Source organism: Myotis myotis, unplaced genomic scaffold (genome assembly GCF_014108235.1).
Source record: "Myotis myotis isolate mMyoMyo1 unplaced genomic scaffold, mMyoMyo1.p scaffold_m19_p_7, whole genome shotgun sequence".
NCBI classification, from domain to species: Eukaryota; Metazoa; Chordata; class Mammalia; order Chiroptera; family Vespertilionidae; genus Myotis; species Myotis myotis.
In genome coordinates, this window is record NW_023416379.1 from 38,849,605 (window position 1) to 38,988,944 (window position 139,340).

General features: G+C 47.1%; 1 protein-coding gene across 2 annotated transcripts; it reads left to right on the forward strand.

Annotated features, from left to right (window-relative positions):
• Positions 1-20,367: 20,367 nt before the first annotated feature.
• SCML4 (Scm polycomb group protein like 4) lies at positions 20,368-109,224 on the forward strand. Of its 2 annotated transcripts, XM_036317277.1 has the most exons (8): positions 20,368-20,603; positions 57,768-57,981; positions 67,738-67,867; positions 71,582-71,782; positions 75,950-76,144; positions 91,809-92,096; positions 100,110-100,255; positions 102,993-109,224. In XM_036317277.1, the coding sequence occupies exons 2-8, from the start codon at positions 57,826-57,828 to the stop codon at positions 103,116-103,118; spliced, it is 1,242 nt and encodes a 413-aa protein (XP_036173170.1). In that variant the 5' UTR covers positions 20,368-20,603; positions 57,768-57,825; the 3' UTR covers positions 103,119-109,224. The 2 variants fall into 2 exon arrangements, with proteins under 2 accessions (XP_036173170.1, XP_036173169.1); XM_036317276.1 differs by lacking the exons at positions 20,368-20,603; positions 57,768-57,981; positions 67,738-67,867; positions 71,582-71,782; positions 75,950-76,144 and adding an exon at positions 86,442-87,136.
• The last annotated feature ends 30,116 nt before the right edge of the window (positions 109,225-139,340 follow it).

The window sequence follows — 139,340 nt, forward strand, 5'->3', positions numbered from 1 at the left end:
TGGTTCTCTGGCCGACCCTAAAGGAGCTGCTGCCTAAGGCTCTCTGCTGACCACCTCCCTGAAGGAGGGTCTGACTGCTGTGTGTCCAGGTCTACTACTTCACAAAATATACCTTAAGGGCCGAAAAAATATATGAAAAGCTGTTCAAGCTCTTTATTCATCAGGGACGTGCCATTTAAAATCACAATGAGTTATCACTCCATGCTCACCAGAATGGCAGAAGTTGAAAAGATGGACTATACCAACTGGTATTGAGGATACATACCAACTGGATATTTCATCTACTCCAGGGAGGACTATAAATTTGTAATATCAACTTGTTACACAGTTTGCCATTAGTTACTGAAGTTGACATTATGCATAGTCAGTGATCTAGCAATGACATGTCTAGGTATTTATCCAACAGAAATGTATGCACTGTGAACAAATAGACACGTACAAGACCATTCACAGATGTTGTTCATAACAGCTCCAAACTAGAAGCAACCTAAATGTGAACTGAAAATGGATAAATACATTTTTCTGTGTTTATACAAAGGTGGTTGGCAGCCTCCAAGATGGTCTCCAATGAACGCTTTCTCCTGGTGCTCACATCCTTGGATGGTCCCCTTATACGCTGGACCAGGAAGGTCCGTGTGATCAATCGCATATAGCCAGTGATGACATGTCGCTTCTAAGACTAAGTGACAATGTAAAATGCAAAAGACATTGCAGCTTCCATCTGGGAAGCTTTCTCACAAGAGAGAGAGCTCTCTTTTTTCTCTTGGGCTATTGGCTCTGGGGAATCTATGACATGAGCAGCCCTATGGAGTGGCCCATGTGGTGAGGAACTAGTTTCTTGTTAACAGCCGTGTGAGTGAATTTGGAATTAGATCCTACAGCTCTAGTTATGTCTTCAGAGATGACAACCTCAGGCAACAGCTGGACTGCAACTACAATGAGAGATCCCAAGCCAGAACACCCAGCTAAGCCACAGATGATTCCTGACTCTCAGAGTATAGGTGTGGAGTGGCTCAGTGGCTGAGTGAACCAGGTTGAGTGGACCTATGAATCAGGAGGTCAGAAGTTTGATCCCTGGTCAGGGCACATGCCCAGGTTGTGGGCTTGATCCCCAGTGTGGAGTGTGCAGGAGGCAGCCAATCAATGATTCTCTCTCGTCATTGATGTTTCTATCTCTCCCTCTCCCTTCCTTTTTGAAATCAATAAAAATATATATTAAATAAATAAATAAATGTAATTTTTAAGTTGCTAACTTTTTGGTAAGTTGTTACTCAGCAATAGAGAACTAGTGCTGGGATGCGATTCTATAAAGTAATGAAAATAGATGAAATGCAGTTACATATGTCAACATGGGTGAATTTTACCAACACAACATTGAGTGAAATAAACCAACCACAGAAGATGTTTTTTTTATTATTCCAGTAAAGGTAAAAAAAACACAAAAACCCCCACCACAGGTTAAACTAAAGTACAGGGGTTTTTTTTGTTTGTTTTTAGAAATGCATGCCTAAATGGTAAAACAATAAAGTCAGGGAGTGATTTTTGTAAAAGGATGGTGGTTACCTTTGGAGCAGACAGGGGTGCGCAGTGGGAGGGGCATGGAGAAGGCTTCTGTGCTCTTGCTAACCTGCTGGTTCTTGACCTACGTGGTTGTAGCAAGGTTATCTTTGAGATAAATCATTAAGCTGCCTGCTTCTCTTTTTACGTGCCCCCTCCCCTATTTTTTTGTATATGTGTTACATTTCACAATAAAAAGGAAAACAAAGAATGGGAGGAAAGAACGTTGGGGACAGACCGCATGGATAGCTCTTTAGAGGAATGTTGTGAAGAGGACCCAAAACCCCAGCAGTAGCTGGATGAGCATTGAAATCAAGATTATTTATTTATTTATTTATTTAATTTTTTTAAAAAAATATATTTTATTGATTTTTTACAGAGAGGAAGGGAGAGAGATAGAGAGTTAGAAACGTCGATGAGAGAGAAACATCGATCAGCTGCCTCCTGCACATCTCCTACTGGGGATGTGCCCGCAACCCAGGTACATGCCCTTGACCGGAATCGAACCTGGGACCCTTCAGTCCGCAAGCCGACGCTCTATCCACTGAGCCAAACCGGTTTTGGCAGATTATTTATTTTTTAAGATAAGAGGAAACAACAATGTTTTATGTGGAAGGAAATCATCAATTGGATAAGAAAGACTGACAAGACAAGAGGTTGTATTAATGGAGCCAGGTTCTGGAGTAAGTGAGAAGGGTGGGTCTTGGCTGAGCTGGGCACCAGGCCCCAGGGTTACTGAATTACTCAGGGTTCTGCAGAGAAACAGAACCAGTGGGCTGTATTATAGTTATGCAACCGATTATTAAGCCTATATCTGTCTATCTATTTACATCTATCATCTACCTATATCTACCTATCATCTATATCTATCTATCTACCTATCTATCTATCTATCTATCTATCTATCATTATCTATCTATCTATCTATCTATCTATCTATCTATCATTATCTATCTATCTATTATCTGTCTATCATCTATCTATCTATCTATCTATCTATCTATCTATCTATCTATTATCTATCTATCTATCTATCTATCTATCTATTATCTACCTATTATCTATCTATCATCCATCTATCTATCTATCTATCTATCTATCTATCTATCTATCTATCTATCTATTATCTACCTATTATCTATCTATCATCCATCTATCTATCTATCTATCTATCTATCTATCTATCTATCTATCTATCTATCTATCTATCTATCTATCATCTATCCCTGTGATTCCCTTGTCCGTGAAGATAGTGAATGAGGTGTCTTAGGTGAAAACACTCTCTTCTCAGCTTCAGGAAGTACTAGCTCCCCCAGGACCCCACTCCCGCTTCCCCGTTCCCCCCTCCAAGTCCTGGCCCTCAGGCCCAGTGCCTGGATTGTTACCGGGAATGATGAGTGAGTGGCGTCTCCAGTTGTGGCCACCAGGGGGCGGGAGGTGGCCTGGACCAGGCGGGCGGGGAACAAGGACAGCCCGCTGCCTGCGCGGGTGTGGCTGGGCGCCTTTGCCATCCCCCATCTCCGCCGGCGACCTCACCGCCACTCGCCGGGCCCCGGACGCTCCAAAGTCAGGGCGGCCCGGGCACCCGCTTTTCACCGACCCCGAGTCCTGACCAGGTCCCCTGCGCCCACACCCAGGACCAGCGACGTGTTCCTGGCCCCTAGGGGGGCATTGCCATTCCAGTGTTTGGTTTCTCCGTCCGAGGGATCCAGCTGGCGCCCTGCCTCCTAAGAGCCCCTCCCCCGCCACTGTGCCAGGCACTAGCTTCTTCACCCCCACCCTGGGGCAGGGGTGCGGGGGGAGAAAATACAGCCGCCTAGTCCAGTTGCCTCAGAGGGGTTCCTGAGTGAACTTCCAGGGTCTCTCCCAGCAGGGGGAGCTCAGCTACCCCCACAATTAGTGCCATCCTCATTAGGACGCGCCGCCCCCACACAGTCCATCTGAGCTGGCTTTGGGGAACGGGGCTCCGGATTTAGCACACACAAAAGGATGGCAGGGAAATGTGAATTTCAGATAGACAGCACGTTATATTTTAGTGTATAAGTGTGCCCCATGCAATATTTATATTAAGTATAAATATGGAAATATATTTGGAAAATCAAAATATTCCTTATTTACCTGAATTTCAAATTGGACTTGAGTGTCCTGTATTTTTTTCTGGCAACTCTAGCCAGGAATGAATATACTATATGCAGGAAGGAGGAGGAAGCTCTCGTTATAAGAGAGTCATTTCTGTTTGGCCTTTTGAATGGCTTCCTATCTACATATTTTAAATTCCATTTATAAATATCCAGCTAGTTAACAAAAAAATCCAACGTTTCTCTGTTTTGTTTCAGTTAAACTCATGTACAACCAAGCCATCAGTTTTCTTTTTTTTAAAAAAAATATTTTTTTTATTGATTTTTAGAGAAGGGAGAGGGAGAGATAGAAACATCAATGATGAGAGAGAATCACTGATTGTCTGCCTCCTGCACATCCCTTACTGGGGATCGAGCCTGCACCCCAGGCATGTGCCCTTGACTGGAATCGAACCTGGGACCCTTCAGTCCGCAAGCCGATGCTCTCTCCCCTGAGCCAAGCCGGCTAGGGCCCATCAGTTTTCTTAATAGAGTTTAAAAGAAGCAATGGATCATGTCAATCATGGCAGTCGGCTAAAGCTGCTGCCCTTTGCATCTGGGGAGCCTTTCCTTTCGTGGAGCTTAGTATATATATTTTGAATTTTTATGAGTTTATTTGAGCTAAACTGATGACATGTGTCAGGGAGCAAGATCTTAAATGCTCTCGAGAATAACAGTTTTTCGACTTCTTTTATCCATTTGAAGTAAAGGAGGGGAATCTCTTTATATTGGTTTATTTTTATGGGCAAATATGGACTTTGACTTTTTGGCAGGGAGATTTACTTTCCGACGGGAGTCCAAGCTAAATGGGAACTGTTCTGTGGGGCAGAAACACGGCAATGTGTTGTCTCACAGTCCTGGAGGCTGGATGTCCAAGACCAAAGTGTCAGCAGGGCTGGCTCCCTTTCAGGGCTGTGAGGGAGGACCTGTCCCAGGTCCTTGGTTTGTGTCTTTACATCGTCTGTACACCTATACACCTCCCTGAACGAGGCCACGGCCACCTCCTGGGGATCTCACTTCTGGGTAACCATTTCACACACACACACACACACGCACACACGCACACGCACGCACACGCACGCACACGCACGCACACACGCACACACACACATAGGCTATGTGTCCATCCCATTATTCCATTTAGTTTTGGGGTCAAGGACTCAACCCCCGATAAGGGAACAAATCTTTTACGATCCTGAGAACACTGGGTGGCCCTTGTTGAGCCCATTTCCCTCACTCTGCTGTGGAATCCCATCCAGAAGCGGACGGGCTCAGACGTAGACCGGCTCCCCCTGGCCCTGACCTGCTTGGTCTTGGGGGAGAGAAAGCCGAGTATATGGGTTTCCTAGGGCTGCCGTAACCACGCGCCACCGGCTGGGTGGCCTACACGACGGAAATGTGTTGTCTCACAGTCCTGGAGGCTGGATGTCTAAGACCAAAGTGTCAGCAGGGCTGGCTCCCTTTCAGGGCTGTGAGGGAGGACCTGTCCCAGGTCCTTGGTTTGTGTCTTTACATCGTCTTCCCTCTATGCACGTCTGTCTCTGTCTAAATTTCTCCATTTTGTAAGGACACCAGTCATGTTGTCATAGAGCCCACCCTAATGACCTCACCTTACTCTGATGACCTTTGTGTCGAGCAAGGGCATGTTCTGAGGTCCTGGGGGCAAGGAGTTCAACGTGTCTTTCGTGGGGAGGTAACGCATGACACCAAGGAAACCTGGTGCGTGAAGGTGCAATTCATCGGTGCCTGGAAGATGACTCTCTCAGGGCGCCCAGCAGCACCCCGATGCAGGGCCTTGGCTAGGAGGCCTGAGCTTCAGTCAGGAAGCTCCTGGAACCCAGGCGGTGCTGGCTTCATGGGAGAACTTGCTTTCCTGTTGGACACCTAAGCTTGGTCTGAGAGGCACTTTGCTTCCCATGGGGAGCCTTTCCTGGCCCCTAGGGAGGGTCCCCTCTCTCCCAGGCAGGGCTCCCGGGTCTTCTCTCACCACAGGCGGGACCAGGACTGTGAGCAGAGCATCCCCTACAGGTTTGTCTAACAATGTGGGAGGAGGTCCAGGAGAGAAAAACAAGGGCAGGCATTGGGGGGATTTGAGGAAAAGATTGAAGAACTTCTGTAGTAAACGTTCATAGTAATTTGGGTCTCGTAAAGCCCCACCGCCACAGGGGCGATAGAGGGGGGGGGTCCTCCCCTGACTCCGGCGATAGAACTCTAATGCCGCTCCGTGTTCTGTCACACACAGCCGAAATCTGAGGAGTCAAAATAGTACCTTGCCTACTTACTTCTAAGGGAGCTTAGTCACTTCTGCGTTTCAAACTCTGACTTTGGTCACCTTATCCTCACAAGATTTGAATATTCTAATTAGTAACAGGAAGCCATGCAAGCAAGTGAGACAATCCCAGTTCCTCCTTTGGTTCTCGGAGAAAAAGAATCCAGTCAATCATCCTGTAATTTCCACAGAACCATCACCTTTCCAGGAGCTGCCAAGGCCAGTGTGAAAACAAGCTAATAGCACATGTGCTCTCCCACCATTGTCGGTCCCGCTGGGAGCTTCCCCAGGCTCCGGCAATGCTAACTTGGTAGTCAGGGCCATCGTGTCCTGCTGCGGTAGGGCAGACTTTGTTGACCCCCAAGCCTAATTTCAGATGGTTCTTTTTGCCAAAGTAAGATCCCTGTGTCACTATGTTGGGGATATGAATTTTTTTGTCTCTCTAAAATAGATAGTGTGCAAAACTGGCAAGTGAACAAATGGGCTGGGGAATTGGCTGCAGGGAGGGAGTCCCCCTGCTGTACCTTGGGGCTTCCAAGGTAGTTGTTTGGAGAATGAATTGGTTTCGTCCTTAAAAAGGAAGTTGTTTGGTAAAGTGAGGAAGCCTTGATCCAGCTGAGCCACCGGAACAGCTGGGGCACAATCCCTTCTGCACACGCGCGAGGACGTGTGAAGCTGTGGCCGCTAACCAGCACCTGCAAGTCATTCTCCCCAGCAGCTTCTCACTGCACTGGAGCACACTCATAACGTTCTCTCAGTATGTTTCAGGTAAGACGAGATTGTGGAGAAGACTCTTCGCTCACTGTGCCTCCCTCCTTGGTGACCTCCTTCTGGACATACAGCTCCAGCTTTTGTGTGTCAGCCCTGCCCCAGGAGACACCCACCCTCTCAACACGTGCGTTCTGTCTGTCAGTCTCTTCATTTTCTTCCTCCTCCCTCAGCAGAAACATTCATGTTTCCCATTATTTAATTGCTCTGTGTTCTGGTTTACAGTTTATTCTTTAATTTTCCTCTATCTACCTTGTTACACACACTCATTTCATTCTGATACTGGGTCCTTAACGGTTTCCCTTACTTGGTTTCCCCTCCCTCCCCCACCCCCACCCCCCGGCCCCCTGATGCTTTGGTTTCCTCCCTCTTTCTCGGGGGTAGGGAAACCAGGGTGCAGGGGTCAAAGTTGTCAGTCCTGGTGCCACTCTGCCAATCTCTTCAATACTGGTCTCTCTCACTCTTGTGAGAGCAGGGTGTGGGCAAGTCCCCTTCCATTCCTACAACCTGTTTGAGGAAGTTTGGGTGGGCAACACATGTAGTCTCCTTCTTCCCCAAAGTTGAATGTGCCTTCGAGTCTACTGCTCCTCCGCAACCCCTCTGTAAGGCCTGTGGCGATAACAGTGCAGAAGGCACCAGCAGGTCTTTGAGCAGAGCAGGCAGGCTGAGAGGAAGTTGGTGAGTAACAGGAGGACACCGGTGTGCGGGGCATTGTCTCCCTGGGTTACTGTGAATAAGGCACTTCTCTGTGCTCTGGCATATCTGGCGGTCATAGGGCGTGTTATTCAGTTTTAGGATTTCTGCAAAAAGAAGTTGCTATAAGTTTGATGAAATCAATTGTATGTTTTTAAAAAAATTTGGATTGATGACCTTCTCATAGGGCACTAAAGGTTCCTGACTACTCTTTGCGAATCTCCTGCCTTCCAGGGAATGTAAGAGGCCTTTTCCTCCTCTGGTTGTCTTCAGTATTTCCTGTTCATCTTTTATTTTCACCAGTTTGAAAATGGTATACCTAGCTGTGATGTTTTGTTTGGTTTCAGCTTGATGTTTCTAAGCTTCTTGGATTTGTGGTTTGGTGCCTATCATGAATTTTGGGATATTCTCAGCCATAGTTAATCCAAGAAAAATTTTTTTCCCCCCATTCTCTCACTTTTCTCCTTCTGGTATTCCAATTGCATATGTATTAGACCATTTGATATTGTCTCACTTTTAATATAAAAACATAGATACATTATGAGTAAAAGTATATAAATAAATACCATGCAAAAACTAAAGAAAGCTGAGGTAGCTATATTACATTAATATCCGAAAAAGTACACTTCAGAAAGGAATATTTTCAGGGATACATGGTGTGCTACATAATGATAAAGGGATGAATCATCCAAGAAGACACAACAATCCTAAATATCTATATACCTAACAAAGCAAAAATGGCTAGAAGTAAAAGATGAAAGAAACAAATCCACAATTATAGATGGAGACTTCAATGATTGCTAGAAAAAGTAGAATATCATTAGATGTAGAAGATCTGGACAACATAATTAACCTACTTGACCTAATTGGTACTTATAAAATACTCTATTCAGCAACAGCAGATACACATTATTTTCAATTGCACACAGAATAATCACCAAGATAAACCATATAATGTCCACACAGAAAATCTCAACACGCTTTTTGAAATGGAAATCTCTTTTTTTAAAAATATATTTTATTGATTTTTCACAGAGAGGAAAGAAGAGGGACAGAGAGTCAGAAACATCGATGAGAGAGAAACATCGATCAGCTGCCTCCTGCACACTCCCCACTGGGGACGTGCCCGCAACCAAGGTACATGCCTTTGACCGGAATTGAACCTGGGACTCTTGAGTCCGCAGGCCGATGCTCTATCCACTGAGCCAAACCGGCCAGGGCGAAATGGAAATCTTTTATTGACTTTCAGAGCTGTAGCCCATGGACAAGTGTGGTGATGTTACCTTGAGAGCATTAAGGGAATTCCTGCTAGGCTAGGGGTGGAGGGCAGGCCAAAATATTAAAAAGAGAGAATATGTCACACACTAAGTCTTTGGAGCATAATGACATTACACTAGAAATCAATGGCAAAATATCTGGAAAATCCCCCAATACTTAGAAATTAAACAAACTACTTCTATATAATCCATGGGATAAAAATGAAGCCTCAAGGCAAATTTAAAACTACTTTGGGAAAAATAAACAAACATGAAAATACGTTATATGTAATTGGTGGGTTGCAGCTAAAGCAGTGCGTAGAGGAAAATTTATAGCATTAAAATCTTACATTAGAAAAGAAACAATGTCGCCAATGAATAATTTAAGCTTCTATCCTAAGAAACTAGAAAAAAAATCAGTTGAAACCAAAGAAAGCAGAAGGAAGGAAATAATAGTCTAAAGCAATTACATTGAAAAAAATAAACTTCCTACCCACTCCTCACCCCCAGAAGAGTCCCAAGTCCTTATGTACATCAGTGGATACAAGTAGAAATGTATGGAGGAGGAGGAATTCATCAATGACACAGGCCAAACTTGTGTTACCTCTCTCCCACCCAGGACCTCGGAGAACACTTGATATTATAAATGCTTTAAATAAAAGATTATAAGCTATTTATGTTATTTTTAAAGCTAACATATGTTGAGAGCTTATGACAGTAGGTATTGTTGTAAGCATTTTAAATATATTCATCCAATCCTTACTAGTAACCTATATATCTACCCCCATTTTAGAGATGTAATAACTGAATTGCATAGAAATTTAGTCATGTGCCAAAAGTTACTCACCTAAAAAGTGACAAAGTCAAGATCTGAATGCAAGCAGTTTGGCCTCAGAGCTCAGATATAAAGGAGTGTGTGTTGGTATCTGTGACTGTATTTGTGTCCTCTGTGCTTAGCACAGTGTCTGGCATACAGTAACTCTGGATGAGTGTTAATTAGGTGATTTACAACTTGAGGCCACTTTGGAATAAAAATGGAAAGAATCTTGGCCTATTAGAAAGGTGACTTCAAAGTTGCTAAGAGACTAGATCTTAAATGTTTTCACCACACATGTGCATACACACACAAAGGAAATGATAATTATGTGATGTGACAGAGGTGTTAGCTAAATCTACAGTGGTAATCATTTTGCAATACATAAATGGATCAAAGCAACATGCTGTATACCTTAAATTTATACAATGTTATAAATCACAAAAAAGGAGGATGATGATGACTCTACATTTTAAACTATTTATAATTTTCTGATGTTGGACAATATAGAGGACCCTTCCCTTTATATTGTATGATGTGATATAATGAGTGACAGGAGAAAGATGATGTGTTTGGGGATTGAGCTGAGAAGATGGGGAGGGAGGTTTCTCTGATAATATCACAAAAGTCACAGAAGAGAGCCGACTCATTCTCTAGAATCTTCATACCCATTCTGCGTGTTAACTGTCATTACTTTCACTCTGAGGAGTCCCGACAGAGGTTAGGTAACTTGTCCAAGGCTGCTCTGCCAACATGCAGTGGGTAAGGGGCCACCAGAGCAGACTGATCGCACCTCCTACCTCCCCACTCCCCACCCCTTTATCTACTGGATTCCAGTGGAGGAGCTGAGGCTCAGATGGCTCCCCACTCAATACCTTCATGTTAAAAAAAAAAACCCCACATTTTTATTGATTTCAGAGAGGAAGGGAGAGGGCGAGAGAGATAGAAACATCAATGATGAGAGAGAATCATTGATAGGCTGCCTCCTGCACACCCCCCACTGGGGATTAAGCCTGCAGCTCAGGCAAGTGCCCTGATCTGGAATCGAACCCAGGACTCTTCAGTCTACAGGCCGACACTCTATCCACTGAGTCACACTGGGTAGTCTGCCTTCAGGTTTTACACACCTTTCTGCCCGGGAGACTTTCCTCGCTTCTCCAGGACTTCATGGATAATGATGTATGTGGTCCCAGAGACAGTGGGAGTGCCCTGGAGTTGGTAAGCCCTGTGTTGGAAAGTCCCTCGGCCTTGCGATGTGGTTGGAGGTTCCGTATCTGGAAATGAGAATTAAAGTGGTGCCTGAAGTGTAGTTTTATCAGTTATGATGTTGATGAGGTGGCCTCTGGGCTGGTGAGAGATGAAGCTCTGAGAATAAGGAGACGGTGCCCTCTGACCTGTGGGCCTCATCCCCGTGTCAGCTCCAATCCCATGTGTGTGTCTTTAGAGTGCTTCCCCTGCTAAAGGTTTCCTAAACGAGAGAGCAACAGTATTCCAATTAGCAAACTTTCCCCAAGCAGCAGGGTTTCTTAGCAGGATGTGTAAATTAGCTTTAAGAAATTTATTCTATGCTTCTAATACACATATTACAGCACAGGAACAAAAACTGCTGCAATCAAAATTTACTTAAGATTATTCACATCCGCAAAATGGACTAGGAAGCTCCAAAACCCTTGTTTCACCAAGACATCTAAATACAACCCAAACCTGGCCGAGATAAACGTGTAGGGGTGGGGCCAGCAGGGTCCTGTGTCTCACCTCTGTGAACCCTTAAAGGGGCCCTGGCCGTCCATGCATCTTCTACATCCTCTATGATTCTCTAATTTCTTCTATTTTCCTGCTTTTAGCTTTTTTCTCTATTATTTTGGGAGTTTCCTTGACAATATTCTTTGATATTACTATTAAAACTTCCATTTCTACTCCCATATTTTTAATTCCAAGAACACTCTTTTGTCCTTTTAATGTCTTGTTTTAAAAAGTAGCAGTCCATTCTCATATTATTGATGTGCTATATTTTAGTATGTCTTCCAGGATATTAATCACAATTTTTAAAAAATCCTCACCTTAAGATTATGCTTTTTATTGATTTTAGAGAGAGAGGGAGGGAGAGGGAGAAACATTGATGTGAGAGAGAAATATCGATCAGTTGCCTCCTGTATTCACCCAACCATGGATCAAATCCGCAACCCAGGTATGTGCCTCAATTGGGAATTGAACCCACAACCTTTTTGGTGTGTGGGACGATGCTCTAACCAATTGAGCCACCTGACCAGGACTTCATTATAATTTTTTTAATTTACTTTTTCTCCTTGAGGCTTGCCTGTTTTCACCAGATCCTTTTCTTCCTCTTGGTTGGCTTTGGTCTCTGTCCTTTATGTCAAAGGCTCAAGTTAGTGAAGCCCTTATGGTGTGAGTGTGTGGGGGCAGGCGCGTCCCTGCTGAGCTCCACTGAACAGGGCTTTGCTGGGCCGACCCATGTGAACCCCATGTCAGGTGTGTAGATCTTTTCTCCAGGGCCCGTCAGTTTCCCCAGAGGAATCCGCCCGTGCTGCCTGGGGGTGTCAGCCTTGCTGCAGACAATGTGGGTGGTGCTGTGGGTCTCATCGTCAAGGATGAGCATGTTCTCTGAGTGCTGCTCTCTGTTCAGCACCTCTGCCCTCAGCGGTGCCTGTGTCCCTGAGAACAGAGTAAGCTTCGTCGGGCCAGGTTGAGGGGCCAGTGCCCACAGCACAGGCGGGAGGGTCCGGTCTTCTTGTTCTTAGTTCCCCTCACTTCGACTTTTGGAGGTTCCAGAAGCCTCCAGTTTCAGTGTCCTTTATGGTGTGAACCATGTGCTTCTTGGGACCCCCCACTTCAGATGAAAGGGTCAGATTTCTTGGGTCCACCAGGTCAGCTTCCTCTTGTGTCCATCTGCTTTGCAGCTTTTACAATTTTGTTGCTTTATCGACCCTTTTCCTTTTGTTTCTCATAGTGTACAGGGTAGGGCAAAAGTAGGTTTACAGTTGTGAGTACGTGAAACAGAGTTTATTTTTGTATTATTTATTAATTATTGCATTATTTTCCATATGAACAACTGTAAACCTACTTTTGCCCAACCCTATATTTATGTTTAGATTCCCTGTTCTTTATTATAGCACTACTAGAGGCCCAGTGCGTGAATTTGTGCACGGGTGGCATCCAGCTGCCTGCCCCGAAGGAGGCCGATTGGGGCTGGGCTGGCGGGGGGAGGGGACCTGGGAGGTTGGCTGGCTGGACTCACCCACGATGGGGGGGGGGGGGGGTGATTGGGGCTGGGCTGGCCAGGGGGGAGGGGCCGCAGGAGTTTCGGGGAGCCAATCAGGGCCCCGATCTGGCTAGTTGGCTGCTGCAGTGCACGTCATAGTGACAGGTCATTCCGGTTGGTTGGCTTTTTATATATATAGATATATATATACCAGGTACTATTTTAACAGCTTAACATCTACCTAGTATAACTCATGTACTTAGCCCAAAGTGGTCATTCATGGTTGAGGTCACTGGAAGGTCAGTCAAGGGCCCATTCCCAGAGGGCGCTGCCATGTGGCTGCTGAGAATGGGCAGTCCCTGAGTCCCCATGGTGTCCCCTTGGCCCCAAACCCACTCCTTCAGTTCTCACCTGGCCATTTTCCAAGGCCTGCCTCCAGCCCGCATGTGATTCAAGAGAACAGAACTGACCCTTCCTGCAGGGCCTGGTTATAACCGCCCCCTGCCCCCCCCACTTCTACACACACACACACACACACACACACACACACACACACACACACAGCACAGACAGATTAAGGTAATCCCAGGCCTCCACACACTTCTCTCCATGTATAAACTATTTCATTTTAACCAGCCTTTTTGCCTTTTTGGAGGGTACCAGTTCCAGCCTCTTCCTCTCCAGAGTCCCCTGCCTCTATGAAAGGATGCCACGCAGCCAGGGAAGTCCTGCACAGCTGCCTCCTTCCCCAGGCTTAGCAGTTTCTGAATCCCTCTGGTCTTGGCCCCTGACTTCTTCTTCGCTATCTTGGTTTCACTTGCAGCGACCCAGGAAGCAAAACTCCGTCTCTTCACCAGTTTCTACAAGAAATTCAACCACATCAAGCACTGAGCACTTTCTGTGGTCTTTCCTGGAGATCAGTGTGGGAGAGGCTGCGTGGGTTGAGGGTCACGGGCAGCGCACAGCATCCTCCCAGCTCCCCGCCCCCGCGATCTTCTCTTCTCCCAGAATTCCCCCCCCCCCCTCCTCCTTTAGCATTCACTCCTCTTCCTTTTTACTGAGAGCACTGACCTGATTCAGGTGTCCATCCCTCCTCTCCTGGGCCAGGGAGAAAGCAAAGCTGCTCCGCCCTCCAGCCCTTCAAGGGAGGACGCGAGGATGGGCGTGGCCTAATTTGGCCAATGAGATGAGAGAGAGGGTGGGGGGCGGCTCCAGGAAAGACTTGCTTAGCTCCCGAGTGTAAGGTACCTGGAGAGGCTCTCCCTGCGGTGGATGTGATGGCCGAGCACGCGGCCTGGAAGCTGCTGGCATAGCTCTAATGTGACCCCGAGGGAAGCCAGGCGCAGGATGACGCAGATGGGGTCTTTGGTGACATCACCGAGTTGTTGGGTCATGCCCACGTCAAGCTCCGGGTACACAGGTCAACGCTCAACCACTGGGCAATGCTCTTTCTTTTTAGCGTAGTTACTTGCAACCTTAATTCCCTCATCCTTCCTGTTGGCCACAGACCCAGTTTTCTGGGTTCAGTTTCTACCCCAAGTGGGCTTCGCAAAGACATGGTCCGCGGTGAAGCTGGTTATCCTTAAGGGAAATGCATCAACCAGTTCTTGTTCACCAACCAGCAGCCTTTTTATTTTATTTTTTTAAAGAGAGTGAAAATTTTCAGACTGCATCATTTGCATTCAGATGCAAGTTTTGTTTCAAGGACACGGCGATATTCTTGCCTTTTGGTAACTAAGGGAGCCCATGTTGGAGATCTTCCCTCAAATAGAGGGAGATGGAGCCCCAGGTGATCAATGACTTTATTCTAGAAACCGAAACTGCAGGCAAACTCCAAAGGGCTATTTTCTAAATGAAATTTTTAAAAAGGTAGAATTTCTCTTAGCTGGCCTCCTGTTAGGTCGCTGTATTCCTCCCCTTCCTCCCCTCCTCCTCCTCCTCCTCCTCCTCCTCCTCCTCCTCCTCCTCCTCCTCCTCCTCCTCTTCCTCCTCCTCCTCCTCCTCCTCCTCCTCCTCCTCCTCCTCCTCCTCCTCCTCCTCCTCCTCCTCCTCCTCCTCCTCTTCCTCCTCCTCCTCCTCCTCCTCCTCCTCCTCCTCCTCCTCCTCCTCCTCCTCCTCCTCCACAAGGCGCACACACACACCTAGAAAAACTGGGCCCAGAAGCAGTGACTGTTGTCAGCTGAAACTGAATGTACTCCTTACTTACTCTGAGTCGCCTTTCCTGCCTCTTTGGAGTGCTCATACCAGTTTGGCTGAGGTTCTCTTCTCTAATTCCAAGAGTTCCTCGGCACTCAAAGATTGATCTCTTATATTTAACTTGGGGAAAATATTTTAGGAGGAAAAGAGAAACATAGCAAATAACCCAAAGTGCTTGGCGATCACCGGTATAAATGCTGTATACGAGTTTATTAGTTTCACACAGTTTCACATGGCTCAAGCAGAAACGATCCTAAGGAGTTGACATTTTAAGAACATAACAGAGGAGAGAGATAGGAAATAGAAAACATCTTTTCAATTTTTACAAATTAAGAATTTTTTTTCTGATGACAAACACATAAAGTCAATCACTTTTTTGGGAGGAGGGAAGGAATCAAGTCTAAAAATCAATACTAATATTTATTGGTCACCTTCTTTAACCCCTAGTTTCTTCCATTCATTCATTAATAATTATTTGTTGATTTCCTATCACAGAGCAGACGCTGAGCTGCATGCTGGGAATACAGTGGGGAGCACCCAGCCATCTTGGAGTTTACACCTGAGTGACCAAAGAAAACGTCCCTCCTGTTGTCCCCTTCAGCTGTCCTGGCTGTCAGCACATGCCCTGACCCTTTCAACCCTGTTACCAGACACTGCCCTGGGCTGAGGGTCGCTGGGCTTGCTACCACTACAACTGCCAGACCTTGACACAAATATTTCCACTAAGCCAACCCCTGAATCTCAGCCAGGGCCACAGGCCCAGAATCACAAAGAGGAGGCCCCATCTGAGAGGAGCCATGGTTTAGGCCAGTGATGGCGAACCTATGACACACGTGTCAGAGGTGACACGCAAACTCATTTTTTTTGGGTTGATTTTTCCTTGTTAAATGGCATTTAAATATATAAAATAAATATCAAAAATATAAGTCTTTGTTTTACTATGGTTGCAAATATCAAAAAATTTCTATATGTGACACGGCACCAGAGTTGAGTTAGGGTTTTACAAAATGCTGACACACTGAGCTCAAAAGGTTCGCCATCACTGGTTTAGGCCCACGAGAGCTTGAATGAGTCATCCTTTCCTTGGATGGGAGTGATTTTCACTTCATTTGATCACTCTCCCCTCCCCCAATAACCTATGTCTTAAAACAAGACTGTTATCAGCTCTGAGAGGACCCCACAGACTGCGGGAGCCCTGCGGTGGGGAAGGACCGGGAGTCTGCCTTGATTTTGCATGGGCTCCGCTGAGCACCCTGCGTGGGCTGGAAGGTACTAAATGATTGGGGAAGCCCAGCATGGAGGGCAGCAGGGTGACTTGAGTGAGTAGGGGACAGCCTTCTCTCTTGAAGCATTGGCTAAGGCTGTGGCTGAAGGTAGCCTACAACCACTGGACAAAGGTTTTATTTTTACTTCATTGATGACAAATAAATTTAAGACTTAAGATTTATGAGAATTATAAGCAAATGTGTTTGCAGATGTTAAAAGGAAAAATTCTGTTACTAATCAATCATTTAATTCATGTGACTTTGTATTATCTATCATAAAAAGTAGGTCCTCCTTTGTAGGAAATATAAAAAAGAAAGATTAAGAAGATAAAAATTATTCATAGTCCTATTACCAAGGGGTCATATTTTACAAATCATTATATTTTTTCAAAATAAGATTTCTAACCTGCAATTTTTTAAGCAAGTATATATCGAGAACATTCCCCCCCTAGTTTCATAGTTTTCTATGACTTCCTCTTTGGTAGTTCCATTGTATATTCTTTTTAAATTTTTATTGATTAAGGTATTACATATGTGTCCTTATCCCCCCATTGCTACCCCCCTCCCCCTGCTCATGTATATTCTTTTATATTTTTATTGGAAGTTGAAAGGTTGTTCCTGTTTATTTTCACTACAAAGAACAGTCTTGGTTTTAATTTAGAAAGACCCCTGGTTGCATAAACTGAGCTCTGGCCCCATGGAAGTTAGGGCTTTGAGCTGAGGAAGTGGCAGGTAGGGGAAGCCCAGTGGTCTGCCATTCATCACTCCGTTCTGCCCTCTAGTCTGACTAATGAGGTTCCCCTTTGGCAAAATGGTGACCCTAAGCCTCAGACCTTCCATAACCACGAAACTTCTCAAACTTCCAGGAACACTTGAGGAAAAGTTAGTGTTGACTGATGTGGAAGCAAAGTCTGGGGCCGCATGCGTGTGGGGGAGTGGTCTCCTTTGCTGCTTCAGGAATGGAATCCTGGCCTTTAAAACTTCCCTGTTCTTTCTCCATGCTCTCTCCCCTGAATCTCCATCACAACCTGACCGTCCAAAGCACTTGTTTGCCAGGCCTTAGTCTATTGGCAGAGAGGTGCTGTTTGCCTGTTAGTAGTCATGGCCATAGCCAGAACCACAGCTGGGTTCTCCTCCAAGGCAAGCATTGCTTTGTTCCAGCTGCAGGTAAAGCAATTCATCAAACTCTAGAATGTCAGAGCCATAAGGGACCACAAAAGTGATCTAGTCCCCCACCCCACCCCCTCCTGTTATAGAAGAATGGTGATTTGACCAATGTTATTGGGTTAACGGCAGAGCTGGAACCAGGGGCAGTGCCAGGGAGCACGTAGCCATAGGATTCATTACTGTGCCTTGGGGAATGGACTGCCTGGGTCAATCCTGTACCCAATACTTCTGCGCTGTGTGACCTTGGGCAACTTATTTAATATCTCTGAGTCTCAGTTTCTTTATCTGTAAAATGGAGATGGTGCTACAATACTGACATCATAGGGTGGCTGGAAATGAGACAACATGAATAGGATGTATATATAGTAGCTCCCCAGGAAATGTTAGCTAGGGTTATGACAACAGGGGCTGTTTTTGCAGTAGCACTGACTCCCCTGTCCAGGACACAGCCCTCTCCACCCGATGCTTGGGTTGCAACCATAACCATTACCATCAGCTGACAGAACTTACTATTCTTCCAGTGGAGGCTCCTCTAAGTAAGGTTGTGTTTGGGATGCCCTCAAATTAACCTGCTTGCTCCCACTGCACCTTTTGCTAGCAACCAACCCAGTGGCATTCGTGTGGAAAGAGTAGAGCCTGTCTGAGACAGAGATGAAACCACAGGGCACAAAAAGATTAACAATGTGGCACAACCAAAGCATCCTGATCAGAGCCCAGGGATGTACAAGACTCAGAGATAGACACATTAGCTCAGAAGGGCCCCTTTTCTTCTTAACAGACCCCTTAGTGCAGCGGCTCTCAACCTGTGGGTCACGACCCCTTTGGGGGTCGAACGACCCTTTCACAGGGGTCACCTAAGACCAGCGGAAAACACATATATAATTACATATTGTTTTTGTGATTAATCACTATGCTTTAATTATGTTCAATTTGTAACAATGAAAATACATCCTGCCTATCAGATATTTACATTACGATTCATAACAGTAGCAAAATTACAGTTATGAAGTAGCAACGAAAATAATTTTATGGTTGGGGGTCACCACAACATGAGGAACTGTATTAAAGGGTCGCGGCATTAGGAAGATTGAGAACCACTGCCTTAGTGTGTATACAGCCATTCCACCGAATTTCTTTTCCCTTACATGTTTAACTTAAAATTTTTCTTGGAATTAAAAACATTTAGGATTTTTAAAAACATGGATTTAATATCTTAAGGCATATCTATCCATTTGGCATCTATCAATTGATATCAATTTACCTATCATCTATTTTTTAAGCAAACCAGCTTTGGTTAATTTCTGTTTTCAGGCCCATTTTGTGGTTCACTTGTGATGCCAGTGCCTGCATCCCAGCCACACCCACTTAAGGACAACCACAACAATAAAAACCTGGGAGGAGGCGAGGATGTTCAGACACTGAGAATCAGAATCACAAATTCTCGAAATGGGGGCAGGGGGGAAACCAAAAACTCCTTTCTTTCAGACAGATTCTGTCAAGTCTTCTTCTTCTTTTATAGGATTTGGGAAATATTTTTGATTATCTGAGGAAGATTTATTATTTTTTTATCTGAAGAAGCCTTTAAAAGTGTAGACTGGCTTAGCATCTCAGACCCCTCCAGGAGCTGTGTGGAGCGGAGTGTGGGTTGTGTTCGAGGCCCCTGCATGCACACAGCCACTGTGGCTGAGAGAGATGTTGGCCAAACTGAAATCACCCACTGGGTCCTGTTTCCTTTCCTTCTCCTCATTCTCTCCCTCCTCTCTCTCCTCCTGCTTTAATGAAATCAACTTATATTCAATGACCAAAATGAAAAACGACCAAACTTGCCTTTTCCCACACAAAACAAAACAATAAAATTAGATAATTAAATGAACTAAATAGTGAATTTACTTCTTGCTCAATAAATACAATGCTTTGACTTCAAAAAAATTTAATTTTTTTTCCTATGGTCATCATTTGTGGAGAGAGATTTCTTATTCTTTCTCATGCGACGCTGCCTATAGATTCAGAAAAGCCTCATGTTGTGATTTTATTTTTTTTCACTCTCAGTACCTGCCCAAGTTGTGGCCTAAGCCTCAATTAGCCCCATGTGGTGTTCACTCCTGGCTAACTTTGCTTGTCGCTCACCCCCAGGAGGAAACCTCCGCGTGGCCACATGTTTGTTGGATGAATGTTTCTTCTTGTAGGAAATGCCTGGGAACAATAGTCCAGAATGGTTATTGAATGAAATGGGCAATGCTCCACTTTATTATAAAAAAAAAAAGGCGAAAAAGTCACTTTTCCAGGATAAGTTGGTTTGCTACAAGCAATACCATAGAGCGGGGGGACACATAGCAGCCCTTTTCCTATGTCAGGACTGTTCCAGCCCAGGCTGGCCCCGACCCTGCTCATGGTATGGAAACACTTCCGCTCTTACACACACACACCTGGAACCCAGGTCCAGGCGCTGTTTCAATGAGGTGACAAAGGTGTTGTATGCGGCTGTAGAGTTACTACGTCTGACTACAGGGTGTTACCTGTGTGTGCACACTCCTCTGCACGCACACATTCTCTCCCGAACAATGATGACATGAGAATATTTCCTTTTGTTTTATTTGTCTAGAGTCAAATATTTACTCCTCCCGCTCACCAGTATCTCGTAAGCCCGGCGCTAGCCCACACTGCTGCAGGGCTGGGACAAAGAGATGATGTTACAGTCTGGTTTCTATGGCAACAGAGGAGGGGTAATGAAAATCGAAATGTTGGAAACACCCCTTCTGACAATTGTGACATAATTCAGTTTATTACAAGGACGTAACTACCAGAGAAGCAGAAGTGTCATTACCTTGCAGCTCATGTCGGCAAAAAGCTACACTGCACATTTCTCTTAGTTGGGCTGCTGAGAGGAAGGAAACATGAAACACACACACACACACACACACACACACACACACACGCACGCATGCCTCGCGTTCTCTGCATGTAAAATGTGTGTGTTCTTTAAAAGCCAGCGGTTGGCTGGTTTTCCGGACATGATGTGGTTGAAGCTGTCATCGTAATGGAAATTCATTGCTGTAGCTATGGTAAATCGAGTTTCTGCCTGTGCTGAATGCATTAGTCTAATGAGATGTGTGCAGCCGGAGAGCAGGGCTGCTGGAGACTAACTGTGAGCTTCTAACACCCGGGTGGACGCTTAGCTTTTGCAGTACCCGGTTTGCATGTTCCGAAAGTCTTCTGCCTTCTGAGTCAACCTCCCCGGCCTGGTAAAGAACCTGACCAGGGCTCTGGTGAACCCGCTGTAGGTAAGGGAGACACACAGTCGGAGGGTGTGCCGTGGACACGGGGTTCTGCTCTTTCCGCCGTCAGCACGACGGGTTACCTGGCTCAGCTGGGCTGGGTGGCGTGCTCCCCCTCGGGCACCGCGTGAATGTTCTGCACTGAAACCACGGAGGGCAGCAGGTAACTTTAGTGCCTTCTCCTCAAAATACAGTGTTTGATTTCTCAATCCGATCTCGGGGGGAAGACGGAGCATAGAACCATACAGTTGATAAATTTAGGGTATATACATGTTCACTACTCTTTAACTCTGCATCTAAATATGTAGAAAGTTGTTTCCCCCCGAAATGTGAACTCAAATAAATGCTTAGCTATTTTTGAAATGATGACTTTTGCTTTGTTTTTGAATAAAAACATTTTCAGTTTGTCTTGGGATAAAAATATTTGCCTAATATTTAATGTTTAAAATCAGTGTGTTGTGAAGAGGCGAGAGTGGTGTTTTAAATTGAGTTTTATTTTTGTATACCAGATGGGATGTTTTACGGGTTTTGTGCTGGCGTTTCCTAATTTCCCAGGATAGAGGAGAATACTATTTGTTGCTAGTTGCTGGTGCTGGTTAGTTTTTTTGGGAAAAAGAAAACACGGGTGGCTATGGCTTGTCAGGAGCAGTTTTCCCAAATTCAAATACACAGAGTCACCTCTTTCCCAGGTGGGGACGCTGTGTGACTTGAACCCGATCCCACGTGTCCCTCCTGCTGGCACGAGTCTCCCTCCCAGGTTCCGGGCTGAGCAGGAGGGGACCGGGAGGAGGGCGAGGTGCCGGCTTCGTGGAAGTCACCGGACCGATATTTGAGGGACTGGTCAGAGCTCTCTCCGCTCCCTGTAACAGTCACCGAGGGGCGGCTCCTGGCTGGCTGTGTTCTGTGTTCAAGACCGTCAGTCGCGTTCTGAGAAGGTGGCTTGTTGGCTGGGCTCAGCCCCTGTGGCTTGGGAAAGGAATCCAGGTGCTTCCGAATGGAGATGTTGGTTGTCTACTCTATTTTCCTTCCTTTGCAAGCAGAGGGAGCATTTTTAAAGGGAGACATAGTTCTTTTCTTCCCCAAGACTCTTTCCTTTGTAAATAAAACAATATTTGGAGTGGAAGCATGAACAATAACTGTCAGGGAATCCACAGCGCGGTCAAGCGGAGCCCTGTGGTGGGTGTTGCGAGGAGAACCAGCCTAAGAAAATAAGGCGGGTGTTTGAGGAAGAGCTGGACGGAGATGACCTAGGAAAGCAGGAGTGGTCCCACAAACGCAAGTAAAAGGTTAGCATAGAACCGTCAGGGAAGCGTTCAGGTTGTTTCAAAATCGAGACTTTTTAAACATACTTGTGGCATCGTTTAAAAAACTGGAATGTGTTTTCTTTAGCTCTTTAGACTGTGTCTGTGGAGGGGCTCCGATATTTTGGCGAATTTACCCATCTGCTTGATTTGTGGAATTAGAAGAAAATGGCATATCCCACAAAAACGCCGTTCTTTGATGTTTAGCATGTTGACATTTCTTCCCTGCGCCACCAGAATGACTTTCCTTTTGCCGTCAAAAGTGAAAATCAATCAATAAATAAAAATGGGTGTGTGGTAAGGGGAAGGAAAACAACGAGAAAAACAGAGGAGCTTGCTTTCTGCCCCTTCGTGCCTTGTCTGCTTCTGGTGTGTTTCCAGGCGGCGAGCAGCAGGTGCAGTTTCACTTTCTGGTTCCTGGCGCCCGGGGCCCCCTCCAGCAGCAGGTCAGACCCGCAGACCCGCAGACCCGCAGACCCGCAGGCCCGCTGTGGCCAACGAGAAATGGCGACTTTTAAACATGTGAAACAGCACGTTCACTATAAAAATGAAGCGATGCCTCAAAGCGCGAGGGTAGGAAATGTTTAAACTTTTAAGTGATGTGAACATCAGACTGCATCTGCGCTCGCACAGAGTGGTGGCTTTTATTTGGTTAGTCTCCGTTTTGGATCTCAAATTCTTCAACACATTCAGGAACTACACGACTAAAGTTCCCTTAAATCCAAATGAGGGGTGCTCGGAGAGAAGCGACCTGTCCGGACATTCGGGGGGTTAGACGTTAGAGTGTTTTGCAAGTCCTTTTACAGTTTGCGTGCCGGTGGACACATCATACCTCTATATTCTTGCCTCTTAAGACCTGGGAGAGCCAGCACTGGGTGCGGGCAGAGGTGGGGCCGCAGCTGGGAAGTCGCTCCCTGGGGCCCTGGCAGAGCTCTGCGGGAGGAGCTCACCCCAGTCTGCACCCCTGGGAGCCTCAGCATCACACTGGCACCCAGGTGCACTCAGCGCAATCCACGCGTCCTGAGGAGAGCAGGAGGTGACACCGGCCCCGTGGGGCTGCCCCCAGTTCTGTCCCGTGCTGCTCCTCTTTCCCCTGCCTTCTGCTTTTGTTCAGGGATGCCGTGGGAAAGAAGGAGAAAAGACGAGGACAGACTCTCCCCATCTATTTATCAAAGAGCATAAAATTCAGCCCGGCATTTTGAAGAAGAGGTTTCTGAAAGCCGGGCCATTTGCCGTGAGCACACATTTCTTTATTTGCGGGGGCAAATTTGACTTGTCGAGGAATGAGTTTTGATTGAGTGCCTCCTTGGACATCTTCTTAATTCCGTGATTTCCCAAAAGGCTAGTGTGAGCTTTACCTGTTTTTATGATTTCTGTTGCCTTCAAGGGCAGACAGGTGAGGAGAAACCAGGGGATTAAAAACAGCCCCTGGGAGAAAACACAAATGGTACGGTGCATAAATAATGTAACAGAAGCCACTACTGTGTCTAGTAAATTACTCTAAATTTTAATTAATAAGTCACAAAACCCACACCATGAGCTTTAAAAATTACCCCTTTATCAATAAGGTGATAATGAACTTGCTCTGGAATTAGCCGTTCTCTCAGCCCCGGGCAGTGTGCAGCCTCGGAAGTTGTCTGGAAGGCTGCCAATTTTAAACAATCGGTCTTCGGGCAAACTTACTGGATTTTAATTCAAACATCTATTGTGACATTTTCCGACAAGGTTCAAAGACCATTGGGATCACCAGAGTCACGGTAGAATTTCCGAGATGTTAGGATTGCGTTTAAATCTGCTGCTTTCTCTTTCTTTATTTTCCTTTTCTACCCCTGCCCCCCCCCCCCAAACAAAACAAAACAACAAAACAAAACACAGCAACAACAAAGCTTTGCATTTGCAACAGCGCCTCGCTCTAGTCTGGGCTATAAATTTCTGCTAGGATCACTGCTGTGTCGCTGTGGTGAGTCCTGCGTTTTTTGATACACGTATACCAAGTTCCAGGGCTTTGGCTGCAAGCCCAGGAGGTCCTACGTGGTTTTTTTATTTTTATTTTTATTTTTTTTATTGTTGTTGCATTTGACTCAATTTTAGTTCTGGTCAAGGTTCATTCCGTAGCATTTCTGCAAACTCCCACCGCAGTTTGTCCGATGCCAAGATTGAGATGGAGACTTGAAGCAGAGGAGCTGCAGGGCAGAGGGGCCATATCAGACGCACTCAGGACTGTTTGAAATTCGGCTTGTTCTGACTCCACACCCTAATGTCCAGAGGGGTACAGGAGGATTGGGCACTTCGGAGCAGTCTGCTCTACAATGATCTCTCTCTCTCTCTCTCTCTTTCTCTCTCTCTCTCTCTCGCTCTCTCTGCCTGTCACTGGTGGGTGGCATTCAGGGGCAGCCTGATGAGGGGCACTGCTATTTGGCCACAGTGTGCCATGTCTGGAAGGCGAGTGGTGATGAGGTGCAGTCAATCTTCAGAAGTCAGAGCTCTCTCCCCTCCCTCTGGGTTTTCAGAGGGAGGGTAGGTTAGCCTTGGTGGCTCTTGCTTCTCTCAGCCAAGAGACCTGGCCAGGCTGGGGTGCTGGTGACAAGGCTGTGCTGGGTTAGCTGGCAGGTCTGACAGTCAAGAACATCCCTGCCTCAGGAGGGTGGGATGGAGAGGAGCAGCAAGCAGAACTTGCGTGTTCTGGAATCAATGAAAATGTGTCCATCAGGAGAGGCACTCTGCCACCATTGAAGAGATAAAGCACCTCCTGCTTCTCACAACTGTTACTCCGTGGACTACTGTTTTAGGACAGAAAGGAATTTATTCCCCTGTGACTGTTCTCGGTTGTACTAAGATGAGAAGTCGTTCCACGGAGCCTGTGGGACACCCTGGAGTCACAGGGATATACTCTGAGACCCACACTGTGAGCGTCCCCGGGGTTGCCACTGTCACTGTTGGACCAGTTGTGTTTTAGAGAATCTGGTGGCACAAAACCATTTAAACTCCTCACTCAAACTTCCACCAACGCAGACACGTTCTACCGACAGTTTTGTTTGTGGGGAGGCAGATGCGCATTTCTTTTTCGGCAGCTGCATTTATTGGTCAGATGGATGGAACTTAGTCCCGGAGTTGCTGTTCTTCAAAAGCGAAGGCCCTCTCCTGCAGCCAGCCGTGCCCTTCGAGGAAGGCGCCGGGCTGACCAGGAGTGGCCCTGCCTTCTTCGTAAGGATTATGACCCAGAAGCACAGGAGCGGCATTAGCCAATAGGAGGAAATGAACGGGCCAGGGAAACACAGTGTCAACGCTGTGCTTTGAAAGGTGGTGATGTCTGGTTAGCCCCATGATGTGACTCGGCTCTTGGGAGCTAAATATTTGTTAACAAAAGCCTTTGCCCTCTTTTTCTTTCTGTGCTGGTCATGACAGAGCAAAAGCCCCCATTCTTTCAAGACAAAACGTATGACTCCAAAGTAATCCTAAAGAAACATGCAGCCCTCGGTGAAGATGGGCACCAGACCTGGAACAAAAGCTGAGCTGGGCAGAGCAAAGAACTACCCTGGTTGGGTCCCAGTCCAACCTGTGAGAAGTGGCACTGAAAAAAGAGGTGTTGGGTTAAAGCTCAGAGGAGAGAGAGTGTGTTCCATCCCCCTTCCACAAGGGGACCTGGCCGTGGCCCCTTCCTATACCCTCTGCAGTCACAAAGGATTCAGTGAGAGCCAACTGTAGCCTGCGGCTGTCACCTTTTAGCTCTTATGGGTCTTTTTCTCTTGGATTGAAGGAAAGGTTTTCAGCTTCTCCTTTCACATTTGTCCACAAGTCATCCTGGGGCATCACTGATGAGAAAATCGGGTCGAACACCCAGCGGTGTGTTTTTCTCTGGTGTTCAGTGCCAGGCCCACCCATCAGGCCGGTGGTAGCGCCCAGCAGTGTGTTATGGAGTAAATGGATGCAGCCTTTGAGGCTCTCTGGGGCTGGCCTCAGGATTTTAATCCTGTTCTGACAGGCAACTGTGGCCTTGGTGAATGAGGAGAGGAAGAACTGAAAAGAGAAACACAGATGAAAGCCAATTCCAGGGCATTAGGGCTTTCTGTTTGGGGAGACAAAATTTGGAGGTCATGTAACTTAAACAATTTCTTTGGGCCTAACCATTTCTATCCGATCACAAGCTCATTCTTTATGGCTTTCCAAAAAAGAGGCTGACCATCTCCTTCACAGCCCTTTAGGATTTAGTACCCTCACTACTGGGAAATGATGGCGGTATCAAGGCATAACCAAATAATTAGCCATTAAGATATGCTGTTTATCTTAAAGAGTGTAACTCAAGAACGTCATTGAGTTTATTGATCAGCACAAAACTCCACTGTGGGAATATATTTCTGTCATTATTCAGCCTTCAGGATCCTGGGGTCATAGGTTCATGCTGTTGCCTTTGTTGCCTGTACTGGGGAGTTTGCCATGAGATTTGGGGTTCAATCCAATCATCTGTGTATTTCCCCTTATATGGGGAACTCTCCCTTTCAGATGCTAGAAGATGCTCAAGCATATTTGATTATGTCACGTTAACAGCTCATTTGCAAAAACGCTTCAAGTGGAAAGCTGTAGATAGCTTTAGATTTTGGTGCACAAATGACGAACAAAGCATGGGAATGGTGAAAGAAAACACACCCAACTTGTTCTAATGTCTGAAATCACCACCCACAATGTGATAATATGGCTCTTATTTTGGGTGTTGGTAACATAATTAAGTACTTAACATCAATAATGAGGGCAAACTGTATGGTGGGGTTATTTTGGTGCCCATGTGGAAATGGTTAATTGGTCCCACAGTGAGAAGCTGTACAATGTGTGTTGCCTTAATGAGACCAGGTGAGTATAAACTCTTTCCAGGGAATTGAGTTAGAAACTCAAGTTGGTGTGTGATATATGTGGCAATGTGTGGGGGCCAATGCTGTGTGGTGGCATAGAGGAGTGGCCATTTCTCCCTGTTGCCCTCCCTTTTAGTTAGAAGTTGTTTAGCAAGAACCAAGTAAAGAAGAACACAGCAGAGTTAGGAAAAGGGGCATTCAGAAAAGTTTGTCTTGTACTTCTTTCCTTGGAATCAGCCCAAATTTCTGCAAAGGTCAAGTGCTAAGAAATTGGGTTCTTATTAGTTGGCCTGAGACCAGAGTAATGTGGACTAAATTAGAAGTATAATCATTTAAAATATATATATATATTTCTGGGCACAAGATAAGTTTTTATGACTCCATTTGACATTTTCATGCCAGAAGAAAAAAAAGAAATTCTATGCGGCCAGAGACCTAGCTGGTCCTTGTAGATTTCAAACAGTGGACAAGTGTGGGTCTCATGACTTCTGGACAAAGTTAAGGAAACACTTTTGCCAAGATTTTTCTGTATTCTGCTTGTGTACTTAGTAGATTGGTCAGTTTCCAGGGGTTTTCTCTCTCATTCCTGAGAATACAGATTTAGGGCAGGTTGGGAGAATTTACACTGGGACTATGGAGCCACTGACGTCCCAGACCATTTCCCAGCTGCTTACCCCTTTGCGAAAGCTGGAAGGTGAAAATACTAGCCAAAGGAATGAGCTTGAAGCAAAAATGCGTGTCATTTGACAGGAAGAGTAAAAAGCAAAAGCCTCTACTCTGAGAAATGGTCTCTAAGTGAGTCCTAGATTCCTAGATTGAATGGGTCTTGAAGGCTCTCTGGGACGTGAAGGCTCTCTCCCAGGGCAAGCCTCCAGCGCTTCTTCAAAGGATGAGGACAGCACAGCCTCCCTCCTCAGGAGGCGGCCCCTTTCATTGTTGGAAGCTCCAGCAGTTAGCAAGGCCACCTTTCCCTGCAGAACTTTCCCCAGCTTCCTCCTCCAGTAACTTCCTCCTCTGAGGGTGTCCTTTTGTCCTTGGAGCTACACAGAATAAACATAGATGGAGCAGCATGGATTTCAAGTGGCAAAAGCCAGTTCCAAGGCTACCAGTGTGACCCAGGACAAGCATGGTGGCCACCCTGGGCCTCCCTCCCCTCCTCTCCTCCATGGGATGGTATTCCTGTCAGTCCCCACCGCTGAGGCCCAGTGCCTTGAATGCAGCAAGTACCTAATAAATGTTTGTTGAATGAACGAATGAATGAATGAATGGTTAAAGGAGAGGGATCATGTCAGCATGGTGGAGGCAGCACAGTGTTGTGGGAAGAGCTGCACACTCTTTGCGTTACCCCCACTTTATTAGATCATAGGGTTAACATTTCAGAAGTTGTTGAGAAGTCACTTCGGGTAACGTATGTAAAGTCCAAAGGAAATAGTCTATGGAAAAGGGCTTTGCAAACTGTAAAGTGCTGTACAATGACCATAAATAACATTCTCCCATTTATTGAGCATCCTAGGCTCAGGGTTGTGAGGGAAGCACTAGACAGGCTGTATCTCATTTATCTGATTTCATCCATACAGGAAGTCAAGATGGGAGGGGCTAGTTTTCCTCCATTGTACAGTTAGGGAAACTGAGGCTAAGTTACACAGCGTGTCAAGGGTCACATGGCCGCGTGAAGTTTGCCGAGTCTTTCCTTTGGTTTTAAAGCACCGATGGGGCTTCCGTGTCTTTCACCTGCGAGGCCTGCGGAGAAAGGGCTCTTTCATGCCCGCGAGCAGAGCCAGCTGCTCCCGCCGGCCTCGCGGGGCTGTTCCCAGGCCCAGCCGGTTCCAGAAAGGAAATGATTCCCTGGTGTTTCCACTTGGAAAGACATTTTTGATCCACAGCAGACTTCTTTTAAAGCGGTAGGCCTCGGTCCTGCCAGACTCCACCCTCATTTTTATTACAAATGTTGTTTAACTCCCTGTTTCCAATCCTGAAGTGAAGTTCCCAGATAACATAACCCACTCACACCCGTAATGCAAGAGAAATCAGTGTCATGTCATAACTGGACTATAAAGATTACCCAAGGCCCACCCACACTGGGGGAGGTGACACTGCTTCACTCAGTCTACCGATCCAAAGGTGGGTCTCAGGAGCACCCCCCAGACACACTCAGAACCACGGCCCAGGCGAGTGGACACATAAAATTAACCATCAGAGGTGATGTCCGGACAAATGCTGCACAGGTTGTATGTAAGGGTCTGCAATTTGGTAAACACTCCTTTGAGCCCTAAGCTGTCCCTGTCTCTGGCCTGATGATCTGGAGCTGAAATCTGGGTGGTATTGTTCCGTTCATCAGGATTGTGATCCTCTGAGTCCTTCCCATAATTTCTCCTGAGAAAATTATCCTTCAGCTTTCAGAGCAGCTTTTTAGAGCAGGTCCCTGTGTGACTCTAATTCTGGGGAAGGTTAAGCCACCTTTCAGATTTCCAGCCGCCCGCTCTGGAGTGGCCGTTCCCCAGCCTCCCTCAGCTGGCCGCTGGTTCCTGCCAGTGCCCTGGGCTGCCCACAGGTCTGCAGCTGCAGTTCAGGGCCCCTGCTGGCTCCCACACAGCATCACACGTCACAGCAAGCTTGGTCCTCTAGTGAGAAAACGTCTGCCCTGGAAGTCAGGGTCCTTCGACACCCTGTCTCACTGACGTTAAGTCTGGCTCAATGGTGACAAGGAGCTCAGCTGTGATGTATACGCTATGACATCATCGGAGCTATGATAGCCCGTGTCTCATAGCCGTGAAGGCAGCTGGACGTTTCCATGTCCCCGCTGGGGCCCTGCTTGTCTGGATGATGCTGTGTGCCACCATCGATTTCACGGACCCACCTTCTGCCCTCTGAATTTGTGTCCAGACTGCCCCTGAAGTAGGATAAAAATCTTTAGAACAACAGTTTTAACTGTTTGGCCTCTTTGACCTGAAGTGTTACTGCAGAACAGAAAGTCAGCGATGGGTGCCTTAGGGGGATTGAAGGAGATAATACGAGTCACAAAAAGAAGCACAAAATGGTTTTCTCTGCAGCAGAGAAAACCACATTCACAAAACAAGTTGTGTTTATTTTGATCACATACTTATAGGAACAAAACAGCAGTGATCTGTTTCCTGCACTAGAGGAGAAAATGTGTTCTTAGTGCCTGCATTCGTGTGCTAGGGGCGCCATAATAAAACACCAGAGGCTGGGTGGCTTAAAAAACAAAAATTTATTTTCTAACAGTTCTGGAGGCGAGCGGTCCAAGCTATTTGGTTTTTCCTGAGGCCTCTCTCCTGAGCTTGTAAATGGTTCCTTGCTGTGTCCTCACACGACCTTTCCTCTGCGTGTTTGCACCCTGGTCTCTCCCTCTTCCTCTTATACCTATTGGATCAGGGCCCTACCCTGTGACCTCATTTAACCTTGATTGCCTCTATAAAGGCCCTGTCTTCAAGTACAGTCACATTGCTCGTTAAGCCTTCAACATGTGAGTCTTGGGGGTACACAATTTATTGCATAACGGTGCTTATCTTCAGATTTGATCTAACAGCGTTCATGTACTTCCCTGTAAACTGTCAGTGGTGAATGTGTCTCATCATGGTCTCCTATGACTTAGCAAACACCGACATTCCCTTCCATGTTAGGTCAGTCACATTTCTGCTGGATGCGCTCCAGATGGCCAAGGCATGTTCTCCATAAAGGTTCCAGCTCTCCCCCTGGGGCAGAGGAGGTGATCGGATGTCTCCAAATCCCTTTTAAATGGCAACCGAAATCTCCCCTTCTCTCCTCCCCCGCAGCAGTGCAAGTTCACAAAGTCCATACAATGATGAAACTCAACAAGGAGGGTTGTACTGGTAGAGTTAGTCTCCACCCCGAGCTTATGCTGCTGACAGAGCTTCACCTGTGCCTTCTCTGCACCTACCCCTCCAGTGACCCCCGTGCACCCCCACCCCCCACCCCCGTGGTCAGGGACATCCCAAAATGCTTTGTGCAGCAGTTGGCAGAGGGAGTCTTGAGGATACAGATTCTGAGTGAAACATATTAATCTTTTTTTTTTTTTTTAAATATATTTTATTGATTTTTTACAGAGAGGAAGGGAGAGGGATAGAAAGTCAGAAACATCGATGAGAGAGACACATCGACCAGCTGCCTCCTGCACACCCCACACTGGGGATATGCCTGCAACCAAGGTACATGCCCTTGACCGGAATCGAACCTGGGACCTTTCAGTCCACAGGCCGACGCTCTATCCACTGAGCCAAACCGGTTACGGCCGTATTAATCTTATTATCATACTTTAACTAGATTTTCTTGAACTTGTCAATTTTGAATTTTTCTCTAAGTCCTGAGAGATCCACCTGCTGAAAATGAATAACAGTTATTGTGGCCTGAGTTTTAAAACTGATGCTCAGATGCACCTTTTCCATGATGTGGTTAACAAACTTCATTGCAAGGAAACGGAGGTACCATAAGTTAAATATCTTGCTTCAGGATCAGGTTAGCATAAAAACCTTGCATTCTTGACTCATTGGCCAAAGCCGCTGTCTACTGACCTGTAACCTGTCCCTAGAACCCCCGTTTGAGGACAGGCAGTATGCGGTGCTTGAGCATGGAGAAGGTTGAACAAACATTGCTTTTAACATAGAACTCACTCTCCTTACTCATACTTGATGGTTGAATTGACTTTGACTTTGGCCTGTCACAGTTTTGGCTGACACCACAGGCACTGAGAGAAAGCACCAGGAGGGTCACCGTGGCTCTCCAGAGGTTGTCTTGGGGCCTTCGTTGGTGGCTTTCTTTACCCACACCCCACCCAATGCCCCCGACTGAAGATTTCCAGAGGATTCTGGGTCCCGAGTGGCAGGCAGTATAGGGAAGGCCCCAGTGAGAGGTTGTGAGGGCGAGTGCCCTTGGCTTTGGGTTCCTCCCCTGATGGCATTAAGATTGTTGTGCAAGCCTCCAGGGCAGGGGCCCATGCCCCAGGTGGCTAGCACCAGGGCTCAGACTTAGCCAGGAATGGCCTCTGCTTGTTAACTGCCCCTCCCCGCAAGCAGGTGAGCGTGGGGCCTGGCATAGCAAGGAGCTCTCCAGGTTTTCTGGATGGATTAGCGATATATGGACAGGAGCAGGTGATTATGTGAAGGGGTTATGTACCCAAAGGCTTGCTTGGCTAGCTGCCCGAGTTCCAGGTTGAAATTTCAACTTGGACATCTCCATCTACATGTTTCATAGGCACCCTAAACTCATTTTCAAAATCAGACCCATCATTTGCACGCTTCCCCACATCTTCTTGTTCTCCTTTATTCTGTTTTCATGCAAACTGTGTTCTCAGCTATCCAAAATAACAGTTTCAGAATCCCCAACTCTCCTCATGCCATGCCTTTAACTTGAAAACCAAGTCCTAATAGAGCAGTGGTTCTCACCTTCTGGCCCTTTAAATACAGTTCCGCATGTTGTGACCCAACCATAAAATTTTTTCCGTTGCTACTTCATAACTGTAATGTTGCTACTGTTATGAATCGTAATGTAAATATCTGATATGCAGGATGGTCTTAGGCGACTCCTGTGAAAGGGTCGTTCGACTGCCAAAGGGGTTGCGACCCACAGGTTGAGAACTGCTGTCATAGAGGCTACTTCCAAGAGTTTCCTGCACGTCAATTCTTTCTCCCTCCACCCCCTGCTGCCCTTGTTCCAGCCTTTCTCAGCCCCTTCACTGGATCATAGCCATGGCCTTCAGCCCTGCTTCTCTGCCTGCAGTCCCCCCTCCATGCACCCACCTCATGCACCGCGCCAAGGTCATCTCTGTAAGACACAGATCCCTCTAGTCCAGTGATGGCGAACCTATGACACGCGTGTCAGAGGTGACACGCAAACTCATTTTTTGGTTGATTTTTCTTTGTTAAATGGCATTTAAATACATAAAAAATATCAAAAATATAAATATTTGTTTTACTATGGTTGCAAATATCAAAAAATTTCTATATGTGACACGGCACCAGCGTTAAGTTATGGTTTTTCAAAATGCTGACACGCCGAGCTCAAAAGGTTCGCCATCACTGCTCTAGTCATTCAACTGCTTAAATCTCAGAGAGATTGCATTTCTTACATCAACAGTTGCCAAATGTTTGGACAGTGTTCTTCATTATAAGCAACGCCTTCAGGGCACATCTCCAATACATGTATATTCATAATTACATACATACAACTATATTAATGCATCCTATATATTATAAACATATGGAAAAGCAGAAATAAGAAAAGGCCACAGGAGGTTTTTGCCTTTCCCATACATTCACACAGCTTCTGCATTTTTTCACTTTCGATCTCTGTGCCCTGGAATTATCTTCCCTCAGTTCTCCAGGTGATAAGATTCTGTGTGCTTTTCAAGACATCGCTTACACATGACTCCCCTGACCCCGATTCACACAGACGTCCTCTATGGCCCCTCTTTATAGGGCATTTAGATCCTTAACCTTCTCTTGCTGAGTTACTTGAGGAAGGTATCAGTGTGTGTCCATGTAGTTGCCAAGAACAAAATTTTAACACTAATATATCTTTCCTTCCCAGTCAAACATTCCAAAGAGGTGGGGTTTTTTGTTTTGTTCTGTTTTTGTCTTCATTCAAACTTCTATTACTCTAAGTAAAATATGTCTCCTGCAATGAGTGTGGAAGCAGGCAGCCAGACAGACACAAAGTGGGGAGGGCATAATTGAGGGAGACGGCAAAAGGAAACTTAATTCTGACACCGAGCAATTAGGCTAATGTGACTTACAACATCACTCCAGGTGAAGTTTGTGTTTGTTTCCCCTCAGACTGGATTTAATTTATGGAAATGCTGTAGCTTAACTTTTTTTTTTCTTTAGTAAACTAAGATAATGGAACTGTTCTTTGAAACAAACAACCTAGTCATTTTATGGTAGCATAAATGGAAGATAATTACAGTTTGAGAGAGTGTCTCCATCCAGGGCCAGACCCCGATGGCTTATCTTGGGGGTGGGGAGGAATTGCTGTGAGCACAAACTGCAAAGTTTATGGGTGCCACGTGGGGAGATGGCAAGCATAGCTGAGGAGAGAGCTTAACTCACTTGTTAGATTTTCCAACCAGTGTCCTACAGGGAACTGTGCAAATAAACATGACAATAACATCGTAATGGGTTAAGAAAGGCTGACACAGCGTTTTATTAATTTGCGTTCAGCATTAGCAGGGAGCCTTGCAACCCTGGGCAATGGGACGGGAGCGTATTGGTTGGACTACAGGCGTTTTAATTACAGGTCCTGGGAATATCTCTGTGTCAAGGCAGCTGAGTGAGACCTGGCCCCCCAACATTTACCCAAGGCATGCTTTCCTCCTTGCCCTCGGCAGCCATTAAAAGGTCTTACTGGAGGCAGGGGGTTGGGAGAAGGGAGGAAATGTTTCTTAGAAGAGCAGGGCCCCTGGTAGGCTGGCGTCCAATACCAATTAGCTCCTCGGCTGTCAGCACCAGGGGCCTTGTTTTACAAAGTGGTGGCAAAGCTTGACAGAAAGGGCTTAACCCCATGATGGATCTCCAAGCATTTTTTAAAAGGCTCTTTTTACTCTTGTTACCTTTTCATAATTTGGCTTAAATACAATGCAAAAATAAAGACATCATAAATCAAAAGCTGTTAGCACACACGGCCCCCGAAATTTATGGGTATTAAGCAGAAAATGCTTAGAAACATTTCACCACATAATTTTCCAGTCCCCTAAGACTCATTTAAATTTCCTCCCCTCCCTCCTGATTGCTAATGAAGATCACTGGCTGCCAGCTATGCATGCCTAGGAGCACCTGGGCCCCAGGGTGCAGGGACAACTCTTTACCAGGAACAAGCTGGTTGATGGCTATGGGGTGGAGAGGAAAGCTCTGCCCGCCTACCAACACCACTGGACAAAGAGCCAAAGAGAAAGACATGGCAACTGCCCACAGGCCAGGGTTGTGGCCTTGGACATGACAGAGTCCATCAGCAGTGAGCTTCCTCCCCATTTCTTTCACCTTTCGCCTGGGCTGGGAGGGTGGGCGTCCGTGGGAGATGGTGGGAGTAATTGGAGGTGAGGGACCCCCTGCCAGGCCAGGGTGGGGAGTTCATAGTCAGAGCCGGCCATCCCTGTGACGCTTCAGGAAAGCGAGAGCTGGCGTTGGAGGCCTGTGCTACGTCCTGGAGGACAATGCGCAGAAGGGTGGGCCTCCAGGTGGTCGGCATCAAGGAGCGGAACCTCCCAGGTCAGGCCCTGGATGGCGGTCATCGGGCTTACTATGCCAGTGAGGTAGAAACCAACTGGTGGTGTTACTTACATTTGTTCGTGAACTTGACGAGTAATTATTGAGCGCCTCTAGTGGGCGAGGCACATGGAATGACTTTCCTGGCCCTGCAGTTAGACAGAGTCAGGGGAGAGTGTCCACACGGGCCAGGGCTGGACTCCTGCCCTTCAAGGCTCACCTTAGGGGAGCCTCTGCCCTTCTCCCGCCTATGTGCTTCCTCTCAGAGGGCCACTCAGGTCTGTACCTCCAACCTCTGCTCCCTTAGGCTGGGGTTTAACTATCTTCTCTCTCTCTCTCTCTCTCTCTCTCTCTCTCTCTCTCTCTCTCTCTCCCTCCCTCCCTCCCTCCCTCTCTTCTCCTCACTTAGGGCAAACTCTGTTGGTGTCCAGGCAGCCCAGGGTTTGAATTCCAGCCCCGCCACTGCCTAGGTGGCAAAATCACCTCTTTTCATCTCTCTGAGCCTCAGCTTTCCCACTTAAAATGCAGACAACACTTATATGACAGGTTGCTACGAGGAGCAAATGAGCTAAATGTGTCCAGCGCTTTGTCTATTGCCTGGCCCCCAGGGAGAACGCCATAAACGGAAGCTATTCGGTGATATCCCTCAGCACATGGGTTGTCAGCTGAGCCCCTGCACATTGTCAGGGACAGAATCCCTTTTGGACCATCTGTGCTTCCTGAGTTGAGATGGGGCCCTCTTATGTTGAAAGCTGCTTTGGGAAAAGTCGAGAAGGCAGTAGGCACAGGACTCTCTGTGATGTCACCTGGCCATGGGATAAATCTTTTTTTATTTTTTTTAATTTTTGTTTAAAGTATTACATGAGTCTCCCTCCCCCGCCCCCCCCCATTGACCTCTCCTCCACCACCCTCACCCCAAGCCCAAGCCCTCCCCCCGCCCCTTATGGGATAAATCCTGTTTCATTCAACAAGGAAAGCAAAGCAAAGCAGGGGCATCTCTTTAGTTTCTTCTGAGGCTGATGGGAATATAGAGACCCAGACTCCTGACGGTGGCCTCCTCCGTGTGAATCCGGGGCTGTCCTGCTCTGGCCCCCACTGCTCCTGGTTCTGCCAGGAGATAATGTCTGTCACTTTCCATTCCCTTGTCCTTAGTATACAGTGGGGCCTTGACTTACGAGTTTAATTCATTCCGTGACGGAGCTCGTAACTCAAATTACTCGTATGTCAAATCAACAGTGAACGAGTGAGACACGTGATGTTGGGCTGATGTTGTGGCGTTCACTGTGACGTTCGCTGCGCCAACTAGCGGTGGGGTATCTGCTGGCTCGTAACCCGAATTTTAGCTCGAAACTCAAAGCAAAAAAATCGGCTGAGAGACGGCTCGTATCTCGAAAAACTCGTTAGTTGGGACATTCGTAAGTCAAGGCCCCACTGTAATTGGGAGTATTATATTGCAGGCTGACTTCTCCTCAGGTCTCACTGCCAGTATTACAGCTGCCATGTGCTCGTAGGTCCAAGGGCCCATGAACTAACTCACCACAGATGTGAGACTTTGCGTCACTCTTCACTAAGCTGGGAAATTTATAGCTTAGAAGAACATAGTCAAGTTGAAAATGTGACATTGGCTGGGTCTGGGCATAACGGGTCTTCAGGTCGGGTCTGGCAGCTTTCATCTCACAGAAACATCGGGGCCTATAAAATCAGTCCAGGGTCCCAGCTGTAAGGTGTTGTATTAAACATTCCTGCTGTGGCCACCATCCCTTGCCCTTTTAAAAGTGATTGTCATGTGGGATTCTAGTGATGTAAAAATGGACAGGGGCCCAGTTGATCCCATCAACAATTAATTAATTAATTAATCCACTCGACATATGCTTGCTCAGTATCAGCTGTATGCTCATCCCTGTGAAAGGGCTGGGGGATAGCAAGGTAGTTCCTGCCTATGGGAAGCTTTCCATCTGGTCGGGCGTGTGGCGACAGGAGCCAGGCGAGTCCCACCAAGTCCCTGTTCCCTGAGAGGGAGCGGCAGGGAGTGCCCACCAAGTGCCCACGATGTAGGTGGGGAGCGGCCCTCTGCTGGACAAGGTGGGGAGGGTCTCTTGTCAAGGAAATGCCCTAAGCCACCTGGAGGGATGGCTGGAGTGTGCCAGGGCCAGAGGGAGGTGGGAAGGGAACCTGTGCAGGACAGCGCTGTCTGCGGACCAGTGGGAGCTGCCTGGGTCAGACTGCAGAGAGGTAGGGGAGAAAGGTAGGCCAAAGTGAGTCTCACCTAATCCTCCTCTAGAAACATTAAGGTGTATTTTTCCACGTGCAGGGCACAGCGGATGGCCCCAGGTCAATCCGGAGGACAGAGGTAAGGCCAGGGGAGAGATGTTTCTGGGAGGCAGAGCTCAGCTCAAGATTAGGAAGAAGTCACGCCCAGTCATGTCCAGCACTGCACCTGCTTCTACTCCCAGTGTGCAAGCAGGAGCCAGGGCCTGTGGGGGTAGTGAGCGTGGGTCTGTGCCTCCTCTGCAAATATAGAGAGAATTCACAAATGGGCTGAGGAGGCGATGAACTTGATTCCCAGCCCACCCCACCCCAGGTCACCTCATCCTGCTCAATTGGCCTGTGCTGGCTCTCACACAGGGAGAGAGCAGGGCTTACACCCAGACATGGGCTGGTGTCCAGCTCAGCTCTGGGCTGCCTCGAGAACCCCAATTTTGCTACACTTTTCTCTTTCGAGGCATAGAAAAAATAGGACAACTGGCTGATATTCCCTGCTAGCAGGAGTTTGGAGAGCTAGCTAATTTTAAAAAGTGAATGGATGTGGGTACACATATCCATAGGTATGAAATAAAGTGTTGTGTTCTAATCCCAGCTGTGAGGTCTACTTAGAATGCTCAAGCAACATACTGCGATTGGGATTTGGCTCACGTTCTCCTCTGTCCCCTCTGGACTCCCCTTTGGACATCTTGCATCTGAAAGGCTGAAGAGCAAAGCCCTGGGCCACCTTGGCTTCCCATGGGGCCTGGCCTCAGACAAGGTGGGCATTCTGCCATGACTTAATTTTGCAGCAAGCTGTTGAGGGTTATTTATTTATTTTTAAATTATTTTGAGTTATACAAGTTGTACATACACATATGCATGTTTAAAATGAAAATTAGCAAATTAGTACAGAACCCACGTAGCTGTGCTCTCAACACGGCAACCAGAGCGAGCCTTTTCCATGTGAGCCACGTCACTTCTCTGCTCAGCTCAGATATGGGCGGTGGCCCCGCACCTCACTCAGGGGGAGAACCAGTGCTCCTAAGTGCCTATAGGGCACTAAGAGCCCCCCTTCTCTCTCTCACCTCATCTCCCTCCCCTAGCCCAGTCTCCTGGCCTCCCCTATGCCCAGTCTCCTGGCCTCCCTTAGCCCAGTACCCTGGCCTCCCCTGTGCCCAGTCCCTCGCCTCCCCTAGCCTCCGTACTGCCTGGAACACACCAAATGCACACCCACAGCAGGGCTCGCCCTTGCCCCTTCCTATGCCTGTCACTCACGCAGCCCTGTGTCTCACTCTCGAATTTCCTTCAGGCCTCTGCTTAAGTATCCTTTGCAGGGACGGGGAACCTTTTTCTGGGCCATTTGGATATTTATAACATCATTCGCTTAATAGAATTCACTTCATATAAATTGATGTCACTATGAAAAAAGCTCCTAGATCTATTGAATTTCGAGTCCTGCCTGCGGTTGTCTTGGCAGGGCCAGACCACTGGCTTTCATGTGCGGCCTGCAGGCTGGACGTCCCCCAGCCCTGCCTCAGAGCGAGGCCTTCCCACCATCAGTATACAAGAGCACCCCCGCTGTCCTCAGTAATCGCCCTCAGACTAATCTACCTTATAGCATGTGTCACCCCTGGCTAGTTACGCAGTATTTGCTTATTGCCTGTCTCTCCCCCTGGAACCTGAGTGCCATGAGAGCAGTGACCTTCTGTTATTGTTGATACTATAGTCTTAGTGTCCGGAACACTGGCCCATAGTAGCACTGAGCACTTAATATTTGTTGAATAAATGAATGGATCATTGAAGATTATAATAAAAAGAACTTCTCTCTCCACCCTGTACTGTGCTCTCTCACCCCCATTCCACATTTCTCAGTTCTTAGCTCTGGAACAGCGTATCCCTCTGAAATGTTTCTTTGCATCTGCCAGAATACCTAGAGGCTTCTGCGTCCAGGTAGGACATAGAAGGATGCGAAAGGCTTTTGGTCCTGGGAAGCAATAAGAATAAGCTGGAAAAATAAACAGTTCTTTTCCACGGCACTGGCGAAAACTGATGGATACAAACAAACCTTGATGAACTATGTATGTTCCTGAGAGAACTGGAGCTCCCACACCTGGGGAATGGGCAGGCAGAGGTAGATGAGGAGTGGGGGTCTCCCCAAGGGTGTGCTCCGTGAGCCGTCTGGAAGGCTGACTTGGAGTGCACCAGACCCGAGAGGGAGGCGGGGCAGGGATTGCAGGAGTGGGGAACACTGCGAGCTGCTGGGGCCCAGTGGCAGTGGGACCCGGGTCTGGGATGGAGGAGTGGGCCTGCATGTGACGGTGGGTGCAGCTAGGGAGGGACTGGAGTCTGGACCACCCTTGGGTTCGGTCAGAAGATGTAAACACACACCGGGAATTGGAATAGGGCAGGTTTAATATACAGAATTGCTAACTGCAAAAGGCGGACGGCTGCCGACGGTGGTAGCGGAGAGCTCCAATGTGGTGACTACAGAGAACGGCAACCCTCCCTGAAGCTGAAGGAAAAGGAAGCAGTGAGGAGACTGAGTCAGACCTCTGCGGGGACAGCGTGGACACACGTCGGAGAGTCTGCTGCGCGACCAGAGAACCGCCCGCCTCTCCCGGCAACGTTGCCAGGACCCCTGCAGCCAGAGCCACTTGCCACCAACTAGGAACACTAAATAGGAGAAGAGGGAAAAGTCCCTTCTTATTTGCAGTGTCTCCAAGGCTCTCTGTTGATGGCCCTGACGTCCCGCCCCTGGCAGAGACACGTGTAGTTTGTAGGATCCAGTACCACAGAGGAGGGCAAAGAAAGGTGGGTTTGTTGCTGACAAGCAATACTTTAATAAAGTGGCACAAAAACACATACATAAAAAAACCCCAGTACATTCATCTTCCCCTTTCTGAATCCTGCTGAGACAGCATCAGTGGGGGGTGGCTGTTAGGCAGAGAAAAATTGTGAGGTATCAAACGTTCTCCCGGCTTTTGGATTCTGGGGCCCTGAAAGAGTTGAAGTCAAAGGTAAACAAGAAAATAGAGGAAACTGGTTGGGAGCTGGGCAAATCGCAGGCAAACTCAACGTGAATGAAGCTGCAGCTCAGTTCATCCTTGGTGAACGGAATAACTACAGAAGAAAGGGCTTGTAACTTTGGAGCATGAACAAGACTAAGGAAAAGATGATGCTCCATTCTCCACTGTTCTTCTACACACAGTTCCTGGAGTACAATTTTAAAAGTACACGTGCAAAGAAGCAAGAAAATGTTACTCATGATTAAGAAAAAAACATAGACAACAGGAACATATCTACAGATGGCCTGCCTAGCTATTGGAATGATCAGATAAATATTTTAAAATAACGATTATGAATATGTTAGTAATATAAAAAATTGATATTTTAGGAGAGAAATGGAAACTAAAAATAAATAAAAACCAGTAGAAACTGAAAACCTAGAACTAAAAAAGAAAATATAAGACAAAACACTTCTGAGAAAAACTAAAGAAGTCATAAATAAAAGGAGAAATATACAATGTGTATGGATTATAAGACTCAATATTGGCCAAATTTCAATTCTCCCCAAGTTAATTTATAGGTTCAATGCATTCTCAATCAAAAATGTCAGCAGGTTTACGACACTTAGATAAAAATTTACATGTAAATTATGAAATAAATGTGAAAAAGGAAAATAAAGTTGGAGGACTCACACTACCTGATTTTAAGACTTATTATAAAGTAAATGAGAGTTTGGTATTGGCATAAGTATAGACAAATATTTCAATGAAATAAAATAAATGGTCCAGAAATAGACTCAAATTCATATGATTAATTGATTTTGACAGAGGTGCCAAAGCATTTCAATGGGAAAAAAAGTATTTTCGACAAGTTGTGTTGGAATGACTGGATGTCTGTATGTGGGAAGAATGAATCTTGAACCTTTTCTCATACCACACACAATAATTAATTTGAGATGAATCATACACCTTAAACAATAATCGGTAAAACCACAAAGCTTTTTAAATTAAAAGAAAACAGAAGAATATCTTCATGACCGTGGGATGGGAAAAAATTCTAGGAGAGGGCACACAAACTACTAATCATCAAACAACAGGTTGCTATTTTTGACTTCATAACAAGTTTTTTAAAATCTGCTTATTATCAATGATTTGCTCTCATCATTGATGTTTCTATCTCTCTACCCCTTCCTCTCTGAAAGCAACCACAACATATTTTTAAAAAAGAACAAAAGTATATATAAAAATCTGCTTATTAAGAGACACTATTTGAAGAGCGAACAGGCAAGCCACAGACTGGGACAGAAGTTTTGCAGTTACTGTATAGAAGACGAAGGACTTGTATCCAAAATATGTAATGAACTTCTATAGCCCAATAATAAAAAAGGCAATAAATATTTGGGCAAAAACTTTAAACAGAAGATACACAAATGACCAATATACACACAAAAAGGTGCCCATCACTTTGTCTGCTCATCTAGGCAACACAAACCAAGTTCCACCCCCTAGACTGACAACCAATATTGGTGAGGACATGGAGCAACTGGCTGGTGGAGTGAAGACGGTGCAACCACTGGAATACTGTTTGGCAATTCCTTATAAAGTTAAACACAACCCCATGACCCAACAACTCTAATAGGCTCTAATGTCTTTACTAAATTGGGCTGCTGAGAATTTGGGGTTTCCCCAGATAGAAGGATGCAACTCACCCTGTAAAGAAATGACAAAAGAGATGAAAGCAGAAAGAATGGGATCCCATCTGGTTGGTTCACAGTGAGAAAGACACCCTCCTCGAAGCAGGGAGGAGGAACCCAAATGGCCTATTCTGCAATTGTTTGGCTTGTGTTAAGTATTTGCTTTTTCATGGGTTTCCCAATTATTATTATTATTATTATTATTATTATTATTATTATTATTATTATCTTTTGTTAATCCTCCCCCAAGGATATTTTTCCATTGATTTTTAGAGAGAGTGGAAGGGAGGGGGTGAGACAGAGAGAGGCAACCATCAATTGGTTGCTTCCTGCAGGCACCCCGACTGGGGCTAGGGATTGAGCCTGCAACCCAGGTATGTGCCCTTGACAGGAATTGAACTTGGAACCTTTCAGTCCACGGGCAATGCTCTATCCTCTGAGCCAAACCAGCCAGGGTGGTTTCCCAATTATTGGGGCTGTGTTTCAAGTGCACACAGGGCTACCTGTCCTGTAGAATAATAGCCCCTTGCTGTAGTATGTGGTATGCCATTCAGCTGGACTCGCTGCTGACGTAAGGAAGCCCTTGAACTATTGCTTTCCTCCTTTGGGTTAGATGGATCTTAGATAATGAGACTTCTGAGGGATCCTTCTTTTAACTGAATTTAAATTCTTGACGCAATGTGAGAGTGGACCCCACAGGAGCTGGGTTGTTGGGGACCATCATGGAAGCTGCCTGTATCTCCTGGCTCTGCCTGTGGTGCCATAGGAAAGGTCTGTCGCTTCTGCAGGATAAACCCTCAGTTATTTCAACTGTCCCATGAAGGAAAGTTCCCATGTGCCTTCTCCCCTCCTTTTGAACCCAATATTTACTTTAATTCTTGCCTCCGAAAACAAGCGTAAAACTTCAGATGTTCTGAGAACCAAGGGGTGATTGTTTCCCTTGATCTGGACACTATACAATCTATATTCCCATGAGCCTTCTGATAACATGGCCCACACCATAGTCTAAAGAAGACTTGTCATTAACTAAAAGTCCTAGATCTTTTCCACCTAGGAAACCTTTCCTGTACTGCCAGGAGCCGGTCCATGCTTGCTGTTTCAAGGGACCTGGCATATATGGCATACTGTTCTTAATATGTTTGCTCACCTTCTTGGCACTATGTGTTTTAACCAAGGTCTCTGAGAAAGGTTGTTTCCCCAGGTAGGGATTTTCCCCTGAAGTTAGGGAGGGAATAAAACCTTTTAACTAAGTGCCAGGCGGGTAATTAATCACTTTAACTACGAACAATCATGCTTAAGCTACATAATCTTTACTCCCTGGAATGGAGATAAGAAACGCCCTAACCTTTGGAATAGAGATAGGATTGGAATCAACTGGTATAAATACAGATGTAACAACACAGAACTTAGAAGACAGAACCTACACAGAAACTAGAGACAGAAGAACTTCGCTGGAGAGAACATGGCAAAAGATCCTGGATAGAAACTGGCCACAGAACCTAGAGACAGAACCTAGCGAGAGAACATGGCAAAAGAACCTGGACAGAACCTGGCTGGAGAACCTAGCGAGGGAACATAGCTACTGAACCTGGCTGAAGAACCTGGCTACAGAATCTGGTGACCGAACCTGGCTGGGAAACCTGGGGAACCTGGCTGGAGAACCTAGCGAGGGAACATGGCTACAGAACCTGGCTGGAGATCCTAACCAGAACTTCGCTGGAGATCCTGAACAGAACTTGGCTGGAGATCCTGGCTAGAGATCCTGGCTAGGCTGCTGATCAACTGAACGCTGTCTCCGTGTCATTCCTTCTTCGCCGACTCCGTCCACACCTTTGGGGACCCCTGGACCTGCTGGGGCTGGACCCCAGCACTGTACGTCGGGTTGTGACATTTCAGATATTCTATCTTTTTAAACTTTCATTTGATTGAATGGGTCTATCCGATTAAAAAATTTTGAGTCTTAAGTCTATCATCTGTAACATTAGCTGTCCCTCCCACACCTGTGTAACCTGCTTATTTGATAGCCCTCCTGTCTTGCAAGTCTTCATATATGTCGTCAGGGAGAATATAATGAAAACTAAAGACTGGCAGGCCACCAGGGACAACTACAGATCCGTGCTGTCGTAGTCATGCATCTTGGGACCCGGGCGATGTCTCATTAGCTATGATTCTACCCCAAAGTAACAGCCTTCTGCTCACATTTACTATCTGCTCCCTGACATTATCTTGGGAAGTTTTGTCAAATACTTGGCGGTAATCAAGACAGCCCATAGTTCTAGCATTCCTCCGATTTCCAACCTAATTCCCATGTCCCCATCCCTGTCCAGTAAATCTACTAGTAGTTAGGTTTAGCCTGAATCTTTAAAAAAAATTTTTTTTTTTATTGATTTCAGAGAGGAAGGGAGAGGGAGAGAGAGATAGAAACATCAATGAAGAGAGAGAATCATGATTGGCTGCCTCCTGGATGCCCCCTACTGGGCTCGAGCCTGCAACCGGGGCATGTGTCCTTGACTGGAATCGAACCTGGGACCTTTCAGTCCGCAGGCCGATGCTCTATCCACCGAGCCAAACCAGCTAGGGCTAGCCTGAATCTTTAAGGGAATTTGCTCCTGGGAGCCAATGTTCCAATATTAGTGATGACCAAGTTCCTTTACAAGAGCTTACTAATGTGTTTGACAATTGCCTCTGTAACCGATTATTCTCATTCAGAATCCAATCTGTTTTGAAAATTGGGAGTAAAATACTGCCCATCTGTTCTTCCTGTACTTCTCTCCTTTCTAGGATTTCTCAGAAATTTCCAACAGCTCTGAAACCCTATCCGTAAACTCCTGCTGGGCAGGATGGGTATTTTGTCGGAGCCTAGAGAGGTTTAAGCTCACTGAAGTGAGTGACAGCTGTCAATACCTCACCTTGCCTCAGCCAGCCGTCCCCTCTCTTATCATGTGTTCTGCCGCCTCCAGTTTGAGATCCTTCCCCTTTCTGCTCTGAACAGAACGGAATAGTCTCTGAGCTGTCCTGTGAACGCCCGGTCCACTTTAAGCAGTAGGCGAATGCTGTTCTTGTTCTTGGTCGAAAAAATCAAAGTTCACCCAAAAACACCCCTGTTTCTTTAGTGCTGTCACCCGCACTCCTCTGCATGTTGATCTCCGAGGCGACATCTCTTCCTGGCTCCTGCGGGAAGGCTGCGAGGTTTGCCCTCGCTCGACCAGGCGTGCCTGCCAGCTGCACCCACTTTTCTGTCTATGCTTGTCCTGAGCCCCTTTGTATCTCCTGGTGTAAACACCTCCCACCTAGTAAGTGTTCAATAAATATTCATATAGCTATAGGTTTTTAAAAGGTAAACTTTGAAAGCTAATTAAGAATGGATTTACCTGCTGTTGCATGGCCTCAGGAAATCTTGGAGAAGGGAGGAGATCTGGGAAATTATCCAGGAAGCCTCTGCTTGCTGACTGTTAACCCACTGGAGAGGGCGCAAGACAGAGCCATTCTCTTTTTCATTTTCCAACCTTTCCTTTAGTAACTGACAAGTGAAAGTCCACAGGTGCACCGTGGTATCATTCCCCTCCCTCCCTTTCTTTTTATGAGTCAATCAAATCATATTTGCTGAGGACTCATTGTCTGCGAGGCCCCGGGAAGTCACGTCAGCTTTGACCCAGCCCAGGTACTGCGCGGCGATGACATCGCCGACTGTCTCAGGGAGTGTGCGAGGCTGCCAGGCTTTTTGGTCTTGAGGAGTCAGCTTTTAAAATATAACATTTCCCAGCCAGAAGCAAAGGCCTTGGGAGACGACACCCTGGAATCTCAGCTGCTGACATCTAACAAGGTATGGTAGGCAGAGGCTGGGCCTTACTGTGCAACCTCTGGCAAGACAGGAGCCTTTCGGAGCCGTCATCTGAGCAGGGCTGACAGACTCTGTACCTGTATAATGGGGGTACGTAACAGTACTTGCCTTTGAGGCTTGTAGTGAGAATTGAACAAAGTAATGTGTGTGTCTGTGTCCTTCATTAGTTCATTTGTTATTCAGCCACTATTTGTTGCCTTGTTGGCTCTGTGAGGTGGGCCCTGTGTGTAACTGTGGCTGCTAAGGACCGCACCCCAAGCAGAAGGACACAGTGTGAGGGAAGTCGCAGACCAGGGCTGGAGGGGTTGGGAATCCTGCCTCAAGGGCTGTGCCGGGGGACCCAGGGGTAAAGTTGCTGCACTGCTGTGGGCTGGCCGGCCTGGGCCACAGAGGCCCGTCTCTGCCCAGTGGCCATCCCTCCCCTGGACTGAGTGTGGTATGGCTGCTTCTCTTCCTCAGGGGACTTGCCAGTGTCACCAAGCTCAGAGCCGTCCTGGGACACTGAGACTGAGGAGCCGTGCGCTGACAACACAGACATGGAGAATCCAGCTGCACAACACGCCAGTGTGTGTGTGTGTGTGTGTGTGTGTGTGTGTGTGTGTGTGTGTGTGGTGGGTGGTATTGAGAAGACGCCATGACCCGTAGGTGGTCTGCTCTCTTCCCCCTTCTGAGAGTGTCTGGGACATCTTCATGCCCCCAGTGGGCCGGCACATAACAGGTGCCCAAAAACATTCGTTGAATGATCAAACGGATGAGTAAGAGGAGAAAAGCCTGTTGCTGGCCAGCGCTTCTTTAAGAAGTTGCTTTTTGGCCCTGGTCTTGTAGTATTTCAAAGGCTACGGGGCCACTAAGCTGTGTGGCCATTGGGATCCCTGGTCAGGTCCCCCGCATGTCCCTGGGGGTGTTGCCCTGACCGCACCTAACAGGACAATGCAAAGCCTTTGTGATCCTGGTGATCAGAAGCGAATCAGCGCTGCATCTGGTTTTCCTTCCTTCAGCTGGAAAGCTTTCTGGTGCTCCTTGTCCCAAATCCTTTCTCCCTTCACCCATTCTATCCCTGACCTTGGTAGTTCGCATTCCTAGTATTGAAGACCCTGAAGTTTTCCTTTGTAAAATAAGGGAGAGAGTGACCCTTGTGTGTAGTGGCTGCATGTATGGATGATGGATTGTGACAGTACCACGCACCAGGTACCCTCCTTTCCTTCTAGCCACTCAGCTTCCTTGAGACCTCTGAACCCCCCCATGCCCCCTGCCCATGCCAGGGTGTCAGTAACAGCACCCCTGGGCCCCCTGAGGCAGGTATAATCTAGCTGGGAGGCGGGGCTATTGCGATGCTCTGCTGGAAGGGCGGAGGAACATGGTGTTTTCTGGATGCATTTGGGTGTAGTTCATTAGCTTGGTAAGGAGAAATCAATGATTTTGTATCATGTTGTCTTTGGGGCCCCTGCAAACAAGTTGGTTGGGAAATAGAGTTCCTATCAGTTCCCTGTTCTTTTCAGAGGGAATAAAAGATGAGAATCATTTGTCCGGGAGCAGCAGCAATTTATGTCACACAAGCCTCGACAGATATGATGGGCTCTCACAGTCATTTCCCCATTGGATCCTCAAGGCAGCCGGTGACGTGACCCTGGCAAGTACTGGTGTCTCATTCAATAGGTCAGGACACCGGTGCCCAGGAATCATGCTACTACTCTACTTACTTCTCACTGAGAAGCCACTCTCCTGATCCTTGCTTGCTGGCTCCCGGTCACTTTCTCCTCCTACTGGCCCCTCGACCATGGAAACATGGTCCTTGTCTATTGGGGAAGCAAAAATTTCAGCTACCAAACATGGAGAAACAAACTCAGTTTCAAGATAACCGTGTGCTTGTTCTTGACTTTCACTTCTAAAATGCATCTCTCCTTGACTTGACCAAGAAGTGAGAGCATTGGTTTCTGGGTTGCTGTCACTCGTTTTCTGCAGGCTGCTGTGTCGTGTGTACATGAGTCCAAGGTGGTGTTTTTCATAGTGAGTTCTTTGAGGGCAAACATTGGGTTGCTAGTCTCTTTACATAGCACTAGAGAGAGCCTCAGATACTTCAAGGTTTTGCAAAGAGTATCATTATGAAGATATCATAGTTACACATTTCTCTACTTTAGTCTAAACAATCATGATTGTTTGAAAATGTTTGTGTTGGAAGTGTCACTGCCTAAAGAAGCCGTGTATGAAGTCCTTGAGGAATTCACAAATCCCCAAGACTGGTGGATGAATTTGCATTGTGTGAGGTGTTGACTTAGAGAGCTGTGATTTGTGTTATATGAATCTCATTGTTTTCATGTTAAAGCTATAAGAAGTTTTCTCAGCAAAGTATTTTTAAGAAATCTAGGTGTACAATTGATTTATGTTACAAGAAAATCATCTTGAAAAGAGACTTTCTTTGTAGATAAAGATTATGCCAGAAACAACCAAAACACCAAACCGCCAGTACTTTCTCAAAACTAAATGTGAAGTATAAATAGAGAACAAAACAGGAAATAGTGGTTTGCAAAAAAAAAGAAAAAAGAAATACTTGTAGCTGCCCGAAAAGTGCCTTTCCTTACAGTATAGAATGCGAGTTCTGAGACGGAGTGACAGAAAGTCTGACTCCACCTCCTAGCAGAGACAAGCATCTTCTAGCAAACGCTGCCTTTATGATCTTTTAAAACATGTGGATCAGTCTGCATGCCATAGGCCCTGACTAAGGAAGGGTGTTCTGTCCACCCAGTCATCACATGCTCAGCGAACTGATTGGGTTGCCTTATACCACCTAAGCTTTCATCTGCCAGTGTCATCTCTTCATATCCTATAGATACTTGGGAGATGTGGCTCAAAGGGTTAGGTTTCCCTCTTGTCCCTTCTAACCAGCTCCATTGCCAGCTCCCCCATGCTGCCCATGCCTGACCCTGGGAGGCAGCTGTAGGGATTTGTGCCAAGAGCCCTGTGGTGGAATCTGAGTCCTTCCCACTAAGGAGTGACCTCATGAAAACTCTCTGGTCTCAGCTCCTCAACGGTAAGTCCAAGGACAATAATGCTTATTTCACAGAGTTGTGAAAATCAATAGAGATGAAGTAGGTGAAGGCTCATCTTGGCAGCATGTGGTATACTGTGGCTTTAAAAAAATTTTTTTTAAATCGATTTCAGAGAAGAAGGGAAAGGGAGACTGAGAGAGAGAGACAGAGAGAGAGAGAGAGAGAGAGAGAGAGAGGAACATCAATGATGAGAGAAAATCATTGATCCACTGTCTCCTGCATGCCCCCTACTGGGGATCAAGCCCACAATCCTGGCATGTGCCCTGACTGGGAACCGAACCGTGACCCTAACCACTGAACACACCAGCTGGGCGGTACACTGTGTCTTGTTGGGGTGGCCTTATTTTTGGAAAGTGGTGATCATGGGATAGAGTTCTGAGCCTGATGGTAACAAATGCCTGGGTCTTGTTGCCTCAGTGTGGGGAGTGGGGGAGTCCTGGAGGAGGGGATGGCCTACTGATCATCCATGCATTCATTCTTCCATTCATTCATACATCCTTAGTTTAGTAAACATTTGATAAGATGTGCCAGATGCTGAGTTACTAGTAGGTGGGATACATTGATCAAGACATTAGCACCTCCTTCAAGGAGCTCACGTATACTGGGAGAAATAGAAAATGATACCAATAAATAGAATGACATGTTGGAGGTGCTGTGATAGAAATTGTTCCTTCATGGCCACAGGGAAGGATGGGATATGAACATGCTGTCCAGGCAGAGCTGTGGATGAGGAGTCTCGGGAAAGCCCCCTCCTGAGGAACACAGTCTTTGAAGGTGACTTCTTTTCATCTGGCCCCGGGGAAAGGCCTCCCACTTCTGGCAGAAGCTGATGCCTTTCGGGGAGAGGTAGAGCTCTCTCTTGAAGAGCTGAGCAAAGATCCAGTAATGCCCCTTCTCTGAGTCCACTTTAGAGAAAACGGAGCAGGCACCAAGTTAGAAGCTTCTCGGGAGACCCGTGTGATGCGCTTGCCTTGAGCTCTCCTTCTACCTGCATTCAGATGGGAAGCAGGTCAGTGTCATTATTATGTTCAAGCCCAGGAGAGCCTCCTGGAATGAGAGAAGAGTAGGTTTTGGAGGAAATCCTCAGGGGCTACATACAGGGGGCCCCTTCAGCATGGATGTCCTCTGGGGTCAGCAGTAAAGGGAGAGGGTGCTAAGCTCCTGCAGGTAGTGCCAGGTGGCAAGGACCTGGTGAGAGTGAGGTGGAGAGGAGCTGGCAGGCCCCAAGCTCCAACTTTCCTTTCAGGTCCTTGACCCTAAGAATCTTAGTCCCTCGGGACCTCTTCTCTCCGAGTATCCTGGCTCTTGGGTCTTCATCCTCAAGACACTAGTTGCCTCAGAACTGCCCTCCTGCCACACCATATCTCTTCTCCGTAAGTGGTGAGCTTCTCAAAGGCAGGAGGGACGTGTAGGGGACTGGCTCTACCAGGGCAGCCCGGCCACGTTGCATGGCTCCCCATAGGCCACACAGGCAAGGCTTGCCCACAGCTGACCTAAAGGTGACCCAAGTCTTCTCAGAATCCCTGGGATCCTCCCAGAGCAGGGGCGCACAAGAGCTGCTACAAGACCATTTGCTACCCTCCTCCCATGTCTGTCCAGGAGGCTTTTGTAGGACAGTTTCTTCCTGGTACTGATGAGCAATGAGACATTGCCTGGCCCTCCCTTAGGGGGCAGCTGTGGGCTACGAAATTGCTTCACTGCAGCATGGTGGCTCCTCAGCACCAGGGTGACACACCACTCGTGGCTTCACCTGGCCCCTTTGGTTTCTGTGTTGTCTTGTGGGGTAAGAGTAGGTCTCTTCTTGCTTTTGCTGTCTATGTAAGTAAGAAACTATCTAAATCCAAGAAGGGCTTCTAGTCACTTTATACACCTGAGAGCTGTGCTTGACAGGGAGCTTATAGATGTGAGTCTGAGGCCCAGAGACATTAAGTGACTTGTCCTCATCTGTCAGCTGATTAGGAGTAGAGCCAGGACTGGGGTCCAGCCTTGAGGTCCAGGGTGATTTCCACCACCTAATACTATGCCTCATGTGTTATGAATGCCCACTGAGATGGTTGCTGGTCCGGTCAGGTCACATGCACACAACCATGGCACAAGCGGAGTGCAGCACCCACGGACTGGCTGTTGCCTCTCAGTCCTTTCAGGGTCCAGAGCGCCTGGTGAGCCTGCCTCCCTGCAGCCAGCCCTGGCCGGCCAGTCATGCAGATGGCAGAGCCACTCACTGTAGAGTGAGAGAGAGTAGATTAGACTTATTTATTTGTTTGGTTTTTGAATGCACACAAAATACAAGAGGTAGGAACCAGCACACAAAGAAAAGTCCCTTTCCCTTTCCAGCTCCTAGAATTCCAGCCGCTGCTGCCTATCTCAAAGATGACTCCTACAATTTAAAAACACTTCCAGAAATATTTTATGCATATGAGCATACATGCATGCATATGTGCTTATGCATTTGTAGCGTGTATCTTCCTCACATGGTAGCATGCCATCCATGCTACAAGATACACTGAAACATTGATCTTGAAGACCATTCGCTCTCATTTTTCTTAGCTATGATTCTGCTGGCCACAGGCACGGCAGACAGCATCCTATCTCCTGCCTCCTCCAGGTCCCTTCTCACAACCATGCATGTAGGCATGCGCCCAGGTGTGGCCACAGGTAGGCAGATTCTATCTTTTGAGGAAGTAGGATAGATAGGAAGTTTCCAAAGGAGGCTTTCTTACAAGCTTCCCATTCTGCCGGGTCATTAACTGACCCGTCTGTCTGTCGGGATCTAACTAGGAACTCTCTTCAGCATTTAAGACACTAGTAATTTAATTCTGGGAAATGGTCGTATGATGATGAAAAAGCCCAAACAGGAGACTGGACAATTAGCCACAGTCCCTGCGGTTGCAGCCACCTCTAGGCTAGAGGCGCAGAGGGAGGAGGGGTGTAGCAGAAGGCAGGGCCAGGTCACCCAACAGGGTGTGCAGCATGAGGCTCTCCAGTGGGAGCTAGCACAGCAAAGAGAGAGGGCTACAGCTTCCCTTGTCTTACCCATGCCAACCCCACCCTCCAAACTCAGACCAGCACCCCCTTCGGGCAAACCCAGCAAGCAGCTGTCAAGAAACCTTGGAAGACAGCTCTGGGGTGGAGGTGGGGGTGGGGGGCTGCTCCTTTCACACAGAGAATTGCAGGGGCAGGAGGAGGGATGGAGCTGAGGGAGACAGGCCGAGGGCCAGCCCACAGAGCCTCTCGTGGGCTGTCTTCTGAAAGGATGTCACCTGAAGGGGAAGGCCTGTCAGTGCGGTGGTCAGGGTGCCTGAAAGAAGGTGGCAGCCAGTCCCTCCTGGGCCCGCGCCTGCTTTCTCTTGCTCTCTGAAGACCACGTGCTGAGGAGCAGCTGCGGCTGCGGGCCCGGGGGGGGGGGGGGGGGGGGCGCTAGAGTGGGACGCGGTTTCTCTCTTCTTCCTGTGCTGGATGAGGAGAGGGCAGATCCCAGCAAACAGGCAGATTTAGGGAACAGCGCAGCCGGTGAATTATTCGTACCTCTGTGGTGTGCTGTCTCTCATGCTTTCAGACACTGTAACATTTTCCCAAACCCTGCAGGTGGTAATGGTGTTTCTCCCACTTCACTACACACATTCTCTGCTCTTGGTTTATGTGTGTTTCCTCCTCCCCTTAAATATAGGAGGCTCGGCTCCCTGTGACCATCTGCTGCACCTCCAAGTGTTCTTTTATGGGTGCAGGGCAGGTTCCAGTGCTGGGAGACTTACACGTTCTGCTAAGGGTAGGACGGACTCTAGCACCTGCCTGCACAGCAGGAGGCCCATAATAAGGAGGCAGGAAGCCCCCGGCACCCCCCAAACCACAGGGCTGAGAGTCCTACCTGGGACGAGGAGGCACCTTTGTGTTGAAGCCTCAGGTGCTTATGGGCACACCCGGAAGCTTCACCCCCTGGGGCCGAGAGAGAACAAGTCCGCACTTTACAGCGCCTCTGAAGACATCTGACGGACTCAGCACTGTTGAATGTTCTATTGGACCCACTTGCTACCTGGTTATTGTTTGGGACAACTGGGGCTTCTTGTTCCCAAGTCAATTCCCGTTTTTCCAGGAGAAGTTGGCTTATTTACAATTTCTTTGTACTCGTTCATGTCAATTTAGACAGGTAGAGATTTAATAGGACAAAATACCTGCGGATAAGCTTTCCCCTACTTATTAAAATCAGCAAAAATAACTGACATTTTACTCTATTCACCCTTCTTTTACATGAAAATGATTACAACTAGAGTTTTGTGCACCTTACCATAGTCTTCTGAGTCTCTTAGCCTTTCACAATTACTTCAACTCACTGTATTACCATTGTTGTTGTTGCTGTTGATTCATAAATTGTTACAATTTGCTTCTTTGTTCTCTTAACACTACCCCTGACACTCTTTTTTTTTCTTATTAAATTTATTAGGGTGACATTGGTTAATAAAATTATATAGGTTTCAAGTATATAGTACATTCTCTGTGTGTCCACCACCCCAAGCCAAGTCTCCTTCCATCACCATTCGTCCCCCCTTTACCTTCTTCTGCTACCCACCCCCTTCCCTCTGGCAACCACCATACTGCTGTCTGCGTACATGAGTCTTTCTTTCTTTTTTCTTTGCTTAATCCCTTCATCCTTCTCACCCAGTCCCCAACCTCCTCCCCTCTGACAACTGTCAGTCCATGATACCCTGGATATTCTTAAATCATCAGAGAGAAACATGTGAGCACTAGGTAGGAGCCAGCTACAGATGAGTGCTGGCTTTGCTTCTGTTGGCCCAATTTTAGTGTCAGAACTGGGAAAAATGTGTATTAAGAGAATGTATTTCCTCAATTTAACAGAACATATTGCTGTGCCTCTTCTTATGGTATGAGGTTTCCATTGACCATCAAGGTGTTCATCTATATTGATGTATTTATACCCAGAATTGAAAATATCTCTGAGCCCAGCTGTGGGCTGTCAGCCCAGGTGAGACGGGAAGACTCCCTGTTGAATGGTATTGCCACAGGTGCCAGGTGCACTCTGCGGGTGCGATATTGCACCAGGTGTTGTGAAAAGCAAAGTGACATATGAAATATGGCTCATGGCCTCCAGGAATGTACAGAAATCATTTATGTGGGTGAAACAATGAGAAAATGATATAAACCATCATTTAACCAGCGCTTGCTGAAACTGGTGGTGCAAGCAATAGATGGTGAAGGAGTTGAGAGAAGTGAGAGTGTGAGGAGAAGCAGGAGGGCTTGGGCCACCTTGAAGAATGCTTGAACTTTAGATAAATGCCAAGGTGCATTCTTATCACTGGAAACCACCTTCCACACAGAATTAAGCATCCTGTGGAGCATGGTGTTAGGTTGTATATGAGGCTGCTGTCAAAAGAATCACAACAGAGACACTGGCATGTGGGGAATTTAACATGGTGCCCAAGAATGAGAGAAAAAAGGATTTTGTTGTCCCTTTGAAATGGCAGTGAGAAAGAGCATTATAGCAAGGTCAGAAACCCATTCCATGCAGTTCACAGAAGGAAATACTTTAGAGTCCATTAGGAGTCTAGAGACCCTTGTCACTTCTACCTCTTAATGCGTTTAGAAACAACAGAAGGCCAGTGATCCTGCTTCCTGTCTGGCTGGCCCATCCTTCTCCATGTACCACCAAATGCCCCTGCACCTACCTGTTCCATTGCCAGCTCTGTGCACTTAGCTTGCTCTGGTCGGCCTGGGAATATCCTGCCTCTGGTGACACCTCTGTGTGCTTTCCTGTCCCCACTGCTCCCAACTGATTTCTTTCCTCCATGGTGTTCTCAGAGCATTTCATATGAAACCTCTGTGCTACTATCTATCTCACATATTATTGTTGTCTCTCTAATTGTCTGCTTCTTCATAGTTGGTGAATACGTTAGTAGATGTACCTTATGTATTCTCATCTGTAATCCAAGTGTCTAAGCACAGTATTTTACACTCACTGTGTAGTCAACAGATATTTGTTGGATGAATTGATAAATGAATGAGTGAATGAATGAGTGGATACATGAATACATGCCTCAGGATTGACTCCTAGGTGACTCCATGGCATTGATGTGTGCTTTTGGATTTGGTCAGTCCTTGTTTTTGACCTTGATAGAGCTACCATTAATTTACATGCATTAAATTGGCAAGACGAACAGGTAAAATGTCATCCCTAAATTCATAGACCAGATCTTAGTTTCTCTTAGTTTTGGTTATAATATTTCTAGCCACGCTTTGTTTTGATAAGAAAAGGGAGACCTAGGAGACCAGCTGCAAATCACTTGATTTAATATGTCAAGTCATCATTTAACAACTTCATAGAGGCAAAACTTGGTGATCCAGAGACTCGATGATTAGGCTGTTCCAGGAGCAGAATCTTCTAATGTTTGCTAAAGCTCTTTGCTCCAAGATGGCTTCCAAGTGCACAACTGAAAGCAGAGAAACTCAGAGGTCTCATGTCCACCTCCAGGGCTATGACAGTTCTGAAATGATTTGTATACTTGGTTGTATCAAGTTATGTGTCCATGGCTAAGGATGTCTTTGGAGAGCATTTGAGGTCTTTGGAGATGATGGGAAATCTTTGCGAAGGGCAGTAATCCAGTTGCCACCTGACCCCACCTGGAAGGAGGTGGTATTAAGGAGGGTGGTTGTCTCTGTTTTTGCTTTCTTTTTGGTACCATTTTTTAAACCATAGGTAGAAAAATAGTATAAAAAATTAACAATGAGTGAATAATTCCCATTCTATGGAAGTTTCTATTGGAAATGTGTGCTACTTATTCGGCCTTTTTTGTTTTCTTGTTTTCTAGTGGTTTTGGCTCTTGATCCACGGAACTCCCCTAGTCACTGCTTTAACACCCCAAATTGTTACAAAAAGGCAAAGAAGATTTTATCACCAGAAATATCAGAGAAGACTTCTTTCTATGCCTAAACATATGCAGATATATCTATATCTATATACATTAAAATATATGACTAGAATCATACTATATATACTATTTTGCAGTGTTCATATATGCTTGAGTGTATGCATACATGCATATATACTTAAAATTACAAAGTATTCTATTTTATGAATGTGAAATAGTTTACTAAACTAAAACTGTTTGGAAAGAAATTTTGCTTGCATCCAGTATTTCACTATTATAATTAATGTGCAAAAAATATCCTTGGCCACATATCTTTGTGTTCTTCCCAGATTATCTTCTTAGGAGAAATCCTTAGGAATAATATAGCTGGATCAGGAAATGTGCATGTGTGTTTTAAAGAGGTTTTCAAATTGTCCTCCAGAAACGTTGGCTAATTTCTACCCCTGCCAACTGTAAATAATAGTGTCTATTCCTCTCCCCCCTCACCAATAGAGTATTGTCAGGGTTATTCACATTTATCAGTCTGAGAGCCACAAATGATATCAATTCACTTTTTGGGGAGGTTACCAGTAAAGTTTAAAATCTTTTCTTGTGATAATTGACCATTTATTTCTGTTTATCCTCTCTCTTTCACGTTTTTAAATCAGAGTTTTATTTTCATTTTAATAATTTGAAGAAATTCTTTGTATTAACCTTTTGTTGGCCCATATGTAGCAAATAGATTCCTCAGATGTTCATTTATTTTCAATAATTTTCATGATTTTACTTTTACTATATGAAGACATTTGAGTTCTATGTAGTCATGTCTATCAATCTTTCCATCATACTTAGACTTCCTAAGTTTTCCACCAAAATTAGAGAGTGCATCACCACCTCAAGAGCATAAAAACTCAGTCTGGTCCCTGCATACTGCCCAGACAGGGTGTAGGGACTGCTTCTATCATCTTTCCCAACTCTGTCTGCAGCCTTTTGAGCAAGAGCCTCTCATTTCCACTGTTAGGTACCTCTGATTCTCAGGAATTAATTTTATTACCTGACATCATTCCTGAGTAAAAGTCAAAAGCTCTATCTCGTTTGCCACATTCCAGGAACTCTGACCCCAGAGCTCACGATATCGGTTGTGTTCTCTGGGTTGGGGATGAGCAACAAGCTCTTGTTGAAAGATTTGGCCAACTGTACTTGAGAAGCTTATTGTTGGCATTTTAAATTCTAAAAATATTATAGTATGTGGTACTATTCACTTGGAAGAGTGGATTTTCACATGGTGAACAGTTACCCAGAGTCCCGCCATCTTTGCCATTGGTAACATTTTAGCATGTTTCCTTTTACTTTTTCACCAGATACATTTTTGTGTAATTGAGGTCATGTTTATGTGCAATTTATGTGATGCTTTTTCACTCAACATCATATTATTAAGGGCATTTTTAAAGGCTTTTAACTAGTTTATTGTTTTATTCTGTAGATAAATCAACTATTCCCCTATTGTTTGTTATTTGGGCTGTGCCCACTTTATTTTTGCAATTACAAATCAGGTTAAAATAAATATTTCTGTATGTAAATCTCTGCCCACAATTGGATTGAGGGATATCACTGACTTTTAACACAATTGATTTTCACTGTTAAAATTTCATTCATGGGTGGGGGAAAGGTTGTAACAATTCATAACCCAGCCAAAGGGATAGGAGTGAATATGAGAGAATGATTATGTCTATTTAGTACTATTATTACATCAGTTCAAAGTTGAACTAACTGGGGAAACTGAGACACGGATAGATAAACTTGTCTTGTTGCTGGCAATGCTATCAATTGTGTTTGGCGTTGGGACTCTGTTGTCCTCACCCCCTAGCCAGTACCTTTCCTGCTTCACTAGAGACCCATGGAAATGTGCTATCCTTGAAATTAGACCAGGAGCTCAACAGCACCATAAAAGCTTCTCGTGGTGCCTGGCTCTCTCCTGTATTTGGTCTTCCCCTCCAATAAGGGGTGGTATGGCCAAAATCACCAAACCGGATCCATGTTTGCCTTGCAAACCAAACAAACACTTCTGTTTCTGTTTTGCTTTGTGTCTGGAAGGATTCTTAGCGCCTCTTCTGCCTGTGAGTGATTTGTCACTTCTTCTGCAAGACTGGCACCAGCAGAAATGCAGTCTCAGAGGACCCCTGGGAGAAAGCGAGGCCGACCCCCACTTCACTCAACGCCTGTGAAGATGGCAGTTCATAACCTTTATTCTGCGTCAGCTGGCTCTTTACCGGCAGTGAAGATCCCAAAGAAAAGAGGGCGGAAACCTGGGTACAAGGTATGGCTCCATCACCCCCTTTCTCTAAAGTGCTATCGGGCTGGGGCACGGGTGCGTGGGCAGAGCTCTGCTGGGGAATGTGAGGAAAGGTGGGGAGCTGGGTAAAGGCAGGATCAATGCCTTTCTGTCAATGGAACTGTAAGGGACGTGCCCCGTGGTTACACGATGCTTGCTGTTGCTGTCATGTGCATTTTCACAAGTGGACAAAGCAAATCACACCAGATGGGGGAAGCTGTAAGGCGAGACCACTTTAGGGTCAGAGCTAAAGACACATTATGCAGCCTCACATCTAAATTAATGTTTCGGACACCGAGCTTTCCCCTGACTGCCTTTTGGGGCGGCTCTGGAAACCACTTCCCAGAACTCACTCGTCATTTACTTTAGTAGAAGCAGATGATGTCCCCGAGTCACTTACACTAATCATGAGAGCAGGCTAGTGTCAAAGGACACAGACGAGTTTTCCCCGCTAGAGCCTCAGTCAGGGGACTCATCCTGAAAATGCTGGGTGTGAACTCATGGTTTCCTGCTTGTAAAAGGTATTGACGTCATTTGGCTCCAAGGAGGTGTCTCAGGCAAAGTTAAAATCCTGTGACCCTTTTACAAATTAAGATTTGGAGAGGCTGGGGGTGGAGGGTAAATTCTCCACCGTAACTGCAGTCACAGAAAGCAACCCAGCCCCGCGGATGAGCTGCTCCTCTAAGATATGTTTGCAGACGCCACTGGAGAGGAAAGACGAGCGATGCCCCGCAAGCCTTTGGGCATCAGAAAACGAGCTTCAGAAGTTTCCCTTCGTTCACTTGTCTTGAAATAAAGAGCTTAAGTTTCCATCTTGAGATCTGAATGCTCAAACCAAAATGCAAATTGGCAATTAACTCCCATAGATTTAGGGAAATGTATGGAAATTATTTCAGGTCAGCAGAAAGACGACGCTTCGGAAGAGCTGGTTATGAATTCAGCCTTTATCCTTTTGGTTCTCTGCAGTTCTTCCAATTGCTGGAAACGAAAAACGGTAGGTGGGGGGGGAAGTGACTCAAAGTTATTTGGGGGTTGTTGGTTTTAAGAAAAGTTTTTAGGTAAAGTCTTTTGTCACTGGTTATTTTTTAAAATATGTTTTTATTAATTTCAGAGAGGAAGGGAGAGGGAGAGAGAGACAGAAGCATCAATGATGAGAGAGAATCATTGATTGACTGCCTCCTGCACGCCTCCAACTGGGGATCAAGCCCACAACCCAGGCATGTGCCCTTGACCGGAATTGAACCCAGGACCCTTCAGTCTACAGGCCGGTCCACTAAGCCAAACCAGCCAGGCCTGTCACTGATTATTTTTCTAATGAAGGGAGCCCCCTTTTTCTCATGGGCACCGCAGCTTCAGAACTGTGTCTCTGAAGCTGGCCCGGGGCAGGTCTCCCGCTCAGCTACCGGCACAGTGGCCCGAAACTGGGAATTGCATCTGGAAGGCTGGACCAGGCAGCCTTTCTGTTCATAGAGCCAGGGAGCAAATCCAGGAGCCGAAGAAGAAACACACTGAAAACTTTTCTCTTCTGTTTGGCCTTTCTCCTACTCCCCTGGGAGCTGTGACCCAAGAATGAAAATTACTGACAGACACAGCATTTCTGGAGCCAGGAAAAATGGAAATTCATTCCATGGAATGAACCCGACTTTGCAATTTTCCTGTCTCCTAAAAAGGGCAGTTTTCAGTGCTCCTAACACTCAGAGACACCTCAGGGCAGGAAGAAAGCGTTGGGGATGCTAAGTAGGCGCTACAGGCCCTGCACTAAGCAGGCAGGTCTCACGGCCATGCCTCATAGCGTTTTGCTTTGGGGACAACAGGCCACACCTCTTCCTTGAGTCCACCTCCCATATACTTGGGGAAACGGGTGGGAATTACTTCAGGCCAGCAGCCTCCCAGACAGCTCCCCAGGCGTCAGAGAAGAATGGCTCCAAACCAGGTGCCCGTCTGCATGAAGTTCTGACCCACTCATGACCTGGGAAAAATAAGAACCATCTGAAAGGCTCATAAAGCCAAAATGATTCCACTTAAAGGATTATCCTTTACTCTGACATACCTGCTTCCTACTATTTTGGTGTTAAAGTGTATTTTATTTTATTAAGTGTTGTATGTTGTCAGGACTTGCTAATTTTAAAAAGGTCCTATTTGGCGAAATAAAGTTGGCAAACTATTAAGTCTCTCCAGTTTTATGTTGACGGTTTCTTAGACCCTGAAGCCCCCTTTACTATTAACAAAAAGGTTTTAATTGTGGAGAAGCTAGCAAGGAAACTATACGGTTTCATTACATTTACCAAATAATCACTAATTTGGCAATTTTAACAATCTGGGACAACAGTTGCAGAGCCAGAAGTTGCTAAAAAATGCTGAGCAAGCAAAATAAGATATTACTTGGTCTACTCTTAAAGTTCTCGTATTTTATTACTAAGAACATGCTTTCGAGCCCTCCCTGAATTTGTTTACTTTACTGTAGACACATTTCTTACAAGCTCAATTATAGCAGTTTATTAATAGCCTTAGATTTGAAAGGATGATATTTGGGGGGAGAAGACTACACACACAGCTGGACACCGAGGGGATAATAATAATTATCATCATAATTCTATGATAATGTGTTAATAATATAGAACAATAAAGTATGCAATAATATTACCATTATAAAATAATAAATAACATAATTTTGTCATACCAGTAATAACATTATGACATATTTATACTACCAATATTATCATAATAAGAAGTGTTGGAGCCTTCGGCAGGGCAGGCTCAGCAGACTCGCCCCCAGGAGTTCTGAGAACAGCTGGCGGTGCTGACTGTATCACAGGTCTGTGCTGCTTGCTGTCTGTCACTTCGTGCCTGGTGCTATCCCAAGCTGCTCTGTCAGTCATGTGCTCCTGCACATGTGGAAACTCTCTCTGGTCCAAGTAGGGAGCAAGCTTCTCCTTTAAGACCAATAATCCAGGTGGTGACATTTAACCCCTTCTCTGAGTCTTGAGAATAACATGAGTGAATTATGGGCAGGAAAGGGAAAGTTCAACTGGCTGTCAGTGCTCCAGAAGTCATAGGTCATGGCTCCTCCCAGGGCCCATCTGGCCACCTCTCTCTTCGCCCTGGCTGACAGCCATGTTGCTGGGACAAGCTCGCTGCTGTGAGAGGATCATTATGGCTTTACTGTCCCCTTCTCATCCAAGTCAAAGGAAGCAAACACCTCTTAACATTAATTTTCTCTGAAGAGCTGTAACCTGACTACCATGCAAAAAGTTATTTTACATCTCATTTGCAGCATCTGCTATTGATTTAGGTCCTTTGTTCAGAGACTCCCCAAGGTCAACAGGTAGACTCTATGACTAAAAAAAACCATCTAAGTCTTTTTTAGGAGATAAAGAGAGAGGGTCTGCACCAAGGAGAAGCCCTAGCTTCCATTCTGTAGACCCAGATGACTCCATGTCTCCACGTAGCAGAATTTTCCATTTCTGTGTCTTTATGATTGGAATTCTGACTTAAGCAGAAAAAAAGTACTGGACTTTTAAAATAGCCATCTGTCTCCAATACATAATAATAATAATGAATACTAATAGCAATGATATGTAACATTTGTTGAGCACTTCTATGTTTGTGGTTCTAGCCTGCCGGGAGCCGGTCCAAGCTTGCTGTTTCAAGGGACCTGGCATACATTGGCATACTGTTCTTAATATGTTTGCTCACCTTCTTGGCACTATGTGTTTTAACCAAGGTCTCTGAGAAAGGTTGTTTCCCCAGGTAGGGATTTTCCCCTGAAGTTAGGGAGGGAATAAAACCTCTTAACTAAGTGCCAGGCGGGTAATTAATCACTTTAACTACGAACAATCATGCTTAAGCTACATAATCTTTACTCCCTGGAATGGAGATAAGAAACGCCCTAACCTTTGGAATAGAGATTGATAGGATTGGAATCAACTGGTATAAATACAGATGTAACAACACAGAACTTAGAAGACAGAACTTAGAAGACAGAACCTACACAGAACCTAGACACAGAACCTAGACACAGAACCTAGACACAGAACCTACATAGAACCTAGAGACAGAAGAACTTCGCTGGAGAGAACATGGCAAAAGATCCTGGACAGAAACTGGCCACAGAACCTAGAGACAGAACCTAGCGAGAGAACCTGGCTGAAGAACCTGGATAGAACATGACAAGAGAACCTGACTAGAACCTGGTGACTGAACCTGGCTGGAGAACCTAGCGAGGGAACATGGCTACAGAACCTGGCTGGAGAACCTGGAGAACCTGGCTGGAGATCCTAAGCAGAACCTCTCTGGAGATCCAGACCAGAACTTGGCTGGAGATCCTGGCTAGGCTGCTGATCAACTGAACGCTGTCTCCGTGTCATTCCTTCTTCGCCGACTCCGTCCACACCTTTGGGGACCCCTGGACCTGCTGGGGTTGGACCCCAGCACTAGCCAAAGCACTTTATGTGTATTTTCTTATTTGATCCTTGGTGGTTTGATAGTAAGGGGAGTTAGAAAAACTGCAGGAATTAGGCATGAATCAACCAACCCCCAGAACCTGAGGCCACTTACTGTCAGGCTAGCAGCCCTCTACCTCTTCACTATCTCTTTGTATTATTATTCAGATTAGTAATTATGCTTTCTGATTAAAAATAAGTAAATTATGTTCTGTCTGCTCTGTTTAATGAGTTAGAAAAGTGTAACATGTTCTAGAAAGAATTTCATTCCTAAAATATTAAAAACAAATGGTTAAAATGTTCTTAAGTGTTGGCAGTTATATTATTCAGGATACAAAGTCAGCTGCTGTAATGGTGGCTTAAAGACAATAGGAGCTAATAATTTCTTTCTCATGTTAAAGTCTGGGAAGGCCATCTGGTACTGATGCAATGACTTGATGGTATTAGGGACCCAGGCTCCTTCTATATTGTTGCTCTGCCATCTTAACAAAAGTCCCTGCTTCATGCTCTTAAATGGCTCCTCCAGTTCCTACTATCCCACTCATCCAGGACAGAGCTAGTGAAAGCATGTCTTTCCCCTTTAAGGGCCCAGACCTCAAAGTTAGCTGTCCAGACTTAGTTACTTAGCCTTATTTAGCTCCAAGGAAGATGGGAAAATGTAGTTCTGGGTGACCAGATGATGAGCTAAAATTCAGGGGTTCCATTATTAAAGGAATAGGGAGCATGGATATTTGCGAATAATCAGCAGCCTTGGCTAACTAAGTACTTAAAGGACAGTCTTCTGTTTACTGGAAATTTTACTTTTAAAGAAAGTAATTTTTTAATGACTATGGGTAAACTCAACATTTTGTTTTGTTTCCCTTTTCTTATTGTCATCTCCCCTTGCACCCCAAAGTATATACTCTTAGCACTGAGTAATAAGAAGTCAAATTCACAAAAATCTCAATTAGGAGAATGTTCAAATTTAAGAAGACAGGGTTTTGTTTGTTTCAATACTTCTTTGAAGCATCTTTCTAAAATGTGTTTTCACTAGAAATGTTGAATTGGCTTCAACGCTTCTTTGATTATACAGATCTTATATGCTTTAAAATCATATATATGAGCACTAAATGCAGCTTAATAGTAGACAAGGGAAGAATTGATATTTAATAATTTCTGTTGCCTATTTTTAAGGCCCCCCTCTTGCTGATAGTTGGTATGGAGTGCCACCTGTGGTTCATGGTGGAGAATGATTACACAGGCACAAGGCAGGGGCCATTGCCTCTGGCTGGACGGTGTGCAGCACCGATGGCAGGGACTCTCTCCTTGGACTTCTGTAGCCCCCCCAGTCCCCAACTCGGGGCTGGAGCGGGGGTCAGTATTGGGCTCAGCCATAGGTCAGGGGCAGTGGTATGCTGGCAGATGATTCTAGCATTCTGAGTGTAGCTCCCGTGTGAATGTTCGCTGATATTTTCACAGATGTTAAGGAGTAAGACAAACGTAAACAGTGAAGTTGTATGTTGGAACTTCTTTCATCTGTCAAGGATGTGAGTTCTTTGCTGAATTGGATAATATAGTTTTGAACTCACAAAATATTTCAATATCTTGTCCTATTTACAGTGTAACAGCTACAGACAAGACACACTTTTAAGTTTAACTTGGGTTTTTAACATTTTCTTAAATCTATCAATCAGTAAAATAATAATTCCAGTCCTAATTTGTAGCATTTACCAATTTCCAAGGTCTAAATATTCCCAAGATGGCCAATTTCAAGTCACCAGTGTGATGTCTCTGAACATGGTTTTGGGAAAAGATGTGCAGCAACCCACCCTTGCATCTGTATTTCCATGCAGATGCAAATGTAGAATAATTGGAAAATGATGAGTTTTGAGTATCTATTATCTTTGTCTTTAATATACTTTAATTAATACTCTAAGTACATATATTCAGTCATTTTAAATAATGGCTGTATTTAAAATTCAACTTGCAAGATGACTGAAAATCTAACAGTCATCTCTGTGGACCCATATAAGCTGGCTCCAGCTCCCCCTGCTCGGAGTTCTGCTGTGCACGATGCCTGTAGCTGGATGTCCCCTGTCCCCTCTTCATCTGCAGGGCGGCTGCTTTGACCCATGCCTGCTGATACACAGAACGTGGCCCCTCACCAGTTTCTGTAAGAAACCCAGTCACACCAAGCATTCCTTGAAATATGTTGTCTCTACTGAAGATTGTTGGGGTCACAGGACACAGTGGACAGGATACCACCAAATAATTCTCTCAGACAGATCTGGTGTTTTGAATTCCACTTTATCCAGTGATGGAGTCTTTTTATCCCTTTTTCTTCCATCTTTCTCTGCATACCCATGGAGCACTGACTTCATTGTCTCCTCATTTGGCTTCCCTCTGTCAGGAGGAAATGCAACCATTCCTCCCCGCCCACCTCAGGTAGAGCAGCAGCACCCCGTCCTCCCTCCCTCCCCCTTCACCCCTGCTGTACCTCAGCAGTTTCAGTGCCATTCAGGGCCCAGAGGAGAATCTGAACCCAGTGCAGTGTCGGTGGGGAAAAGCTCCAGCTTTCACACCCTCTACTCACCCCATGTGCACCTCTGAAAGGCATAAGGACACTGGGCCATTCCCTTCCCACATCCAAGCATCCCCTTCTGTCTTCATTGTGATGCAAGCAGTATATTGGGATAATATGTTTTCCTAGGGAAGCTTTAGTGCAAATGCTTCTCAATTAGGTTATTAGATTTGACTGACATGTTGCCCAAGCAGGTCTCAAGGCCAAAGGATACTGGCTCCTCCTTCCTTTGGTATTTAACCTCTCCCCCAAATGCAGGGAGGAAAAGGTATGAGTCGGCCCCAAAGCAAGCTGACTCCTAGGAATGGAATTAAGTTCTTGGCTACAAATTTCTTGTTATGGGAGCTGATTTGCATTTTCAACAGGTAGGTTTTTAGACCAAAATCTGAGGTTAGACACTGTGAGGTATTCAATTTCCCCGAACTCTGCTCCCTACAGCACTTCCTCAGAACCCTGCCCAGAGATAGGGGGTATGAAGAAAGAGTAAGCCTAAAGGAGGAACCCCCAAGGAAAACTATAGGCAGGGACAGAGACAATTATGTCCTTATCAAATAAGCATGGGGAGGGGAAAGAAGGGAGGGAGAACATGATTTAAAAAAAAAAATCTGGTATATTAGCTTGCTAGGGCTGCTGTAACAATAAAAGAACAAATTGGGTTGCTCTATTGTCTCGGACCATAGAAATTTATTGTTTCACAGTTCTGGAGGCTAGAAATCTGAGACCCAGGCATTGGCTGGGTTGGTTCTTTCTGAAGCCTATGAGGGAGAATCGTCCCCAGCCTTTCTCAGCCTTTCACCAGAGCCCGACCTCAGCTCCATCCCTCAGGAGTTCTTACTTACTACGATTTTTATAAAGTTAACCTTTCTCTTACTTCTTCCAGCTGACCAATTCTCTCCTCAGCTATGTTTCATCTGCATTAAATCTGTCCATTTAGCTTTTAATTTTAGTTATTGTATTTTTCATTTATAGAAGTTAAATTTGGTTCTTTTTCAAATTTGCAATGCTATTTTTTTTACATTTTTCTGTTCTCCAGAGACATTTTCAAGTTTGTCCTTTATATCTTTATTCCTATAAAGATATAAAGGTGGCCTCAGGTGTTCCTTGGCTCCACAGATGGTGTTCTCCCTGTGTCTTCCCATTGTCTTTCCTCCGTATGTGTCTGTCTCAGGGTCTGTATTTCCCTTTTAATAAGAATAAGTCGTATTGATTAGGGCCCACTTTAATGGCCTCAGCTCAACTTGATCATATTGTAGCCACTCCCTTTCCAAATAAGAGCACACTCACAGGTACTGGTGTTAGGACCTCAACATCTTTCGGGGGACACAGTTCAACCCACAGCATCCAGTATGATAAACAGTCTTTGTCTTTTAACTAGGCGTTTAGTCCATTTATGCTTAAAGAAATTACTGGTAAGTTTGGGTTTAACTCTATATCTTATTTTGTGTGTGTCCCACTCATTCTATGTTTCTTTTACCCGTCTTTTCTGTCTTCTTTCATATTTTTTTTAAGTTTAATTTGTCCCTACTCATTGAAAGTTAAGCACTCTGTTTTCTATTGCATTATTGGTTGCTTTAGAAAGTGCAGCATGCTGACTTACTACGGTTTTATAAAGTGAACCTTTCTCTTACTTCTTCCTAGATAATACAGAGACCTTAGGACATTTTCACCCCATTTATCTTCCCACTTATGTACTGTTGTTGTCACACATTTTAATTCTCTTTTGCTTTTATAATCCCTCAAGACATAATTATTTTTACATAGTCATTTTCATTTAAATCCACTTGTGTATTTGCCACTTAAATTTTTAAAATTAGTTTTTTGCTTATCGGACCTTCTACCTCAGGTCACTTTCCATTTGCCTGAAGTGAATCTTTGAGAAGTCCCTTTAAACAGGTCTTCTAGGGATGGATTCTCTGGCTTTGTTATCTGGTAGTATCTCTATTTCATTTTCATTTTTGGAAAAAAATATTTTTTCTGGGTGTAGACTTCTAGGTTGTCCATTATTTCTTGCAGCACATTGAAGATATTCCATTTGTTACAACTTTTTACATTTGCCATGTCTTTTAACCTCTCCTCCATAGTTTTTATGTATTTGTCTTTATGCTGCTTTTTGGATAATTTCTCTGATTTTTCAGTGTATCTTCCAGCTGACCAATTCTCTCCTCAGCTATGTTTCATATGCATTAAATCTGTCCATTTAGCTTTTAATTTTAGTTATTGTATTTTTCATTTATAGGAGTTAAATTTGGTTCTTTTTCAAATTTGCAATGCTATTTTTTACAGTTTTCTGTTCTCCAGAGATATTTTTAAGTTTGTCCTTTATATCTTTATACATTGTATCACAGTTGCTTTTGTTATATAAGTCTGATAATTGAAAATTTTAAACTATTGGTGAGTTTTTTGCTACGTGTTTTTATTGCTTATTCTTATTTTGGTTCCTTGCTTCCTTGTGTGTTTGGATATTTTGGATTGTGCTATTCATTGATTGGGGGAGGCGGGGGTGGGGGGTGAGACCTTTCTCCAGAGATGATTTATATTTACTTTTCCAGGTAAGGGGGGTGGGGGGGTGGGGCATGGAGGGGAGAGGAGCACTGTCAGATTGAGTGATTTTTTTAACTAAATTCACAGTCTGAAGTCTTCTTGATTACCCAAGTTGTGTAGCTGCCACCCAGGAAATATTCTGGTAGGGTGTAGAGAGCATTCCAGATTTCCATTGACCAAATGGGCTCTCTCTTGCAGCTCAAGTCTCCGGTTCTCCTGACTCCGTTGGCCCTCTCACCTCCACGGAGTACACCAGAGCCCGACCTCAGCTCCATCCCTCAGGACGCAGCCACCATCCCCAGCCTGGGAGTCCCTCAGGCGCTCACAGGTGGGTCAGGAGAATGAACTCCAAGGCTGTGATGGCCTGTCCGTCACTTAACAGTTACTTCATGAATTAGAGAGCTGTCACGGACATAGCTCAAATAAAGGATTTAGTCTGTTAGCTAGACAGCAGATAGCATAACCAGAATCTCTGAGAAAATGCATTTAAATGTCTCATAGTTTGGATTATTTGAAACTTGGTTTTCAGTGTATCTTGGGTTCACCTGGTTGCCTTGAGGTGGGACTGGAAAGAGTAGTTGGTGGCTTAGATTTTTCTTTCCAGAGCCAGGTTTACTTTGCACCAATAGTGAGCCTGCGCACCTTGAAGAGTTTCCACCCCTATTTGCACTTCCAGATCTCCCAAGGATCCTAGTCTTTAATTCCACCTGGCTCCCTCCAATTCAGTCAGGGTGGCACTCACCCCGGTGTCTCTCATGGGACATTCACCAACCAACAGTTCCGTGGTAAGAATAGCAGCAATCAGATTGTGTCAAACACACACACACACACACACACACACACACACACACACACACGGTCCCTCCTCATCACAACCCCACTGCACTGCCCTCTCCCTTTCCACCTAAATTCCTTCCTTCTCCTCCCATTTGTGGCCAAAAGGCCCTGTAAGTTCCTCCCTCTGTGACCCAGCCCACTGCTCTCCTTAGTCCCTGGGGCCCACCACAGGATCTTAGCACAGTTCCTTCTCTCCACCTGGGATGGTCTTCCCTCTGGTCATCCTATGTCTCCCTTGTATCTCAGCTCAGGCACACCTGCCTCCTTCATGGGCTTCTTGCCAGGGTCCTCAGGGAGTCTCAGGCCTGGGACCGTGGTGGTGGCCAGGGTCTATGCTCCATCTGTAGGCCTCCAGGGCCCTTCATGAGCCTATGTGCCGAAGGCTTCTCTCAGGGCTCTCCTAGCACCAGTGTTTCTCACAGCCCCAGTCCCACATCAGCCCTGTGACTCTCTGAGAAGCCTGCCTCCCCACTGAGCCCTGTGAAGCCAGGGATCTCATCGGTTTGGGTCACCATTTTCTCTGTAAGGCCTAGCATGGTGTCTGGCATGAAGGTTCTTATTAATTACACTAGAGGCCTGGTGCACAAAAATTTGTGCACTCGGGGGGGGGTGGGGAGGGGGGTCCCTCAGCCCGGCCTGTGCTCTCTCGCAGTCTGGGACCCCTCGGGAGATAATGACCTGCTGGCTTAGGCCTGCTCCCAGGTGGCAGAGGGCAGGCTTAATCCCTAGGTGCAGCCCCTGGTCGGGCTCAGAGCAGGGCCAATTGGGGAGCTGGGGCGCTGCCCCCTGTCATGCACAGAGCAGGGTGGATTGGGAGGTTGTGATGCCACCCTCAGTCATGCTCAGGGTAGGGCCAATTGGGGGGTTGGGGCACCGCCCCCTGTCACACTCAAGGCAGGGTCGATGGGGAGGTTGCGGCGCCACCCCCTGTCACGCACAGAGCAGGGCTAATCAGGGGGTTGGGGCGCTGCCCCCGTCACGCACACAGCAGGGCCCATTAGGGGGGTTGGGGCTCCGTACCCTGTCATTCACAGAGCAGGGTCGATCAGGGGGTTGGGGAGCTCCCCCCGTCACACACAGAGCAGGGCCCATCAGGGGGTTGGGGAGCTCCCCTCTGTCACTCACAGAGTAGGGCCGATAGGGGAGTTGGGGCACCTTCCCCCGTCATACACAGAGCAGGGCGGATCAGTGGGTTGGGGCACCGCCCTCTATCACCCACAGAGCAGGGCCGATCAGGGGGTTGGGGTGCCGCCACTCTCACACTCAGGGCAGGGCCGATGGGGAGGTTATGGCTCTACCCCATCACACACAGAGCAGGGCCCGGGGGGGGGGGGAGTTGGGGTGCTGCACCCTGTCACACACAGAGCAGGGCCGATCAGGGGGTTTGGGTGCTGCCACCTGTCACGCTGATCCCAGTGCCAGGAGGCCTCGCGGCTCCGCTGATCCCGGTGCTGGGAGGCATATTGCCCTTTTACTATATAGCATAGAGGCCTGGTGCACGGGTGGGGGCCGGCTGGTTTGCCCTGAAGGGTGTCCTGGATCAGCGTGGGGGTCCCCACTGGGGTGCCTGGCCAGCCTGGATGAGGGGATGATGGCTGTTTGCAGCTGGTCACACACCCTTCAGGGTGGGGGTCCCCACTGGGGTGCCTGGCCAGTCTGGGTGAGGGGCTGAGGGCTGTTTTCAGGCTGGGGGTGACTGAAGCTCCCAACCGCTCCTTTTTTCCTTTTTTTTTATTTTTTTATTCTGGGCCAGCTTTAGCTTGAGGCTTGGCTCCAGCTCTTAGGCCTCCGTGGCTGAAAGTAGGTTTCTGGCCTTTGCATACAATGTTGCGATCCTGCTGGCTGAAGTCCGGCGGTATTTGTTACATAGTTTCTTAAACTGCAGGCTTAGAGGCCTGCAGCCGCAGGCGGGGAACGTTGGTTTCCTCCGTCACTGAAGCAAGCAAGTCTCATGTTAGTTTCAAGCTGCTTGGCTGCTGGCCGCCATCTTGGCTGACAGTTAATTTGCATATCTCGCTGAGAAGCCAATGGGAAGGGTAGCGGTCGTATGCCAATTACCATGTTTCTCTTTTATTAGTGTAGATTTACTTAATCACCTAAGATGAGTAGGAGAGAAGGCAGCCTGGTAGATTGAAAAGGGCATAGGCTTTGACCTCAGAAAGGCTCGGGTCCAAATCCCTGTCACTCCACTAATTACAAACATTAATCCCTCTAACCATGTGAAGCCTCAGTTTGTTCAGCCGTAAAGGAGGAATAACACCTAATTCCCAGCTTGTCTTAAAAATGAAACAAGATAAAATATATAAAGTGCTTGGAATATAATAAGCAGTCAATGAAAACCAGTTTTCTTCACAATTGTTATTACTGTTCAGTAACCCTGTTGGTGTCCTCTTAAAGTCCCTCTCTTCAACTCTCCTTTGCATTAGTGTCCCCCAAGGCAAGGTGCTCATGCTCTGGGGTAGGGCTGGGGAAGGGGAAGGGCAGGGGGAGGAGTCAGAAGAGGAGAGTCGATGTACAGAAGAAAAATATGATACCTATTATTAATATATATTTTTATCTCATCCTTTAAAAATTTATTTTTCTTGGTTATGTTTTAAAATGTAAACAATACATTAATACAGACAAGACTGTATATGCCCTATAAATAAATAGATACATTTTGGGGCATGTGCTCAAACTATTTTTACTTTAGATCTGTGGAAAACCATTCATTGTGCTCACCTAAATAGTGGCTGAGGGATTATTGTCCCTGAAATTGTAAATAGTACTCTTTTCAGCAGTTGAATACATAGTTTTTGGAGCAATCAACATGATATTGATGTTTTTATTCATCAAAAGTGGCAGACAGTATGTGAAGCTTGACAGCTCCCTTGGAGAAGAAGGGAAGATTCTGTCTGGTACATGCCCAGCACGAAAATGCACTTATACACGCTGTCCACACGGGCCTCCCTCCGTATCTGTCAGATCTGAGTACATCACAGGGGGTCCCACCTGTCCATCTGTCCCCAACCAGGAGGCCCTCTTGGGAACAAGCCCTGGCAGTTGGGGCAACTGGTTTCTTCGTCTCTTTTACTTACTAAGTAGGAAGAATCACTCCCACTTTTGCCCCTTTTCAGCTTTCCAAGGCCAGGGCCAAGGGGCAGATGGGAGCAGCTCCCTGGCTGATGTGCACTGGTGCTGAGGGCTTGTGGGTCTGTTTCCACAGTCTGCCTCTACATCAACAAGCAGGCCAACGCTGGGCCCTACCTGGAGAGGAGGAAGGTGCAGCAGCTCCCCGAGCACTTCGGGCCCGAGAGGCCGTCGGCGGTCCTGCAGCAGGCCGTGCAAGCATGCATCGACTGTGCCCACCAGCAGAAGCTGGTCTTCTCCCTGGTCAAGCAGGGCTATGGTGGTGAGATGGTCTCGGGTAAGGCTCTGGGGCAGGTTTATGAGGAGGGCCATGGGTATCTCTGAAGACGAAAGCAGCCATGCTCTGCCTAGGCCCTAAGGCAGTGATGGCGAACCTATGACACGCGTGTCAGAGGTGACATGCGAACTCATTTTTTTGGTTGATGTTTCTTTGTTAAATGGCATTTAAATATATAAAATAAATATCAAAAATATACATCTTTATTTTACTATGGTTGCAAATATAAAAAAATTTCTATATGTGACACGGCACCAGAGTTAAGTTAGGGCTTTTCAAAATGCTGACATGCCGAGCTCAAAAGGTTCGCCATCACTGCCCTAGGGGGATAGTGGTTGTGGCTAGGGTCTGGTCTCTATCTGTTGGGCTCCAGAGCCCTTCATGAGCCTGTGTGCTGAAGGCCTCCTACAGAACTCAAGGAGAAGATGCTCCCACACTTGGACAAGAAGACCGGACATCTGAAACCTCACCCCTGACTCCTCTTTCTCCCACCCCCACCTCCAACCCTTCAGTAAGTCCTATTGCTCTAACTAAAATACATCTGGAATCCAGCCCCTTTCACCACCCACAGCAACCACTCTGGTTCTTTAAAAATATAAGCCAGATCACGCCCGTACTCTGCCCTAAACCCTCAATGGCTCCCATTTCACTCTGAGAAAAAGCCCACGTCCTTACAAGGGCCTACAGGCCCTATGTGACCTGGTCCTGGCCACCTCTTGGATCTCCTGGTCACTTCTCCCAAGTCCCCCACCCTGCCCTGGCCACAGCTTCCTCCTTGCTGTCTTCTCGTGCCCTCTAGCCATGCTCGTGCCCCAGGGTCTTTGCACCTCCTGTTCTCTTTCTGGAATGTTCTTCCCCAGCTGTCCATGTGACTTGCTCCTGAACTTCCTTCAGTTTTTTACTCGAATGCCTCCTTATTAAAGAGCTCCTTCCTGACCAGCTTGTCTAAAATATCAGCCCCTGTCACTCTCTATTCTGCGTCCTTTTTTCATGGCACTGATCACCATGCAGGCCAACTCCATCTCCCAGGGCATTTTTTTAAACAAGAGCCTTCAAAGTCAATCCTTTCTCTCACTCTCATTGCCCATCTCCAGTTTCAGCCCCAACCCAACAGCTTCCAGAAGGAGCAGAAGTTGTCACCACAAGTGAGAGGTGGAATCAGGAGCTCTGCCCCCTTTAGATGTCTTACTGGAGGCTGTCTACATGGTGGTTGTCACCACCTGTCCTTAAGCCCTGGAGATGTCTTGACTCTAAGGGGATAGCTTGGTGTTTTCTCTGGCCCAACATCATGGGCACAGCCTCCATATCAGCAAGGAAAAGGAATAAGATTCCCAGCAACGGGTCGGTGCAGGTGACCCTGCTGGCTGGCTAAGAACGGGGGAAAGAAGACTCCAATGTGGCTCCATCCTGAAGAATCAATGCAGCACGTTTTATTTATTTATTTATTTAATCTTTATTGTTGAAAGTATTACATATGTCTCCCCCCGCCCCCCTTTCTGGCCTGCCCCCACCCCCTGCCCTGGGCCTTCACCACCCTATTGTCTGTGTCGGTAACTCCAGATCCCTAGGGCTTGGGCTGGGCAGGGTGTCCAACAGCCTCCCCAGCTCTGACTGTTTCAGCCCGCCTTCTAGAGCTTCCTCTGACTTGCTGGTAGTGGATTAAAATAGAGCTTGGCTAGGTCCAAGCGCATGTGTCTGACCCAGGGTGACTTTTAAGAGACTTTAGCAGATGTGAGCAGAGATAGGAGTACTGCACCAAGAGAGGCCAGGAGGAGAGACCTGTTGTGAGGCCTTCCAAGAGCTTCTTGGCTGTTCTCCTCCTAGCTTCTGTCTGAGAGCCAGGTTCTGTCCTGGGCTGCAATCTGAGATCAAAGGCCTTGTCCTTTTCCCCGCTAAATAGCGGGGCTCAACATATAGGTGCTAAGAGAAAGCCCCTCCTGTACTGTGTGCCCACCTTCTTGAGCAAATCCCACCTGGCTGATTCTTTATGGCTCCTTCCCCCAAACCTGGGAGAGCTGACCCCATTTTCCCTGCTTTCTTGCTCAGCCTTTCTGTGGCCTCAGGGGCCTTGGTGCTGGGGAGGAGCTTTGGTACTGCCTGGCACCAACGTGAGTGTGGGCAGAGCCTTGCCAAGTTTCCCTTGGCTGAAAGATTCCCAGGAAGGCCAGAGCTGAGCACTTGGTCTTAGTGTCTTGGAGAATGCAGTGGCACTGAGGGCACTCCTTGTACATCACATTGAGGCCAAGAAGTGGCAAGGTGGCCTTTCATGTTACTGATGGTGCTTGGAAACTCAGCAAGGCTAAGTGACAGCACTGAGGTGGTTTAGGGAAGGACTCAGGAGAAATAGCCAGACCCCCCACCTCCCGAACCCCCCCCCCCACACACACACACACACACATACTCCAACAAGAACTTGGTCCTCGGGGCACTGCTTTCCAAATATTCTCATGGCAGAATACATAAAGAATGGTGACACTGGTGCTGGCACAATGGGCCAAAGGAACCAAACTGCTGGGCCTCGGGGAGCAGTCCTGCTGTGCCCCACACCCACTCCTTGCACACCTGCTGGGATGCTCCGCCTTACAGCCCTCTCCCACAGGGCTAGACTTTTTGATCTCACAAATCCATGTCCTCCTCCAGGAGGTAGAATTTTCCCACTTATGTGATCTCCCAGGCTCCTCCAGGAAAGTGTGCACACTGATTTATGGGACAGACCCGATGCTCCAGGCCCTCCCACTGTGTGTTCAGTTTCCAACACACCCAGTCTTCTATGGTATTGGAGGCAGGCAGCAATACCCACCCTAGGAAGGAATTGCTAGGGCATCTGAATGGCCAAGATGACCCCTTGGTGAGCATCTTGGGAGCTCCTTGTCTGTCTCTCTTAATCAGGGTCACCTGGAGCATTAACATGACAGGCAAGCCCACTTAGAGGCCACAGGAGCTGGGAAACCAGGCCATCCGCAGTGTCCTCATCTGTAACACGGGGCTTCCTCGCAGGACAGTCAGGAGGCCTAAAGGAGATCATGGATATGAAAGCTCCTGTCACACATAAAGAGCTACACAAAAGAAATGGATTATTTTGATTTCTAATTAAAATGGGTATTTTGTTTATTTTTAGTTTTGAAATAAAAACTAGCTCTGATCACCTCTTATATCTCCCAAAAGCTTAGCCTTGCTGAGTTTCCAATCACCATCAATGCCTAAACTGTGGTTTCTAAATATCAGTCTTCAGTAAACAGAACCAGGGCTACTGAAGAAACGGCTGATTTTAGGGCTGGGTCAGAGAAAGACAAGATGAACCTGGGACATATTGAAGTAACAGTAACTAAAGAGTTGCTAAAAAATGAGGGCATGTCATAGGGACACAGGATTCATCCTAAAAGCTTGAACAATTTGATCAACAAAGTAAATAACATAGTATTAGATAACCACAGTACAAAATAAATACAATGAGTCTGTACTGGTAATAATAAATGATTGAACAAACAAACAAACAAATACATACATACATACATACATACATACATACATAAATGGAGGAGAAGAGACTTTTTCCTTCTAGAAGGATTACAAATGCTACAGAGACTCTCCCCTTCCAGAAGGTAGAGCTTAATCCCTCACCTACCCTGGAGTGGGCAGGACCTTGTGACTTATTTGTAAGGCAATAAGAAATTGGGGAGCATAGTAGAGAAGTGTAGCAAACACTGTGGTGGCCAGGTGAAGGTTAAACCCCAGTGATGTCATGTACACCTAACCTGTTGCAATGAGGAAGGCACTTCACCTCTGTGGTCTTCCTCCCCAAAACTCATCACCCCAGTCAAATAATGAGGCAAAATTAGACAAACCCAAATTGAGGGACATTTTGCAAAATATCTGACCAGTACGCTTAAAAACTATCAAGGTTGTGGAAAACAAGGAAAAGCTGAGAACTAGTCACAAACCAGAGGAGTCTAAGGAGGCACCACAACTACCCCCAATGTGGTCTCCTGGATGACCTCCTGGAACAGAAACAGGACATTCGTGAAAAACAAACGAAACTAAGCAGACAGGCGGAATCCAAGCATAGGCTAGCTGGAAACAAAACCGAGCCAACAAAACCCTCTGCCCCAGGCCGGAGGTGTGTGGCTTTCTCCGTGCCCGGCTCTGAGCTGCTGTCTGGTTCTCCAGTCTCGGCGTCCTTTGATGGGAAACAGCACCTGCGGAGCCTGCCTGTGGTGAACAGCATCGCGTACGTCCTCCGCTTCCTCGCCAAGCTGTGCCGAAGCCTCCTGTGCGATGACCTCTTCAGCCACCAGCCCTTCCCCAGGCGCTCCAGTGCCTCCGAGGAAGCTCAGGAGAACCAGGAAGGCAGGATGGAGACAGGTAGGCTTTGTCCATCTGTCTTCCGCTTGCCTGCAGGTGGTCCCGGGGGTACCCGCCCTCCCGGGCCAGATGAGGCTGCTGCTGAGGGAGCTGCCACAACTCCTCGGAGCTCTCCTGCTGGAGGCCCAAGGGCTGCTTCTCTGGACGCCCTGGGAGTAATCAGGGCCAGTCAGGACCAAGGGTACCTAGATGGTCCGCATCCTGGCTGCAGTGGGAAGAGGTCACTCCATTATAGCTTCTAGGCCTATTAGAGTTTAAGAGACCGCATTGCATATAAAGAGTGATTTTCTTCACACTCCTCTAATTAAGACTCATGGGCATTTATTCATCATTGTTGAGTAGTTGAAAAACCAAGAAACTAAGGAAATAAGAAATCCTGAAAATATTAGGGCTAAGAATCAATTACATTGGTCCTGCCTGGAGACCTCAGATGCCTACCAATGTCAATAAAAGGTGTGCCCGAGTGTCTATCATTGCAAGAATTTGACCAGACCATAAACCAAATATGTCTTCCAGTGAGAGTTAATGTTTCTTTTTCATCACAGAATGGAAAGTGACCCAGGGGCTGAGTGCCTTTGGTACCACCAGCCCCAGAATAGCTCAGCATGGGAAAGTGGCCATTCCCAGTGGGAAGGGCATAAGGCCACATGGGCAAACTTGCCATGATGTGTCTGCCCAAGGGACTAGACATCAACAGGAAGTGCTCCTTCTCTACTTAGCATCCCTGAGTTATGGATTTGCAAATAATTAAATATGCATCCAGGTTCCCAAGGATGAACAGAAGAGTTGTCTTTCTCCTTTCTTCAGAAGCAGTGCTGTTGACATATAAAGAACACATAAATAGTGACACTGGAATCTAATTATTATGTCATTCTGCAAACATTTGCTAAACCCTCTTCTGTTCCAAGACCCTTTCTTGGGATAAGACAAATACACAAGTTTAGCAAAGTTGTTGTGGTATTGAGTGGCCATTATGAATAATGAAAAACTGATACAACTGTAGGTACTCACAGATAGCCTTAGAACATTCAACAAAAGGATCTTTATAATAAGAGTGGCTATATCGTAAGCCTAGGAAGAGAGCAGAAAAGGATAAATTTAGATTTTTTTGTCTTATATTTTTAAACACATTTCTCTTTTTTAAATTAATTTTCAATCACAATTGATATACAGTATTACATTAGTTTCAGGTGTATGACATAGTGATTAGACATTTATATACCTTACGAAGTGATCACCCCGCTAAGTCTAGTACCCATCTGACACCATACGTAGTTATTACAATAGTATTGACTATATTCCCTATGCTGTACTTTACGGCTCAGTGATTATTCTTATAATTGGCAATTTGTACTTTTTCATCCCTCCATCTTTTTCACTCATTCCCAAAACCTCCTCTCATATAGATCATTAATTTGTTCTCTGTATCTGTGAATTTGTTTCTGTTTTGTCTGTTCATTTATTTTCTTTTTTAGGTCCCACATATAAGTGAAATCATATGGCATTTGTCTTTCTCTGTCTGACTTACTTTACTTAGCATAATATCCTCTAGGTTTGTCCATGTTGTTGCAAATGGTAAGATTTCATTTCTTTTTTTATGGCTGAGTAATATTCCATTGTATCAGTATATATGTACCACATCTTCATTCATCTATTGATGTACATTTAGGTTGTTTTCATATCTTGGCTACTGTAAATCATGCTGCTATGAACATAGGGGTGCATGTATCTTTTCAAATCAGTGTTTTAGATGTATTCAGATATATACCCAGAAGTGGATAGCTGGGTCATATGGTAGTTCTACTTTCAATTTTTGGAGAAACATGCATACTGTTTTTCCAGATTTGGTGGCTGCTCCAATCTGCATTCCCACCAGCAGTGCACTCCACATCCTCGCCAGCACTTGTTGTTTGTTGATTTAGCCCTTCTGACAAGTGGGAGGTAATATCTTATTGTGGTTTTAATTCACATCTTTCTGATGATTAGTGATGTTGAGCATCTTTTCGTATGTATGTTGGCCAGCTGTATGTTCAGTTTGGAGAAATGTCTATGCAGGTCATCTGCCCATTTTTAATTGGATTATTGGGGGGGGGGATAGGAGGGGGGCTTAAGTTGTATGAGTTCCTTATATATTTTGGATATTTACCCCTTATTGGATTTATCATTGGCAAATATATTCTCCCATTCAGTACATTGTCTTTTCATTTTGTTGATGGTTTCCTTTGATGTGCAAAAACTTTTAGTTTGGTGTAATCCCATTTGTTTATTTTTCTTTTGTTTCCTTTGCCCAAGGAGACATAACAAAAAAATATTGCTAAGAGTGATGTCAAAGAGTTTACTGCCTGTGTTTTCTTCTAGGAGTTTTATGATTTCAGGTCTCACATTTAAATTTTTAATTTACTGTGAGTTTATTTTTGTAGCTGGTATATGAAAGTGGTCTAGTTTCAATTTTTTTGCATCTATCTGTCTAGTTTTTCCAATACCATTTATTGAAGAAACTGTCTTTACCCCATTGTATATTCTTGCCTTCTTTGTCATAGATTAATTGACCAAATAGGCATAGGTTTATTTCTGGGCTCTCTATTCTGTTCCATTGATCTTTGTGTCTGTTTTAACGCCAGTACCATGCTGTTTTGATTACTATAGCCTTGAAGTATACTTTGATACCAGGTAGTGTGATACCTCCAACTTTGTTCTTCATTATCAATATTTCTTTGGCTATTTGGGGTCAACAAAGTCTTAGCATAGATTTTTTTTTAAATACTGTCAAAACATTGTCTACAGTTTTACTTTAATCTCTCTGAAAGCAGGGAAATTCTGCCTTTACAAAGAAAGGTAACTAATTAAATTTGGCTTTTGTGAGCAGATGCTGTATATTTCCTGTTTTTCGTGATGTCTCTGGGCCTCAGTTTCTTTTATTTTTTAAATATATTTTTATTGCCTTTAAAGAGGAAGGGAGAGGGAGAGAGAGAAACATCAATGATGAGAGAGATCACTGATTGGCTGCCTCCTACATGCCCCCTACTGGGGAGCAACCCATCGAATCTGGGACCCTTCAGTCCGAAGGCCGAAGCTCTACCCACTGAGCCAAACCCGCTAGGGCTGGGCCTCAGTTTCCCAAATGAGGGCTTGGAGTTGCTCATGTCTACTGTTCCTTCTGGTTCTGACAGTATGGATCTGGCTCTCCTGTAAAACTTAGTTCACTCTGAAACATTCTAAAGCTAATATATCTTCTAGTGAATCTTGCAATGAGAAGAGCAGAATTGTCTAATTTCACTTCTCAAACTCTTGAATCATTGTTTCATTGAACAACCAATGACCCATGGGACATAATGATAAAGCCACATAATCCATGTCTCCCATTGTCCTTTAAATGTATCCTGTGGGACCATTTCTTTCCTGTCCATGAATACATTTAGGACAAATCTTGTGACTCTTCTGGCTCCTTTCAGGTAACAAAACATTCTCTAGCCAATAATTAATATGTCCAGGTCAGTGTGATCATCAAACTTTAAATTTCACTCAAAGATATAACTACTCCCCATTCCCAGCGGAGGCCTGCCTTGCCAGTTGCCTACAGCAGTAAAGGAGGGTTTGGTTGGCTTCCCTGCGCCCTCTGCCCAGCCTTGTGTTTTTGCCCCTCTCTCATATCTAGCTCATGATTTTGAAGGAGAGGCAAGAATAGGAGAGCTTTTACTTGGCTAATCTTGCTGTGAGTTGGCATCATGCTCCCTGATTTTGGCAGGTGTTTAAAGCTGATCCTTCATCCTGTGGGCTTTTACAAGGGTCTTTCGGTGATTCCACCATCTCTCACATGGACAAATGTAACTCCTCTCTGGCTGCTTACTTACAGCTCCTTCCATAGCCTCAGGTACCTGTGAGTAAATCTCTAACTGCTCTCTGTTGAGGCCCCTGTGTGCCCCGAGACAGTCCTGTGGAAAGGATATAAGGTCTTACTTCAGACCTCTCTTCTGATGGCTCCATCCAGCCCCTGAGAAACACACATTCTCTACTCAAACCAACTGTGGGCGTGCAGGCAGGTCTCTGCAGGCACCTCTCCTTTGCTCTACCATCAGAGCAGCTAGACTTTTAGATTTCTCATGGGAACCAAACAGGGACCCATTGTGTCTCGCAAGTTCCAGAGGCAGAAAGCAAGCTCTTCACATGGCCACATTGAAACTCCTGGGAGCCCACTGGACAGTTCTCTCCATAATTCATCTTCTATTCAACCTGCTTTGCAATCCCTACAATTTATTTTGTAGATTAGACGTGGGCTGTCATCTATAGGTGCAGAACTGGCTTCCCACCATCTCTTTCTGCAAGATTGGAACCCTTCACTCTGGTATGGGGTGTCTATTGTCTTGCAGCCTCAGCCAAAATGAAAACTAAAATAGTTTTATTTTAACATCTTGTCCCAGGAGCCCCCCTTCAGCTGCCTTTAAGTGATCATTGAGAAAACTCTTGCCTTGGTTTTCACCTCATTCTCTCCCCTTCCAAGCTCACCATACTTTCCCCTGGAGTAGTGTAGCTGCCTCACTGCTTCCTTTGACTGGGGCGGGCATTTCTACCTGAATGCTGGTTTCATTCCTAGTTGGCTTGGCTTTGGACTGCAATTGTTTTCATGAGCCCTTCCCTAGCCCATGGATGCGTTGAAAAACTGAATTGTTCTAAATCAACCGATTTCATGGACATTGTTCCTCATGCCAAGTGTTGCAGAACAGAGTGCCATGTGTTTCATGTGTCCAGGGACCTCAGGGAGAGTGGGAGGAGGCAGCTATGGCACAGTATGCTCTAAGCAGCCCCCGTGTCACACGTCTTTCCCACCCATCTGCCATGGGGCCTAGAATGACACCATTTAGGAGTTTGTCTTTAGATTATGACATTGCCTCTTTAGGCTTACCTTGTCAAAATTCCCTTAAAGGGTAACACATCAAATTATTATTACTTTACATGAGGAATTAGTTTATCACCTGTTTTCCCACCATTGTGTCAAGAAAGGCAAGGGTGTTTACAAGGGGGAGGAATGGAGGTCTTTGGTGAGCTTAGGCTCCCTCTCTGTCCATGTGACCACATTCCTAAACAAGATTGTGCAGTCTTGAGCTCATTTGAAGCAGATCCTGCTTTGCCCTGAGGTTGTTCCGCCAAAGCTGGAGTGTTGCAGGCTTGCTGCCACATAGTTAGAGGGTGTGTCAACATTCATGAGAGCATTTCCAGAAGACAGCTAATAAGACCATAAGAAAATGCAAAGCCATGGCACATAGGACCTATCAAAGGAACTACAATGTTTGTGGCTGAAAATGGATGATTTGGGGAAGACATGGTTTTCTGGTCCAGTATAAAAAACAGCAGGCCATGTGGGTTTGTTCTCTGTGGTCCTGAAGGTGGATTTAAGTTAGCCTGAGGTCTTGCCGCTCAAACTCTGGTCAGAAGCAATGTCACCACCTGAGAAAGGCAAAAGCTCAGCAGCCTCCCACACTCTTTAACCACAGGTGTCAGGTGTTTCAAAGACACAGCAAAGTTTGGGAAGCAGAAATTGAAGGAACACTCTTCTAGGTGGAGAGCTTGGCAGCTGAACAACCAGGTGGAACTCTCAGAAGATAGTTCCCTTAGAAGTTAAGTGGAGTTGACATTGTAAGGACCCTCTCAAAGTCAAAGCCACCCAAGGCTGCTTGGGTGGTAGTGATGTCCCCATTATTGGTGACACGTGTAGGTGTCCACGTAGGGCCAGAAGGGGGAACTCTGGCAAGATGTTCTTTCTGGTCCCTTCCAGGTTGAGAGTCACCTCTGGAAGTGTCAGAGGATAGCACTGGACAGCAGGAGGTCAGGGTGCCCCAGAAGCCCCAGCGAGGGGGCCTTTCAAGGTGAAGGTAAGGAAACTAAGAGAGAGGGCTCCCGTTAGACCAGAGAAAGGACTTCTTCCAAATTCCTTCCTCAGACCTACCTTTGAAATATAAACTCTTTCACCAAATGATCTTTCTCCTGTGTCCAAGGAAAACCAGGCTTCAGACCTACTCAGCTGCCTGAATTCAGTCTGGAAGGTAGTTCTTGGCTTGAGACCAGAGACTTAGTCATTTTTCTCCAGTTCTGTTAACTGATGGCCATCCGTGGTTTGTGTTTTAGAAAATAGAGCAGCTCTCTGGGTACTTCAGGAGAACGGAGACAAAAACATGAACTTGATAGCATTTGTGGTTCTGTTAGACATCATGAAATGATTAAGGGGAAAAGTTTCCCTTACCTTTGAATATTGAAAAAAAATCTCAATTATAAACAAGCTTTAGCCAGTGCTTCTGAAACTTTAATGTACTCAGGAACCATCTGAAAATGTTGTTAAAAAGCTGAATCTGGCTCAAGGGGGCTGGAGGGAGCCTGACAGTCTGCATTTCCAGTGAGTGCCCAGGTGCTCTTGGTGCTGCTGCTGGTTGGGGACCACACCTTGAACGACAAGGGTGGGCTGACCGAGTCCTGCTTACATAGGAAAATTTATTTCATGTTTTCAGTAAAATAAGTTTTCCTCTGCTACGACAATGCCTCCCCTGTAAAAGTGTTGCCACTAAAGCTAATCCAGTGTCCCATGGAGGTAACCATGGGCTAGAAAGGAAGATAGGGTCATGAGGGCCCAGAGAGGTCAGGGGGATGGCACGTGTGCAAGTCCAGATGGAAAAGAGGATGTTTGCAGGGCTGGGGAGGAGGGTGAAAGAAAGGAAAGAATGACAACAAGCAAATTTCTCAGTGTGGGCTGGCAACCACCTGCAGCAGGGTCTCCGTTCCCCAAGCCCTGTGTACACAGCCACAGTGGCACTTGTTTCTGCCAGTCTTTCCGGAATCTGGGTCCAGATCTCATCTCCCTGCTAGAGGGACTTGGGGAGAGGAACAGTCCCCAGCAGAGCCTGAGACATAACGAGTCTGCGGTAAATATTTACTGACTTAAATTGTGTGCAACACAACAGACCAAATTGTCTCCTCGCCAGGAGCAGGGGTGATCTGGAAACCACAGATGTGGTAGCTGAACTCTTCTGCAAGATCTAATGTAGAGATTGGTTTCCTGCCTTTTGAAGGTGTGACATGATGGGAACAAATTGTTTAGTTTTTGTTGAGACGCTCTTTTGATATGCAGGTGGTAGGGGTGGGAGATAAGGAAGGACATTTATTTTTGAGGCTTGATGTTTTTGTTCCTTGGCTGTGGTGTTTGAGCTAGAAAATTATTGGAGTAGCAGACACTCCCAGTGTGTTTCCTTATGGTAGAACTTATGCTCCCAGCATTTAGAAATCAAATCTGCTTCCATGTTGAACTACAAATCTGCTTAATATCATAGCTCTACGGAGAACATCTATGTTTACAAAAGACTGTTTATTCCAAAGAGGAAATAGAGTTTATCAAAGCATGAGTTCCTTGATACAGAAGCATCCATTGAATGAGCCGGCGAACATTTACTGTATCGGGCTCCCCCTACTTGTGATGCCCTAAAGCCATAGAGCCGAGGCCACACAGAAAGGCAGAAGTGGGGAGGACCCTGAACTCAGGTCTTCTCCTCCCTGGCCCTTTGCTCTTCCTCCCCAGCTGGTCTGTCTGTAGGGCCCGAACACGTGCTAGGTGGGGTGTGTGTCCTATTTCCCAGCGGAGAAGCCTGATGCACAAAACACGTGTTCACAAGTGGCCTGTGGTAGGTACACCTGTGTCACTTCTTCTAGCAAAGAATTAAAAGAACAAAACAACCCCAACCCCCATTCAGCAAAATCTCACAGGTGGAAACTGCATTCCAAGTACACCGATCCTCTGTTCTCCTGGGTTCTCTAACTCGGCCCAGCAGTGTTTCATCCTCGTCCTTGCGCTCCAGCTATGTCCTTGCTGGGTGACATCCAGGGGCAGGCAGAGCTCCAGACACAGGAGGACTTGCTCTGCAAAACCCACACGATGGGGCCTGCTCCCCCAGGCAGGAGGCACAGTTTGATCTGACATTTTATATGATGTATAAAATGAGAGATGGGAAAAAGGAAATGAAGGAAAGAGTGTGTCTCCAGATTTGGCCGCAGCTGCGGTCCCTTGGTGCAGGCTGCTGCTGGGAACATTGCAGAGCTGTGTTCATCCCGTCACAGCCACGGGCCGTGGGAACGAGGTGAGCTGTCTGGGTCTCAAGCCAAGGGGGTCATTTGGAAGGAGAGCAAAGTATCAGTGTCAAGCTCAGGTCTGAAGAACCCTCACAGAGAGTTTTGATGGGAAGCTTAAGAGAAGTGTGTCCACAAGTTCTTTCTGTAGCAGATTCTAAGGCCTCATGTACCTTCTGAGCACGGAGTAGAGAGCATTTGCCAATGCGGGGTTCCTAATCTGAGTTCTGCCTGTGTGCCAATAGGATTCCTTTAGGAAAAGCTATTAATTATTTTTTCAATGATGTTATATTCATTACATTCTAATATCAGTACATGTTTTAAAACATTGAGTCAAAGGGAAAAATATAACCTGTAGAGAAAACCCTGGCTTTTGTAGAATTTAAAATAGATTTTTTACAATGTTCGCTGATTTATTGGATCCCTTTACATGAGAAGGCTTAGGATCTCCTTTGAGTCCTATAGATACTGAGGAAGCACAAGATATGTATTCAATGATTATTGGTTAAATGAATGAATGAATATTCCAATTAAGTTGATGAACCCTCCCACTGTAGGTCAAATATGGGACAAAGGGCATGATATTGAATCATGTTGACCAATTTCATAATATTTTAATATAAAATATTTATATTAAAATGCAACTAAAAAAATTAGGATCACAAGAGAAATCATTTTGTGGTTAAAGATGCCAATACCCAAGACCAGAGGAGTAGAATGGTGGTGACAGCAAATGCCCATGAGGCTCTTGGCTGTTTGGAGAGCTCCTTCTATGAGGGGCTGTGGAGGAAAACTGGAGCCCATAGAAAGAGGCCATATGGACTCTTTCTTCCTACAGGGCTGGTCTCGGAAATTCTCTGAAACACACCCCTGCCCCTGCCCCATGTTCTCTCTTCAAATAAAAATCTACTAGAAATCTGCTTCTTTGTGAGGCTACTGTGCCTATGTGACACCCCCACCCCTCAGTCCCTAACTGGCCAGACAAGGCTGGGGACTCCTGGGTCAGCTGCAGAGGCCTCTGTCCAAAGAGTCTCCTGCCTGTGATGGAAGAGATGTAGGGGATGGGCCAGGCCTCGAAGGAGATCCAAGAAGATGGGGACCAAGTTCTCTGACTCATACATCAGAACGCAAGACAGATGGGAACAAGGACCGAGTATATGAGATATAGCCATCCCCAAACCCTTAGGGCTCACAGTAGCTATAATTGGAGACTCTATCCATCCCTTTGGGCTGTTCCCCTGGACCAATACCCTGTGGCCCTGTGGTGGGCCTTAAGGTAGTATCTGCCGCTTCGCTTATCCACACCAGTATCTGCTGGCGGGGGATCAGAACGAGGGTAAAAATGGCAAAGCATGCCAAGAGGAGCTAAAGTAACTTAGTAACCCCATAAGCGTCTGAGATAAACTCACACACTCTCTCCTCTCAGTGGGCAGTTTCTGGGTCTCATCCCTAAGCCGTAAACCCTTTGCTGAAAGCAATCCCATAACTTTCCTGGCAGAGCATTGGACAGCTACTCCAGAGCAGATACAGCCTGGCTGCTACTGAATTAATGATTACAGCTTCCATTTGGGATATGCAGAGTGAAGGGGAAGAAACAAGTTCCCTTTCCCCATCTGTATTAGTTATCCTTTGCTGTGTGACAAATTACCCCAAAACTTGGTGGTTTAAATTAGCATTTATTATCTCACAGTGTCCGTGAGTCAGGAGTTGAGGCGCAGCCTGAGTCCTCTGGCCTTAGGTCTCCCACACGGTTGCAAGGACCTCAAAGCCCAGCTACGGAAGGATCTGCTTCCCAGCTCCTGCACGGGCCAGTGGGCAGGATTCCATTCCCCACGTGCAGTAGAGACCTCTCCACAGAGCACCCCGAGACGTGGCAGCTTGCTCCCCGAGCATGAGGAGCACTGGGAAGTGCTGGGAGCCCTCCTAAAAGCCAGGGTGTCCATTTAGAACTGAAACTTACAAGGCGTCCTCTCTCTATTCCAGGACTCAACATTTCTCTGATTAAGAATCATTTTTAATTTCCTCAGAGTTCTATGAAAGTCCCCAAAGTGTGGGGACTGTTAAGGAAACAGTGACTGTGGAAGTCCCCCCCTTCCACCACCCCCCCTCCTCTGGGAAGTTCCCATGGGCCTTGGGGCAGAGGCTTGGCAAAGCTGCAAGCGGAGGGGTGATTACAAAACCTGCCCTCCTCCTGAGAATGAAAGGCCATTCACGATTCCAAACAGCTAACTTTGGGCGAAATTGCCTTTGGGCAAAATTTCCACAGGAGGAATTCAACCCATAGGCTTAGAACAAAGTCTCAGGCAAACCAGAAATATTGGGTAGAGTAACCAGAACCATTGAGGAGGAGTAAAGAAGTTTAGGTGTCAGGCATTAAAATTATGGTTGGCTTCTGTGCATCTCATTAGGGGAGAAAGGATATAAACGTACGCAAATGGACCAGAGGGGAGTCATAGGTTCATGCTGAGGGCTGAGGGCTGAGGGAGCTGAACCGAGAGACAAGCGTAAAGAGAAAATCCATACTGGCCAGAGACCAAGTGAAGGGGAAATGTAATCGAAGCAAATGAAACGCTGAGCCTCATAGGTGGTGTGGCCTGGTGCCCTTTGAACCGGGAAGGCTGGGACAAGAGGCCACCGAGGGCCCTCAGGGAAAACACCACAGCTTATCTGAGCCAGAACAAGGGGCGGGACTGCCCGAGAGAAGGAAATCTGCAAACCTCCAGCAGAGCCTCGGTGAGAGCGGCCAGGGGCTGGAGGGAAGCTGCTGTCTCTGCCACAGGAAGCCCTGGGAGGGAGGCCTCTCTGCCTCCCACGGCAGCAGGAGCAGGTGTGGGCACCGGGGGCACCCAGAGGAGCGTGTGTGGCTGTCTGGTGGCAGCGTCACCCAAGGTAGGAGACAATGCCCGTGTCCCTGATCGGAGCAGGGAGGCGCAGCTGTGCCGGGGACTGGCTGCTGTTCCCTGGGGCCTCTCCCTCCTGCCCCTTCCTCTTTCTGCCTCTCTCCTCACAGGTCTCTTTCTGTGCATTTCAGAGCTTCCTGCCATGCTCCTCAGGTGGTGGCACCAGGAGAAGCTGGGGAAGTTACTCCCAGCTGCTGGAGTGGCAGTGTTATCAGGCTGGCTGTAGTACTTGCTTTTCTAATCTGGGTCTGCGGGCTAGAGGTCTGTGGTGCGGCCCTCTCTCAAGCAGCCCGACCCAGCTGTTCACACATGGAGCCTTCTGGACACTGCCCCGGGCGCGGGGGGGGGGGGGGGTTGACCTTCTTGCCAGCCTGGGCAGGGCTGTGTGGTCTGCTGGGCTGGGCAGACCTGCTGGCAACTGATCCCAAGAAGGCACCCACTCAGCCTGGGGAAGGCGGCAGTGACGATGGTAGAAAAGGTGCAGCTTGCCCTAACCTGTTTGGCTCAGTGGCTAGAGCATCGGCCTGCGGACTGAAAGGTCCCAGGTTCGATTCCGGTCAAGGGCATGTACCTTGGTTGCCGGCACATCCCCAGTAGGAGGTGTGCAGGAGGCAGCTGATTGATGTTTCTCTCTCATCGATGTTTCTAACTCTCTGTCTCTCTCCCTTCCTCTCTGTAAAAAATCAATAAAATATATTTTAAAAATAAAGAAAGGGTGCAGCCTGTGCAGCTGCTCCTGTAAATGGAGGTTATGACCCATGTGGGGAGATAAGGTGGGGAGAGGAGGGTGAGTGAGTGTGTGTGTGTGTGTGTGGAGAGAGAGAGAGAGAGAGAGAGAGAGAGAGAGAGAGAGAGAGAGAGAACGAGAGAGAGAGAGGGAGAAAGAGAGAGGAAGAGAACTGGGAGAAAATAGTGTCTAAAGCTCTGGAATTGGTGGTAATTGTTGCATGAATAGGTATTATTGAGGAATAATTTTGCAGATGGAGGTATTTTGCTCTTCAGGGCTTCATTTGGTTAGAGAATCCAAGTAAAGTGCCAGTTTAATGTTTTCAAGTCCAAGTTTACTTAACTGGGAGACGTTAGGTCTTGGGTTCTAAGTGACAAGGGTCAACGCCAGCTGAACTGACATTCGGTCAGGAGTGTCTGTGGTTTTATACGTGGGGACCCCTTTTCCCTCCCTGTGCTGCTCCTGCCGCTTTGGGACTCTCTCTCTCTCTGGCTCTTGGTTTCTTCTTCTTGTCCATCTACCTCTTCCTGCTCTTCTTTGGAGGCTCTCTGGGTGCCACGCCTGAGTCTCCATCAGGACAGCAGGAATGGGCTGCACCAGGCGTCCTGGAAGCCTCTGCAGAGGCCTCTGTGGGGGAGGGGGAGAGGGGGGTCCGCGCACTCCTGACCCTGGAGTTTGCTCCCCCGACAGAGAGGCTTAGACGCGCGTCAGGTTCAGAAGCAAGCAGGTATCGCTTGAGGTTTGAGTGGGTTTGAACTCTTCTAGAGTGTTCAGTAGTCTCACTCATGGGCAGGCTTCATAGACAGTGGCTGGGGGAAACCGTGGTCCACAGATTAGCAATGGACCCTAAACCCAGGGTTCCAACACTAAACCCTGAAAAGGTGGCAGGCTTCTTTGAACGTGCATTGTGCATTTGCTTGTCCATGTAGGCAGGCTCCTGGATCAGACAAAAGCTGATTATTCCTTTATCTGGAGGAAAGATTTAATGACTTACATGCAGGATCCTTAGTCTCTAAGACAGAGGAGGGGGTGATAGAAGGGAAGTGCATAAAACACCTTTTGTTGGCCCTGCTTTGCTGAGCTGGTGGTCTCCTCTTGTTTAATGAGAAGTGCCAGGGTAACAAGACAGCTCATTTCAGATGAGAAGGGACTTTCTAAGAACCCAGAGACCAGGACCATGAACGCCGTCTGCCCGTGTCTGTGTGCAGTGGCTGGGCGCTCGGGCTGGACGATCCCAGGTCTGCTGGCCCCATCTGGTGTTCACTCACCAGTCAGCCACAAAACCGCCTGAAAAGTGTAGTTCTCTCTCCAAGTATAGATTTGGTGCCTCTTTTCCCCAGCTTTAAAAAGTAGTTTTAGGTAACAAACGATCCATATGTCTCACTTTATTAAATTTTTAAGCTACTAGAAGTCCTGCATACCTGTAATTCATCTACCTCTATGGGGGATGCCTTCATGGCTTGAACAGTGTAAAGGTTTTGAATAGCTAGAAGAGAGAAGGAAGGACCCTCCCCTGAAGCTTTTGGAGAGAGCCTGGCCCTGCTGACACCTTGATTTTAGGCTTCTAGCCTCCAGAACTGTGAGAGAATACATTTCTGTTGTTTTAAACCACCAAGTCACTGGTAATTTCTGCAGCCTTAGGAAACTAATACACCAAAGTCCCACCTAAACTCATCCCCTGTCCCACCAGAGGGACACATGTAACACTTAGGGACGTGCTGGGCTGGGTGTTCTGTGAAGGCCCTTTGCAGTCCCGTGGTTGGATGATGGCCTTCATTGTATCAGTCAGGTACCATGTAAGCATCAGCGCCCCTGTTAATAAAGGTGAGGAAGGCTGTTTTCATTGGGTTTGAGCAGATGCACCTCATCAGTTCTGAAGGGCACCCTGGTGTGTGCTCCTGACCTTGATGTTCACTCCCAGAGCCATGGCTGGGGCTTGGTGTGTCTCCGTGGTTGTCCACCAGCTGACTCCCGAACCACTGGCTCAGCCTTTGCTGGGGAGAGGGCTAGTGCCTGATGCTCTCGTGTCGGTTTGACTGTCTAACGAATTCATGTGGATCATGGCCCTTTGATCTCATCCACGGTTTCTAAACCAATCACATTCTGTCCCCTTGTTGCCCATTTCCACACATTGTCCTGGGAGAACAATTTTCCATCTGCATCTGTGTTTTCCAACTATAGTGCAGATTGGTGAATTACGCCATTCTTTACCTTAGACTATCAGAATTCCATAGACATATTTAATTCGGATTTAAAATATTGAATAAACAGAATATTTCAGTTCAATTTCTTTTTCATTACTTATCATTCATTTACATGAAGAATTTATATTTAATCCTTTATCGTCTGAATTTTAATACATATCCTGCTAAACTGGCCCAAATGCCTACTCAACAGATATGTATTGAGTGCCTTCTGGATGCCAAGCACTGGGAGCTGCTTCCACAGGTACATCAGGGCATCTGCCCCTGGGGACACAGAAAGGACTAGTGTCCCAGACGATGAGCACTCGCTTGTAAAGAGAATATAATGACAGTTTTACCACTCACTGGCTTAAAATGATGCTGGCTCAGCGTAGGTGCTCAATAAATGTTTAGTATTTCTCCTTCTCACTCCATTCATGAAGCAGCCTCATACATAGCTCTGTAGCCTGGTCCCTTTTAGAATCTTCCTACTGATGTCTTCTGACCCAGAGGGAAGAGATGCAATATAGTCCATCAAGGCGAAGGTGCCGAGTTCTAGGTTTCTGAAGACACCTTGCAGCCCTCCATTAGCCACAAAGGGTGAGACACAGGGCGCACATGCCCTTAGGCTGCTTGGCTCACTCATGTCCTAGCAGCCAAAGTGTTTGTCGGACTTGATTGTACAACACTCTCAAGAACGTGTTCACACCTGGCACTGGACTTCTGCAATGACTTTAAAAACAGCTTTATTGAGATGTAATTCATATATCATACACTTCACCTATTTAAAGTGTTCAACTCAATGGTGCTTAGTATATTTGCAGATGTATGCAGCCGCCACCCCAATTGTAGGACATTTTCAGTACTTCAAAAACCACATACCTTTAGCTAGCATCCTCAATCCCCTCAACCTCCATGCCCAAGGCGGCCACTAATCCGCTTTTTGTCTCTATAAATGTGCCTATCCTGGACATTTCGTAGAAGTGGCACCACTAATATGCGGTCTTTTGTGGCTGGCTTTCATGTAGCATAATGTTTTAGGACTCATCCACTGTAGCTATATCAGTCCTTCGTTTCTCTGTATGCCTGAGTAATATCCTGTTGTGTGGATATACCACATTTTGTTTAATCAGTCATCAGTTGATAGCCATTTGGTCTGTTTTGGCTAATATGAATACTTTTCTGTAAACATTCATGCACAGATTTTTGTGTGAATATTTCTCTTGGTATGTATCTAGGAGTGCATTTGCGGGGTCATATGATAGTTCTATTTTAACCATTTGCGGAAGAGCCAGACTGTTTTCCAAAGAGGCTACACCATTTTACATTCCCACCCGCAGCGTTTGAGGGGTCGGGTTTCCCAGCATTGCCAGGTGAGGGGCGGTGATGGCGGGCCAGAGAAGAGAGCGCAGGGGGATTCAGACATGCCCCGGGACACCGCCAGAGGGGCCGAGCCATGGGGGGTAGCGGTAGGGAAGACTTGTTTGAATCTTATTTCCAAGTCATCAATCACCAAGATCATTACTTTCCCCGAGGACACACCTCCCCATCCCGAGGATAATATGCTTTGTTTTGTGAGGCGGGCGCTTCTGCTGGGCGGTGAGCTACCTGGGATTATGCCGAGGGGCCCATTCCTCATCTCCTGTGCTCACAGGCGGCGGCCCGGCTGCTGGGGATGGTTCGCCAAGACCGAGGCCAGGCTCCCTGGAACCGCTCTCTGATCGCCGCCTCTCTCCCTGCTTTCCGCTTAGCCAAGACCTTCGCCACCGCAGAGTGCCGCCTGGCGACCGCTGCGGGCATGAGCCGCTACAGCCTGGACCCCTCCGGCCCCGCCTTCAGCCACCGGGGCTCCGTGCCCCCCGCCTCCGCGCTGTACTGCAAGAGGCAGAACTCCGGAGATGGCCCCCTCGGGGGCGGCCCGGCCGCCGGCGGCCCCCGCACCAGCCCCCTGTCCTCCGGAGGCCCCTCGGCACCCGGGCTGAGGCCCCCCGGCTGCAGCCCCAAGAGGAATGGGACCTCTCTGGAAGGAAACAGATGTGGTAACGTAATGCATGCATGGGCCCCCCTGTGACTTCCCTCCTGGGCCGGTGGGACCACCGCAGATGGGGGAGGAGGGGACCCTGGCTGTTGGAACGCGGGGACACTGGGAAATCAGAAGTTTCCATAAGTCCCTCATGAACGTCTGTCGTTCTTGAACACAGCGGAGGTCAGGCTGTGACGATAAGCACAGGAAATGATGCATTCGAGAGGAGGCGAGGCTGTAGGAGTTAGCAGACTCCAAAATTACGGTGGCTCAAGTACCATAGAAGTTTATTTTTTGTTCAAGAGACTAAGGTGGGTGTTCCTAGCTGGTGGGTGCATCCCTAGGGGCCCAGGCTCTGTTTGTGGCTCTGCCACCCCCAGGCCTCCGAGCCCCAAGCACCCACTGGTGGAGAGGGCAGGAGCAGGTGGGGAAGGCACGGCCTCCCGGAGCCTGGGCAGGTCGCATCCCTCCGGCTCCCACGTCTTTGGCAGGAGCTAGCCATTTGGCCACATGTCCCTCTAAGGGGGTCTGAGAGGCGTGGACTAGCTCTGTGCCAGGAACCAGATGTTAGTAAAGAGTTTTGTCTTGCGTAGTGGGTGACACCGGTGGCTACAAATTGGTAGATGGGCAGAACCAGAGTTTAGCCAAATGCCCACAGCACTGGTTGTGACACCACTTCTGTCTCACCTGTTACTGGTCGCTTGTTGGGGTGTGAAGTACAAAAGTGCTGTCATTCTAGGGATAGCTTAGTGTCCATTCTGATTTTTGTGTGTGTGTGTGTGTGTGTGCTATTTTTAAAAAATCATTTCAAACTCCAGAAGCTGTAGAGCACAGTGGATAATCTCATGGACTGGGAGCCAGATGACCTGGCTGGAACCCTGGATCTGCCACTTTCTCTCTAGCAAGTCTGACCGTTTGCAAGTCTGAGCTCTGTGCCTCAGTTTCCTCACCTGTGAAATTGGAGTAATAATAATAGCACCTACCTCCTAGGCTTGTTGGGAGGATTAAATACTAGATAAGTTCATGTGTGTATTTAGTACAAAGCCTAGGACAAAGTAAGAACTCAGTAAATGTTAGTAGTTGCAGACCACATGAACATACCCCTCCACAGAGCACAGCTCATCAACTCAGGGGCTGAGAACTGCTGAGAAAGGAGGCCTAGGCCAAGGGGGCAGAGTCTTCATCCTGCTCCTCTAAGCCTCCCAGGGGCTGGCGGTCTTCCTTAGCAAGCGACGTTTCTGTCCTGAGCCTTGGCTCTCTCCGCCAGCAGCCCTGAGAAGCCACAGCAATTAGCACTTTGTGTGATCCAAGGTCCTCCGTGTACTTCCCTCAGTGAGCTCACCCATCCTGGACGAGGCCCTGCTGGCTGAGGATGGAAAGGGAAGCAGGGGCCCCTTAAGGGGGAGGCAGTCCTGAGGGCACAGCATAGACCCCCTCAGCCAGGGTGGGGGCTTTGGCCAAATGTAGAGGCACCTGTAGGCCACTCCCCAGCACTGTCACTCAGGGTCATTGGCCAGGAAGAAGATTTCAAAAGCGAGAGATGCTGTTCCATCTGATCTCTAAGAACAAGAGAAGGGAACAAGATCTGGCACAAACCAATGCCTTAAAGTAAATGAGGGGGCAGCATTTATTTCCCAGGCTTATCCCCAGAGTTAGAGTCACATCTGGCACATAGTAGGTGTTCAGTCAACATTCACTGTACCTGCCCCCTGCTGCCATGGCCCCCAGAGTCCTCATGTTGCTTCTGGCTGTCAAAACCCTCATTCCTGTGTCCCTCTGCCCTTCACATGTCTCTCCTCAACCCAACTCCCACTCGCTCAGGGTGGTGATCACAGGACACCACCTGATTGAGTTGACTCATAATCCTAAGAGGCTGCCTCTAGTTGGTGACATCTCAGGCCCTGTGTCCTAAGTGTAGGATTTCAAGCAGTAGGAGGAAGACATGATTTGGGTGGAGAGAACCATCACTTGCTGTAGAATTGTCTGCCCCATCCCAGTCTGGTCCCCCTGGACCAGGGAGACCCAGGGCCGTCAGAGGGGTCTCAAGGGAGCTCAGCTCCCCAAGTCCCTTGCTGCCTCTTTCCCGTGGAGCCCTGAGATGTCCTCCCACCCCAGTTTCAACCATCCTCCTGTCCTTTATTTTGATTTCCACCAGCCTTTGTTCTCCTGGAATTAGACCCGGAGGCAGGGCCAGCTCTGAGGAAGCCCTCTCTGTCAGAGCCCCGGCTGTACCCAGGAGAGCACCCCTCGCTCAGGACTCCTGCCTCCCAGGGTCTTGGGGAGGTCAGAGAAACAGCACTCCGGTTCCCAGTGCCTTCCATTCCAAGCAAACCGCTAACTGTATCCTGAATATCGAAGGTCTCTTTTGCAACTTGGAAATATTAGTGAGAACTTTGCCTGATACCCTGAAAATTAGAGATGTTCATAGTCAGCAGATGCCCTAGGGCTGTGGGATGTTCAGAATCACACAGCCGCCAGCCACCCTGGGGCAAAGCTGCTGCAGGATGAACAGCTGAGATTCCTGGTCGAGCCTCTGTGATACACCGCAGAAAGTGAAATTATTTACCCTTTGTGGGCGCATTAACTCTTTAATGCTCCAAAAATCCCTTTTACTCAGTGCTTCCTTCAGGGTGCTAAATGGAACCACAGATACCAGAAAGAGCTAGCCAGCCATACACACTCTCAGCATCCAGATGAAGGAAGGGGGCAGGGAAGGTCAGGGGACAGAGGGCAGTGCTGGCATCTCTGAACTGAGGTTTCCACTTCTGCTTGCATCTCATTGGCCAGGATTTAGTCACATGGCTATGAGCTGCAAGGGAAGCTGGGAAATATAGTTTCCATTCCAAGCAACCATGGTCCCAGCTGGAAATCAGGGCTTCTATTATAAAGGAAGAAACGGAAAAAAAAAAAAGATACTGGTTAGGCAAGTGGTGGCCTCAGCCACACCCCACGTTTAGGTGTGTTCCTTCTCTCCTGCTTCCTCCACTGCCACTTGGTTTCCTCGTCTCTAGCACTTCCTCTCTCCGGTCCCATGGTAGGAACCAGACTCCCAGCTTTGTGAGGTTTCTTGCTCGTATTTGTATCCTCTGCAGCCCCAGAAGAGGGACCTGCTTGTTCGAGGCAATATCTAGTTATTGAGCAACTAACCCTCGGAGGTTCTAGGGGAGGGGAGAGGGGATGGGAGCAGACAGGACTCCAACACCCCAGTCTCTTGAACTGGGGCCTCTGCATTTGCAGAGTGGGGCTTTACGTATGCTTTTCTTGAACAAAATTTGCACAGCTAAACACATTTGGAAACCGTGGAAATAAACCATGGGGATTGAGTGGCAGTGTAGTAAGTAGAGAGAAAACTATTGGCCTCCTTACCCTTTGTCACCTCGCTGCCTGCTGGGGGCCCTCTGAGGGCCATTCGTTTTCCCTGTGCCCAAGGGACTGCTCGATATCGCCCCGAAACAGCATCCCCAGTGAAAGCAGTTGGTATGAAGGGACCCTGCCCCTTTAAGAGGGTCTGACCCAAGTCATAAACCCTGGAAGGAACCTAGCAATGGGTCCCCCCCCCCCCCCGTGGTGCTAATCAAAATGGATTAAAACGACAGAGGCCAGAACACTGGGTGAGGCTGCAGGCAGGGGAGTGGATATGGATGACGTGACAAACCTGCGAGCCATCCCTCTCATGTGAACCCTTACCCTGGCCACCTGCTGTCTCGATACATCACACCTGTCACCTCTGTCAGTGGACTCGGAAGGGATGTCGTCACAGGACACATTTACCTGTTGCTTTTTGCTGATACTCAGGTGAAAATTCAAGAGCTCTCTCCTGTCTCTCATCCAGGACATAATCACCGAGAGCCATAAAGAGGCTGCAGACAACAAAAGCGTCCTGACTCTTGCCTTTAACAGGACCTGCTGTAGAATTCCCAGACACAACTTCAGGTCCCAGCTTCAGAATCAAGACACAAAATAAACCAGACATTGTTATTAGCACCCAAGTGCTTCCCATGAGTTGGAGTTTGCTTTCATAGTGTATGGTGTTCGGTGACGGACAGAGACAATTCAGCCAGAAAAAGGGTGGAAGCAGCACTGGATGTGATGTGGGTGGAGTGTCTGAAGGCATGCCAGGGTCTGTTCATTCTGGGGGGAAGAGTTGTGCCCACTAAGACTTAGAGAGATGCCAGCAGAAACTTACTGAGCACGACATGCCTGGGGATCTTCTCGGGTCTAAGGATGGAGCTGACAGGGTGCAGCTCCAGAGAGACAAACAGAACAACTGCACAAACTTAATCACAACTGTGACTTGCCCCACAGGACAAGTATGGATGCTCTGAAAGAGTCAGGTAGGGAGGTGTTGCTGGGCCTCCTCTGGGGAGTCAGGAAAGGCTTCCCGGAGAGGTGACCGTGGAGCCAGCTGGAAGGGGAAGCAGGAGTTGGCCGGGAGGGGCAGTGAGGAGAAGGGGTGAGACCAAGTTGCTGGCCCAGAGGTCACAGTGGTGGCAGAGAATGAATCAGCCCCGCTAGGCCTCACTTCAAGCCTATGGCCTCTCCTCGTCTCTAGAGGCGTCCTCTCTTCTCATACAGGCAGGGAAGCTGGTCTTGAAGGAATAAAAGAAAAACTTGATTAAAATCTAAGAACTGGGCAGGCCCTCTTCTGTCTAGCATCTCCCTCACCTCATCGTGAGGACTGTTGTAATAGAAACAATGAAAAACAACACTTTAAATGGCCTGATGCTGCCCAGATTGCGGGCTGCCCCCACACCTGTGCACTGCATGCCTTGTTTCTAGGAAGGGTGCATTCCGCGGGAGCAGGTGAGGAGGAGGAGCTGAGGACAGATCCACCCTCCCCATTGCCTTCACCCTGTCTGCTCCCAACCCAGCTCTAGCTGGGGGGCCGAGGGGCTCTACAGGCAGCCCGAGGAAGGGCACTCTAGTTCCCTTTTGGACACTGATAAGCTTTCCTTCAGATGCTTCTTACCTGGCTCCCGCCCAAAGCTACACATTCCCTTGATTCTTACAGTACTCTTGAGAAACAAGTTGAAGAAACAGAGGCCCATAGAGAATGATCAGGGCCAGGAAAGGGACCAGGAGCCTGGCTATTGATTCTTCATCCCGTGGGCTTTGCACATGGACACAGATGAAGCTCTCAGATGTGTGAGAGGCTAACCCGTGAGTGTTGCTCAGGACAGCCTGTGGTGTAACGGGGCTCTGCAGTGTCTCCGGTGGAAGGGACCTTCGAGGTCCTTACCAGCTCCCTTATTTCACACCCGAGAGGCACAAAGATGCTCATGTAGCTGGTGGATGGTAGGGATTTCTGACTCGGAGCTCATTGCCCATTCCCTTTTTCTCGCGACTCCATTGTTAGCTAAGAAATTTTCTCTGACTTATGAATGCACAAAGGAAATTATGCATGTACTTGTGGGTGTGTGTGTGAGGCAGGAGAGACTCGGAGCCGGCAGTACCAGTGCCTGTGCTGTGAGAATGCCGGGATTGCTTTAAACCCCGATTCATAGTCATTCTACTCCCGGGGAATGTGAGTTCTGCTTAGAAATGACAACAGCCATGTTTAGTGACACATGTGTTCACAGTCGGGTCTCACTCTCACGTCCCCAGCAGCCCAGTGAACGGACAGGACCATGCGCAGCATCCTCTGTGCTGGAGAAAGCCGCCTCCCGAAAGGCCCTGGGCGAGCACTTGGCGTGCTCTGTTCCTTTAGGAGCAAGATTTTTTTCACGTCCATCACATCTTACCACTGTCCAGTCACGTCTGCCTGGCCGTGCCCATTCGTCTTCCTGACACCTTCACAGCAGATGGAGGGGCGGGTGGATCCGTTCTATCTGTGAGCAGAGGTCTCTGCAAAGGCTTTACAAACCTGCTACCATTGGAACTACCGCAAAGTTCCATTTCTCTTCCTTCTAGAGCAGCGGTTCTCAACCTGTGGGTCGCGACCCCTTTGGGGGTCAAACGACCCTTTCACAGGGGTCACCTAAGACCATTGGAAAACACATATATAATTACATATTGTTTTTGTGATTAATCACTATGCTTTAATTATGGTCAATTTGTAACAGTGAAAATACATCCTGCCTATCAGATATTTACATTACGATTCATAACAGTAGCAAAATTACAGTGATGAAGTAGCAACAAAAATAATTTTATGGTTGGGGGTCACCACAACATGAGGAACTGTATTAAAAGGTCGCGGCGTTAGGAAGGTTGAGAACCACTGTTCCAGAGGAAGTCTGTGTGCTTTGGAACTTGAGCACCTCCAGGGGTGTGACAGGCTTCCTACCGCTCTCTGTCTTGTACGACTCAAGGCCCCTCAGAGAGGCTCCCAGGCCTGGCTGCAGCCCTTCCAGCCTGGAAAAGTGAAAAATGCCCGCAGCGAGCAGCAGGCGCCAGGAGGGGGACGCTCTCCCTCCAGGGCCATCACCTGGTGCACCTCCTTGTAGAGACACACACCTCCCTTGCTCAGCCCTGTGCCATGGCCTTGCGCAGAGGAACTCAGGCTCCCATGGATGAGGCTGTGAGTCGGCCTGGAATTTCTTCTTTCTATCAGATACAGGAAATTAGACTTGCCCTCTGCTCTGATCACTCTAAAGTCATTCTTGGCACCGTAGACTTCCAGCCTTTGTAATCAGAGCATCTATTATCACCCTAATGCCGAAGCTCCGATGGGGTGGGATCCAGAGGCAAACGTGATTCCGTGACGCCTCGTCCCCATGTTGAGTGCAGATGTCGTTTAAGCACACATCTGCATTCAGATGGCTCCAGGGGGCAGTGACAGTTTCCCGGCAAAAATGTCCCGTGCCAGACAACCCTAGGGGACTCTTCCAGGTGCAAAAGAAAAGGCAGGGAAATGTCAAAGAAACCCCAATTCTCAACCAAACCATTATGTATTTAGGATGGACAGGAAATGGGAGGCTGTGCTTTTCTCAAGCACCATACAGCGTGGAGGGAAGAAGGGACAGCAGAGAACCGCTGTGCCCTGAGGCTGGAGAAGGGAAACAGAGCAAAGGCCCCCCCACTTCTAATATAGGCTTATTCTGTGGGAAAGCGGCCTCGCTGTTCAGAGCCTCAGCTTTTTTCTGGCCTGAACGTGGGATTAAGGATTACCCACTCAAGGCTCTTGTGTAAGTTATTTATACTGTTTCTGCAAAAGATATTGAATCATTTTACATTGATTGACCCAGTTTTTATAAATATATACTTAGAGCAATGGAGAAGCCAATGATTACAGACCCCGTAATGAGAGGACACCGTTTCCCACCACACATTTTGCCCAGGACCTGGTAAAGAAGAGACATGCTCAGTAGATGTTTGTGGAATGAATGGGGGGAGGGGAAGGTGAAAAAGATCATCCTCAGAATTAAAATATAACTGGAGGCTGCAGACAAGTACGTGCATAATTGTAATGCGAGGCAAAATGGAAAGCATCTTTTAAAAAAAAGAAATATTTTTATTGATTTCAGAGAGGAAGGGAGAGGGAAAGAGAGATAGAAACATCAATGATGAGAAAGAATCATTGATCGGCTGCCTCTTGCACGCCCCACGCTGGGGATCGGGCCAGCAACCCAGGCACATGCCCTGACGGGGAATCAAACCTCTTGGTTCATAGGTTGATGCTCAGTCACTGAGCCACGCCGGCCAGGCTGAAAAGCATCTTAAGAGAAGAACAAACGAAGATTTGGGGGTTAAAGGTGAAGGAAGGTGGTGTTCAGATGGCAGGACACAGACATGCTGCCCTGGAAGGGGCCTCCCTGGGCTCAGATGCTGGTGGAGTCTCCGTGGGAAGGAGGGAGGGTAAATGTCTCCTGGACAGAAGCCAAAGCCCCAGCTAAAGGTGGACAAGGGAAGCTGGAGGGACACTGGGTCATAACCAGGGTGCAGCCACTCACAGCCTTTCTCTGTCACAGGAGGTCACTCAGGCCAGCACCTTGGACTTGAGGGCCAGGTGGGAGCAGGCAGCACAGGTAGGGGCTCAGGCCCTTGTCCTGGTGTCTAATGATCTTGCTCTCCATGCTCACCCATCCAGCCTCAAGCCCTTCTCCAGATGGGCAGGACGGCAGGCGGCCAAGGAGCAGGAACCCGTCCACCTGGACCGTGGAGGACGTGGTCCGGTTCGTGAAAGACGCTGACCCGCAGGCTCTGGGGCCTCACGTGGAGCTCTTCAGAAAGCATGTATGTGTGTGGTGGGCCTGGCCTGGGGGAGGTTGAGGTGGGGGGAGGCATGGGAGAAGGGGGAGGTTCAGGGAGCTGGGGGCTGGGGGCGGTTCTGAACTAAGCTCTGGGGGCACCACTAAAGGAGGCCAGTTCTTCTCAGAGCACAATCCCCACTTAGTTTGTTTTAGAGGGATATATGTCCCATCTGTTCCATCATTTTGTGCTTTAACAGGAGTGCCTGTTTCCTGCCCATCCATCCATCCATCCATCCATCCATCCATCCATCCATCCATTTGTGCATTCAACAAATACCTATAGCCTACCTACGATATGCCAGGCCAACTGTTAGTGCCTAGTCCTAAGCTGTTTGAGGATTAAGTGAGAAGAGGCACCCAAGTGTTCAGCATGGTGCCTGGTTTGTAGGTAGCCTTCAGGTAGCAGGCATTCATATAATCATTTAGGAGATCCTGAAATATGTAACGGTGGTAAATGAAAAAAAAAAAGATAAGAATTCATACTTTACCTACCAAGCTTACTTTGTCAGTTTTCTATTGCTGTTATACTCAATTACCACAAATGTAGTAGCTTACAACACTTTAAAAATTTTAATTTACTGGTTAATAAGGTTATATAGGTCTCAATGTACAATTCCATAATACATCATCTGTATATTGTATTGTGTGTTCATCACCCAAAGTCAAGTCTTCTTTTGTTGCCAGATATTTGACCCCCTTTACCCTCTCCTATCTCGCCCAACCAAGAACAACACAAATTTATCACTTTACAGTTCACCGGGTCAGAAATCTGGCAGGGGTCAAGGTGCCAGCAGGACTGACATTCTTTCTGGAGGCTCTCAGGAGAATCCACTTCCATGTTTTTTCCAGCATCTGTCTACCCTCATTTCTTGGCTCGTATCCCCTCATCCTCACCCTCAAAGATATAACATTGAGCAGGGTCCTCCTCAGGCTGCTGACTCTTCTGTTCTTACTTTCTTCCACAATAAAGGACCCTGTGATTACATTGCTCCCACTCCCCACTGACCCACGATACTCTCCCTATTATAAAGTCAGCTGAGGGGCAGCCTTAGTTCCTTCTGCAAACATACTTCCCCTTCGCCAGGTAACCTAGCATGTTCACAGGTTTCAGGGATTAGGACATAGATGTCTTGGAGCGAGAAGAGGGAGCATTCTTCTGCCAACTACAGTTACCATTAATTTCCCCTGCCTGTCTCTCATTTTATTTGGTGTTTCTGTTGAGAAATCATCCTCTCAGATCTGGGGAGGATCTTTATCTAACCCGACACTGACATTTATTAGGGATCTATTGGACCTCAGCTAGCAATGGGCCTTATGGGCAAGGACCACAGGGTGGGTTATGTTTAGACAGAGCTGGGTGGGAGGAGCCTGGCTGTGGTCCAGAGTGGTGGGAGACGGTGAAAGTCTAAGGGGTGGGGTAAAGGGAGACTTTAGGCAATGAGGCCCCCGGGAGGGCCCACAGATGAGATTGGCCCACTCTGCACTGTGCCAAGGACATGGAGCGTGAGTGACACAGAGTCAGCACTTCCTCAGAGTGCAGATGCAGGAGAGGGACCGGTGGCCCTTGCAGTTACATGAGTCCTGTAATTGTGCCTCCTCCCCAGCCAAGTGCCCCACACTTCTACCCTTCATTCCAAGTGCCCTGAAAATAGCACTGATGGTTAACGAGGAAGCCCAGCCCCACCAGGTCCATGAAGTCAACATGCATTCTGAAGGGTTACCATTTTCAGAGACAAGTGGGAGCAATGCCAGGACCTCAAGGGATTGGCGTTTCCTTGGTAGTTCTTTGTGCTATACCGCGAGATGAAGCAGGTGCATTATTTAGTGGTATGCCACCCAGCATTACTGACAGGGCCAAAAAACACTTGAATGCCCTCAAGGGTGTAATTAGCAATCTGGTGATCAGCTAAAGGTAGGTGGGCTTACCCAGAAAAGAAACAAGAGATTAGAGTGGTGGATGGAAGTCCGGGCCTTATACCAGCACCTGGCAGGGGTCTCACTGCGCTGAGGTCAAGGTGCCGGCAGGGCTGACATTCTTTCTGAGGCTCTCAGGAGAATCCATGGCTCAGGAGAAACTAGTGGGAAAGGAACCACTAGTTCCAGGGCCTAAGGGATGACACTTTGTCTTAGCTCGGACTGCTCTAACAAAGTACCATAGCCAGCTGGCTGTGAACAACAGCAATTCACTTCTCAGTGCTGGAGACCAGAAGTCCGAGGGCAGCCTGGTCTTCATCTGGTTGCAGATTGTCATCTTCTCATTGTATAAGGACACTAATCCCATTCATGAGGGCTTCACCATCGTAACCTAATTACCCCCAAAGTAACCACCTATTGGAGGTTAGGATTTCAACCTATGAATGGGGAGGGGGCCAGGGGACACTCAGTCCACTGCACACTTCTTGCTCATTTAGCCCTAGATTGGATGAAGAGAAAGACATCATATGTGAGATATTGGGACCATGCTGGAGTTATGTTTAATTCCTTCAATCCTGATGAAGTAGGACTATGAAAGATCCATTGTATTAAATTACCCCAGGGAGAGGAGCATATAACATTTTTGCTCTATCTTTTAAAGAAGATATTGCGTTGCGACTAAGAACATGTTCCTAAGTGCATCCACATTCCCTTACCTCACCCCCTGACCACACTTTAACTTTGGCCACCAGTTGATCACTCTGACCGTCTTCTGGGTTTCCTTTGTTCTGATCCTGTCCCACCAGGAGATTGACGGCAATGCTCTCTTGCTGCTGAAGAGTGACATGATTATGAAATACTTGGGCCTGAAGCTGGGACCTGCGCTGAAACTCTGCTACCATATTGACAAACTGAAGCAGGCCAAGTTTTGAAGGTTTTTAGAAGCTAGAAGCAAAAGCCAGCCAGCAGATCTCAAGATCATCTCTGCCTTACCAACATCCAGCCACCATGGAAAAACAGATTCCCTTCTTCAAAACAACAGGCACAAAGACGGGGTCTTTTTACAAAACTCTTTGCCTTTTCAAAAAGTCAACCTGGCCCATTTCAAAGGCTCTTTTGTGTTAATGATTTGCCAAAAAATTACAAAAATGCCTATGATCTGTAACATTCCTAACAGGTTGGTTGCCATCAGAGTGGGTCCTATTTGGACAATGAGAGAGTGGGGAACTGAGTGCTATCACCCAAGGAGAACCCTGGAGGGTTCCATGGCTGTGAAAAGAACCTTGGTCTCGCTCTGCAGGCCTGTGGCCACGCCCACCACAGCACCACCTGTCTTTGACTGTGACCCGGGGACCTATCATTGTGAGCCTTGCTTGATTCAGCTCTGGAAGCTGTCTTTGAAGATAAATGCCTCCCCTTGCACTATCTGGAAAACTTGAATTCTTTTGCTCTCTGAAAGAGAAGAAAAAAAACCCTTTTCTATTCCCAGTGATCTGAAGTACTGTGTTATCCCACTAGAGGGCAGACTGCTAATGAGATTTCAGGACCCTCACTCCTGCAGGCGGATAGTTCTGTCCTCGGCAGGAGGGTTAGGGCTTCTGTGAACAAGATCTAGCCTACACAGCATAGGGAACTTATTCCAAGGTCGGCACCACAGATTGCAAACTTGGGAAGAACTAATTACCTCCCAAAGGTAATTGGAACGAAACCGTCTTCTAGAAGGTTCTAGTTCTTAGCCAATCATTATTACGGACTGATGCACAAGCAGCGAAGGCAAGAAACTGGAAGTTCATTCTTCCCAGATGGGGCTTTGGAGTTTCTTCTCTTCCAGAATCCTTACTGGGGTGTCGATACATCGGCCCGCCGAACAGTCTTAGCGACATTTAGCCATGGGTGTTTCTTTAAAAAAGAAGAAGAATGTCTCATCTAAGCTTTGAAATGGGAGTGTTGATTGCTAGTTACATTGCTGGATTATGGAGTTGTATCGGTGGCTAATTTTTCTAGTCCTTAACAAATACGCAGACATGCTATTATTGGGTTTAATGCAATTTACAGAGAGGTTTTCCTTCTTCGCTGTGGAGTAATAGAAAAAAATTGATTTTCTGTCCCTTTGCAGCTGTGTCCAGGGAAGGACGATGCATCCACAATTTCCTAGGCAGAAGGACAACTTTGTCTTCATTCTTCTTCTTATCCTTTTCCCTCTCTCTTTTTTTCCTTCATCTTTCACCGAACAGAAAACATATCTTCAAAATGAATTCACCTTTGCCAGGGGCATATTCACTTTCTTAGAAAAAAAAAAAAATCCGTAGCTGGAGGTGAGGAGATGAAGACCAGACTTTGCAATCTGAAGGGTGAGGATCAAAAAGAACCTCAGGGTTTCTCTTGGCCCAAATATACATTAGAAAAGGCACGCCCACCTCCGGGAGGCAGCCTGAGCAGGAATCTCGGCTGGAGAGTGGGACAGGCTGGGATTTCAGCCCCCTCACCCCTCAACCAGTGCCCCAGTGCAGGAGATGGCCTGCACAAACCCCAAGGCAGCCCTGGATAGCTTTGTAAATTGATTCTTTAGAAATTGGTTAGAATTAGATGAAGATCATGAGAGATACTCCATGCCATGCTGTGAGAGTCCGGAAACCTCACGACAACCCATGTTTCTCCACTGTTTCTGCTCAACCCTCTGAAGCTCATGGTGCCTCTTCCATCAACATATACCTCATTTAGAGACTTTCACAACTTCCCACCCACCCTCACTAGCACCTTCCTCACTACAAAAACATGAGCACTGTGCCCCCAGGTTGAAACCATCCCCAAACAATGTCAAAGAGAGACTTTGGGTAGTTCTCAGGGGTGGGAGATGTTTCCATCTCAAGTCTAGGAGAAAACTGGATCCATGTTCACATGTAACTGCTCTCATGGAGGTGCTATCTCATTTCGCATTAAACTTTAAGCAGGACAGATTGCTGAAGCCATGATATTTAAGGTTTGACTTTTTAAAAATCTCATTACTCTTAAAACGAATGCTGCCATATCAGAGAATAGCCCGGGGAGGAAATTCTCCCTTGCCTGTTTTTGCACTGGAATGCACTCAGCCGACCAAATCATTGTAGCAGTACTGCAATAATAATTAATTTTCACCCCTTTCAAAAATCTTGTCAAACCAGGCAGCCAAATAGCTTCGCAAATGTAAAACATGCCAGGCCATTTCCTCTGAACAGACCTTAAAGAGTCAGGCCGTGTGCGTCGCTCTTGTCTAAATGTGAGCTTATTTGGGGCCCCACACTTGCACAGATGTTGTCGTTGTTATGCCACTGTCGTAGCTTTGCTTCAGGTTGTGACGAATAACGCTATAGTTTGCGTATTTCCAAATTAGAGAGTGTGTGTTCCTGTTCCATGTATTTTCAATTATACTTTTCTTTAAACACTTTTTTAAAAATCTAGACACAATGCTATTGCCTAAGGCGTTTTAAATATTTTATGAAGCACATTATTCCTTTGGTGAAGACTTCAGGTGAAAGACGTGAGGAGTGTGTGTGTGTGTGTGTGTCCTGACACTGTAGTTGGAAGAGCCTTAGGAAGTGGATGGGAGTGTGTCAGCTACTACATGTGTTTGGTTAAATTTGTGTCCCCAGCTTTGTAACACGGAGGCAGAACGCGCTTACCTTCTATCGCCAGCAGGGGGCGCCCTGGAGGCAGCTGGGGGCTTCTGGGCCTACCCAACGCCCAGATGACTGAGGCTCCCTGTGACTGAGGGGAGAGGCCCAGCCAGGGAGACCTGTAGGCAAAAAGCAATATTCTCCAGCATCTTGCTCACTGCCCACCAGCGTGGACACTGGCTCCTGGCATTTCCCTTCAGCAGGGCTGCCAAGCTTTTTCCCTCCCAGTAGAAAAAGGAGGGAAGGGCCCCTCCGGAGAACCAAGTACGATATTGAAACACATGGCAAAGGAGTGCCGAGCTGAGGCTGGCTTTGCTTGAAAAGGAAATCGGTGAGGGAGGGGAGACAAAACCATAAATTTCCTAGGAAAACCAGAAAAGGGCACCTCTTCTAACAGTCCCCAGCCCCTGAAGCTGCCATAACCTATTTTTTGTATTTACATCCTGTATGAAATAGTTCTTACTCTTTAAATATTAAAATTATTTTTAAATTGGTTTTTTTTTTGAGATTACTTTAGGAGAATTTTGTCATATATCTGAAGATAGTTGGAAATGCTCAGAGGTGACTAGGAACTGGAATTTAGCCATTGTCAGTAGGTCTTGAAGGATGAAAAATTGTGTTTTCTTTCTAAAGAAGCGGCCAGGTTTCTATGTGTGCGAGCAGAAGGCGGTGCTCTTCGATGTTTGTTCTGATGGGACACTTTTTCAACTCTTCTCCGATGGGGTCTCATTAAAAAAGAAATCTCAGATAACAAAACGTGGGATGGCGAAGGAGTAGATACATTCTTTAAAATGCAATCTTTTGTGAAGGGGAAGGGCGAAAACCTGCCGGTGGGTGTGGATCATAAACACACTCCAAGCTCCGAGCAGAGCTGCCTTGTCCCGTGCGTTTGCCTGTGGCAGGAGAAGACGTGCCGAGGCCCCGGCGCTGCACCCAGCAGGTGGTGGGACACCCAGAGGTGCGCCCGTTCCTGGGGGCGCCCTGTGACGTCAGTCCCGCGGCCACACCCGCACCAGCACCTGAGCTTCCGGCCTCACTCCCGCTGTGCAGGCTCCCAGGGTGTCCTCCCTCCTCCTCGGAGATGATTCCTTCACGGACAATTGGAAGCTGGAGTTTTGGAAACGCAGCATTTACTTGAAAGAGAATCGCTCTTATTTAGTGCCGCCAGTTAAATATTACGGAAACATGTCTGCTAACAATTTGCTTTGTGTAATTTGTTCTAATGCTAATAGACAGCAGCTGGGACACTTCCTGTGGCGCATTCCGCTGTGGTTGCCGCGGTATGCTCGCACGGGGACCTCACCAGCACGCTGCGCCCAGAAGAAAGCCACGCCGCTCTCCCGCCCCAGGAAATTCCCCTGCCCGGGAAGCAAAAGCACGTTTTCGGGGGAACATTTGCTGTTCTGCACTCTCTTTCCCAAGCAGGGCCCCAGACCTGCGCCGAAGCCCTCCAGGAAGAGCTTGGGGTTCTCCTCGCGCTGAGCACTGATTTCCCCCAGAGGAGCAGGCAGCACGCAGAGCTGAAGAATGGCGCCCTCCTCCAGGCCCGGGGCTGGACCAGGGTTGGTTCTGAGAGGACGGGCAGGAGAGGAGCGGAGACCCACTCAAGAGCCCAGAGCTGGCTGGGCAGCCAATTGAATAATGATGTCAGACAGTGTGGGGACAGAGCATCTTTCGGCCTAAAGCAAGCACGTCAAACTCGAGGCTGGGGGGAGGTGCTCCCATGCCATGCTTGTCCTAAGGGGTCTAAAATGCCACTTAGACTTGCTCTGGGCTGCCAGCCCACCATGCTCTGCTCTGTAGCTTGACCTCATGACCTGAGCCTTAGAGGTGCTTCTGTAGAGGCTTATTGCGAAGGCCAACCCAAATGTCTTCCATCAGAGCCTCCTGTGAAACCTACCCAAAGCCTCGCTTCTCCAAACAGCTCACTACGGAATAGCAGACCCTCACTGGGTGTCACTTCATAGCAAGCGTGTGTGACCCGAGGCTGCCTCCCTCACCAATGCAGCATCCTCAACTCTCAGGGAGGCTCGCCCTCCCTATCATGGTGCTGGAGTGCCTTCCCCACAGCCCGGAGAAATGGCTCTGCCCCGCCACTTCCCATTCCGAGGAGCTCACTCCCATAGGAAGTGGCTTATTTCTTTGTTGGACAGCTCTGCTTGTGAAAGTTCTTTCTCAGGGAGACACAGATGTCTGTGAATCAGACACAGACGTTTGAGAGGAAGCCAACTCTGCAATCTTTCTCTTTTTCACAGAGCTTGTCCAATGCAGTAACCACACCTATTATACAAACTGACACTGGCAAGTAATCCCAGCCCCACTGCGTTAGGACAGAGGAGCAGACACTCGATATAAATGTAGAACTCGGGTAAGGTCATGGTCGCCAGGTTCATCAGCCCTGTCATAAAACACGAGCGGGATTTTTGTGGCCTTGTACCCACACAGAAAGGGTGGCCTGGAGAATTTTCCGTGTAGTTGTAAATCTGGCTGTGTTCACATAAGCATGTGATAAAGTTACATAAGCTTGTGTGAATGAATCGATAAGGCCAGGCGCCTCCCAGTTGTTAAACTGTGAAAAAGATGCTTTGGCACACGGAGGCCCTGTCACCGATTGTACTTACTGGTTGGTGATATAATGAAGGAAGGAAGCTTTAGTTTAGATGAAAGCAGGTTATGATTGATGATAGGAAAGTAAACATGGTCTTTTGTGAATTTATGAAAGAGTCACAGTTTATGACCCCCATACCCAAGTTAGATGCTGTGCTTTGTGCATGCATGAGTGAGCGTGTATTTGAGCTAATGCAACGAGAAGTGGGAATTGGGGAAGGTTTGAGAAGGGATTGCAAAGGAGATGTTGCATTTTAGAGCACTCTCTCTTAGTCAGAAGAACTACCTAGCCATGATTTAGAAATCAGACCCAAAAGTATGCCAAGTGTGTAGTTGATGTAACTTGCTTAGATAAAACTTTGGAGCAGATTCTGGAGCAGATAGATTCTCTCTGAAAATACTTGCATCTTGGTACTTGGGAAAAGTAGATACTATCCAGCACCTTGCCTAGTACCTGCCATATAAAAGGCACCTCACTAATATGCCTTGGCTGACTGAGTGAACGAATGCTTGGCCAGTGTTCATATTTTCTCCAAAAAGCCACCAGTTTTCCTGAAGTCCATTATCTTTACTGAAAAAATTGCAAAAGGAGCAGACCGAAAGAGGAGCACCAGGCCTTTCATTTCCTCTGGCTCTTCAGGTGCTCAGATAGGTCACCCTCCATAGTCAGTGACTTGTATTTCACTAATTTTTTTTAAATGTTGTGTTTCTTTTTAAAAAATATATTTTTATTGATTTCAGAAAGGAAGGGAGAGGGAGAGAGAGATAGGAACATGAATAATGAGAGAGAATCATTGATCAGCTGCCTCCTGCACGCCCCACATTGGGGTCAGGGAATGTGCCCTGACCAGGAATCGAACTGCAACCTCCTGGTTCATAGGTCAATGCTCAACCACTGAGCCACACCGGCTGGGCTCACTCGTGTCTTTTTGTCTTAAGATTTCCCATTCTGCTTGGCCTAATGCTCCACTGCAAGCATGAGAGAGTAATAATGGATTATTTGCACCTTTACTTTTAAAACATCTTTTCTCAATCCATAATGCCTCTCAGAAATGAGTAGGGTTTCCATCAGCTGGTTAACTGCAGAGAGCTCTTTCATGATCCATACACTCCCAATATCTTGCTCCCCTTGGGAAGGAGGCCAGTCCATCTGGGCCTTCCCCGTCAGCCACTCTCACATGTGTGGGTGGTAGGAAGACTGAGAGTATGCAGCCCACGGGGAATAGGTAGATGAGAACTTCCCAGGTCCTCTTCTATTTCTCACTCATCTCCTCCCTTGAAAACAGAATTAGAAATATCAGGGGATTCTCTTTTTCCCCAAATGGTTACATAGGAGCTTTGGGCATAGAATCACATGACCAATTTTTTTTTTCCATAACCACACCAAAACGTAGAGTGTTTCACCTTCAAAGAAATCACCTCAAAAGCTTGAGTGCATGTTCCAATTCGTTGTCATTGCTCTGAATATTCTTAGTACATCTCTTTTGGGGGCATCTTTAGAAGCTAGGACACATTCTTTTCCAAGTGATGTTGGAAGCCCATGGTGGTCCTATGAGGGTGCATTTTGTCTTTTGGAGTGAGCCACAGCCACTGGGGTGGTGTCTGGTGGACTAACAGGTGTAAAGTGATGCGTCTCCATGCTCATTAGGTCTTTTCCTTGCGTGTTTCCTTACTGGGTACAAATGGTTTATGCAATAACAGCCACAATTCACTTGATAATTTAAATATATAGGCAGATATCAGTGTAAGGTGCTGCAATGGTTAGACTACTTTGAAGGCCAATACTAAGTTCGCTTTAAAGTAATCTCATTCTGTATCTTTAGGCATTGTTAGCTGAGGATAATTTGATAAGTGCAAATACACAGAGACAGTCCTCAGACCGAGAGTGCTAGAATCCCAGAGGAACTGGGAGGAAGAAGTCTTGAGTGACACCTGCACGGCTCACCTCCAGTGAATAGCCTTCTTCACCTTCTCTCCCATGGGTTCCACACCACCCAGCAGGGGCAGATCTATGGTGCAACACAAAAGAAACAAGCTGAGTTACTGCCCACCTCCGCATCTGGAAAACGAGGCAGCATCCAGATGACCTTTAAAGGCATTTCCAGCTCAGTTACCTTCAGCAAAGGCCAGTGGGGCTATTGGTTCCTCGCTCTTCTGCTTCATGACTTCTAGGTTCTGCCTCTCCTCCTGTCTGATCTCATCTAGATACCTTCTCTCCCGGGCTCATAACTCCTCCTCAAAGCCTTGTAACCATCACTTTGCTATCCCTTCTCATTGTTTTTTACTTTCCATTTCTTGCTCCTGTCTCTTCATGTTTCTTTGTTTTCTCTTTTTCTCGATTCCACCAGCTCAAATGCCTTTTGGGAAGGAAAAGGGTAGAGAGAGAAATAAAAAATTAACAAGTTGCCTCTTCTCTCCCTGGCTTGGCAGCCCTGACCCTGGCCTGCCTTCCACTGTCCCATCGTCACCCGCCCACAGCACTCCTTGGCTCTGTCATACGTCCAGCCCAATGTCTACTTGTTCTTTCCATTTTCAAGGTCTAGCCCTTTCTGTCTGTCCTTGAGTTTGGGAAGCAGAGTGTAATCCCTTTTGACTGCTCTTCTGTGACTCACCCTGATGGCTCACTAGTAACCGTCATCAGCCTTCCTCAAGCACAAGCCCAAATGCCCATCCCACTCAGTGTCCCTCCTCCTTCAGCCCTGAAGGTCAAGAATCATGTGACCTGGAGCCCATGTGACATACCTCTTGAGAACCATGAGTTGAGTTGTTTTTCCCAGCCATGCTGCCTCCTGCTGTCTGTATGGAGTCACTCTCACACCCCGTAGCAATTCTGATCATTCCAAGTTCTTTATAGAACATGTAGCTTTGTCCAAACCCACTGACTGCATCTACAAGTGACCAAAGCCAGGCCAGTGCCTCTGTTTAAGTGAGACGGGTCCAGCCAGGACCAAAGATGAGGCACAATGATGACATCAGAAGCATTTCTGGGATAAGGTTTTGTTTTTAGACATTTACAAGTCTGCTGAGATGTGTGCAATATTAAGTGGCTTGAGTCTGGGCAAGGGAAGATGATGATGTATTTCCCACAAGGAAATGTGGTTTAGGGGAGGGGCAAAGGCAGCAACATTTTGGAAAGGGCATGCTCTATTCCTGGCCTTTATCCAGCATAATCACACACCCTCAAGGTCTTTCTGGAAGTTAAACTTGCTTCCTCCACAGGAACTGGAAGTGTTTCTGCCCACGTGTGAGAGTTTGGAGGACTGTTTCTTTGTGTGCATATTCACGTGTGCATTTCTATCATGTCATAAACCTCAATATTTAATTTGCTGTCATTGTTCAGCAATATCTTTGATCACTTGAAGATTTTTTTTAAAAATGAGCTCATCTCATCCTGAAATTTTGAATTACCAGTTGTTTCATATAGCAGACATTTCCATTTTACAGACATAGTTGATTAGAATGTTTTTCTTCTGTAAATACCTAGAAATAATTTTGTTAATATAAAGATTTTATACTTTACCTACATTTGTAGATAAATTTTACTTTTTATTCTGTACATACAAGAAAACAAAATCAATGAATAAAATAAAATCATTTCATCATAACTGTCTTCTGTTGCTATTTTCTCTTTACATTCACAGTAAAAAAATTTTCTTAATTAGGTGCCATTGTAACCACTCCAAGCATCATGAGGCCCGAAGGTTTGTGTTTTACTCACCATGAGAGGCTGTGATTACCTGACAAGGCTCTTGCTAAATAATGAGGGCATCTGAGGAAGCGGAAATCCATGTTCTCTAAGCTTGTGAGGTTGAGTGCTGATGATTGAAATGTTATGCCTTTTGTTTTGGAAGCTGAGGGGCTTATTTTCAGATTTTTTCTTTCTGTAACTCGGCTTTAGTTAATCTCGCGTTTCCACCGCTGTAGTCTACCTCTCTCCCCGATTTGCCCAGGCAGGAGGCTTTCTGATCTCTCTCCATCTGGGAGAGTGGCAGCTGCAACCTCTCTCTGGGGAAAGCTTCTGTCTTTAACGTGCACTGCATGAAAGAGCTAGGAACCAAGGGTGCAAATAGGTCACCTCCTCATCTCCAAGGTCACTGCCTCATCTCCTAGGTCACCTCCTCATCTCCCAAAGAGAAAAACAGGGTTGCCCACATTTCCTTTTCCCTGCCTAGATGGTCTTCCCTCCCTTCTAATTACAGACCTTTAAAGGGTGGGTGTGTACATATTCTTATGTGCATTTATGGTTGAGTTAGGGAATTTGAGACAATGGTCATCCAGCAAAAGCTTGTGCATCCTTTGCTTGTCTGAGGCATGTGTGCAAGAAGGAGCTGGTGTCAGTACTGTGGGTCCTCTAATTACTTGAAAATCCATTGTGCTTTCACCTTTTGTGGGCATAATGTAATTTGGGAACATTACTTCAATTCCATGCTTTATTTAGAAGTGCTCCGGCAGTGTGGAGGTTTGAATTTAGGAAATGGTGTATAGTTAGGGCCTAGCTTTTTTAAAAAAATACCAATGGATCTAATTTTGCAGACCAGAAATCAGTGAATAGAACTCATTGTAATGGGGAACAGTATTTACATAGGAGAGAAAGAGCAGTAAACTCTGCTGTCTGGGGAAAGAGCCTCTCCTTAATTTTTGCTCTTTGCAAGCATGATGCAATCAGCATTTCCTAATATTGGGACAATCCCCTCACCTCGAAGTGTTCCTATGTAATTGTGTCACATAATGGGAAATTATAACAGGCAATTTGGTTCTGTAATTCAGTTTGCAAAGCATGCAAACATAAGATAACTAGGTTACATGCAAATAGGCATTACACTAAGGTACAAAAACCAGGGGGAGAAAAGATGCTGTGTCCATAACTTAGAAACAACCTGAATTTTATTCCTCATGTGCCTCAAAGCATAGTTTATTAAAGTATTTATCCTCTAGTTTAACTTTATCATGTACTGTTTATACAGATACATTATCTGTGTATGGCATACAGGTATTCTACTGCATATATTTACAAATCTCTCATCTGCAATAAGCAGGCTCCCAGCAAATCATGTTCTTTAGGAGTGAGTTGATGTGCCCATTTTGTTTTTACAATGTACAGTGTTTTAATGAATAGACTATTATATATAAGACATTATATCAAAATGTGCTTTTAATTTTTCAAAGCCTTTTTGCTGTTGTTTGTAACTTTTTCCTTTGGGCCAATTCTTTCATTATTGAGAGGTCTGTTTTTGATGTACTTTCTTAAACAGTGACTGGAAGGTACACTATAGTCAATATGTACAGTTTCATCAAATATACTGGCCTTAATGTTTTAATATTTGGACGTGTTTGTTTTTAATTTTGGAAGCAGTGTTTTTTTCTAGTACAGTGTATCATGGGCCTGAGAGTGATTCAATAAAATTTCTAAGTCTTAAGATTCCAAGACAGTGCAGTATTTTCTGTTCATGCTGTAAAAAGTATTTCTGTATTTTTAATAAAGAATGGAATTTATATGAGCCTGTGTATATGTTACCTGATCGACTTCTTGGTGTCCCCTATTTCTGTAGAACCAGCTCCCATAAGTAGATAGCAAGGAAAAATCTTTCAAAGGCCTAATTCACAGCTAAGGGAGGCCCTCCGTGTGGACAGGCCAGTGCTGCTGGCTTGGGAGTGACTTGTTACAGGAGACCAGGGCTCTCTATGGACTATACTTCCCGTCTTCCTGACCTTCCCATTCTGGCCTATGACTACGAAGGGGCAGCCCAGACAGGGAAGGAACTTGAGATTGGTCAGAGCCCCCAGGTAAGTGTCTTCCCAGGGTCATCATCTTGGACTAGTCTCTCTTCTAGGATCTCCTTCCTCTTGGTCAGTCATCCGGGATAAGAGGGCTGTCCCCTCTGGTAGTCTGGAGGATTGAAATCAATTACAGCGCTTGGAAAGCCCCCCACACGGTATCTGTTGACTCTAGAATCCTATTCCAGGCTGTTGATTCCGGGTAGTTGGCATGCTACATGTATTCCTGTCTTTTTTCTGGCCTGTGACTATAGCTGCTTGGGGGTCACGATTGCTCCTGGGTTTTGATCCTGCTCTCACTTGACCAGTTCCCTGCTCAGAGGCCTCCCTTCTGACTCCAGTGTTTTGCAATGATCCTTGACAAAGGCTACATGGTTTTCAATGAAACCATTGGGCGGAGGGGGTGGAGGGTGAGGAATCCTCCTGAGTCAGTGTTGTCTGAGGCTGAGGCCAGCAAGGAAGGCCCAGGACAGCTCTTGGGGAAAGCTGGGTGCAAATGCCAAAGCCTTCTCTCACTACCTGCCCTTGGTTTGCTTCCAACTTAATAGACCCTGAAAATATTAACCTTGCTACATGCTCTGCCCTGACAAAACCATTTCCAGGCTCATGTCCCCTCTCTCCTCCAACACAGGTCTAGGCTAGGTGGCCTTTCTCACATGTTCATAACGTCTCTGAGCCACCCAAGAAAACCCACTTGCAAGTACCCTAAGGACCCCTTCTCTCCTCCAACAGTTAGACACAAACTCTGTATACTCAGCTTCCATGGCTTTTTCCTGAACATAAAAGGTTCAAGGGGAAGAAACCCCAAAGTAAATGTTACATGTATTCCTGTGTGGGGCGCGGGTACAGTGTTTTGGCCAGGTTCAAGCCTCGGACTAACGAAAGGACAGGGTCCTCTCATTGCCACGTGCAAGTCCCAGCTGGAGGGCAGGGCCCTCCCAGCACAATTATAGCTAACAGCTATAGTTGTAAGCTTGAACCTATGGTCCGAACACGTGGCCCCACATGCCTTGTGCTAGAGTTCAGGTGCATGTAGTTGAGGAGGGTTGGAACTCACGAGAATGCTGTAAACAACTTGATCACGCCCCTACTTTGCCTCATAACATCTGCTATAAAATAAAGACACGGCTTGTGGACGCTGGCTCCTCATCAGGAAGCAGCATCCCACCGAGACCCAGCTTTCATTCTCTTGTCTGTCTTTTCTCAATCCTTTCACCCCCTGTCTCCGCCCGCCCCCCCTCCCACCACCACCACCACCACCACCACCACACTCAGGATCACCTTTGGCCGTAACATTCCTGTCTTTTTCTGTCACATCTGAACACAGCTTTGGCCACTTGAACACCTTCAGGCCTGGAGAGGAAGGAGGGACCCCATGATGAAGGGAGGATCTGGCCCCAGATTAAAGCATCTGTGTGGTGGGAAGCAGACATCACTGCAGGGTGGGAATAGCACAGCTGGTGTGCATGGGCAGGTGTGAAGCTGATGTACACGCATGCATACACCTGAACGTATGTATGTACATGCACTTCCCCCACCTCATTCCCTGTTTCTGGGCCAGAAGCTAGATTGGATCAGAAGCCACAAACCTGGGTTTTAGTCCCACTCTCCCCACTGATATGCTGAGGGCATTGGGCAAGTCCTTCACCTATGCAGACCCCAGGGAGTTGGACCAGCTGAGGTCCATGTTCCCCCACCCCCCACCCCCCCAACCTGGCCCCCTCCAATAGCCCATGGATCTGTGACTGAGCAGCAGAACAGACTACTTATGACTAGACTCTTTTCATGATCTTGAGAGTCCTGAGCTGGTAGGATCCATCAGGGCCCCGTAGGGAAGACAAAGATTATTCAGCTGAAACCAAAATGACGACCTACCTCAAGGGTCTCTCTCCTAAGAACCTGCAAGGAAAGTAGTTCTGGAGAACACAATGGAGTTGATTTTTGCCGGCGAGTCACCAGAAAGGAGAATTTTCTGCATCCTATGTGAACCACTATGGAAGATCTACTGCTCCATCTGAAGAATTGAAAGCACCATCGCACGCTCTGAGCCCAGACAGATCTTGCCTTCTGATCGCTGGTTAAGAACTTCCATTCATTATAGTGCTCAATGAACATGCACGTTTTCCCATTACCCTTTTCATTAAAAAAAATCATTTTTTAAGCAGACATGCTATTCTCCTTGAACTCTTCACCAAGGTTAATTCGATATCCATCTAGGAGTTGCCCCTAACTTATCGTTAACCCATGAGTGGAAACAATAAAAAATATTGAAAGGCAAAGGCTATTTAGATGGGAGGTATTTCTGTAAAATCCCCTGGGGTTGGGAGGTGGGGGTGGGGCGGGGGGGTGGGGACCAGTGGATCTGACAGTAGCTCTGTTGGTGTTTTCAGATTAACAGGTTTGGCAAGGAGGTTTTGTTAGCGGCAGTTAATCAGCAAATCCCATTACTTAATGAGGTTATCACTCTTAGCAAAAGCTGCAAATGACAGTTACTTTCTCTCCAGGCTGAAGATAACATCCTTAAAACTTAGCATCTACAAGTAGAATCTTATTAGCAGAAAACGGGTAAACAGAAGCACATTGAAGATGCCATTTGTGTGCAACTCAGACTGATGTTTTTAATCCCCAAAATCTGCAATCATGTCAGCCTGCCACTCGTCTTCTCCCCCGTGGCTTGGTGCTGGCGTGGACTGTGAATGAGGAAGGGGTAGGAAGACGCTCCTTTGTTCACCACCAGCTGCAGGAGACACTCTCCTGTCCACCGAGAGCAAATTCATAAGCTTGCAAAAGCCTCGCTCAGTCACCCCCCACCTCAGGTGCATCTCCCGTCAACCTAGAAGGCGACTGTCCCGTGATTAAGTGATTCAGGAGAGCCACTTTCTTTCAACAAAGCCACCTCCATTAACCCCAATGACTCTCACTACGCATCTCATCACAGGGTCCTCAGAGCAGCCTGTGAACTATGCCTCCCTGACCTCTCACCTCTCCCGACGCCACCCCTTTGCTCCTGCTGGTGTTTAAATCCCACAGCCTCATCTGCCAAACTTCCCCTTCCTGAGTTCATACCTCTTCACTCTCCCCTTTTCCGTGGGGCCCGAGAACCTCAGGGAAGAACCAGGTGGCGTCAGCCTTGATCTCCTACCAAGACAGCAGTGTCATGTCCCCGGTGGAAGGGGAGGTGGTGTAATGGTGAGCGCAAAATGCAGCAGATGAGAAAGGCTGTGGGGGCCCCTCAGACACGGGATGAGGAAAGCTGTTCCCTGCGTGCAGAACACCGCGCAGGGAGGAAGTGTGTGGGAGCCAGGAGAACATTCTGTGCAGTGTCTGGTCAGCATCACCTCCAGTGTCTGAGCACCAGCCCTCCGCTCACAGACGGAGGCCCAGCAGACCACGGCTCCACTTGCCAGTTCAGCTGTTTTGTTTTGTTTGTTTGTTTTTCCTTTTAGCTCAAAAAGCTCAGGAAGGGATGAAATTGAGAATTTTTCTGGTGCGTGGTGTTGTGTGTATGCACCGAGTCTCTCTGCCTCGTTCCAGTGGTCATGACATTTTCCCTCCCTCCCTCTCTTCCCCTCTCTTCCACCCCTCTCGCCCACCCCTCCCACACATCCTCCGGGGCCCCAGCATGTCTTCGAGCTGCATATAATTTCCCCAGGAAGGACTATGCTTTCTGGCTGAATCATTCTTCATACATTTCCAGTCAAACACTCCCCTTTCGGTTGCACCTCTGCATCCTTCCCCACTTGGCTCTCGAAGCACTTCTTCTTGGTGTTTTATTTCCTCCTCTTGCTCCTCCACCCCCAACCCGGTGAGAACACCTCTGTGCGTGTCTCACAGCCTTACATTTTCCACCAGCAAACACACTTCCAGGGCCTTGGTGACTTGTGAAAATTCCTTCCAAACGTGTCTCCTGGAAACAGGATGGCAGATGAAAGATTTCTTCATTAAAATTAGGCTCTTTAAAGACTCATTCAGTAAGAGCTCTGAGCATCCCCAATAGGCCTCTGGCTGCATGGAGCTGGGGAAGGGGCCAGAAGGAGGCCTGGGCCTCCGGGAAGGCGGGGCCCAAGCACCGGGGTTTCTATCCCCCTCTTGCTGACACAGAATCCCTCCCCCGGGCAGGGAGGTGTGGGGCCCGATGGGTCATTGCCTCCCTTCCTACCCCTTGCTCACACTGTGACTGCTGCTTGACTGGCTCCTGCATGAGGTGGCTGGAGGCCCTCATGACCCGCTGTTCTCGGGGAGTGGGATATGATTTATGACTTGAGGAGCTGGTCAAGGCTCTGGATGTAATTCCAAGCTGTGATTTCTCATTCGGGCTCCTCCTGTTTGGTTATGCAGCTGGGCGGGGTCCACTCTACAAGGCAGCTTTCGAGACATGAGCCAGTTCCCAGCTGGGGGTTTCACTGGACCAGCAGAGTGCAATCGGAGCTGGGAGGAAACTCCGGGCAGGGCCTTAGGAAACTCGGGGCCTGGGAAAGAGGTTGTCTGACTCCTGCTGGAAGCAGGAGGGTGGGAAGGAGGCACCCAACTTGTTCCTCTTCTGAGCCAGGCTCACACTAGGTGCGTCATGCACAGCAAACATCTCACTGACTCCTCAAATGCCCCTGCTCTGGGGGCACGCGGAGGGCAAGGCGGGTACGTGGAGGATGGGCTCAGGCACGTTACTGGGGCAAACTGGAACACCTGAGGGGCTGTCCGGCCTGTGGTGCCTCCATGACCACGAAGGCCTGGTGACCGGTCTTGTGATTAGGCCTCTGCCCTCAGCAGGAACCAGCTCCCACAGGCCTGTCCTCAGCCTAGGCAGCCTCTTTCTACTTCTTTTTGGAACTTGGGATATGAGCCTCTAAAAACTTAATGAGATACACAGCACAAAACTAGGCAGAGACTTTATCCTTTGCCACCTGGCCCACTGAAGGCAACCAAAAATAAAACACTTTCTCAGCATGTGCACGAGGTCATTCCTGCACATCCTATTGGCCAAAGAAGCCACAGGCCCAGCTCAGATTCAAGGGAGGGGAAATAGGCCTCTGGGAGGAGAAGGATAGACAGACAGCAGCAATGGCAGGGATCATTGATGCTGTCTTCATACCCTACTTCGAGCATTGCCACCTGATGCCTGCAAGCAGGCCCTTGGTCCACGGCAATGGTGGAGGGGGCAGCAGCCAACTGGATCCTGACAGACGGAGCAGCACAAATTGTAGTTAAAAATCCAAGGCAACTGTGTGGCTCTGGGTGGCTAGTACAATGTGACAATCTATAATAATAAAAGGGTAATATGCTCATTAGACGAGACGTCATTCCGGACGTCCTTCTGGATGAAGCTGTGGCCAGAGGGAAGCCCGGGTCCCGGGTGCCAGAGGGAAGCCAGTGCCAGCAGCCGGGGGAGGGAAGGCCTAATCTTGCACGAATTTCATGCATTGGGCCTCTAGTGTCTAATAAAGTTTAAGATGTGCCTATACTACAACATAAAAATTCCACTTCTAGAAATTCTCACAGGTGTTTACAAGAAAATGAGCCAAATATATTCATGGTAGCGTTGTTTAAAATAGCAAAACATTGGAACAACCTAAAAGTCTATCAATAAGGGAATGGATAAATGAATTCTCTTATTTATTTAGTGGAATACTATACAGTAAGTAAAATAGCATAGATTTATCTTCATGCATAAATGCCAGGAAGACCCCCAGACGGTTTGGTTCAGTGGATAAAGTATTGACTTGTGGACTGAAGGGTCCCAGGTTCGAGTCTGGTAAAGGGAACATGCCGAGGTTGTGGGCTTAATCCCCAGTAGGGGGCATACGGAGGCAGCCAATCAATGATTCTCTCTCAACACTGATGTTTCTATCTCTTTCTCCCTCTCTATTTCTTTCTAAAATCAATAAAAATACATTTTTAAAAAACCAATAAATTCCAGAAAGATAAAAGAGAAATACATATTGATATGATTGTGCAAATCTTAAAAAACACAAAATGATATCTTATATAAGGGTTTAAGTATGCAAAGGTAGGTAGAAAAATAGAAACACACGTACAGGAAAGATACTCTCAACTTCAGGAAAGTGATTATCTCGAGGAGAGAGGGAGAGGATGGGGGTGGTTATCAAAAACCTGCAGCACTGTGTTTATTGAAACAAAGGGGATCTGAGTAAACATAAAAATGCTAACTTTTGTTATACGTGGGCCTTAGATTCACAGACTTTTGTACCATTTTCTATACTTATATATTTGAAATATGTCATAATAAACAAAAACAAATCTTTTAAAAAGGCACCAAGAGACCTCAATTCTAGAATGGATTTAGCTTTGAAGGTTGCTCTTTGATAGAATGAAGTCTGGGAGATACACACCAAAATGTAAATGGTGTTTATCTCCAGGTGATGGTATTTTAGATTATGTTTATTTCCTTAATTCTTACTGCATTTTTAAATATTTTATTATTTTTTAATATCAGGAAAAAATTAAGATATTTTTGAAAAATATTTTCTTTGGTCCTAGATGAATAATTCAACTTTAAATATATTTTTTATTGATTTCAGAGAGGAAAGGAGAGGTGGAGAGAGAGATGGAAACATCAATGATGAGAGAGAATTATTGATTGGCCACCTCCTGCATGCCCCCTATTGGGGATTAAGCCCACCACCTGGGCATGTGCCCTGACCAGGAATAGAACTGTGACCATCTGGTGCTTAGGACAATGCTCAAATCCACTAAGTCACACTGGCGGGGCATAAATCACTCAACTTTAAAGTAACATTATGCATCACAAGAAAAAATAAACAGAAATCATCGTTTTGTTAATTGGACATCTGTCTTGGCCTTTGTTATTTTCCATCACTCTTCTGCACATGACACGTACAATGGGACAGTAAACCCAGCTGTACATCAGCATGCCTGGATCATGGTGGTGGGGAAGCAGGGATATTATGTGCCAGACAAGGCTCTCCCTCGCTGCAGAGGGGCCCTCCCACCCCACTCCTTTAATTAAATCAGTCTTGGCAACAAGGGCCACCTGAGGGAGGACCCTCTTTAAGATATCATCCTCTTCTGAGCACAATCCAAGTGTACACACACTTCACACGTGTGCTGACTTGCAGTGCCACCACCCATCATGTGACTTGTTCATTACTCTCATGGACCAGGCTCTGACGTTTCTTTATCATAACTGGGCTTGGGTCTCTATCAGGGGCGCCACCTACTTCCTGCCCACCAGTGAATGACCACAGCTTGTTTGAACCGTCACTACTAACTGTCACATTGACTGCAATTAAGATTTGTAAACTGAGAACACAGAAGCAGCATGAATACCCTCAGTCCTGACTTCATTCAGCTGATTTCACCACGAATGAGTCAAGAAATACAATCCAAAGTAGCTTAAGGAAAAATGGGGAGTTACTTCTCCATTTTTCTAAGTGGAATGGACAGGGGTGGATGCAGGGGCTCAAAGCACATCAGCAGGACCACTTCTCAGTTTGCCGTCTCAGCTTCTTCCTTTGCGTCCATCTCCTTCTGTTTTTCTTCAAGACATTCCCTCTGGGAGAAGGGGGTGTAGAACATAGGAAAGGGAAACTGACAGTAGGCAGTTCCAGACTCACATCCTTCCAGCCCAGGAACTAAGAGGAAAGAAAGGGAGATTTACCAATACCACCAGCACCTTGAATCTCATGGAAGGATTCTAATGAACCAACATGAGTGTCCTGTTCACCATATGGACCAATCACTAAGTCCAGAGAGTAGGCCCAGCTTGGGCCCCATGCCCATCTTTGTAGTGGGGCATGAAGCGGAGTACAGGGACTGCTGGGCTCATCAGAACCAATGACACAGGCGTGGAGGAGCAGGTCTGCGAAGGAAGACAGTGTGCTGTCATCTGAGGAAGGGAGGGCAGAAGCCTGTGGAAACAAAAATAAATGTTCACTCAATGGGCATAGGATTCTTATTCCGTAACCAAGTCTCTTAAACGGTGTGAAGAGAGACTCCTTGTGAAGTTTGTCCCCCATTCCCATTCTAATGGATGTGTGGGATAGGATATGAGGTGTAAAATAATGGAAGTTCTTGCAGGTGTTTGATTGGCTGGGTGGGGAGTTCAGCTTGAATTAGCCCAAACTCCTCCTCTTCCTCTCCGGCACATCACCACTCCCTCCCCTTGATTCTCTGTTCTCTTACCTCCGTTCTTTTAAAAGGCAATAACCTTCAGATTTATAACCTTCCCTGGTGATAATTAAAAGGTACTCCTGGCTTCTTAGGAAAAATCCCTTGTGTTTCAGGGGTAGAGGACAGTGAGTGAAACAAAATTTGTAAGCTAATCTAGTGAAGTCTGGATAGTCTGGAGTTTAGTTAATATCATCGCACCAGTGTTGGTGTTTTAGTTTTGATGTGGGTACCATGGCTACGTGAAATATTCACAAGGGGAGAACTTGGATGAGGAGTATATCAGGATTTTGTGTACTATCTTTGCAAGTTATTTATAAATCTAAAATTATTCAAAAATAAAAACATTTATGCAAACAGCTATTTCCCTTAAAGCCAGGATGAGTAGTAGGATGACCTCAGAAGCCACTCAGCACTGTACGAAAACAAAAAGAAACAAATACGGATCAAAAAGGAAAAACTAAAACTAATATCTTTAATATTATTGTTTACACAGAAAATCTAAAAGACAAACTATTAGAACTAATCAGGCTCCAGTCAATTGCTATCAGTACACACACACACACACACACAAACACAAATATTTGCTCAAGTATCGGCAACAAACAATTAGAAAATGTACGTGTTCTTACAAATACCATTACAATAGTAATACGAAGCTATAATTTATCTAGGAATGAGTCTAGCATAAGATGTGCAAAGTCTTAAGAAAGAAACAAATTTTTAAAAAGAAATATAAAACAGAAATTGAATAAATGAAAAGACACACCATATTCATGGCAGGAAAAACTCTTTCTCATAAAGATGTCACGTTTCCACAAATTAACATATAATTTAATAAAATTACAATCAAAACCCCATCGGAATTTGGGGATATTTCATGGGATATTTTCAGAGTAACTCATTTCCTCTGAGCAATGGGAAAAGCTCCGCAGAGCCCTGCCCAGTGGCGACAGCCTCAGCTCTTCTTTGTCATCATCCCAGGATGTTAGGGTCTGAGCCTCAGTCCCCATTCACTCCAACAAAGTGGTGGGTTGGGCCTACGGTTGGGATGTAGCTGACATCAGCTGCGTTCTGTGCTTTTGAAAGAGGAGCAATGAAGAAAATCGGTTCCTGCTGTTTCTATTGCTCAGGAACCAAAGCTGTTCCACCCTGGAACCTGGCCAGCCAGGCCACAATAAATAACCCCACCAGTGGAAAAAACACCTCATTTCATTCCGTGAGTTTATAAAGCAGTACGTTACTCAGTCCTCCCCTGACTTCATCTAATATTTTTCTCCATCGCTCCACCACTGGGGATAGCGTCCTGCAGGAAAACTCACATTCTAAAATGTGCACTTCATCTTCTTTTAATATGGAAAAGCAGGCCCAGTGAAGAAGGAAGAGGAGCAGCCCCTGCCAGCTTTCTGCTTGGAAACAAGCCACGGAAAGGCATCCAGGAAGACTCTCGTTGGAAGATGACTTTATCAGGCCAGATCAGGAGTTCATGGCCGCAGTGCTCGCCCGGGCTGGCTCCTTCTCTTGCTTCCTTGTCTGCTCCCCTCAGAGGCAGCTCAGGGACGCTGCTTGGGTCCAAAGATGAACCACAACAACTGCGAACTTCAGACTTTGCAAATCATTTGTCTTATTTGATCCACATATGACCCTATGACTACTGCCATTTGAAAAGTAAAGAATATGGTGAGTTACAGATGGGGAAGCAAACCCAGACTTCAAAGTCATAACTAGTAAGCAAACAAGCCAGAATTATGTCCCTATGTCTATATATATATATATATATATATATATATATATATATATATATATACCTGAGTACATGTTGTTATAGATTTGAGAGTGAGAGGAAGGGGGGAGGGCAGAGAAAGAGAGAGAGAGAGAGAGAGAGAGAGAGAGAGAGAGAGAGAGAAGACATATAGATGGATTGCCTCTCTGACTGGGAATCGAACCTGCAACTTGGAACAGGAATTGATCCCGCCACCTCTTAGTGTACAGGCGAAGCTCCAACCAATTGAGCTATACAAGCCAGGGCTCCATTTTTTTTAAATCACTGTCCTGCACTCCATGGTCTCCACACAATACACATCACTGCTTTCTGTGGCATTATTCCCCAATGCCCGCCTGCGTTGACCTCAAGTTGCAGTTCAAGACGCCAGTTTTACTCATCTGAAGGCAGAAAGAGGCATGTGTTCAGTCCACAGGCAAAACAGAGGGGGCTTTTGGGTACTTAATCACTGTGCCCCTACTAATAAGAAAGGCAGTTTCTCCAAAAGAGGAATTTCAAAGAGCAACTGGCAACTCCCTGTCTGTGTGCTGGGGCCTCCTCCCTCCCAGGGCTGCGCGGCACCTGGCCAGCCCACTGCTGACACCTTGTGGCTGAGAAACAGTTCCTGCCCAGTTCCTATCAGAATCGCACCAAGAAAGGAGGCTGGTGCCAGGAACGCAGCCAGATCTCCTCTTCTGTCCTTTCCAGGCGCCTTTGGCTGCCCCCTCCCTTGAACCCGCGGTGTCAGGGCTGCTTAGAGGCTGGTGTAACCCTCAGTGGGTGGCTGCAGGCTGCCTGAGGGCCCGGGCTGCCCAGCTCCTGCCAAGCCAAGGTGGCGGCCACAGGGCCCTCTAGGTGGCACCTGCTGCCCAAGGCAGTAACAGGCACTCACGGCACCCGCCAAACAACTGACAGACGAAACAAGGATTTGCTCATAAAAATAGGCAGGAACCAGATACCTGAGCACCCGGTCCACTTTGGGGCCCAGCGTCTGCTGCTGCGGTGAGCATGGGAAGGCGGGCAGAGGACACCCTGCTGGAAATAGAGCTTGTGGCAGGAGGCCTCCTGTGACAGCCTTTGGGGCCGATTACAATTGAGAGGCAGAAATCATCAAGGGACACGTCCTGATGTCAGCAAGAAAACACTTCGAGTTCCCAGGGGACATGACTATTAATGGGGGAGGCCTCTGCTCTCTCCACGGTACCCTTCCAGCAGAGGCCTCTAGGTAGGGAGCGTGGTGCCACTGCTTGAAGATGTGGTGTGTGGTGGTTCCAGTTCAAGGTATTTTTAATATTCCTAACAGCCATCATCCGTGTGGCTGCAAATCGCTTAGTAAGGACTGAAGTCGGTTCCATCTCAAAGCAACAAGATGACCCCTGACACCAAGTAGCGAAGGGCCCTGAACGGCTGATTTCCTCTCTAGCCCTCTGTGTCCCCACCCATAACAGGAGAAGTTGGAACAAATAGTGAGCAAAAGGCTGTGGGAGGAAGGAGGAGAACGTGGGTAGCTGCCCGGGGGTGTCCTCCCTGAAAGCTTCCCGGGGGAGGTGATGCTGGAGTCGTGTGGAAAGATGGGCGCACCAGGTGCTCCCAGAGGCACTGCAGACAGGGGAGCAGCACGTGACCCTGGCGGGGACTGTCAGAGCTCGGAAGCCCCGCCCCCACCGCGAGGCCAGCATCTGTCAGAGGAGAGGAATACACTAAGGATTAGGCTGTCTTTTTCATTTGATCCAAAAATGGATCTGAAGCTCTGGTAATTTCATCCTCTCCTTCCAAGGCAGTAAGAGGTCAGGTGCTCACGGAGGGAATGCCCAAGGGCAGGGCCCGACCGTGCCCATCACAGCACGCAGGTGGCACCTCCCAGGCAGTGCCCACGAAGCCGCCTGAGATCGCATGTCAGCAGATTGCTTTCTTAATAAAGGACATTTAAAAATATAGCAGTTCTTCCCCTTTTTATATCCCTTTCCTTCCTTTTTTCTTTCAATTCCCTTGAATAATCTTTAAAACTGTTTACTTCCTGTAGCTTTTGGAAAGATGTACAACCCCCCTACCTCCCAAACCCCCCGCCACACACACACAAACCCTTTAGTTACCTACTGCATGGGATCTGATCCATGTTCTTTTTTTTTTTTTTAATATATTTGATTTTTTACAGAGAGGAAGGGAGAGAGATAGAGAGTTAGAAACATCGATGAGAGAGAAACATCTATCAGCTGCCTCCTGCACACCTCCTACTGGGGATGTGCCCACAACCAAGGTACATGCCCTTGACCGGAATCGAACCTGGGACCTTTCAGTCTGCAGGCCGATGCCCTATCCACTGAGCCAAACCAGTTAGGGCTGATCCATGTTCTTAAGTTTGCCCTCGGTCCCTCAGCATGGGTTATACCCCGGTCTTCTTACCCAGCTGGTGCTCATCCTGGTCCCCTCGGCCAGTGGCCTTGGGCATACACTGACAGGCAGCAGAGCACCCTCCCATCCTTCTTCAAGTGGTGTGCTGGAGATGGCTCCCAGCCGCTTGTGAGAGCTGATTCTAAATTTTCAGGAAATTTTCAAACCAGTTGTTAACTATAGACATTATTAAAGATTAAATTATACACATTACAATTAAACAAGTTACATTAAAAACAAAGGTCATAAATGCTCAAAACCCATCACTTCCCAATTATTTTACACATTATACTATTATCTATGCTCCTGAAGCTATTTACAGCTATTACATCTGAAAATGGAAATACTATATAATAAGGGGCCACTGCACATGTCTTGCCAACCTCAAGTTCAGTGACATTGAAACTGATCAGGGTGAAAATATTTATACCACAGAAATCAGCATATTCTAGAAATCAGGGTTTGATTTATTGTTTTATTGATTATCTATATTTCAGAAAGTTATGAAACATGTTAATAATGAGGATTAAACTTAAAAGTGTGCCATATCAATGGCTGTTACATTGCAAATAGCACAAAAATTTGAGGAACTATCTTCCCATATTTGAAACTAATATCTGATTTAGAAAAGAAGTTACTTGTGTCATTGATGAACAATCTACACCCTAACCTATGTCTGTGGGGTGTCACTTTTGTCTTATATGTTAACACACTAGAAAATGTCATGACTTCAATGTCTCAGGACTAGGTTGTGCATAGTTTAATTGTGGAACATTAAATAATTACATTTTAAATGATTACTATGCAGGTTTAATTTTTTTTTAATGGTTGAAATTTAAAAAGCAGTGTTTCTTTCATAAAACACAAAAACAAAATAACGTTGAACACTCATTCAGCAATTGCAACCAGGTACAAGAATTCAGCAAAAATCAACAAAAGCATTCTGTGAGAAGCAATTGGCTGTATGGAATTTATAACAAAGAGTGTTGTATGTTTTATCGTTTTTAATTTGTGTGCTGTGCATCCTTTGTATCAGCAAAATGTATCACAAACGTGTGTGTGTATATATATATATATATATATATATATATATACATATATATATATCCTATATAATAAAAGCCTAATATGCTAAGTGTCCAGTTGTCTGTTCAACCAATCAAAGCATAATATGCTAATGATATGCTAAGGCCGCTCAACTGTTCGCCTTGATGTGCACTGACCACCAGGAGGCAGACAGTCAACCAGTCGACCAGTCACTATGATGTGCACTGACCACCAGGGGGCAGAGACTCTGACTGGTAGGTTAGCTTGCTGCTGGGGTCGGGCCAATTGGGACTGAGTGAGATGGGCTGGACAGACCCTGGAGCCCTCCCACGGTCCCTCTCCGGCTGACCAACCTCCCATGTTCCTCCCCGGCCCCGATTGTGCACCGGTGGGGTCCCTCGGCCTGGCCTGTGCCCTCTTGCAATCCAGGACCCCTCGGGGGATGTCAGAGACCTGGTTTTGGCCCTATCCCATAGGCCAGGCCGAGGGACCCCACTGGTGCACTAATTCATGAACTGGGCCTCTAATATAAAAATATATATATACATATATATATATATACACACACACACACATACATACACATACACATACACACATTTCATTTTCTGGAGAGCCCAGAGTTGAAGATGTACCGGTGTGCCATAATCTCTGAGCTTTATACCTGTGGAACACAACTGATGCCCATTAAGGCAGCCAAGGCTTTAGTCGGTTTGAACCACCAGGGTGGCTACTGGAAGCAGCACTAGACTGAGAGTTCATGAAAACCAGGTTCTCATCTTGATATTGCCACTCACTGGCTACCTGCCCCCATGTTGTTTGTTACTATATTTTCAATAGGAATGACAGGAAATCCAGCCAAAGGGCAGCAGAGAAACCGTACCTGTAAAGAATGCCTTTCAAGACCTGTCCGCTTGGGAGGACAGCACATAATTCTGCCTGTGGGATGGGAGTGAGACAGATGCACTACATCTGCTCCTCGGCAGGCCACCGCTGTCCTCACTCCCTCAGCCTTACCCTTCTCCCCGCACAGCACATGCAGGCCACTCGATACCCAAAGAATGACGGCCCATAACATATAACAATTCAGTAGAGAGCACTTTATAGCTCACAGGGTGCCTTGTAGCCTTCAGGGTGCTGGGCAGGAAATGGTTAAGCAGGAGCGGTCCTGAGACTGGGCAGCCACAGGCAGGGGCGGGGCTCCGCTTAATAACACTGCACAGGAAGGGTGGCCTCCTTCTCTCTGCCCAATGGGGAAATCCACGTTTAATTCTGACCTCAATGAGGAAGTTACTCTTCCTGCCAAAAGGAGTGGAGTACAACCTTCCCCAGCTCCACAGCACAGCAGAAGCAGAAAAAGGCAGTTAGAGAGAAACAGCACCAGGGGCAGAGCGAAATCCGGGACAGGCAGAGCAAGAGGTGGATGGAGACAACTTTCCAGCAGTACATTGATGAGACAGCCTTTAACATACACCCACTGAGATGGGAACGAGGCCGGGAAACCAGATAATACTACCTGATGAGGCACAGGAGTCAAGGGAGACAGAGCAGAATGTCAACAGGGTCTGGACACACCAGACCATATCGCCTGGAGGTTCCTTAGCAAAGAGGAGCTGGAAGGCATACCAGAAGTCACTGGATGTATTTCATTATAGTATATATTTTAAAACTAATATCTGACTAAAAAAACATACATAGTTCTTATCCCATTTTTCTGTCCTTATAAAATTCTGAGTGTTTACAATCTGAGCCCCTCTAAAAATTGTTCAGCTTGGCAGCTGGCCCAGGGAGATCCTGACCTACCAGTGCAAGTTCCGGATCTGGTGCTGAGGGTGAGGAGACCCAGGCGAGCCGCCTTGCCCCTGGCACTCTGTGGAATGAGATCTCCAGGATGTCTGTTTCCATCGAGGTGTGTGATACATTCACACGTGCACACACTCTCTCAGCCACAGGTCCAACCAGGAAAACAGCAAGCACCTCAGACATTCACATGCAAGAGAATTCAATGAAGGGGGCTGGCTCACGGTGATGGAGAGCTGAGAATCTAGATGGGGTACCCTGAGGTAACCCTGAGGCTGCAGGGACCAAGGGGGACAATATGGAGGTACAATACTGAGGGTAAGCCTTCTCGAGGGGCCTGGCGACATGGCAGAGAGGGAGCCGCTGCTGGAGAAACACCCGTCCGAGGCAGAGAGGGAAAGAGCACCTTCTCCCAAGTTCCCGTTGGCTGGACTCAGCCAGGGTCAGGCCCCCGCCTGCAGGACAGATCAGGGAAAGTTAAGGAGTGGGTCTGAGGAAAAACAAACCCACACTAGCACACATCCTCTCACGTAATCCTGGAAGGGACCCCGTGAGGAGGAGTATGAGCTCCATGTCACCGATGGAGAAACAAGCCTCCGAGACAGTGAAAACCAGCAGCGCCCAGCACAGAAGAAAATGGTGGAGCTGATGTGGAAAGTTAGGCCCCCATCTGGACCCCCCGCCTCTGTCCAGTCTCCTTACTTGGTCCTGCAGTGGACCAGGGACGTCTATCGAGCCCCATGGCACATCCAAGCTACCAACGGTAGTGGTCCTTAACCTCCTGCTGGTTCCTGTGCCGGGAGCCACAGTCAGGGCACCACATGGTGCGCTGGCACGAGAGGAGGCCACTGTGGGCCAGGACTGCCAGCCAGTGGACTCAGGGGGGTCTCGCCCAACTGCCCCGAGCCCCCACAAACGGCCTCTGAATGTCATGAGAAGGCAGAGCAATGGGCCAGCTCAGGCGGTGCCAGCTCCTTATGTAGCCCTCCGTCTGCTCCCTGGAAGCCCTGGCCCTGCTGGACGGGCGGACTCTGTGCGTCCGATGTCAGATGGCCCGGTTCCACCTCTCAGCGGGGCTGGTATTTGGTTGATCCTCCAGGCTCCCATTTGGTTCATAAAACACAAACATCTGCTGGGGTTCTGGTTGGCCTGTGGCAGACCTCAGAGTGGAGAGGGATGGAGACAGGTGAGGGAGGCGATTTGGGGGAAGGGAAGCCGGGGGGGGGGGGGCGGGGGGGGGGCGGGGGCAGGCTTTCCGGGGGAGTTAGATACTGTGCGATGGAGGAGGCTTTGTCAAGCCAGAGCCCTGATCAGCCCCGCAAAGAAGGGGAAGGCAAAAGAGAAGGATTTGCCCGGGGTTTCCTTGGAAAGGCCAAAGTGGAGTCTGTGGCTGCTTTCCCTCCATTGCTCTGCTTCCTCCGACGGTTCCTTTTCTCACCACTTGGCTATTATTTTCTCATGTGTTTTGATAATTACTTTATCAATCAAGAAAGGTAAACAAAAGCCTGAAAATACACCCGAGTGAATGAGTTTCCAGAGCCAACCAATCTTCAGTACCGATTTTTATGGGTTTTTTCCAGATGTCCTTGAGAGACAGTTGAAGGGCTCGGCTCCTCATTCACTGGTGGTTCGGTGGTTCGGTGGTTCGGTGGTTCGGTGGTTCGGTGGTTCGGTGGTTCGGTGGTTCGGTGGAACAGATGAACCCACCTCCGCCTCATGGGGCTCATCGTAGGGCTAAAGACATTCAGCGAGTTAAGGGAATGCTATCCAAGCAAAATAAACACCCTAAAAAGGCTCGCTTACAGTCTTATCCTAATTAGAATGATTTTTTGCCTTCATTTGCTTATTAAATCAACAAAGTAGTGGGTCAAGAGTTGAGAGAGCACTTTATGAGCCACCTTCAATAAAAATAAAATGTAGGGAGCTTGCATCATGGCAACTGTTTAGAAAGAAAACTGCCAGCTACTCGATGGATACAGCTCATATTTCAGAAGCCAAAATGTTCAGATGTGCCCTGTGAGTGACTGGACATAAACCCAGCCCATCAGCCTCGACGGTGTCTCGCCGAATGGCGCAGCCCAGCCCGGGTGAGTCTGAGCTCTGGGCAAAAGCCAGTGAGCTGCACTCTGGGAACGAGGCATCACCTCCACCCTGCTTCAGTCCTAACTCCACGACTTCGGAATAAAAAAGTCATTGGGGCAAACGGCCCTAGTGACCCATAGCGAAGGCTTTCATGGCATGCCCCACCCCAGCGCTCCCCTCCCCAGTTTCCATTTCCCAAAGTAACAGTGTTCTCTGCCAGGAGGGGGTCTGGGTTTCCTCTCCTATCAAGAACAGCACAGGACTAACATACTCAGCGACTACTCCGACAATCTGCAGCGGGTACTACAGGCTATCAGACCTGAAGGAAACCATCCAAGTTACAGCTGCTCACGTAAAAGCCATCAGGAGAATCATGAAATGATTCTCCATATGGTGCCCTGAAGCTTCCAAAAACTATACGAGAAAGGGGCTTGGAAGGAATTCTTTCCTTTTCAGAGACAAGGAGGGTGGAAGCCAAGCATCTGTGGCAACCTGGAAAGGACACTCCTCCCCGACACCCACCCCGCTGTGTCCCCAGGGGTGGCACCCGTGTCACCCAACCTTGGCCTGTTAGGCTTCTCCATTTCGAGCGTATGTTTTCTAGGGTAAACGAACTCCATGGTCTCCTTGTGTGGAAGCTTCGGGACATGGTTTGCCAAATGGAAAAATGTTTGGAGGTTGGGAAAATATCTTGCACATAAATTACGGAAGGCACAGAGAATCTAAAAGAAGGAGGAAATCAGAAGCCAAGGAAAAGCAGGGAGCATGCCAAGGTAAAAATGGAGACAGGGAAAGGGATGTAATGATTTTTCTTAATGACCTGCCTTCGGGCCGAAAGGCAAGTTTCTATGCTGGGTTTGAGCCTCATAAAAGCCATGTGCCTGCGTATCGGGAAAAACCCTTTAAATGGCAAGATCGAGCCCCCATTTTTCATCTTTTCTGAGTGGAGCTCTTCATTGATTAGGATAAGTGCTGGCCACCGGTAAGAAACACAGAAAGCTCATTGTCTCTGACTGTGGCAAAGGCCAGTTACACACTTGTTAATTTCCTGATTTATGGCACTGAGGAGATGGAGCTGAGGGCGTGCTTCTTCTCTCTCTCTCTCTCTCTCTCTCTCTCTCTCTCTCTCTCTCTCTCTTTCTCTCTCGTCTTTTAGTGGTGGAAACTATTAAAACAGAGGCAGATCAGGAAGTTTGTGATAAAGAGAAGCCAGGCTCTGGTCTGACATCCAATCTCTCTCTTGGCTTAAGTAAACTTGCTCCTTCAAGGCCTGCCATCAACAGAGTGGGGCTCACGTTTCACCACTAAATCTGAGTCAACAATCTCTAATCTGGACACTGGGTTCGGAATCCAGGCTCAGGTTGCACTTGGAAGCTGACAGCAGGGACGAGAGCAGAGAAAAATACGGCCTTTGTTTGTGGTTTGATCGTCCCCACCGAGCTGAGCTGAGGTCATGTGTCGTTTTCTGTCATCAACAAGATAAAAGTTTGCACCTCTCTGGCCCTGAAATGACTCTCCTGCCATTTATATTAAGGCCAAGGAGCTCCCTGCCCCAGGATTGGAGGGCCAAGTTTGTGGAGAGCTTAGATTTGGAGCCCTTTTCATCTTTCTGACACATGATACGGTGACATAGGCAGCCCTCGCTGGGTTGCTATGCAGATATACAATTTCTGAAAAGTTACACCCGGAAAATGGAAACCCCAGGCTGGATTAGCATTTCACAGAGAACAGGGATAAAATGTGTAGCAGTTAGGCTAAAAAGCTAAAAAAAAAAAAAAGTGAATTAAAGTTTCATGAAAACAAACTCTTTTTTAAAGGATCAATAAGTATAAAAGTATCTTATTGCATTCCTGGCCTTCGGTTCTGAGCTCTAATCCAGCTACTGTATGTGAAGGAGGCCCTGTGAGCCAAATGGCGGAGGCTGGGGAGGGAGGCCTGGGTGCAGCCGGAATTCGGGGGTCCTGGGGAGAGTGAAATAAAAAAGGCTTCTGTCGGGTACTGTCTTTTAAAAACCTTTCTTTCTTTCTCTCTTTCTTTCTATTATTGTTTTCACTGTTTTTATTTTATGATAATCTTTTCCTTTTATTTAAATAAACTTAGAAAGGAGAAAATATCATCCCATAGCCTAAAGGTTCTGGCTAAATAAGCTTCAGCATCCGCCCTCCCTTTCTTAACCAAGGTCAAAGGGCATGCTCTCCAGAGCTCGCTCACACGCCAGCTTTTTCTAAACACATCTTTTTTCAAGTGTTGCCAATACCAGGAATTGTCTTATAGGGAACATTGAAATGGAATGTGATATTTGCATGAGAAGTGGGGAAGGGGAAATGGTCAGGGGTTTTCCTTGTTATCCCCAACACCCAGCTGAGACTGTGTGCTGCTCCTCGGTGCCCTTCCCCAGCTGGCCCTGTCTGCACAGCTGGGGAGGTCATGGCCCCCCTGCCTCGCAGACACCAGAGCTTCCCACCAGCCCCAAGTGCAGAAACTCTGGAGGGAAGCCCAGAGCAGGAAATGGGAAAGGGGGTTTCGAAGACACAGAGGGTGTGGAGGAGATTTGAGACGCAACCAATCCCGCTCCCACAGTGGATGGGAGGCACAGCGGCCAGCATGCATGCACCGAACAGCTCAGACCTTCAGCAGGGCGTGAGTGCTGTGACATGCGGACGGCTTAGCTCTGGTCCTTGCTCCCAGGCTGTCAGAGGAAAGCAGATGAGTGGAAATCAGTAAAGAGCTATGGGCTGAATCCCCCTGAGCATTCCTATTTGTTGGATTATGAGGCTGGCAGTGTTTGCAAAGAATTCTTATTCTGTACAGAAATTTATTGGAGGTTAAGCCAAGATGATAAGGGCAACTGCATTTTTCCATAACTCAAGCTAAGGGAACCACTTCTGTGCTCCTCTATGTCTCTTCCAAGATAAGGTGACATATGTGAAGGTGACTGGTGTAAAATTTGGCCACCGTGAGGTACTCAATCAAATGCGTGCACGCAGGCATCCATCCATCCACAAGAGGGAGGACAGAACGTGAGTGTGCCTGTTAAGTGTAGGCTCTGTATCAGACTGCCCACGTGGAGTTCCAGGCTCTGACACTTAGCCTCTGTGCACTCAGTTTCCTCATCTGTAAAATGGGAATGATAACAGCAATTATCTCATAGGGTTGTTGTGAGGCATAAGTAAAATAATGCAACTGAATGGCACTTAGTGTGCATTGGCTAAATGTCATGACAATGAGCAGTGGTGTTCATTCCTTCTTGGAGGGGTTCAGATGACTGTTGACTTGGCCCAACGCTGCATGTGAAGAATGGGTGAAGAAAGAGGACGTTTTCCGTTCTCAGAGTTCTGGAAGCAGGTTGCACTGACATCATCAGGCATGTGCCCCATTGGCTGGTTCAGATTTAAATTGAGTTATGACCTAAATTGGTGATGGTACTTCTGCAGCCGGTGCCATGAAAAGAGCCCTGCACGTGGGGGCCGAGGGTCCGCCTTGGCTCTATTACCCACTAGCTGAGTGACCCCGGCCCATCACTTACTCTTCCTGGACTGTATCTTCCTCATCCGAATGAGGATTATAGCATGTGGTTTTGTGAGACTTGCTTGAGCTAATCTTAGTGACGGCCTTGGTTGTGGTGTCTGGCATATGGAGGTTGTCAACATTCCATTTGTTCGGTCAGCTAGTCGACCAGGGATCTGATGGCCCAGCCCAAAATCGACTGTCAGGCTTGGATTCAGCCCCCTGCACTCTGGGCAAAGTGGTGCAGCCCTGTGTGGTCCTGAGAGCTCCACCACTGCTCCCAACATCCCTCCACACATCTCAACAAGTGCCATGGGGACAGCCCAACTGCAGCTCAAAAACTCACGCCCTAACCGGTTTGGCTCAGTGGATAGAGGGTCGGCCTGCGGACTGAAAGGTCCCAGGTTCGATTCCGGTCAAGGGCATGTACCTTGGTTGCAGGCACATCCCCAGTCGGGGGTGTGCAGGAGGCAGCTGATCGATGTTTCTCTCTCATCGATGTTTCTAACTCTCCCTTCCTCTCTGTAAAAATCAATAAAATGTATTTTAAAAAACAAAAGAAAACAAAACCAAAACCTCAAAGCAACAGGAAGTGGAAAGCAGCTCCTGGCCCACGTGTTCCCTTTCTCCCTGCCCCCGAAAATTTAGCGTGGGTGCCAAAGTGCCTCTCTCTTTTCTTTCTTTCTCTGAGCTGCTGGCACCCCACCTCATCTCCCTCAAACTTGACCTACAGATACATCAACAGTGGTATTCTGGGCATTGTCAAAACCAGGTGTCAGGAGAAGTTAGCAGTAGATATCTTTGCTCCCCAAACACAATATGAAGGTCCAAGACCTCTCACGCTCATGGTTTAAGCACCAAGTAAGTGACCTGAGTCTGCAGCCTGGACCATGGGACACCCTGGGCCCTAGTGAGGGGGCTCAGCAGATGGGTAATGTGGGCGTTGGAGCCCACCGCTGGGATCTGCCTCCGACTGTTTGTGGCACCTGGGACAGAAACGTTTTCACCTCCAGGCCTCAGTCTCTTTGACCATGAAATGGGGGTGATGGTAATAGTAGCACCTCCCTCGCAGGACTATGATAGAATGAAATAGGCCAATGTGTGCAACATCTGTCCAATCCCCATCTCAGGGGAGGCCCTTCCTCTCTCTAGAAGAATGACATAGGCTGGGGGGCAAGTGTTCATATCATCCATAGTCAAGAAGACAGAACAAGAGGCCCTTTCTGGGTATTGAAGACTAACTTTCCATCCATACATGTGTCTAAGAGTTAAGAAACTATCTCATTTCCAAGGCTCTTCTGAGTAAGAAGTGCAATAGTCCCGTGACCTGGAGTCACTGTGCAGCACAGACATCCCAGGGCTGGTCTCGGCCCCCTCAGGAGAAGCCCACACCCGTGCTGACCCGCTGGGTCAGGCGGCACTGGTGCCTCCCTCCCTTGAACACGAGAACAAAATGAAACCCTGCCATCTTCCTGTTGCTGCACAACTACTCCGGTTTTCAGGGTTTACTGTTCCCTTCCACCAGTAAGGTAATGGGATAGAAGTGCCTCAACTCCATCCCAAGGTGGAAAACAGCCTTCCAGGCTGCCTCGTTAGAGGGCCACTGCGCCTGCCTGCACGGAGCCCCAATGACGACGTGGGAAGAGCAGTGCAAAAAGCGGCTCTTTCCCTTTAAACAAGAGACGTGGGCGTCCATGGGAGAAGAGACAATCGCACCACAGGGAAATCAGGGGTGGCTTCACGGAGGGGTGGCATGGAATCTGAGCTTCGAAGGGAGTAGCTTATTAATTGTATTAACAATAATGGTAATAAAGAGGGCTTTCCGCCCAGCGGGTGTGGCACAGTGGGTTGAGTGTCATCCCATGAACCAGGAGGTCACGGTTCTAATCCCGGTCAAGGCACATGCCCGGGTTTTGGGCTCCATCCCCAGTAAGGGACATGCAGGAGGCAGCCGATCAACGATTCTCTCTCATCATTAATGTTTCTATTTCTCTCCCTCTCCCTTTCTCTCTGAAATCAATACAAACATTTTTTTTTTTTTTAAAGAGGGCTCTTGCCCTAACCGGTTTGGCTCAGTGGATAGAGCGTCGGCCTGCGGACTGAAGGGTCCCAGGTTCAATTCCGGTCAAGGGCATGTACCTTGGTTGCGGGCACATCCCCAGTGATTGATGTTTCTCTCTTATCGATGTTTCTAACCCTCTATCCCTCTCCCTTCTTCTCTGTAAAAAATCAATAATATATATATATATATATATATATATATATATATATATATATATATATATATATATATATATATTTTTTTTTTTTTTTTTTAAAAAGAGGGCTCTTTCCATGTGCTGGGCCTGGGCCATACTGGCAATTCAGAAGGGATCCCCAGTCCTCAGGGACTTTGCAGACTGGCAAAGGGCACAGGCAGGTAAGCAGCAGGACGAGCAGAGTGATGTGCACTGGGATGGAGGTGGGCAGGGAGAGGAGCTGCCCCAGCAGGGGAGGGAGGAAGTGGTGCTGGCAGGCTCCCCAGGAGAGCATCACCTGAGTCCTGGTGGGCTGCAGAAATTGCCCAGGGAAGATGAGGGAAAGACAATCGAGGCAGAGACAGCTCCGTGTGCAAAGCCATAAGAGAAAGAGAGCAGCGGCAACAGGAAGGAGCTCTGAATTGAGTGGGTGAAGTGCAGGTGGGGTAGTGGGCAGGGAGTGGATGGGGCTGAGAGGCGAGCAGGGGCCGTTGGGAGGGCTTTGCTCGTCACCCTGGACCTTGGTGTGGCCTCTGTTGGCACAGGAACCACTGATGTTGAAGCTGGTCAAGGGAGCTAGGACGCAAGCCCCTGGAGTGGAGGCGGAGCCAAGGCGGAGAGGAGTCCACGTGAGTCTTGAGTGCCCATGCAGCTGGGCCTCGGCCCTGGCCTCCGGCTGTGCCACGTGGGCAGTGTGAGCCGTGAGCTGGCACCTACAGGCCTGCCTGCGGCTCCAGCTGCCCTTCAGCGCAGAGCTGTGAATCCGGGCTCCAGGTGGGCAATTCCGTAAACCCTGGAAACAGCCAGAGGGCGTCCTGGTGAGCCTACGTGGCCCATCTTTTCCACAGCCCCATCCTCCCAGGGGTAAGCCGCTGTGGCGGGGGCCGGAGCTGCGTTCGTTTCCACTGTGCCCTCGGCATCAGACAGGGGGCCCGGCGTCCAGTGGGGGTTTATAATCACCAAGGAAGACACCGCCTGACTTGTTACTCAGAAAGCAGAGTGGTCTCGGCACTTCCCCACACTCAGTACTTGTGCGGTAACGATGAACACTCAACCCCTCTGGCTTCATTTAAAACATGAGGGCTATTTTAGAACAAAACCGAATCACTACCACAGACATACAGGAAGTCAGAAATGGCTCTGCATGAAGATGTCAACAGTTTTTCTCTAGGCTGGACGTGCGACCCCTGGCACCCGACCTCCTGGGTTTGAATCCCATTCTGAAATTCACTAGCTGTGTGACCTTGGGACATTACTAACCACACTGAGCTCCTGCCTGTTCATATGTAATAAATGGAAAATAATAGGGCCTTCCTCGCAGGGTTACTATGAATATTAAACGAGGCTAATAACATATGCTCGGTACATGCTAGAACTGTTTTTGCATTGTTATTTCTATTAGTCTTTATACATAGTTTTGCTAGCTCAAGAGGATTGTGTATTCAGGGATACAGCCTAGGTCCTAGGCCCTAGGAGAAGGAAGAGGAGGAGGAAACGGTGTACCGATGTCTAATGAGATGCCACGGAGTCTTTTCATGTTGAAATAAAGGCACCTTTTGTTTCCAGAAGGGTCAAAATGTTTGCCTGACCATCTTGGACTGCAGACAAAAGCAAAATCGATATCCCGGATGATTGTCTCTATGGCCAAGTCCAGATGAATAAAGCTATCAGGAGGGAACTTTGCATCAGACAGCACAGCTGGGTGCGCCCGCCCCTGGCACTTCCTCAGCTGGGCCCGTGCAGTTCTGACGGGGTTGTCGTCCTTAACACAACCCGCACGGGGAGCCTTCGAGAGGCCTGCAGGTGGCACGAGAGAAACACACCCGCTCTCCAGCATCCACGCCTGGGACGAGCACTTAGAGGCAAATGCTGATCGTGCCCAAGTGTCTAATGAACATTTGTCGTTCGGCAACCTAAACCACGTCAGCGTGGGGCTGCACCGGTCAGCTCCCTTTCTAGGCTTCAGTGTTTTCCTATGTAGCACGAGAGGACTAGACGAGGTCGACATTGATTAGAACTGTCTATTAATGTATTTTCTGTCTCAGACACTTTCTGATTAATTCAGGCACCAAGGAAAAACCAGTGACCCGCCCCGTTCCCATAAAGCTAAACGAAAGCACTTGCCAGCCCACAGGTGCGGTGGTACGC

What these genes read in the sequence shown, in the direction of transcription:
- SCML4 (XM_036317277.1), top strand. Translation starts at nt 57,826, where the DNA reads ATGCAGTCTCAGAGGACCCCTGGGAGAAAGCGAGGCCGACCCCCACTT. An exon ending in TGGTGGTGAGATGGTCTCGG is followed by an intron (nt 71,783 to 75,949) that starts GTAAGGCTCTGG and finishes CTGGTTCTCCAG; the next exon opens with TCTCGGCGTCCTTTGATGGG. An exon ending in TGGAGCTCTTCAGAAAGCAT is followed by an intron (nt 100,256 to 102,992) that starts GTATGTGTGTGG and finishes CTGTCCCACCAG; the next exon opens with GAGATTGACGGCAATGCTCT.